Source organism: Molossus molossus, unplaced genomic scaffold (assembly GCF_014108415.1).
Source record: "Molossus molossus isolate mMolMol1 unplaced genomic scaffold, mMolMol1.p scaffold_m16_p_12, whole genome shotgun sequence".
Taxonomy (NCBI): domain Eukaryota; kingdom Metazoa; phylum Chordata; class Mammalia; order Chiroptera; family Molossidae; genus Molossus; species Molossus molossus.
This window is the reverse complement of record NW_023425347.1, coordinates 82,639,358-82,778,303: the sequence shown is the minus strand read 5'-3', so window position 1 is coordinate 82,778,303 and position 138,946 is coordinate 82,639,358. Positions and strand designations below refer to the sequence as shown.

General features: G+C 53.7%; 4 protein-coding genes and 2 non-coding genes across 8 annotated transcripts; 4 read left to right on the top strand and 2 right to left on the bottom strand.

Annotated features, from left to right (window-relative positions):
• Positions 1-20,135: 20,135 nt before the first annotated feature.
• Positions 20,136-30,554, top strand: TINAGL1 (tubulointerstitial nephritis antigen like 1). 3 transcript variants are annotated; one of them, XM_036256186.1, is made up of 12 exons: positions 20,136-20,198; positions 20,612-21,022; positions 21,966-22,029; positions 26,554-26,646; positions 26,857-26,971; positions 28,048-28,171; positions 28,255-28,405; positions 28,502-28,661; positions 28,786-28,831; positions 29,092-29,215; positions 29,982-30,027; positions 30,109-30,554. In XM_036256186.1, exons 2-12 carry the CDS (start codon positions 20,713-20,715, stop codon positions 30,247-30,249), a joined length of 1,374 nt encoding a protein of 457 aa, XP_036112079.1. In that variant the 5' UTR covers positions 20,136-20,198; positions 20,612-20,712; the 3' UTR covers positions 30,250-30,554. The 3 variants fall into 3 exon arrangements, with proteins under 3 accessions (XP_036112079.1, XP_036112078.1, XP_036112081.1); XM_036256185.1 differs by having other exon boundaries at positions 28,502-28,691; XM_036256188.1 differs by lacking the exon at positions 29,982-30,027 and having other exon boundaries at positions 28,502-28,691; positions 30,109-30,266.
• Positions 30,555-44,782: 14,228 nt separating this feature from the next.
• Positions 44,783-44,856, top strand: LOC118627388. Its single transcript, XR_004959134.1, has one exon. It is a non-coding gene; the product is annotated as a small nucleolar RNA SNORA16B/SNORA16A family (small nucleolar RNA).
• Positions 44,857-45,214: 358 nt separating this feature from the next.
• Positions 45,215-45,365, top strand: LOC118627387. The gene has a single exon (XR_004959133.1). It is a non-coding gene; the product is annotated as a small nucleolar RNA SNORA16B/SNORA16A family (small nucleolar RNA).
• A 7,428-nt stretch (positions 45,366-52,793) lies between these two features.
• Positions 52,794-59,750, top strand: HCRTR1 (hypocretin receptor 1). The gene is made up of 7 exons (XM_036256981.1): positions 52,794-53,128; positions 53,319-53,497; positions 54,589-54,832; positions 55,172-55,287; positions 56,692-56,918; positions 57,851-57,972; positions 59,538-59,750. Exons 1-7 carry the CDS (start codon positions 52,930-52,932, stop codon positions 59,726-59,728), a joined length of 1,278 nt encoding a protein of 425 aa, XP_036112874.1. The 5' UTR covers positions 52,794-52,929; the 3' UTR covers positions 59,729-59,750.
• Positions 59,751-62,410: 2,660 nt separating this feature from the next.
• PEF1 (penta-EF-hand domain containing 1) lies at positions 62,411-79,815 on the bottom strand. The gene is made up of 6 exons (XM_036257497.1): positions 79,742-79,815; positions 79,493-79,642; positions 70,295-70,571; positions 66,063-66,218; positions 65,450-65,593; positions 62,411-63,350 (listed from the first exon to the last, which is right to left on the bottom strand). Exons 2-6 carry the CDS (start codon positions 79,592-79,594, stop codon positions 63,121-63,123), a joined length of 909 nt encoding a protein of 302 aa, XP_036113390.1. The 5' UTR covers positions 79,595-79,642; positions 79,742-79,815; the 3' UTR covers positions 62,411-63,120.
• Positions 79,816-87,504: 7,689 nt separating this feature from the next.
• Positions 87,505-136,119, bottom strand: COL16A1 (collagen type XVI alpha 1 chain). The gene is made up of 72 exons (XM_036257185.1): positions 135,928-136,119; positions 134,259-134,365; positions 132,019-132,093; positions 131,801-131,918; positions 130,890-131,013; positions 130,318-130,584; positions 129,632-129,712; positions 129,334-129,459; positions 128,497-128,550; positions 128,174-128,200; positions 127,587-127,622; positions 126,552-126,578; positions 125,475-125,537; positions 125,175-125,216; positions 125,006-125,050; positions 124,869-124,904; positions 124,463-124,525; positions 124,106-124,150; positions 123,928-124,023; positions 123,719-123,757; positions 123,148-123,192; positions 122,954-122,989; positions 122,364-122,474; positions 121,935-121,967; positions 121,685-121,720; positions 121,496-121,609; positions 121,087-121,131; positions 120,045-120,080; positions 119,868-119,912; positions 119,442-119,573; positions 118,654-118,689; positions 118,344-118,451; positions 117,912-118,034; positions 117,761-117,814; positions 117,512-117,553; positions 117,151-117,186; positions 117,014-117,067; positions 116,785-116,853; positions 114,279-114,332; positions 114,152-114,178; positions 113,370-113,426; positions 113,139-113,186; positions 112,953-113,006; positions 109,746-109,799; positions 109,492-109,524; positions 107,344-107,460; positions 107,223-107,264; positions 107,045-107,131; positions 106,393-106,437; positions 105,444-105,488; positions 103,704-103,757; positions 103,120-103,173; positions 102,588-102,641; positions 101,173-101,217; positions 101,005-101,058; positions 100,655-100,690; positions 100,270-100,332; positions 97,872-97,943; positions 97,650-97,703; positions 96,833-96,877; positions 96,624-96,668; positions 96,297-96,350; positions 95,782-95,835; positions 93,545-93,595; positions 93,127-93,216; positions 91,763-91,798; positions 91,137-91,181; positions 90,053-90,241; positions 89,657-89,723; positions 88,733-88,909; positions 88,477-88,554; positions 87,505-87,773 (listed from the first exon to the last, which is right to left on the bottom strand). Exons 2-72 carry the CDS (start codon positions 134,329-134,331, stop codon positions 87,571-87,573), a joined length of 4,875 nt encoding a protein of 1,624 aa, XP_036113078.1. The 5' UTR covers positions 134,332-134,365; positions 135,928-136,119; the 3' UTR covers positions 87,505-87,570.
• Between the last annotated feature and the right edge of the window lie 2,827 nt (positions 136,120-138,946).

The following is a 138,946-nucleotide window of genomic DNA, read 5'->3' as shown; positions in this document are numbered from 1 at the left end:
TCTTTTGACATTGCTATTTATCCTATGACCTTATTAAATTCACTTTTAATTTTAGTAGGGTTTGGGGGAGGGGTGGAGTATGAGGGGAGGAAGTAAATCCCATAGAATTTACTGTGTATGCAATCATATGTTATAAAACAACGACCATTTTACTTTCCCCACCCCAAACTTTATGTCTTTTGTTTCTTTTTCTTTCTTTAAAATATGTTTTAATTGATATTTTAGAGAGAGAGGAAGGGAGAGAGAGATAGAGACACCTTTTGAGGAAAAAAACATTGATCACCTGCCTCCTGCATGCCCCCCACTGGGGATTGAGCCCACAACCCGGGCATGTGCCCTGACTGGGAATTGAGCCAGGACCTCTCAGTCCATGAGACGATGTTCAATCCACTGAGGCACAACAGCTGGGATCTTTTTCTTACCTTATTGAACAGAACTTTCCAGTATAAGTTTGAATAGAAATGATAAGAACAAAATACTTGCTTCAGGGAATCTTAGGGAAAGGCTACTTACAATTTCTTTATTAAGTATAATGGTTTTTTAGTGATGATTTAAGTATATAGATTTTTAAATAAGTGCCTTTATCAGAATTTATCTTCTATTGTTCCATATATTTTAAAATTAGTGTTTGAATGGTATATCTCTCTCATCCTTTTGTTTCATCTTTCTGTGTTTTGGTATTTGTGTTTCTTATCAATAAAATAGAATTGGGCTTTAAGAAATTCATTCTAATGATATCAGTTTGTTTAAACCATATGCATTAATATTACTGATTTAGTTGGGTCTAGGTCTACCATCTTGCTATTTGTTTTTCTGTCTCATTTGTTCTTTGCTCATTAAGTTCTTCATTATTTTCTTCCTTTGAATAATCAAGTTATTTTTATTATTCTATTTTTTCTCTCTATTTGGTTACACTTTACATTTTTGCGAAATTCTTTCAGTGGTAACTCTGCAGATTTAAATGTGCATCTTTGACCTATTGTCCTAGACAATTCAGGCTGTAACAAAATGCCTTAAACTGGGTGACTTAAACAACAGAAATGTATTTCTCACAATTCAGGGGACTGGGAAGCCCAAGATCGGAGCACCGGTATGGCTGCGTTTTGGTGAAAGCCATTTTCCTGGTTTGCAACCAGCTGCCTTCTTGCTGTGTCCCCAGAGAGAGGACAGAGAGAGGACGCACGCTCTCTTATCACGAGGACTCTAGTTCATATCTCAGTTACTTTCCAAAGGCCTCATCTCCAGATGCCATCACATTGGAGATTAGAGTTTCAACATACGAATTACAGTCAGGTAATACAAACATCCAGTCCATATCACAGTATTACAGATTTATTGTAGTATTAAATTGATATGTTTAGCATTGTTTTAACACTGCAGTTCAACTCCATTTATTCTTTTACCTTTTATGCTATTATTGCATATTTTATTTCGATGTCAAACCCTGTAAGACATTTCTATTATTGTTTTATTAGTCACTTCTTTTATGTTTACCCATGTGCTTGTCCTTTCTAGTGCCCTCTTGCACTTCCTGAAGGTCTGTGCTTGCATCTGGGGTCATTTTACCTCAGCCTAGAGAAGTTTCTTTAATATTTCTTATAGTTATGGATCTGCCAGCAATGCATTTTCTCAGGCTTTCCTTTGTACAAAAATGTCTCTGTTTCACCTTCTTTCTTTCTTTTTTTTATTTTTTTATTTTATTTTATTTTTTTATCCTCACCCGAGGACATTTTTCCATTTTTTGTTCTAGATAGAGCGGGAGGGAGAGAGAGGAAGAGAGAGAGAGAGAAACATCGATGTGAAGGGACACATTGAGTGGCTGCCACCCGCACGACCACCCAGGGCCGGGGACAAACTGCAACCGAGGTACGTGCCCTTAGCGGGAACCGAACCCGGGTCTCTCTGTACCGCAGGCCGGCGCTCCAACCACTGAGCCAAACCGGCCAGGGCTCACCTTATTTCTTAAAGGACCCCCACACACTTGGTATAAAATTCTAGATTAGCAGGGTTGTTGTTTCTTCCCCTGAACTTTAAAAATGTCATTAAATTATCTTCCGGATTAATAGTTTCTGTTGAAATGTGGGCATCGGTCTTGTTGTTTTACAGATAATGTGTCTTCTTGTATCTAGCTGCTTTTAAGATTTTCTCTTTGCCTCAGTTTTCAGCTGCTGACACTAATATGTCTATTGTTTTCTTTGTCTGTATCCTGCTTGGATTTCACTAAGCTTCCTGAATTTGTGTGTTGATAATCTTTCAACAATTTTGGAAAATTATAAGCCATATCACTTCAAATATTGCTTCTGCCCACTTTTCTTTCCTTCTCATCTGGGATTCCAATTACACAAATGTTAGATTTCTGACTGTATCCCACACATCTCATGCTCTGTTCCTGCAACTTTTCCCCCTGTGTTTCAGCTTGGATATATTTTTTTAAAAATATGTTTTTATTGATTTTTTCTTTATTGATTTTATAGAGAAAAGGGAGAGGGAGAGAGAGATAGAAACATCGATGAGAGAGAACATCGATTGGCCACCTCCTGCATGCCTCCCACTGGGGATCAAGCCCACAACCTGGGCATGTGCTCTGACCAGGAATCGAACTGGCGACATCTTGGTGCATGGGTCGATGCTCAACCACTGAGCCACACGGGCTAGACTTTATTGATTTTTTTAGAGAGAGAGGAAGAGATAGAAAGATAAAAACATCAATGTGAGAGAGAAGCATTGATCTGCTGCCTCCTGCACGCCCCCTACTGGGGATCGAGCTCACAACCCGGGCATGTGCCCTGAACAGGTATTGAACCAAGACCTCTCAGTCCATGGACGACCCTCAATCGCCTGAGCAACACTGGTGGGGCAGCTTGGATATATTTTTGTTGAACCATCTTCAAGTTTGCTAATCCTGTCTTTTACCCTTCTGTTGTACCCTGTCTTCTGCTAAACACATCCAATAAGTTCATTATTTCAGGTGTTGTATTTCTCAGTTCTAGAAAACTTAATTATTTAAAAAAAAATTCCACTTTGTTATTGACAATCTTTATTTTTAATTTATTTTATCACTTTTTTCTTCTTTGTTCTTTAATATATTTCTTGTCTGCTAACTTTTATATGTGGATCATTTTGGTTCTGATACTATTGCCTATTTTTTTCTCTTGATTACCAGTCATGTCTTCCTGCTTCTTTGCATGTCTGGTAATCTTCAACACATGATATTGTTTAAATTGTAAATTATCCCAATATAATGAGTATGTAGTGGCATCTTATTGTAGCCTTGATTTGCAAAAGATTGAGCACTTTTTCATATATTTATTGATCAATTTTCTGAGGTGCTTATTCACAATTTTGTAAAGTGCTTATCACCCATTATTTGATTAGGTTATCTTTTTCTTATTAATTTTAAGTGTATATAAATTAATATATCCTGTTGTTATACAGTGGTCATCTTTACTTTTGACAGTACTTTTTGCCTTAAAGTCCATTTTGTCTGATATAAATATATATATTTGGTCAGTAGCAGAGAGGACTGCTACTTCCCTAACTCATTTGAAAATTATTAATTATTGCTTATTCTAGAGGTTATAATCTGCACCTTTAACTTGTTGAAGTCTAGAATTACTCAACACATTTACCCTATGCCAAGATAATACAAAGACCTTATAATAACTTAATTTCATTCATCTACCTCCTGACTTATTATTTTGTCATGTATTTTAATATATATTATTTTCAGTTTCAGATACCATAGACATTATTGTTTTATACAGTCGTGGTTCATTAAGATTTGCCCACATATCGGCCATTTCATTACTCTTTATTCTTTCGAGCATTTCTAACCTTCCGTCTGGGCTCTTTTCCTTTCCATCTAAAGTTTGCTGGTGGCATACTCTTGCAGTTTTTGTTTATCTGAAAATGTCTTTATTTCATCCTCATTCTTAAAGGAATTTTCAGTGGGTATAGAATTCCAGGCCAGTGGTGATTTTCTATTATCTTGTTGAAGATAGTCCTTCTTTTGTCTTCTAATGTGTCTCTCAAGAAGTCAGCTCTCAATCCACCTTGGTCCTTTGAAGATAATCTGTCTTTTTTTTTTTTTTCTGGAAGCTTTTAAGATTTTATCTATTAGCTCAGTGGATTGAACATGGTCCCATGGACTGAGAGGTCCTGGTTCAATTGCCGGTCAGGGCACATGCCTGGGTTGTGGGCTCCATCCCCAGCAGGGGGCGTGCAGGGGGCAGCCGATTGATGTTTCTCTCTCACATTGATGTTTCTGTCATACTCTTTCTCTCTCTAAAAAATCAATAAAATCATATTTAAAAAAAAAGATTTTATCTTTGTCTTTGGTATTCTGCTGTTTCATCATTATGTGTCTATCTGTAAGTATTTAAAATTAATAGACTTCATTTTTTAGAGTGGTTTTAGGTTCACTGAAAAATTAAATGAAAAGTACAGAGTTCCCCATGTCCCTTCCTTCCCCCACCACACACAGCCTCCCCCATCACTAACATCCTCAATGCGTGTAGTGCATTTGTTACAATCAATGAATCAACACTGATTGACATTGATTTGGTTATCAACCAAAGTCCATAGTTTACATTAAGAATATTTGTGTTGCCCTGGTCGGTTTGGCTCAGCGGTTGGAGCGTTGGCCTGTGGCTTGGAGACACCCGGGTTCAGTTCCCGCTCAGGGCACGTGCCTCGGTTGCAATTTGTCCTTGGCCCTGGTTGGGTCATGTGGGTGGCAACCACTCGATGTGTCCCTTTCACATCGATATTTCTCTCTCCCTCCCTCCCACTCTATCTAAACAAAATATCAAAATGTCCTCGGGTGAGGATAAAAAATAATAATAATAAAAAATAAGATTATTTTTGTTTTGACAAATGTATATATAATTATAGAATCATACAAAATAATTTCACTGCCCTAAAAATTTCCTGTGTTCTACTTCCTCCCTGCAAACCTCTGGCAACAACTGATCTTTTTATTGTCTCCATAGTTTTGCCCTTACTTGATGTCATATGGTTGGAATCGAATACTACGTTGCCTTTTCTAAGTGCAAATTTTTTTTTTTTTTTTATCCTCACCCGAGGACATTTTTCCATTTTTTGTACAGATAGAGTGGGAGGGAGAGAGAGGAAGGGAGAGAGAGAGAGAAACATCGACGTGAAGGGACACATCGAGTGGCTGCCACCCGCACGACCAACCAGGGCCAGGGACAAACTGCAACCGAAGTACGTGCCCTTAGCGGGAACCGAACCCGGGTCTCTCCGTACCGCAGGCCGACGCTCTAACCGCTGAGCCAAACTGGCCAGGGCTAAGTGCAAATTTTTTAAAATGTATTTTGCTTAGGATTTTTTTGGCTTTTGAATCTTTAAATTAATATATTTTGACAGTTCTGGGAAATTTTCAGCCATTGACTGTTCAAATATCACCTCTGTCTTGTTCTCTCTCTCCACTTCTTCTGAGTTTCCAATTAAATATGTTCGAGGTTTCTCATTTATTCTCCATGTCTGTTACCCTTTCTTTTGTATTATTTTTTCATTTTTGTGTCTCTCCATACTCATTCCAAATGTTATTTTTGTCTGATCTTGCTTCCAGTTCACCAGTTCTCTTTACAGATATGTCCAATCTGCTTTAAACTTGACATTGACTTCTCAATTTTGGTAATTATATTATTCATTGATAGAAGTTCAATGTGGTTTTCTTCAAATTTACTGTCATTTAAAAAATAGTTTCCTAATTTTATGCTAATATTTCAAGCTAATCTTTCATTTACTTATATTCTGTGTAAAATAATTCCAGTGTCTAAATTCTTTATGGATAGTTTTCATTCCCTTCTATTTCTTCTGGTTCTTGCCATGGGGTCTTTTAAGGAATTATTTTTCTTAATTCCTTAAAAATTTATCTGTGTGATTAATTTGGAACCTAGACTGAAGGACCTCCTTACAATGAAGATTTGCGTTGCTTTTTCCAGGAGGCTCAGACTGGCTGGAGTCACCTCAATCCAAGTTCAAGGCTTGAGGTTATATGTCATCCAGCAGATACAAACTATGGCTACAAGTCCATATTAGTGCTGGTTTGCTTCTGAGAGAATGGGTTTTTGTGATCCCAGTTTATTGTGGGGAGGGTTTTTATTTTTTTTAACTCATCTTTATTGTTGAATGCATTACAGATGTTCCCCCCTTTTTTTCCCATTGACCCCATCCTCCCCAATCCTGCCCTTCTCCTGCCTTCCCTACACAATTGTCGGGGTCCATTGGTTATGCATATATGCATAGAAGTTCTTTGGTTTATCTCATCCTGTCCTCCCTCCCCCCTTCCTTTTGAGGATTCTCAGTCTAACAACCAATTTGTACTTCTTAATTTCTTCATCTTTTTCACCCAGACCCCCAGCCCTCACTCATCTGGCAAGCAACAAAAAGTTCTCTGTATCTATGAGTCTGTTTCTGTTCTGCTTGCTCATTTTATTTGTAGATTCAATTGCTGATAGATACGTATTAATTGCCATTTTATTGTTCATATTTTTGTTCTTCTCCTTTAAGAAGACTCTTCAACATTTCATATAATACTGGTTTGGTGGTGATGAACTCCTTTAGCTTTTTCTTGCCTGGGAAACTCTTGATATGTCCATCAATTCTAAATGATAGCTTTGCACGGTCGTTGCTTTTCATCACCTTTAATATCTCTTGCCACTCCTTTCTGGCCTGCAAAGTTTCTTTTGAGAAATCAGCTGACTGTCTTATGGGAGCTCCATTGTAGGTAACAAACTGCATTTCCCTCGCTGCTTTTAAGATTCTCTCTTTGTATTTTACCTTTAGCATTTTGATGATGATGTGTCTTGGTGTGGTTCTCCTTGGGTGCATTTTGTTTGGGACTCTCTGTGCTTCCTGGACTTGTATGTCTGTTTCCTTCACCAAGTTAGGGAAGTTTTCTGTCATTATCGTTTCCAATAGGTTTTCAATTTCTTGTTCTCTCTTTCTTCTTCTGGCACCGCTATGATGAGAATGTTGGCATGCTTAAAGTTGCCCCAGAGGTTCCTTACACTACCCTCATTTTTTTGGATTCTTTTTTTCTTTTTGCTGTTCTAATAGGGTGTTTTTTGCTTCCTTCTATTCCAAATCGATGGTTTGCTTCTTGGCCTTACCTACTCTACTATTGATTCCCTGTAAATTATTCTTTATTTCAGTTAGGGCCTCCTTCCTTTCTGACTGGTCCTTTTTCATTTTTGATGTTCTCACTAAATTCCTTGGAGGTCTTCTTAAGTTCCTTGAATGTCTCACCAAGTTCCTTGAGCAACCTTATAACCTATGTTTTGAACTCTGCATCTGATTGATTGCTTATCTCTATTTTGTTTAATTCTTTTCCTGGAATTTTGTTATTTTCTTTCATTTGGGACATGTTTCTTTGTCTCCTCATTTTGGCTGCTTCCCTGTGATTGTTTCCATGTATTAGGTAGAGTTGTTATGTCTCCTAGGATTCATAGGGTGGCCTATTGTTGTAGGTGTCCTGTAGGATCCAGTGGCACAGCCTCCCACATCACCCCAGTTGGGCCCTCAAGGTGCACCCCTAGTGTGGACTGTACACCCTTCTGTTGTAATTGAGTCTTGATTGCTGTTGGCACATCAATGGGAGGAATTTACTCAGGCTGATCAGCTGAAAGGACTGGCTGTGCCCACTGGCCACTGGCCTCTGACTACCTTGGAGGATCAGCTGTGCAGGGGCCCATCACACAGAGCAAGACTTACTTCAGCAGGGCTCTGGTACTCACTGAGTTCGCTTATTGAGTGTGTCACTTGTGGAGGTGGTTGGGTGGTGGTGATTCCATGTGGTCTGAAGCTGTCCACTGGGTGTGCTGGCTCTGGGGCAAGGTCAGCCACTGCCTGTGTTCTGTTTGGGGCCACCCAGCATAAGCTACAAAGTGATCTGCAGATGGCTGCTTCTTTTGCTGGGCTTGGAGGTGCCCAGGAAAAGCCAAGTTGTGAACCAAGGCTGGTTGCTTCTAGTGCCAGGCCTGGGGCCACTTAATGAGAGGTATGGGGCTCGCTGAGACCAGATGCTGCTTGTTTGAGAGACTTTAGGGAACTGAAGCAGGATCCAAGACAGGCCAATCCTATGGTAAAGCCTTTGGAAACAGCTTGGGTGGGCCCAAAAGTTGGGCAGGGCAGGGCCTCAAGGAATCACCAGGGCGGGGCTACCAGTGTGAGCCAGGTTGCTGGAGTCCCAGATATGGCGGCTGTCTGCCTCCCCAGGGAAGGGCTCACCAAAGGAACAAAGGCCTTTGACTGCACGTCTGTTCCGGAGAAAGCCCCCTCTCCAGCCCTCGCTCCAATGCCAAACAGCTCAGTTCTTCCCTGTATGTCTCTGGCGCCCCTCAAGCTGCCTTCCCTCTGAGTTTAGAGGGAGTGAGTCTGAGTAAGTCCGTGCGCGGGCCCTTTAAGAGTTGCTGCCTAGGGCTCCAGCCACCTCAGCCTCCCTGAGCCTCAGTTCCCGCTGGTTTTTCCAGCCAGAAGTGATGGGGATTCTCTTCCTGGCACTGGAACCCTGAGCGGGGCGCCTGGTGTGGGACGGGGACCCCTCAGTCCTCAGGGAGGACCTTCCCAACCGAGGTGTCCTCCTGATTTTTATCCGCCACACGTGGGTGTGGGACCAGCCTCTCCACCTCCGCCCCTCCTACCAGTCTCGATGTGGCTGCTGCTTTAATTCCGTAGTTGTAGGACTTCCATTCAGCTCGATTTCAGGCGGTTCTGAATGATGGTTGTGCTGTAGTTTAGTTGTAATTTTGATGTGGTTGTGGAAGGAGGCGATACCGCGTTTACCTACCCGCCATCTTGACCGGAAGTCGTGAGGAGGGTTTTCTAGATGATCCTTTACCTTGTGCTTCTTTAAAAAAAGATTTTTTATTCATTTTTAGAGACAGAAAAAGAGAGGGAAAGAGAGAGAAAAACATCAATGTGAGAGCAGATCATTGATCAGCTGCCTCCTGTACGCCCCCCACTGGCAATCAAGCCCATAACCCAGGCGTGTGCCCTGACTGGGAACCTAAACCAGCAACCTCTCAGTGTGCGGGATGACGCCCAACCTACTGAGCCACACCCGCCAGGGCTACCATGTGCTTTCGCTTTTATTTGTGGCCCTTGCCCAGGGAAGTCAGCAAAACAATGGTTCAAATTGGCCAGAATGAGGATATACCCTCAGAGTAAAAGTGACTTCTTGGTTTATCTGCTCAAATTTCTATTTTGCCTTCCATTGTGTTCTTGTAACACCTTACTTTCTCTTCAGACTACTCTGCCAGCATTTTCAGTATTCAGTGGAGAACCGCGCTGAGTACTGAGCCTGACATTACCAGAAAAAAAGAAGTTTGCTGTATCTCAGACTCCATTTTACAGAGATGAATATGTGGATCAGGGAGGTGAGGCCACTCTCCCAGGGTCTTAAAACTGGTAAGAAATGCTGCCAGGCAGAAAACTAAGGACTCTTACACCAAGTCTAGTGCTCTCTTCCCCACACCCTCTTTGAGACTTGGTTTCTCCGTATGTAAGGAAGAAGCCGGACCAGATGGTCTCTGAGGGCCCATTCAACTCAGTCATTCTTAGAGCAGGAGTTCATGGTTTTTCAATCCTCTGAGACGCACTTAGCCTCCTCCCCACCTTTGGTTCTTAGACGTGCTGTGCTCGAACCAGACACCCGAGGCTAGTCATGGAGAATTCCCAAATCAGCCACAAGGGGGAAGTGGTGAGCAGAGATCGCCCAAATTCTGGGATTACCGCACAGCCAAGAGCTTTCTTCTGAGAGGTCTTTGCTTCTCATTGTCAGAGTAAAGGGAAAATTATTTAGCCTTGGATCAAAGCCACATGTCTCTTCTGCTTCATTTCATTTGCCAAACTCTGGCAGATGCATGGAGAGAAGTCATTCTATCCTGCCCTCGAGGACCTCATGATCCACCGAGTCCTTCTCTCCAAGCTAGACCTCTGGCTGATTTTTCCTCTTTCATATCTTTGCTCCTGCTCTTCCCCTTCCCCCATCACTGTTATTACATTTTCCGTCATTCTTAAGGCTCAGCTCCGATGCCATCTCCTTCCCGGAGTCTTCTATCAGAATCCCCATCTCCACTCCCATGCTCTCAGTCCTGGTTCTGTCTCAAATTCCTGTCCGGCCACCTGACTTTCTTTTTTTTTCACGCTCCAGACTGTAAACTCCTCGGGCAGGGTGGCATTTCCCTCAACCCCAGGCCCCTGTGCCAGCCCAGGACGCAGAGCTGCAGGAAGTCGGAGCTCAGCATCTAGAGGTCTTCCCCCTTCTCTGCCCCCAAGCCCAAGACTTTGGGTCCAACTTTGCACTCGCTGCTGAGGAAATGACAAAGAAGCTCCCAGCCCCAAGAACCAGCGTACAAAATGAAACCATAAAAGCACCAGAAGAAAACATAGGAGGGTTTCCGATTGCCTTTGAAGTTAGAAAGACCTTTTTATGACTCAAAACCAGAAGCCATAACGAAAAAGAAATTCAAATGGCTTTTAAACTTTTGAATAAGTTCTCAGCCTTATTCATAAGGCAACAACCACAAATTTAAAATACACTGAGATTCCAGATTTCACCTATCAGATTGGCAGAAATCCAAACGTTTGGTAACATTCTTTAGGTGATTTGGGGGGAAAGCAGTCATGTTCACCATTGCTGGGAAAAGGAAAATCCTTCAGCACAATCCCTGTGTGGACAATAGCTACCAAAATTATAGATACACTTGTGCTAGGCAGAATTTTAAGGTGACCCTCATTGGCTTTCACATTTGAGTGATCCCTTGTGTGTGGGCAGAATCTGTGAACATGATGAAAATACGAACTCAGTGATTATGTCCCATTATATGGCAAAAGAGATTTTATAGATGTAAGTAGGGTCCTAAATCAGTTGATTTTTAAGGTAGAGACATGACTCCGAGCAGACTGGACTTGATCAGGGGAGGTCTTGAAAAGCAGAGAATTTTCTCTGGCTGGTCTCAGAAGGGGAAGTCAGAGATTCAAATCATGAAGCAGGAGAAGAACTCATTGTGCCATTTGGGGGAAGCCACGCAAAGAATGTAGGTGTCATCTAGGAGCTGAGGAGGCAGCAGCTGATAGCCAGCAAAAACACAGAGACTCAGTCCTACAAGTACCAGTAACCAAACTTGGCCAATGACAGGAATGAGCTTGGAGACTGATTTTCCCCAGAGCCTCCAAATGAGATCCAAACCTTGCCAACACTTTGATTTTGCCCTCAGCAGAGAACCCCGCTATACCACGCCATACTTCTGACCAACAGACCGTTACCTAAGAAATGGGTGTTATTTTAAGCCTCTGAGTTTGTGGTAATTTGTTATGCGACAAAAGAAACCTAATATAATACCTGCAACCTAGCAATCCATGTTGGGGAATTCATTCTGCAAATACATGTGCATGTATCCGAAACAATACATGGACGAGAATATTGCAGCATTGTTGTGATGCTAAAGGGAAAAAAAAATCTAGAAACAACTCCAATGTCCATCTATAGGGAATTGGTTAAATCAGTGATTTCAATCTGTAAAACAGAAAGCATGCAGTGAAATGAGAGGAGGAAGCTCTGTTTGCTGATAAAGATCAGGGAGGCGCATGACTGGCGGGAAGGGGGCGGCAGAGTGTCGGTGGTTCATTACCTTTTACGTGAAAAGGGCATTATGAACATATATTCATGTTTTGTGCTTGCATGAAGAAATTCTAAAAGAATACCTGAGATACTCATAAAAAGTGGTGACTTGGAGTTGGTTGGGAACGAGGAGTCAGAAAAGGGCAAACAAGGCACCTGAGCCAGGGTGAGACTTTCTGTTCTGTTTTTACACAGATTTTTTGAACCACGAGGATGTGTGTATTCGTTAATTGATGGACAAATCAAATATAACCACTTGTTTTACAATGAATCAGTGGGGCACTGGCTCCCATTTTCTTTCTGAGCCTGAGCCTGCTCCCTGGCCATGTCTCAACAAGTTGGCTCTGGGGCACGTCCTGTCCTCCACGGAACCCGGAACCCGTGACCTCCAGCATTCCAACCTCATTTTTCCTTCTGCCCCAGAGGAACTGGAGACAAGGATCCAAATAGCTGTGCGAGTGAGTCATTTCTCTGGGACTCAGTTTTTCCATCAGTGAAAAGGGAGATAACAGCTCAGAGGGTGGCTGGGGGACGGATCGTTCCTATCAAGTGACCGGCCCATAGGAGGTGGCCAGCTGTGGCAGAGGCTCGCAGCCTTTGTGCTGGCCACGGTGCAGCAGAGACCATTCCTTGTAGGGGGGGTTTACTGAGCACACAGGAGGTGGACAAGAAATGATAGACCCCTTTACCTCCCACTCACCTGCTGTGTGACGATGGCCCAGTCAGTCCCTCTCTCTGTGTCCGTTTCCTCACTCGTGAGTGAGAGGATTAGACCGGATGAGCTCTGTTTGTACGTTACAGAGCCCTTGGTAACTAGGGCTCCTTCCCATGTCAGATATGGGTTAGTGAGGCCCAGAGTGGCAACCTGTTCAACATCACATGGCATGTCAGAGGCGGCACCAGGACTGGTACTCACTGCCACCCAGGCCCTTGACCTGGGGCGCCCCTCTCTGCTCAAGCACATTTGTGCCCAAGCAGCCATGTGGTGACATGAGGAGACTCTCCTCTGGGACTCTCCTTATCTTCCCAGCTTCTGATTGTTACTACAGAAGGCTGCTGCCCACCCAGCCTTGTGTTTAGAGGAGTCAGCTCCCCCCTGCCCCTTCCCCAGACCCTCCCCAGCGCCTCTCCCCACCAGCAGGAGGCGCAGTGACATGCCTGCATTACGGCTATCCCTTGGAGACAGCACCCTTGGGGGTGGGGTGGAGCAGTTAGGGGCTAAGGACCTCCTATGAGTTGGGGCACTTGGGACCACTGGGGTAAGCTGCCCCACGAGAGCCTCTAACTTTTGGTCTCTCACGCGACATTCCCAATCTCCCTAGGGTATCCCTCAGCCCCGCCTGCTGCTCAAGGAGCTACTGGCCTCGGGGGAGTTCGTTCCCCTCCCTGGGCCATGGAGCGTGGCCTTGGGTTCTGACAGCCTTCCAGATCCCCATGGACTCTGACTGCCCTTCTTGCCTCTGGGTTTCATGATGTTCCTCAGGATTCTGGAGCAAGCTGTCCAGGCCCCTGTCCGTTTAGTGTGAGGGTGGTTGCCTTTTGGCAGATGGTTCTTTTTAGCAGCTGTTGATTGTGTCGCCCACAGGCAAAGGTGACTTGGTCTGTTTCAGGTGGGACCCCTCGAGCGTGCAAGTGTGTACAGACTGCAGGTCTGGACCTGTTTGACTGATTTCATCGCCTTCTCCTATGGGTTGACACAAAAGGCTTGAGCAGGTTTACATTCATTTCCGGCCATTTTAACCAGTTTGACTCACTTTATGTTTGTTTCAACACTTTTGTGTCCACTTGACTGTTCTGAGCTCATTTGTGGCTGTTTTGATTTGGGTCATTTAAAAAAAATTTTTTTTATCCTTACCCGAGGACATTTTTCCATTTTTTGTTCAGACAGAGGGGGAGGAAGAGAGAGGAAGAGAGAGAGAGAAACATCGACGTGAAAGGGACACATTGAGTGGCTGCCACCCGCACGACCCAACCAGTGCCTGGGACAAACTGCAACCGAGGTACGTGCCCGTAGCGGGCACCGAACCCGGGTCTTTCTGGACCGCAGGCCGACACTCTAACTGCTGAGCCAAACTGATTTGGGTCATTTAATAACAGCAGAACACTCTTGATCCCCAGTGCTTTACATATATTGTCATGTCATCCTCACAACTACCCCACTGGTAGGGACTGTTATTAGTGTTTCCATTTTACACATGGAGAAACTGAGGCACAGAGAGCTTAAGAAATTTGCCCCAGGTTTTACAGTTTCTGAGAGATGAAGCCAGGATTTGAACCTACTCCACATGTCTACTGAGTCTGTGCTCTTAGCCTTGATATTGTGCCTTATCACTGCCGACGAGTGTCTGAGCCACTTGAGATGAGTGGCTCCGTCTGAGCCTGTTGTCCTGCCTTTTCCAACATGAGCAGCTTTGCGCTGGCTCGGTGTGCACATGGCCTTGAATTTGGGGCATTCCAGTAGACACACAGATCTCAGGCTGGTACCTCCTCGAAGTGGGAGAACACCACATTCTTTCCTAGGGCTGTTGTAACAAACCGCCACGCACTTGGCTACTTAAACCAACAGAAATGTTATTTCCTCACGGTCCTGGAGGCCAGAAGGTCAAAACCAAGGTGTCTGTACAGGGTGGTTCTCCCTCTGCAGGCTCCAGCGGGAATCTACCTCCTCCAGCTTCTGGTGGCTGCAGGGGGTTCCTTGGCTTGTGGCCACATCACTCCAATCTCTGCATCCACGGTCACTTAGCCTCCTTCTCTTCTGTCTGGTCCCCTGTGTGTTTCTTATACGGATACTTGTCAGTGGATCTGGGGCCCACCCAGAGATCCTTAATTACATCTCAAGGACTCGTTCCAGATAAGGTAACGTTCACAGGTCCCAGGGATTAGAACATGGACATATCTTTTTCAGGAATTCTACTCTTTGCAACCACGAAAGTTGTATCAGAACTTCCCCCTGAGGATCCAGCTCGTAAAAGTGACTCTTTCTATTCGATTGGTATTCACCCTACTATTGGGGTCTTTTTTTTTTTTAATCCTCACCTGAGGACATTTTTTTCATTTTTTGTTCAGATAGAGTGGGAGGGAGAGAGAGGAAGAGAGAGAGAGAGAGAAACATCGGCGTGAAAGGGACACATCGAGTGGCTGCCACCCGCACGACCCAACCAGGGCTGGGGACAAACTGCAACCGAGGTACGTGCCCCTAGCGGGAACCAAACCCGGGTCTCTCTGGACCGCAGGCTGACGCTCTAACCGCTGAGCCAAACCGGCCAGGGCTGGGGGGTCTTTTTTTATTTTAATTTTTATTGAATTTATTGGGATGACCTTGGTTTATAAAATTATATAGGTTTCAGATATACAGTTCTACAGTGCATCATCTGTATATCGTATTGTGTGTTCACCACCCCAAGTCAAGCCTCCTTCCGTCACCTTTTATCCCCCCTTTACCCTCTGCTACCTCCCCCCTCTCCCCTTTTCTTTTGGAATCTCAACTATTGGGGTCTTAGCATTTTCTGCTCGGGGATTAAAAGTGTAAAATGTGCTTGAGGCCATGGGAGAGCTGCCTGTATTTGCGAGGCCTATTTATTAACATCCCTGGCTGGGAAGACCAGGACTTCCTGGAAGCGACAAGTGAGGTATGGAAATGTTTCTGTAAACAGTCTCTGGAAGACAGTACCAGCTTTCTAAGATGTTTGCTGGCGATAACACCAAGCTTAGGATTCCTGGGGGAGTTTTCTTTAGCGAAAGTGATACTGAACTGAAGGAGGGCAGATAATTAAGAGATGAGGGGGAACCATTAACTCCAAATATCCCAGCATTCCTGGCCTGGGGTTGAAAGAAACTAGCAATTTAGATATAGATGGAGATGGGGGAATGGTGTCATTGTTCAGAAAATAGACTTTGCAAGGAAGCTGCGCTCAGGGGCCTTTTGTGTTCAACTGGCCCCCAAGCGCCAATGATACACAAACATTACAGAAGGGAAAAGCTGTTTCTCTTTCCTCCGTGTCCCCAGTTGTACCAACAGCTGAGGCCCAAACTGCTGCGTGTGAGTCAGTTTCAACCTGAGGACTTGGGGCTCTGCAGAGGCCTGTTCAGGGCTTGTGCTCCGGGCGCTGTCTGCCCCTAACAGCTGTGTGACCTCGGGCAAGCCGGCAAACACACTGGCAGACCAGTCCTTGCAAGTGCATGGTCAGCAACTTCAAATGGTCACCCCAACTGCTGGCAACCCTACTCTGCCTCCCTTGTGAGAAGGATGTCCCACCTTATCCTCGGTTCTCCTCACTTTGTCTCAGCTCTGTCTTCATGTGTCTGGGTACACCCAACCCCGCTTCAAGGACTTTGCTCCTGGGTAACCCCTCCTCTCCATGTCATCCGTTTCTCCCCTTCTACAGGTCATTGTCATCAACACAGAGACCCAGTTTTGTACCCTCCATATTTGGACAAAACCGTCTCTTGACCCCTCTCTTCCCCTCGATGCCCCATGTCTCTGCTCCCTTTGCACCGAGACTCTCAGCTGGCTTCCTCCCTCCTGCGGGCCACGCCTGCTCAGGCTGCTGTGTCACCCGCCTCTCTGCCCAACTTCCAGTGCCGGAGCCTCCCCAGGCTCAGTCCTCCTCCCTCCTTTCCAGTCTGAGCGGGACACCAGCTTGGGGCACGTGGCACCAGGTACTCAGTACTCCGTGGTCCACGCAGAACCCCAGCCCGCTCAGATTCCAGGGAGGGACTCCGTCTCCACCTCTCAGCGGAGGAGCAGAGACTCTGCGGCCACCGGGCTGGACACCCAGAAGTCCGCCTCCACTTCTCCTCTCTCCCGCCACATCTGATCCTGAAGCAGTGCTGTCCGTTCCGCCCTCAGAACAGTCTCGAACAGGTCCGCGTCGCTGCCTTCCCGCGGCCACCAGCCTCGTTCAGGCTTCCTGTCTGGGTTACACCAGTGCCTCCTCCCTGGCCTCTCCGAATCCACTTGCACCTTGTGGTCTGCAGAGCAGCCCCCATGGGCTCTTGCACTTGTGAAATCTCTCAGCAGTCAGAAGGCACTTCCAGCTCCTTACTTCTGCCTGAGGGTCCTGCCTGATGGGCTCCAGCCCACCTCCCGGCCTCTGTCTTGCTCCTCTGACCCCCCTGTTCACTGTGGTGCAGTCTCTCTGGGTTTTCTTCTGATTCTCAGGCAGGTCAACTTGCGCCCAGCCTCGGGCTTTTGCTCATGCTGATCCGGCTTCCTGGGCCGCCCTCCTCTGGGCTCCAGGAAGAGCTGCCTCTTTCTGGCCCTACATGTCTCTGCTCAGAAGTCTCTCCTCTCTGCGACCTCCTCCGCACTGCTCCAGGTTCCTATGCCACGTGCAAGTCTTCATAGCACTGCACACTGTGGCCTGACTCACTGGGGTCTTTGTCTGCTTATTTATTTGTCTGTCTTCCCATTCATTTGCAGACTTCACGACAGCGGGACCTGAGTCTGGCTCGACCCTGCACACTCAGCACCTAGCACAGAGCCCGGCACACAGGAAATGCTCGACAAATATTTGCTGAACGAATGAGAAAATCAGACAATAAAGCTGGCCACAGCTCTGTACGATGCCCTCCATGTGGCCCCAATCTTACCCACCGCAAGCTTCAGCGTGCTACGGCGGGACAACATTCTGCCTGTCCCACAGCCCTGCAGGCGGTGCTTTTCCGAAGGCAACCCACCCAACGGGCCCCAGGAACCCGACGTGTCACCACATGGTCCAGCGCCCACAACATTAGGCCTGGCCTGGATCTCACACTTAGTCCCAGGTGTCACTGCTCCAAGTTCTGGACACGTCCAGTTGACCACAGAGGGACACAAGGAACCCTGGCCTGAACTCGAGTACCATTTGGGACCCAAGCATCTGAGCCTCACAGACCTGGGTTGAGCAGAGGACAATGGGTCTTTGTCTTCCCAGGAGGCCCTGCTCAGCTTCCAGAGGAGAATGGCCCATTCCGAGCACCAGAGCAGCGGCTGGGGGCAAGGGAGTGGCCCTGACTCCAGGGGAGAAGAGAGGAAGGCTGGCCTCTGCTCTGCTGTGTGACCTTAGGCATATCACTGTCCTTTTTTAGCCCCCCCACCCCTTTGTAGAAAGAAAAGAGCATGAAAGGACCCCGAGGGAATATCTGGGTGCAGATGGGAAACCAAGGCTCAGAGTCTCAGTGAGGCAGGGTAGAGTCATCATGGAGCCCAGGCCACCTGTCTCTCAAGGGCTCAGAGGGTGGGTCCTACTGTGTCTCCTCACCTGTTGCTCTGCCTCAGGCCGTTGGACAAGAATAAGACGGAATGAATCACCAGGAAGAAGGAGGCTATGGAAAGGAAAATGGGGCTCCAGTCCCCTCCCAGAGCCCAGCCCTTTCCCTTCCTCTTTGGCTAAGCAACCTAGTGAGTCACGAGTTTCCACTGGGTTTGGTGCCAAGTTCAGTGCTGAGAAGGGACCCCCCCCCCCCCCGACACACACACACACACAAGCCATGCTCTTGGCTGTGAGGTCTTCCCCTGCTCTGTGTTTCTGTCTCCTCTGCACAGACGGACAGTCAAGGACAGGCAGACAGCCAAAACTCCCAAACAGATCAAACAGATGCAGGCACCTCCACAGATACAGATACCTAGTAAATAGGCAGGCACAAACAGGGACAGTCACAAGCTATACACACAGACATACCTGCCAACAAGCATACAAATATAGGTAACAATACACTGGCAAATAGACAATCCCACGACCAACAGACGGGCAGACCCACGACTAACGAGAAGCAACCTCCAGACAGATACATAGGTGCATAGCCGACAAGCAGACTCAGCCACATTCAAGCAGAAACTACCCCACAAACACAGCTACACTGATACACACACGCACACATAAATACACACACAACACAGGTTCACAGGGGTGGCCCACAGAGGCTGATTGGAGGCAAAGGACAGGCCAAATGTCCCTGGGCCAGCCCTCAGCCTCAGAACCCAACGGAAACTGATCTATGAAAGTAGGCACCCTGGTACCAGCTCTTCTGACGGCAACCTTCATCTCCTTCCCCAAGGACATGACCTTTACCCACACTGCTCGAGTGCAGTGAGGTGAATGGAGATTAGATATGAAAAGGGACTTCCCAACCAGGAGGGTGCTGAGACCTGCAGTGGGTGACCAAAGGTGACTGGAGGGGAAGGAGTGGAGTGGTGGCAGGTAGGGAGCCTGCATTCCGGCTGTGTGACCTCAGACAGAGCTGACCTTCTGAGCCTCAGTTTCCTGTCTAGGTTTTGTCTCAGGTCCCCACAGGGAGCAGATGGGCCAGCTCCTGGGTGTGCCAATGCCAATGCTGGGGCCCCAGGGCATTATTCCCCCCTTCTCCCCCCTTCCCCACTACTAGGGAAGGATCCTGTTGGTGACTCACTGTCTAGTCCCCTGGCAGGGGGTAACCCAGTCACAGATGCGTTTGTCCTGGTCCCTCCCCGCCCCAAGGAGCTGGCCTGCCAAGGATGCCCATAGGCTGGGGGAGGGACGCGGGGAGGTCACAGAGAGTGCAAAGGGAATCCCCAAGCTTGATGCTCAGTCCTACCTCCCCCGCCCAGGCCTGGGGATGGGGGTCGTCCAGGTGTAGTCTCGGTTGTCCTCCCTGCAGCTACACTGGCCTGAGCCCAGCCTGCGCGAAGAGGGGATTGTGCAACGGGAGGTAAAAGGTGACAGCAGCCTGGCGGGACAGAAGCCCCATTGTTTGGGGCCCAGGCCAGCCTGGGCAAAGGAAGGGTTTATGCCCCTGGACAGGAAGGGGGGCTCTGCGGGCGGGGCGGGGGAGAGGTGCCAGCTGGCAGAACTCCTGCCATTGGGCCCGGGGGAGGACAGGTGCCAATCAGGATGCCCTCAGGTTTACAAAGGGGAACGAGCCTGTGGAGATGCCCTGGCAGAGCCAGAGAAGGGTTGTAGGGCAGGGAGGCAGCTCCTACCCCACCCCACCCCTCAGGATGGTGAGCTGCTGGAGGAGTCTGCAGCCGCCTGGTCTGGATTCCAGTCGTTCCAAGGAGGCGGATGGCTTGGGGCGGCCCCGGGCCTCGGGCACTGTGAAGAGAGGTGTGCGTGGCTGTTTTTAGTGCTGAGGGCTCAGAAGGGGACTTAAGAGATATTTGCTCCTGGCACCCTTCCCATCATTTCCCAATCTTAGGTCCAAAACTCGGAGCCTGCCTCCGTCTCCCCTTCTGAGCCCCACGGTGAAGCCCGCTGGGAAGTCCTTACCAGTGTCAGACCACAATCCTTTCTCTTTCGGTTGGAGTTCCGCCCCCTAACGGAACAGCTTCCACTGGAGAGCAAGCGGCACAACCAGGCTCGCCGCGCCCTCCCAAGTCCCCGCTACTGGGTTACGGTGCCACCCCAGGTGCAGGAGCGGCTGGCTCCGCCCCCTGGCGGCCGCCCGGCAGGCTCGGGTGGGGCGGTACAAAAAGCGATCCCGCCCCTCGCTCCTCGCTTGACTTTGAGTGTCCAGCGGTCACAGGAGTCTGGTCACAGCAGTCCGGAGGCGGTGCGTGGGGCAGCCTGGGCCAGCCCACGCCCTTCATCAGGTAGGGACGTTGCCCTGCTCCGGAGGGAGAGGGTGTAGACAGATGGTACAGAGAGGAGGGGGCAGGTGGAGGCACAGCACAGATGGCAGAGTGGGAGCGTGGAGTGGTCAGAGGGACACAGAGAACAGAAGAGGGGAGGACCCACATCAGGGATGGAGGCTGAGGCAGGGGCAGAGGGACCCAGGACAGGAGAGACCTCTGGTCCAAACTATGGGTGTTGAGTGGGTGGGCACCAAGAATGCCACAATCCCCACCTCCTGCCCCAGGCAAGTCAGGGAGAGGCTTCCTTTCTTGCCCAGTCCCCTTCTCCCTATAAGCTAAGGCACATAAAACTGTGGCTCATCTGCCCATGTCCTGCCTAGGGACACAGGAATCAGGGTCTCTGATCCTGCTAAATCCTTTTGGATTCACAGTCCCAGGAAGCTTGGAAATCAGTCTGTGCGGTGCCAGGGAGTCTCTGCTGCCCAGCGCCTCGGACCCCTGACCTCTACCCTCCCTGAGCCCAGGAGGCACCATGTGGAGATGTCCACAGGGGCTGCTGCTGTTGCTGCTGTTGGCTGCTGAGTTGGCCCTGGGTGTCCGGCGGGGTCGTGGGCGCCGGGAGCTAGCACCAGCTCTGCACCTGCGGGGTATCCGGGATGCAGGCGGACGGTACTGCCAGGAGCAGGACCTGTGCTGCCGAGGCCGCGCTGACCACTGCGCCCTGCCCTACCTGGGCACTACCTGTTACTGTGACCTCTTCTGCAACCGGACCATCTCCGACTGCTGCCCGGACTTCTGGGACTTCTGCCTCGGCGTGCCACCCCCTTTCCCCCCCAGCCAAGGTGGGCACCACACAGCCAGGGGTGTGTTGCTTTTTCAGCCCCAAACCCAGCAAGGCTCGAGCAAGGCTGATGCATTGACATTTCCAGGGGAGGCTTTGTAGAATCTGGGAAAGAAACCCCACCTCACTCTCTGTGCCTCTAGGAAGTCTCTACTCTGGTCTAACTTGAATCTCTTCAGCAAGACTGAAAGAGAGAAGACCCTTGGTCAGTGGGATTCTAAGTTGGCCCTGGAGAAGGGCAGCTTCCTGCTCTTTCTCCCAGTCCTGTTTCATATTCCGGACACGGAAGGTGCTGGTCCCACCCGCTGACTCACCCTTAGGTTGATAAAGCACACGGGTTAGTCAGGGTCATCTTAGCCATTCCTCTGTCTGCTCAGGATTCTCTGCCGCTGAGATGGCAGGTCACACCTGGGAGATGGGTCAAGTCTGCTCCTGCCGTCAGCCCTTGCCACCTGCCTTTCCCCGTGCACTTGCCCGTGCCCACTAGAATACTTGAATTCCTCCCCACAGCTTCATGGGACTATGGGTGTGGGGCTGCGTACTTGAATTGTCATCCCAAAGTGCTGTGTTGTTCTAGTGGAGTCACTTGTCTTCTCTGGGCCTCAGATTCCCCATGTACACTGCCCCCATCTCCAAGCCCCAATTTGTTTAAATGCAAAGGATTAGGAGTGTTGTGGCTGGCAGAGAGAAGCAAGAAGGATCTAAGTCGGAGTCACTGATGAACTTCTGAAGGAGCACTTTGTGTGTGACCCTGCAGGAGATGTCTTAAGTTATAGTTTGACTTTAGTTTCAGTGAGGGCTGGTGTGTGTGTGTGTGTGTGTGTGTGTGTGTGTGTGTGTGTGATGTCCATGTTTCTGGACACCTGACCTTTGAGGACTTGGCCATCTCGGCCCATCACCTCTGATCTCAGTCCTGTTTCTCTTCTCCCTCTCCCTCACCCCAGGATGTATGCATGAGGGTCGCATCTATCCAGTCTTGGGAACCTACTGGGACAACTGTAACCGTTGGTGAGTGTCTGGGGCTTGGAGAGGGCAACATTGTAGGATTCGTGGCTGGCAGACTTGGTTCAAACCCTATCCCTGTCACTTATGTGCCGGGGGCAACTCCTTTCCCTGCTCTGAGCCTCGGTTTCTTCATCTGAAACACGGGAATTTTAACTTATATAAACAACATCCTAACAACATTCCCCAGGGGTGACCAACCATGGATACTGACTCCAGGTGGGGCCCTGAGCTGAGAGTCATTCCTGGCCCCTCCTGGCTCAGGCTGGGCTACTGCCCTTCCCAACCTTTCTCCATGTCACGGGAGAGTCCGAGAAGGGGGCGCCAGGAAGGAAACCTCTGACTGCAGCATCCGCTGCCCTGGACCGGATGAGGGTCAGGGATGGCTGAGCTGGAGGTCAGCCAGCCTGTCGCAGGGCCTTCCCTGGAATGTGGCCCCTCTCCCTCCTTCACCCCTACCATTCCTGACAGGAGGAGGAAGGGGTCAAGAATGCCCCCTGTCGAACCTGAGCTGGGAAGTGGAGCAGGGTGGGTGAGAAGCCTTGACTGCCTCAGCGGAAATAACGGGGACCCTCTGACCGAGAGGAGAGAGCCCTGCACCCACTCCACCCCCTGCCTCTTTGCCTGAGGGACCCCAGAGAGAAGGAAATCGTTTGGAATGTGTTACGTATAAGCTGTTTCCATTGCCTCGCTGGTGTGAGGGTGCTGGATGAGCATGTGTCTGGGTGAGAGAGTGTGTGTGTGTATGAACTGTGTGTGTGTGTGATCTGTGTGTGTGTATGAGCTGTGTGTATGTGTATGAACTGTGTGTGTGTATGAACTCTGTGTGTGTGTCTATGAACTCTGTGTGTGTGTATGAATTATGTGTGTGTGTATGAACTGTGTCAGTGTGTGTATGAACTGTGTGTGTGTATGAACTGTGTGTGTGTATGAACTGTGTGTTGTATGAACTGTGTGTGTGAGTGTGTGTGTGAACTGTATGTGTGTATGAACTGTGTGTGTATGAACTGTGTGTGTGTATGAACTGTGTGTTGTATGAACTGTGTGTGTGAGTGTGTGTGTGAACAGTATGTGTATATGAACTGTGTGTGTATGAACTGTGTGTGTGAGTGTGTGTATGAACTGTGTATGTGTATGAACTGTGTGTGTGTATGAACTGTGTGTGTGAGTGTGTGTATGAACTGTGTGTGTATGAACTGTGTGTGTGTATGAACTGTGTGTTGTATGAACTGTGTGTGTGAGTGTGTGTGTGAACTGTATGTGTATATGAACTGTGTGTGTATGAACTGTGTGTGTGAGTGTGTGTATGAACTGTGTATGTGTATGAACTGTGTGTGTGTATAAACTGTGTGTGTGAGTGTGTGTATGAACTGTGTGTGTGTGTATGAACTGTGTGTGTGTATGAACTGTGTGTGTGAGTGTGTGTATGAATTGTGTGTGTGTATGAACTGTGTGTGAGTGTGTGTATGAACTGTGTGTGTATAAACTCTGTGTGTGTATGAATTGCGTGTGTGTGTATGAACTGTGTGTGTGTATGAACTGTGTGTGTGTATGAATTGTGTGTGTGTATGAACTGTGTGTGTGTATGAACTGTGTGTTGTATGAACTGTGTGTGTGAGTGTGTGTGTGAACTGTATGTGTATATGAACTGTGTGTTGTATGAACTGTGTGTGTGAGTGTGTGTGTGAACTGTATGTGTATATGAACTGTGTGTTGTATGAACTGTGTGTGTGAGTGTGTGTGTGAACTGTATGTGTATATGAACTGTGTGTGTGTGAACTGTGTGTGTGAGTGTGTGTGTGAACTGTATGTGTATATGAACTGTGTGTGTGTATGAACTGTGTGTGTGAGTGTGTGTATGAATTGTGTGTGTGTGTGTGTGTGTGTGAAAGAGAGAGCATGCCTGCGTGCTTCTGCCAGTCCTGAGAGGACACTGTTAACCCCTCTGGACACTGAGGGGTTAACACTCTCACGCCTATCCCTGGGGCTGGGCCACCCCAGACCCCCTCTGGAATGCTGGGACCTGTTGTCACCAGTCCAGTCTAGACCTGCTTGGGCAGCCCTAGGGGCAAAGGAAAGTTGACAGGCAAGGACTGACTAGCCCACTGCCCACCCGGGCCAGCTCTGGACAGCTGTGTCCCTGTGCCTGGCACCTGAGGGAGGTGTGGGGCAGTGCCTGTGGGGATGAAGGATGCTTCGGAGAATCCGGGTGGGGGAGAAGGGAAGGAGGAGTAGGCCCCTGTCCCGCAGTCCCTTCTGGCCCTCCCTGAAAGGCCCCGCCCACTGCTGGGCCTGGAGAGCCCAGCCATATTGGGTCTTGCTTCCCCCTTGAGGCTCCTTAAAAGGCAACATTGGAGGCGGGAGCCTCGGGCGGACTTGGAAGAAAGCAGTTTAGCATCTTGGAATAGCAGAGCTATGAGCATCGAAGAATTCATAGAATTCAACTGTTCAGTCGACGCCTATTTTTCAAAGACCTACTATGTGCAGCCCAAATGCACGACGGGTCCATGTCCTTGCCATGAAGCCTCCAGTCTGGTGGTGACGAACCAGAGACACAAACAACGTGGTGCTGCAGCCTCTTTAGGGGTGACGGGAAGAGAGAGAATAATGGGGGTTCAGGTCCAGACTGGGGTGGGGCAAGGGAAGGCCATGAAGGCTGACGCCGGGCAGACGCGGGGCCCAGCGGGGCCCTGGGAGGACAGCCTGTGGGAAGGCCAGGAGGTGACCTGCTCGCTGCAGCTGGGGCTGTGAGATGGGCGGAGAGGCCCAGGAGGTGCAGGCCACTTCCCAAGAGTCCAACAAGCTGGGGCGAGGATTTTGTGTTTTGTTCTAAGTGTGTGGGAAGCCACTTAGAGAACACATAGTCTGATTTACGTTCTTCAGAGCTCTCTCTGGCTTCAGAAATGGGTGTGTGGGGGAGCCTAAAAAGGCAGGGAGCCCGCTTAGGTGAGAGGTGACAAAGGACGGGAGTACTGGTGGCAGCGGAGGGGTGACAGAGAGAGGGACTCAGAGGCTTTCCGGGTGATCGAGGAGGCGGGGGGTGGGGCCGAGACACCACGGGCCACACTGAGTTCTGGCTTCAGCACGTAAGGACGGGTACACTTCTCCGAGTTGGGATGTTAGGAGAGGAGCGGGTTTGGGGAAAGGCAGTTTGGCCATGGAAGTTGGAGGTGACTTTTACACACCCAGAGGAGCTGTCAGGAGGCCAGTTGGATCTGCGTCTGAAACTCCCGAGGGTTTCGTAATGAGAACAATAATGGTCGACGACAATTCTCCAGCGCTTAAGCAGGGCCCGGCCTTGCACCGATGCCTGGCAAGTCTGCCACTACACCCCTAAAAGGTGCGACTGTCATTGTGCTCGTTTTACAGACAATAGTTTAAGCAAACAACTTACCTGAGGTCACGTGCCTAGTCAGCTAGGATGGGAAGCCCAGATCTGAATGTCAGAATCCATGCTCTTTCTTAGTCACTTCGCTATACTTCCTCATTCATTCATTCAACAAATATTTATTGGGTGCTTACTATGTGCTAGGTTTTGTTTTGTATGCACTGAAGATACCAAATAATACCTGGCCGCAAGGACCTTAGAGTCTATGAGGAAATAGGTATAAGGAATAGAAATAACTAAATATGTAGTATGCAGATATTGATGGCGTGCCAAGGGGGAACATGAAACAGGGAAGAGGGATAGGAAGCATGGAGGATGTTGAATTGGAAGGTAGGGTGGCAGGACAGGCCTCCCTGGGGTGACATATCAATGAAAAGCTGGAAGAAGTGAGTGAGCCATGGGGTGTTGGAGGAGGAACAGCTCCAAGGCCCGGGGGCAGGAGCCTGGCTGGTGCGGACAGTCAGAGGGCCGGCCTGGCTGGGGCCTCAGGAAGCAGGACTGGGAGGAAGGGGTCAGAGAGGGGACCAAAGGGCAGATCACGCAGGGCCTCGCTGGCACCGTGAGGACGTTGGCTCGTGTTCTGTGATGTGGAGCCAGAGGACGTGGGGGCAGAGGAACGACATGATATGACTTGGGGTTGCAGGATCGCTGGCAGCTGTGTTAAAAATACACCGAGGGGGGTGCCAGGCAGAAGTGGGGAGAAGAGTGAGGCGACCGCAGCACAGTCCAGGTGAAAGGTGATCGGACGCGGGTCTGCGGGAAAGAGTGAGACGTGGTTTGGATTCTGGGTGTGTTCTGAGGTAGAGCCAACAGGATTTTCTAAGGACTGCGTTAGCGAACAGGAGAGCGCCGGGCTTTGGGCCTGAGTTCCGGGAACGACGGTGTGGCCCTCTTCTGGAGACGGTGGGAGGAGCAGGCATGGAGCAGGGGACATCAGGAATTCCGTTTGGGATGTGTCAAGTCTGACCTGTTGGTAGACACCCCAGTGGTGATGTTGAGTAGCAGCAAGATTCTTGAATCCGGAGTTGAGGGAGAGATCCTGGTGGATATAAACTTGAGCATCGTGAACTTGAAATTAACATTTAAAACCACCAGGCTGGATGGGCTCATCCCCTCACTTCTTCCTTCCCTCCTGTCCCCAGCACCTGCCATGAGAATGGACAGTGGGCGTGTGATCAGGAGCCCTGCCTGGTGGACCAAGACATGATCAACGCCATCAACCAGGGCAACTATGGGTAAGAGGCCCTGGAAATGCCCTGGTGGGCACACGTGCATGTGCACACATAACACGCGTACATTGTGCCCGAGATGCGTGTCCTGCCAGACGAAGCCACACTCAGATTTTATTTAGGTGGACACCAGTGCACGTCTGTCCCACCCACATGCTCCTACCTCCGGGACCCCCAGCCTTAGAAGGCCTGTCACTGCTACCCCCTTTCTTTCAGGTGGCGGGCTGGGAACCACAGTGCCTTCTGGGGCATGACCCTGGATGAAGGCATCCGTTATCGCCTGGGCACCATCCGCCCATCTTCCTCCGTTACCAGCATGAATGAGATTCACGTAAGTCCGTTCTCGCCCACACTCCTGCCATTTCATGGCCTAGGGTCTCAGGAATCCTGGCACCCTGAGTCCTATTTGTTCAGGGGCCTGGGCTATCCCTCTCCAATGGGCCGTGTGACACTGGACAAGTCACTCTCCTTCTCTGGGCCTTCAGTTCTTGCCTATACCAAGGTGTGCCGCACCAGAAGATCCGGTGCTCAGATTCCGAGTGTTGCGGTTCCAGCCAGAGCCCCTTCGTGGCCTCCCCAGCCTGGGAAAAATGCTGTTGGTCCCAGTACGGCTGGGTCAGGGCCCAAGGGGCTAGGAGGTCACCTTGGTATTTTGGGAAGGGAAAAACAGACACTCCTCCAGCTCTGGCCAGAGAGCAGCAATTCTCAGAAACAACGCAGCGGAACCCCGAGGGAGAGGGGGCTTCTCCCTTCCCCCTAGTGGGACCCTCTTGGGGGAAACTCTTGGGAACCAGACTTGGAACAGTCAGCATGAGGAAGCGGCACTTTAGAGCCGGGGCTGGGGCTCCGCCGGAGGCTCCATCTCTCCGCGGTGCGCTGGGAGGAGCCGGGACTGGCCGGGTGGCTCTCCCTGAAGAGGGACTTGAGCTCCAGGCTGGGGGACCCTGCCCCTGCCCTGCCCTCACCCGGGGGCCTCTGCTGTGTGCTTCTTGCTGTTTGCCTTGGCAGCCTGCTCAGTCTCAGGACCTCGCTGCTTCTTCCCTCCCCTGTCCTCAGTGGCCTGAAGCCCAAGGTCCTGGTGGGAAGGAGGATGTCAGATTGGAAAGTGCAGAGGAGGAACGAGGGGTTGAGGATGAAAAGCGGGGTGACTGGCCTGGCCACTTCGCTCTTCCTGGCCTCAGTTGTCTCATCTGTAAAACAGGACTAGTCAGCCGCCTGACACTGGGGAGGCACTAAGTGCTTGGTCTCCCCCTCCAGTCAACGTGGAGTTGCTGGGACCCTTCCACAGCAGGAGGCTCCACATCAAACCGCAGGAGGCCTGACGCTGGGGGCCCTCCAAGGCCACAGGCCTCGGAGGGGCAGGCCGGGCAGAAGCAGGAGGCGGACCGGGTGACTTTTGCCTTGCAGACAGTGCTGGTCCCAGGGGAGGTGCTGCCCACAGCCTTTGAGGCCTCTGAGAAGTGGCCCAACCTCATCCACGAGCCCCTTGACCAGGGCAACTGTGCCGGCTCCTGGGCCTTCTCCACGGCAGGCGAGTCCAGGGCAGGGCTGGCGCGGTGGGAAAGGGGGGCCGAGCCCGAGCCCTCTGACGGCCTTTCTGCTCCCTCCCACCAGCGGTGGCATCCGATCGCGTCTCAATCCATTCTCTGGGGCACATGACACCTGTCCTGTCACCCCAGAACCTGCTGTCCTGTGACAAGCACAACCAGCAGGGCTGCCGCGGTGGGCATCTCGATGGCGCCTGGTGGTTCCTGCGACGTCGAGGGTGAGCAGCAGGGCCGTGGGCGGGGACAGGGCGAGCGCGGGGGCCGGGGGCAGGCCGTGCTCACTCTGCCCTTGCTCCCTCCTGCGGCCCCTCCAGGGTTGTGTCTGACCGCTGCTACCCATTCTCGAGCCAGGAAAAGAATGAGGCTGGCCCTGCTCCCCGCTGCATGATGCACAGCAGGGCCACCGGGCGGGGCAAGCGTCAGGCCACTGCCCACTGCCCCAGCCACCAGGTCCATGCCAACGACATCTACCAGGTCACTCCTGCCTACCGCCTGGGCTCCAGTGTAAGTCTGCACTGGATGAGGGGCAGCTAGAAGGCTGGCCAAAGGCTGGAGCCTCACCCCTAATGGATACTCTCCTCCCCACCCCGCCCTCCAGGAGAAGGAGATCATGAAGGAGCTAATAGAGAATGGCCCTGTCCAAGGTACGTGCCTCTGTCCTGCTCCCTGATTCCAGGAGCTGAGCCTGCTTAGGACGGCATAGCAGCACAAGTGGTCTGTGCAGCACTGAGCAAGTCCACCGGGGCCAGACATGGGGGACCATGTCCCCTACCCATGGGCAGCACTTGGAGGGGGCACTTAGACTCTTGGTAGGAGAGGCCCCAGGACCAGGGCATGCATCTCCACTCAGGCTGCGGGGCCTGTGCTGACGGCTGGGCCGGCCCCCTTTGACCTCTGCCCACAGCCCTCATGGAGGTGCACGAGGACTTCTTCCTGTACCAGGGCGGCATCTACAGACACACGCCAGTGAGCCTTCAGAGGCCAGAGCAGTACCGCCGGCACGGGACCCACTCGGTCAAGATCACAGGGTGAGGGCTTTGGGGGACACAGGGGGTTGGGGGCAGCTGGGCTTACAGTGGGAGCTCTGAGTCTGTCTTGAATCCAGACCATCCCTCTGCAAAGCCCCGTTTCAAAGAGGAGGAAACTGAGGCTCAGAAAGAGGAGGGGCTTACCCGAGTCGCACCGAGTGGAGTGCCTTGAAAGGTCCCGAGGGCCCGTTCCTGCCTTACACCCCGGGATCAGATAGCTCCCGTGGGATGTAGACAGGGTTCCGAGCTGTTCAGCCTCTCCCCATCTCAGCACCTGTTCTCCACTCCGCCCGCTCAGTGACTCGCTTCCCCAGCCTCCAGTAACAGGAGCTGTTCGAGTCGCTGATCCCCACTGTCCAACCACTGAAAGTACCGTGCCGTGGGCGCGTGGGGTCTCTGAGGTGCCCGCGTCCCCTGAGTCTTCCTTTTGGTCCCTGGCACCCACCCTCCTTGGCTCCCCAGATGAGGAGGGAAGGCAGGCAGAGTGTGAGGTTCCAGAAAAATGGTCCACAGGATGGGGGTCCCTGCGGGATGGAGGCCCATTTACCCCCTTTTCTGCACACCCCTCATCTATCCCTTCTGGTGCCTGCCCCACACTGGACTCAGGTACACAGGCTTAGATGTGGAGGCTGAGGGGGGGCAGACAGGGACAGAAACCTGCCGAGTCCTAAGGGTGTGCCCGGGTGGCCCTGGAGGGAAGGCCGGGGCTGGAGCCCTGAAAGCAGGTGGACTCAGGCCCTGGGCTCTGCCCGGTTCTGGCCCGCAGGTGGGGAGAGGAGTCGCTACCTGATGGAAGGACGCTCAAGTACTGGGTGAGCCCCTGCACTGCGAGCCTGCAGCCACTGCCGCCCCCCCCAGCCCCAGCCCCTGCTCACGCCTCTCCTCCTTCCCAGACCGCCGCCAACTCCTGGGGCCCAGCCTGGGGTGAGAGGGGACACTTCCGCATCGTGCGTGGAGCCAACGAGTGCGACATTGAGAGCTTCGTGCTAGCTGTCTGGGGCCGTGTGGGCATGGAGGACATGGGTCACCGCTGAGGCAACGGGCTCCATACCCGACCAGCCGCAGAAGAGCCCCTGTGGAGTGGTGCCCCCAGCTCCACCCGCCTGCCCTACGGATCGATGGGTCATGTCCGGACACAGGCAGGCGCCAGGGGACTAATCCTCGCAGGTTCTGCTGACGCAGCGCCCGCCTGGGAGCTGCGGGCAGACGAGGCTGGTGGAACCCCCAGACTTCCCAGCGGGTACAGGACAGAGCCTGATCTGGGAGAAGCCAGCCTGCAGACCCCAGGTCCCCAGCCCCCCCACGCAAGACCACTGAAGCCAGGACACTACCAAGTCTCCAGCCCCACTACCCTTCCCACCTCTGTACTCTTGTTTTACAAAGATATTTATTTTTCTTTTCACTGTTTTAAAGTAAAAACAAAGTATTGAAAACTCTAGTAACTTGAATTCCTGGGAGTGGAGTGGCATGTGGTCAGAAAGCAGAAAGGACTGCCTGAGCCTTGCTGGCCGGCAGGGGTGTGAGGGCTGACACTGTGGTCTCCATTCAGCCCTAATTGTCAGTGGCCCTGGGCACAGACCCACTTGGAAGTGGAGCATGGATGGCATGACCTTTGACTCCCAGAGAGTCGTGAGCCCGTGGGAACCACCTTTCAGACGCTGAGTCAGCATTGCCTGAGTGGGGAGGGCAACCCACCAATCAGCAGAACTGGCGCCAGTGCCCAGCAGGCAAGGGGGGCACAGCCCCACCGAAGCTGAGCCTCTGTCTCCGCACATCAGCCTCTCCAAGCCACCCAGGCGAGGGGGCCCCTCTCCTTCCCCTGGGCTAAGCTGAGCCTGCCTCTCCAAGCGTTCTCTCTACCCCACCTTCCCGGGCTCCCAGTGCCAGCAAAATAAGCTCAGGTCTCAGCCTGGCTTTCAAGGCCATCAGGACTCACCTGACCAGCATCCTCCCCCTGAGCCCAGGCAACTCCAGAGTCCTCACTGCTCCTCAGATGTCCAGTGCAATGCAGACCACTGGGCATTTGCACATGCTACCCAGTCCAGTTACCTTCCATTCTACCCACCCCTTGTCCCTGTCCCACTCCCATTTCAAAGCCAGCTCCACCTTCATACTATGGAGGGCAACTGATGTTTCCCCAAACTACCCCCACCTCACCTAGCATGGCGTAGACACCCCTCCCCGAACTCACCTGCACCCTGCCCTTGCACCCAGGATTTCACTTATCTGGGTGTCTATTTACTCCCTCCAATGCCAGTAGTTTCCTGAGGGCAGGGGTTGGATGTGGTTCATTAGTGGGTCCTGGTACCCACACGGACACCCTGGCATGAAGTGGCATTACAGTTTGTGAAATGGCTGAGTGGATATGACCCATTTTTTCCCCTTCACTGCCTCCAAGACCTGGACTCCAGCCCACCCCTCGAAGCACAGATGTCAATAGGGAGCCCCTGCCTTTCCTGGAGCCCCGGGAGGCCGTGGGGGGGGGGCTCCCCACAGCAGGAATCTTCGCACTCACACCCCAGTCGCTGAGGGGAGCAGGCGGGGAAGTCCTCCTCCCTGGCGTGCAGCCCCTTAGGACCGGAGTACCCCTGGCCTTTCAGGCATCACTTGAAAGGAATGCGGGGGCGGAGGGTCCCCCATAAGGGGCCGCCTTTGTCTCATTTCCTGTTTGCCAGGACGTCCCGAACCGGCAGCCCTGGCCGGCCCGCCCATCCCCAAGGAACCAAGGCCAGCCAGGGACCCTGGGGAGACAACGGGCAGGCAGGGACCCCCACCAGGGAACGTGGGGGCTGCTGCTCACCACCCCTCTGGCTACAGCTGCCAGGACACACCCACTGCTCTCGCCTAGCTGGGAAAACCCTGTCCGGCAGCTGCTTGGCCGGGTGAGGCTGGAATTTTCTGCAAGGACCTTTGGCAGAAGCTACGTGCCGTTGGGAACAGGAGGGCAATGAGGGCGCAGCAGAGTCTTGAGGCTCCAGGTCCACCAGCCCTGTAGGGAGGCCAGGCCCTGTGGATCCCGGGGGAGTCAGGCTGCCGTTCCTTAGTCCTGTTCCCGAGTCAGGCAGCCCCAGGCCCGTCCAGCCCTGGAGTGGAGGAGGGTTCGGGTGGGACTTCGAAGGGCTTACCCCTGCCTAAGTAATCTCCACCGGCCACCCTTGGTTCTCTGATGTTAGTGATGGACGTGCTGTTACAGAGAGTCTGGCAAACATCAAGCCCCACCCCACCCCAACCAAATTACTGCCCTTGAGTCCGTCTCTATGAAATGCTGGTACCCATCCCTTGCTGTGGTGTGTCCTGAGGCTAGTCCTCCCTCCCTCGGGCCTGGGCATGGGTCATTAGACAGAGCTGGGCTGAGCCCCTGCTCTGTTTGTTCCACAATGGCTCTGCAGTCTGGCCTCTCAGAGCCTGTTTTCCTGACTTTCCTGGGGCTAATAGTGCAGTCCTGGACACTTAAGGAGGGGACTACGTTCTGAGAAACTCGTTAGGTGATTTCGTCATTGTGCAAACATCACAAGCGCACCCACATAAACCTACGTGGCTTAGGCGGGATGCTCTAGCCTATGGCTCCTGGGCTACAAGCAAGTTACCGTGCAAAACAACATGCAGTCAAATCAAGCACAAGAGAAAATGGTGCAATCAGGGGACCCGGTAAACAAGAGGAGAGGCTACTGCCACGTAACGCAGCTACTGTTTGACAGCAAACATCTTTATAAGTAGAAAGAGTACACTTCAAAATAAGGATAATGCCCTGGTCGGTTTGGCTCAGCAGTTAGAGCATCGGCCCATGGACCAGAGAGTCCCAGGTTCGGTTCCCTCTAAGGGCACGTACCTCGGTTGCAGTTTGTCCCTGGCCCCGGTTGGGGTCGTGTGGGTGGCAACCACTCAATGTGTCTCTCTCACATTGATGTTTCTCTCTCTCTCTCTTCCTCCCTCTCTTCCTCCCTCTCCCTCCTGCTCTATCTGAAGATAAATGCAAAAATGTCCTTGGGTGAGGATAATAAAAAAAAGCATAGTATAGTAAGTACATGAAGCAGCAACACAGTCGTTTATCATCATCATGAGGTGTTACCTACTGTACATAGTTGTGTGTTTACTTTTACACAACTGGCAGTGCAGTAGGTTGTTTGCACCAGCGTCACCACAAACACATGACTAATGCATTGCACTAGAATGTTATGACAGCTACAGCGTCACTAGGTGACAGGAATTTTCAGCTCCATTATAATTTATGGGACCACTGTTGGATATGCCGTCACTGTTGACTGATACATCGCTATGAAACACATGACTGTACTCACCTCCTGGACTTGTTGGGAGGGTTACATGAGACAAAGCACGCAAAACATTTAGTACCATGCTTGGAACTTAGGGGCCCAATAAAGGTAACAGCTATAATCATTTTAAGGGGATTGGACTGACTTGACAATAATGGAAAGGCTTTTCCTAATAAGCTAAACATTTATTAAGTGTTTAACTACAATGCCACCACAGTGCTCTGACTGCTTTACATATATTATCTCCATTAACACTAAAAACAACCTATTTTCTTATTTTGCAGATAAGGAGTAGAAGCACAGAAGAGTCTACAGTTTGTTTAAGGCAGGATTCAAACCCAGACCATCTCAGTCCTCATACTAGGCAGTTCTGTATGAATAGTGGTTGATTGGTACTGATAGTTCAATGTCCCTTTCCAAATCCTTTCCCTGTTCGGCAAACTCTTATCTATCCTACAAAACCCAACTCAAATATCCCGTCACTTGAAAGCCTTTCCCGGTGTCCATCTTCTGGATCCTCAGGGACTTCAGCATGTAACCCTGGTACAGAGGGAGTATCTGTTGACAACTTTTCTTCCCATAAAGGGATAGGGCAGGAATTTTTTTACTTAGCCCCATCCTTTCCCGTCCACCAAATGCTCTGCTTAGGCCTTCATTCTAGTTTCATGTGGGGCTCTGCAGGATCCCAAGCACCTGACTCTAGTTTCCCAGGAGCTGCTAAGTTACATCACTGCATGAGTGCTGATGCCTCATATCTTCCTGGTATCTTGCCAACCCCCATCCTTGCCTGGTGCCCATTAAGGGAAAGGAATTCATGCCTACTGAGCCTGCAGTGGGCCAGGCCTTGGGCTGAGCTCTTCATACACGTTAGCTCCTTTGAGCCCATACACATCCCTGTAAGAAAGTGTATCATTAGAAACCAATGCCCACAAGCCAGGTGACTGTCAGAATCTAAGAGAGGGTGAGCTTCCACGTGGTGAGCAGGGTAGTGACGCAGGCACCGCTGGAATCAGAGACACAAGTTATGTCAGAACTACTGACTCTCTCCTGCTTTCTCTCTATAGACTAACTCCGCCATGAGGAAGGACACGTGGCCAGTGACATGTGGCCTCTTGAGCATCTCAGCCCACAGCCATTTTCTGATTCAAAACCAAACTCAACAGAACAGGGAAGGCTTCTGATTGGCCTGGCTCTGATTAGGTGTCCACCTATGGGCCAAGGGACAGGATCACGGAAGCCATGTCAGCCCTTGCTGAACTGGTGTTCGGAGAAGGAGGAGCTCCCCAAAGGAGAGGCCTCTATTCCAGGGGGAAGGAGGAATGTTGAGCAGGGGACAGAAACAGGTCGACAGCAGCCAGGACTGCTATGGCCACCATTGGACCGGTATGGAAATCAAGACTCATCAGGCCACCCAGCTGTAAGTGGTGGAGTTAGACACAGACCACATTGTTTGCACTGAATTCGTGTATCAGGCCAGAGAGATACCCTTTGCAGATGAAAGAGTGAGGGCTTCCTCCTCAGCTTCTCCCTGAGGTTTCACTTCTGGGCCCTGGGAAAGAACTTTCCTAGAATTCCATCCACCTCATGAAAATGCTGCGGCTCTGACACCAACACCCAAGTCGGTCTTCCCAAAGTAAAACAAAGCTGAGGATGAGCAGGTCTCAGGGGCGTATCCTGCTCCCTGCCCCACAGCACGGTCCCCGCCAGGAGATGCCGGGACAGGGTCATGTTGGTTTATAGATCGGAGAGATGGGTGTCGAGGGAGCCATACTGAAAATATGCACTCTAGCTAAGGACTATGGTCACCCCCCTTTCACCAGGAGGAAACTGAGGCTGGGGTAGGGGTGAAGGAAAGTGAAGTGACTTGCTCAAGGACACATTGCTAAGCAGTGGGAGGGACCTCAGTGGTCAGGCTCCAAAGCCCGGGCTTTCCCTGCTCTATGTCCAGGTGCACTCGCCTTCCCCCTTCATCTTGTACCCAAGCAGGCGCTTTGGCTTCCAACTCTGTGCACAGACGGCCGGAACCTGAAATGTGGGGTTCTCAGAAACTAGTGACTTGGTGGGGGAAGGGAGGGTTATGAACACTCAGAGGGGCTTGGCCTGGAGCCACAGGAAGGTGTCAGAGTCTGCAGCGTGGGAGCCCAAACCTTCTCATCCTATAAAGTCAAGTTCAAAGACCTCCTCTTCTGAGAAACCTTCCTGACCTCTCTGTACAGTCATTATCCACCCTCTGAGCCCTGCCCTGCACCCCACTTTGTCCACCACAGTACCTCTGGCTGACTGCAGGCTTCTTGAGAACAGGACTCTGCCTCACGCTCTCTGCTCTCAGTTTTGCCCAAGATGCTACTGGGCATCGAAGAGACACAGGAGCTATTTGTTGGGAGAATGAAGGAAGGACCCAGTGAACGGATGCAGGCATGCAGGGCCCAGAGGTGCTGTCAACCTTGGCAGCAGGGCCCCCTGGCGGCTGAATCCTCACCTGCCACAGCCCAGAGAAGTAGTGGAGAGGAGGGAGGGACCGGTGCAGTCGCAGATCTGAGCAGCTACCATGGACCGCGTGTTTTACATTCCTGGTGAGTCCTCATAACTGCTCCATGAGGCCTGGACACGGGCCCAAGGGGACAAAGCAGGAAGGGGCAGAACTGGGAGTAGATATCAGTCTGTTGACCCCAGAGGCCAACTCATTGCTATGGCCCCCACTCCACACTCTTCACCCGGATGTTGTGCGCCGGCCTGGCCAGGAGAGGGTCCCCGTTTGGCTTTAAGGTTTCCCTCAGCTGTGGCACTGTCCTTCACTCATGCCTCCACTCGGGCTCCGCTGTCTCCCCCAGCACACACACCTCCCTGGGAAAACCTTCCACTCAGAACCAAACAGAACCAGGCTCAAATTCCAGCTCCGCTGGACTCCTGGGAGCTCACTTTCCACTCTGAACTCAGCTTCCCATCTCTTACCTCTGCACGCCCTCGACTGAGGATTTCCCTAGAATGAGGAAATAGGGGAACAAGTCAGGCCCACGAAAAAGTTAGATGGAAGAAGTTGGTACCTAACGCATCAGAGCAATGTCACCTTAAAGGGCCAAGCCAACTGGGTCCTGCAGAAGGTGACGGGCACCAGGGGAAGGCATTGGCCCATCTGAAGTAGTAAAGCATCCTCAGAAAAAGGTGAATCCTCATGACCCGAGCTGCTGAGATTGTCCAGAGAGAGGCAGCTCTGGCCATCAGACCAGTGGCCATGCGGAGCCTATGTTGCGACGGACAAGGGGGGTGTCCTGGTGGGCTGAGCGGTTCCTGTCCGCACAGCAGTTTGGTGCTCTGGAGACTTGGGCGCCTGGGCTGTCTTAGCCTGGGGCCATTAGCGCAGGGTCTGTGCCATCTCTGCTTCAGTTGTCTTGAGACAGGCAGATACAAGAGTGAGCTGGGCCCTGGCCGGTTTGGCTCCGTGGTTAGAGCGTCGGCCCATGGACCAAAGGGTCATGGGTTCAGTTCCAGTCAAGGGCACGTATCTTGGTTGCAGTTCGATCCCCAGCCCTGGTTGGGCCGTGTAGGAGGCAAACAATCCGTGTGTGTCTCTCACATTGGTGTTTCTCTCTCTCTCCCCCACCTTCCCACTCTGTCTGAAAATCAATGGAAAAGTGTCCTCGGGTGAGGATTTAAAAAAAAGGCTGAGCCGGGAGTGAACGATCAGGAACCAGCGGCCGGGGTTCAGCGCGCGCCCGTGTGTGTGTGTGTGTGTGTGTGTGTGTGTGTGTGTGCACATTTGCCTAATGGCTTTCAGAATCAATGACTTTGAAAAACATGATGCCAGCCTGCATCACTCAGGATTCCAACAGGAAGCAGATGGTAAGCTCTAATGAGAATTTGGGCAGAGTTTACTTCCAAAAGGATTAATGACAAACAGGGTATAGGGGAGTCCCGAGAGAGAGTGCACACGCTGGGGTTAGGGTCAGCATAGCTTCCCCTCCCCCTGGGCGTCCAGCTACGGAGAGGGGCCACCAGAACTGGTGGAGAGGCCTGGAGAGCCACAGTGACCTCACGGTGCAGGAACTGGGGTTTCACAACTCCAACCTCACTCCCGTGTCCTGCTGGGCTCCCCATTTGCCAAACCCCACATGAACTGTGCCCGTGGACTTTCAAATGGCCAAGAAATAAACTTCTGTCTTATTTAAAACACTGTTTTTGAGGGTATGTGTAACAGCAGTCTAACCTTACCAATACACTCAGAAGGGAATATCTGCCAAGAAATAGGACAATCATGAACTTATATTTACTTATTTCGGTGACTCCCATAAAGCAAATCTGGCAGAATTGCAAGGAGAAAGCCACAAATCTATAAACAAAGTGGCAACTTTTAATTGAACTTTCTTAAAACCAAGTAGCAAATCAACCAATCGCAATTCACCCACTGTTTTCAAGGTCCCGAAGAACGTTTCTAAAATACCACACACGTGGCCATAGGAAGCCTACATTCTTCACAGAATTGATATCATTTAGTCACATTCTCTAATCCCAGTAAAATAAAATTAGAAACCAACAATTAAAAGTTAGCCAAGGAGCCCTGGCTGGTTTGGCTCAGCGGTTAGAGCGTCGGCCTGCGGTCCAGAGAGACCTGGGTTCGGTTCCCGCAAAGGGCACGTTCCTCAGTTGCAGTTTGTCCCCGGCTCTGGTTGGATCGTGCAGGTGGCAGCCACTCGATGTGTCCCTTTCACGTCGATGTTTCTCTCTCTCTCCCTCCCACTCTATCTGTACAAAATATGAAAAAAAAAATGTCCTCGGGTGAAAAAAAAAAAAAAGTTGGCCAAGGAAATTCAGTATGTTTTTTAACTTAAAAAATGTATTTCTAAATAATTTACAGGCTGAGGAGGACATTATCATGAAAATTATAAGATATTTAAAATAGAATAACAATAAGCTAAAGTGGAATTTGGAGGCGAAATTATAGCTTTAGATGCAATTATAGAAACAGGAAGGATGGGCAACAAATGAATCAAGCATCCAACTCAATGCTTGAGGATGAGACCATCAGAAAACCCAAAGAGAGTAGAAGGAAGCAAATAAGAAAGATAAAGCAGAGAGTAATGATACGAAAAGCAACAAAAAGTTAAACTAATTCTTTTAAAAAACCTTAGTAAAATAAACAAATCTCCCTATATGCCAAGGTTGATCCCCAGACAGTGCACATACAAGAATCAACCAATGATTGCATAAATAAGTGGAACAACAAATCAATGTTTCTCTCTATTTCTCTCCCTTCCTCTCTAAAATCAATAAAAAAATTTTAAAATTAAAAAATAAAATAAACAAATCACTAGCACAAAATGCACAATATTAGGAACAAAAAGAAAGCTATGGCTAGAAAGGCAACCAAGGTTTTTTTTAAAAAATCACTAAAAAGCACCATAGGGATCTTCACTTCTGGCAACATATCAGGTTAAGATAATATAAGAAACTTGGGAAATAAACTCAGAAAGGAGAAGTAGCTTGCAAAAAGAAGAGAAGAGAAAAAACACACCAATTAAACGGGATATTCAGAGATACAGGGACTCTATAAAAATTTTTTTTAAGAATGTTTTGGGGGATGCCCGGTCGGTATAGCTCAGTGGTTGAGCATTGACCCATGCACCAAGAGGTCGCTGGTTCAATTCCCAGTCAGGGCACATGCCCAGGTTGTGGGCCAGATCCCCAGTGCGGGCCATGCAGGAGGCAGTCAATCGATGTTCTCTCTCATTGATGTTTCTATCTCTCTCTCTCTCTCCCTTCTTCTCTCTCTAAAAGCAATAAAGAAAAAAAATGATTTGGGGGAATAAAATAAACAAGGAAGACTTATAAACTGGAAAGCAATAAAACTGTAGGCAGGAAGCTATGATCAGAGTTCAAAGCATCCCAAGCTCCTTGGTTGTTCTAGAAGAGTATATTGATTAACTGTAGGCTTTGTTAACTGACGAATGTTAAAAATTTACAGATGACTAATGACAGAACAGAAATGGAATGTAATCTAAATCAGTAGAGTGGAAACAAAGGGAATTAAACAGCCAATCAGTCCACCTCCAGGCAGGAAATGACAAAAGAAGCCAGGAAATCTGGGTGCGGTGACCAGTTTCCAAGATGGCCCCAGTGATCTCTGCTTCCGGGGACCCAGCCCTTGTGTAGTCCCCTCTCAGGACATGACTTGTTTCCGTCCAATAGAACATGGAAGAAGGGAGGGTATGTCACTTCTGAGCGGGGTTGGCTGTCTGGGAGGGCAGCCCGTGCTCCCCCATACGATGCCACCTCAGAATGGCTTCATGTTGGTTTAATGCTCCGCTCTCAATGACTTGAAATTCCTAATAATTTTTCAATAAGGAGCGCCACTAACTAAGCAGCCAGTTTTACTTCCAAGATTAGGTTATAAAATAAGGTTGCCAGATAGATGACAGTCACATTTCAATTTTGAATAAACAATGAATAATTTTTTAGTATAAGCATGTCCATGCAAATACTGAAATATCTGAAATCTAGATTCAACTGGGCTGTATTTTTATTGGCTAAATCTGACCATCTTATTAGAAAAGACCTGTGGCTTCCATTTTGGTTGCATTCTCATTCTCTCTCTCTCTCTCTCTCTCTCTCTCTCCCCCCCCCCCTCTTTCTCTGAGCTCGCTGTATCTCTCAGATCACTTGCTCTAGGGAAGACATGTCAGGAGCAGCCCTAGGGAGAAGCCCACGTGTCGCGGGACGGAAGCCTCCTGCCCCAGCCTTGTGCTTGAACTTGGAAGCAGTTCCTCAGCAGACCCTTGAGAAGGCTGCAGCGCTGGCCAACAGCTTGACAGCATCCTCCAGGCAGCCTGAGCCAGAACCCCCAGCTACACGGCTCCCAGGATCCTGACCCTAAGAAGGTGTGTGGGACAGAAAATGATTTGTTGTTTTGAGTTGTTCAGTTTTGGGATAATTTGTGACATGGCAATTGAGAATTATTGATAATACACAGGTAAATAGAAAGCACAACGTGAGATTTAGAAATAAAATATTAAATGCTGATAATAAAAAAATGTAAATGTGCTGATTTCACCAGTTAATAGATTATCAGCATGAGTGAAAATACACAGTCCAGCTATATGCTGTTCATGAGAGACACATCTAAAACAAAAATATGGAAATCCTAAAAATAAAGATATGAAAAGAGATACCCTAAGTGTAACAGTCACTGCCTACTGCTTGACCAACAGCATGCCCCAAGCCTTTTGCTACAAAATCCTGATTTTTTTTTTTTCTTTTCAAGCATCAGGCAGACATCTGTTGGTCCTAGGAGGAGTGTCTTTACCCTAGCCCCAGTTTATTCTTGTAATGTCAAAGTACCAGCCCCAGAGGATGAATCAGGATTTGCTCAAAGCCAATCATAGAATCTCACACACACCTAATCCTAAGGAGAGGATGGGGTGCCTGTTTGTGGTGGATGGGGTAAGTAGACAGAGTTTGGACAAATGGGCTGAAGGGTCCACAAGCCTGCTCCTAATATTTATGACACCCAAGGCAAGAGTAGTCTGGAGGCTAAGGGCCCACCTGTAATCTCTTCCCATTCTGGCTCCATCTCCCACAGCAAGGGACTTCTGTGTGTGCCCAATCTTTGCGGCAGAGGGACAAGTTATCTTCATGACACTGGACAATAGGCAAGTCTGCCTTCTGCTCTGGGGAGACACTCTATATTCTGAAGATAGTGACATACAAACATCCTTGAAGGGATGGTCCAAAAAGAAAAGAAAAGAAAAATCCAATACAAAATGGCAGTTAATGTCTCTGCAAGGCATCCCAGACATACAGCAGATTTATGAAAATGTGTCTCTTTAATATGAATCCTCTCAATAGTTTTACTAGTTTTTCTATAGAATCTTTTTTATTTTCTAAGTAGACAATCACATACTCTACAAATATAGGATGATCATTTTGTTTCTTCCTTTTCAGTGATTTATGCCACTTATTTCTTTTTCTTATCTTATTGCACAGGGGAGGAAATTTAGAGCATCTTTGAACAGAACCAGAGATAGTAAACATCTTTTCAGCCTTCTGACTTTAAAAGGAATATTTTTAGTGTTTACCATTAACTGGTATGTTTACAATAGGTTTTAGAAAGATACCCTTTATCACATATCATATTAAAGAAATTCCCTCCTAACCCTAGTTTTCCAAGAATTTCTATAAACTGCTTGATAAAATCAAGCAGTTTATAGAAATTCTTGGAAAACTAGGGTTAGGAGGGAATTTCTATAAACTGCTTGATTTTATCAAGAGCTTTTTCTTTATCTGTTTTATATGGTCATAAGATTTTTGTGTCTTTTAATGTGTTAATGTTGAGAGTTAACATGACAATTTTCTAATATGGAAATATACTTGCATTCTTGGAATAAACTCAACTTGGTTGTGATGTATTTTTTAATATATATTGCTTTATTTAGTTTGATAATAATGATATTTGAATCTATATTCATAATTGAGAATTCTGTCTTAAACTGTCCTTGTCTAGGTTGAGTATTAAGCTTCTACTAGCCACAGAAAATTCAAGGGGTTGTTTTCCCTCTTGTTCTATTTTTTGCATTAGTCCATACAAGATATGAACTGTCTGCTTTCTGAATATGTACCGGAGCCCAAGAGACTTGATCGTAGTAGCCACCGCACTGGATGGGAGAGTTGTGACGGAGACGGTGAGCCCACCACAGGTGCAGTGGTCAAACTGTCCTCTTCAATAGTCAGCGATGGTGGGATGGAGGTTCAGTTAGCAGGTCCTCTAGCTCTTACCCTAGGCTAAGTTCTCTCACTTGACATCATCAACAACAAAAGTGATATTTTTTCTTCCATCATTACTCTTTTATTTTATTTTCGAGCATGTCAGAATCAGACCAAAGGAGAGAAGGACTATTCAAAGGAGGCCTCCTTGGAGGCCCAGACTGGCAGGTACACAGAGGACGCTCAGGCAGTTGATTAGCGGGTAATTAACACAGTAATTAATTAAAGACATATTCCCCAAACTATGGTTCATGCACCACTACCGTAGATGATATTTAGTGGTAAATAAAAACCCTCTGCTATCTTAACAGTTATGCTTATTTTAATATAAATTAGAAAACATAACTATCTAATTGCAAACAAGAGATGTAACATCAAACTTGCAACTTTACAGGTATAGTGTAAGGCTAGAATAATCAGTTTAAAGAAAAATAATACCATAAGTAAATATTAATCCAGGTAATAAGAAGATGTGGCGAAAATTGAGACGGTGGCATGAGGATAACCAAAGTTTGAAAAATACTCAAATCAAGGCCTGATTAATGAATAACAAACCAGCGTCTGCCACCAACTCTCCCCTGCAAACACACTCCGAGAAGATGTAGGGAGGGGGAGAGATTAAAAAATGAGAGAGGAATACTCTCTAAAGAAACTGAGTACTCTTTCTCCAAAGGAGCAGATGTCCTACTCAGAGTGCTGGTGTCCAGAGTACATCCCTCCCTGTCTTGGCCCAGGGTGGGAGTGGGGGGCATCTGCTTGTCTCTCGCACCCCTTTTGCCTGCCCTAAAGCAAAGCCTGCTGCTTGATCTCCCCACGCCATAATCCTAAGACATATTAAAGACACTTTCAGACATGCAAAGATGCAGAAAGCTTTCCTCCCATGCACTCCTTCTTGATATGTTATTTGAAAATATACTCCAGCAAAACAGAGACAAAACCCAAGAAAGAAAGAGATATCAGTTTCACGAAACACTGGAATCAACCCAGGAGTGCAATGAATAGAAATACCAGAGATTCATAAAACCATCCGTCAAAATTAGAACAGGAAGTCAGAGGGTTTGGAGAAGAACGACTTTAAGAAGAAAATGGGCTTCATTCAACAAATAATATAATTAAGAAGCTGGAGGATTTTAATGACCTGATTTAAAAGGCATATGTTTCTTTTCTCAAGAAGAAAAGAGAAAAGCAATTAGAAATACCGGGGGGGGGGACAAAAAGTTGTATAAGAAAGTCATGCTCCAAATATGAAGTAAATTAAAATTTAACATGATTCCAAGTATTCAAGGGACTGTAGGAAAATACATTTGAACTTGAAGCCTAGAGCATTCCCCTTTAAGCAGCATTTAAACCATAAGATATACATAGTTCTTTCTCAATGGGTCTCTGGATGTTAGTTAGCTCTGCAGAGAATAATGTTTACATAATCAAAATATATTTTAAAGATTTTTTTTTCAAGAGAGAGAGAAAGAGAAACATCAATGTGAGAGAGAAACATCCATAGGCTTCCTCCTACACACCCCCTTCTGGGATGCAGCCAGCAACCTGGGCTTGTGCCCTGACCAGGAATTGAATCAGCAACCTTTCGATGCGCCGGAAAACACCCAACCAACTGAGCCACTGGCCAGGGGCATAATTATAATATTTTTTAAAAACACTTTATTTATTTTCAAGTTTTGAAATTCAGAGATAGACAACACACAAAACCAGGACATTTTAATTCTGGATACAGAACAAGATGCAAATGAAATGGTTTATGGAGAAGAGTTAGGAGGAGGGAGGCAAGGGGAAAGGGACGCTCATCTTACACAGTGGGGAGTCGAGAGAGAGTGCATAAAACTAATGGCACAAGAAAGGAGAGCTGGAAAATGTGTATCCAGTAAATTCTGGAGGGAGGATACCTTTGCTAAACTTCTTGTCTTTTATAGTAGGACATTGTGCCAGACACTGTTAGTTCTTCAGCACCCACCTCCCCAGCTCCCTTTAGTCATGGGACGCTTACATTTCACTGGGCACATGGCTACGTATATATATATATATATTCGCTGGCCTCCCTTGCAGCTACATGGGACCAGGTGACCAAATTCAGGCCTGTTAGATTTTTGCCATATCTTGTATATATGCTAACTCTGTGTCAGGCACTTTTCTAGGGGTTTTGGGTATATTAACTTATTTAACCCAATGAGGAAGGGTATTAGTTTCCTATTGCTTCTGTAATAAATTACCACAAACCTAGTGGCTTAAAACAACACAAATTTATTCTCTTACAATTCTGGAGGTCAGAAGTCTAAAATCAATGTGTCAGCTGGGCTGCTTCTTTCTGGGGACTTGGGAGAATTCGTTTCCTTGCCTATTCTGGCTTCTAGTGGCCAGCTGCGTCCTCGGCTCGCCATCCCTTCCTCATACCACTATAATCTCTTGCTTCCGTCATTACGTCTCCTGTTAGTACTTTGACTTCCTGCCTTCTTATGAGGACCCTCGTGATTACACTGGTTCCACCCAGGAAATCCAGGATAACACCCCCATCTCAAGACCGACTCTTCATGGCCCTTACCGAAGCTGTGGCAGCGTCCACGTTGCTGCCACGGTCAAAAAGGAGCCCAGCCCTGGCCTGTTTGGTTCAGCGGTTAGAGCGTCGGCCCACGGTCCAGAAAGACCCGGGTTCGGTTCCCGCTAAGGGCATGTACCTCGGTTGCAGTTGGGGTTGTGCAGAAGGCAGCCACTCGATGTGTCCCCGCCACGTCAATGTTTCTTTCTCCCTCTCTTCCTCTCTCTCTTTCTCTCCTACTCTATCTGAACAAAAATGGAAAATGTCTTCAGGTGAGGATAAAAAAAGAAAAAAGGAGCCCAGAGCCCAGCCAGCGTGGCTCAGTGGGTTGAGCATTGTCTCATGCACCAGGAGGTTGCTGGTTGGTTCCTGGTCAGGGCACAAGCTCTGGTTTCAGGCTTGATCCCCAGTACGGGGCATACAGGAGGCAGCCGATCAAAGATGTTTCTATCTCACTCTCCCTCAATCTGAAATCGATAAAAACATTAAAAAAAAGGAGCCCAGAGTGACAGATTTCCTTGATGGTCGCCATTCTGTTTGCTGAAACTGATCTGCAACACTTTGGGAAAAGACAGTTCAAAATAAAAAGACTCATCATCACTTCCTCCAAGTCCTTTTTGCCGTATAAAGTGACATTCACAGTTTCTAGGGAATAGGACATAGACATCTCTGGGGGAACATAATTCTCCCTACCTCAGATTGGTACTACACTATCCCCATTTTACAGATGAGAAAACTCAAGCACAGAGAAGTTAAGTAGAATGTCCAGGGTCACACAGCTCATAAATGACAGACCCATGATTTAAACCTGGACAGTCTGACACCAGAACCTGAGCTCATGGCCATGATACTCATCTATCCTGGCAGAATTCTGGCTTCCTGGTGATTGTAGAGCCATCTTACCAGCTCTGGATGGGCTGCGAGATAAAAAATGTCCATCTTTCTAAGCCGCTGTCATTTGGGAGTCTTTGTTACAGTTACTATATTCTAATACAGGAGTCAATGGCTGCTCTACAAAATTAAAAATACTAAGTTTACTTTATTTTATTCTGAATGGTTTGAATCCTTTACAAGGAGAACATACTCTTTACTCTTTTCAAATGTGTTTAAGTTGGAGGGCATGGCTGCCAATCTGTCCACATCGCACACTTGCTATGCCTTCTGTGCTCCTGCTGCCTGTGGAACTGAGTCCAAGTTCCTCAGCCCAGACGTGAGGCCAGCCCTTCACCCACCTTTCTCTTTCTCATTGCTCCTCTTCACGGGAGCACCCTCGGGCCAAACTGGCGTTTACTGGGCCCCAGAGCAGCCCTTGGCCCACGCTTTGCCTTTGCTCATGCTGTCCCCTCAGAATTCCACTCCTGAAACCTCATCCCTTCTTCCTCTCTCACTCCTGCCTCGCGTGACTCACTCAAAGCCCATCTGTGAACTCCTAGGCATCCCTCAAAACAAAGCCCAAGTTGCCTTTGGAACTTGATTTTTTCTTAGTCTTTGTCCTATTGAAGATTTTCCTCAAATGTCTGGTGATCCAGGTCATAGTTAGAAACCCGCCAGTCTACACACACACACACACACACACACACACACACACACACACGGAAAAATCAGGCCTCCCCTCTTCCTTCCTCTTGGGTATTTCTGTTTAAAAATAAGTACACCAGCCCTGCCCGGTTTGGCTCAGCGGTGAGAGCATCAGCCTGCGGTCCAGAGAGACGGGGGTTCGGTTCCCGCTAAGGGCATGTACCTCAGTTGCAATTTGTCCCCGATCCTGGTTGGGTTGTGTGAGTGGCAACCACTCGATGTGTCCCTTTCACGTCGATGTTTCTCTCTCTCTCTCTCTCTCCCTCCTACTCTATCTGAAAAAATAAAAAAAGGAAAAATGTCCTCAGGTGAGGATAAAAAAAAAAAAAAATAAGCACAACAGATCATCGTTTATTACTAATATTATTTATTTTATGATTTAGATCTTTAGCAACCTCCTGCACCATGTATGGCTCAAAATACAGACAATACCAAATGTCTGACAAAGTCCTGATTCTTCCCATGATGACCACTCTGATTTAAAAAAAATAATGTGATTTTTAAAACAGCACGTGCATGGATGTGTGAGGCTCTGTCCCGCTGGCGCCCAGCGCCTGCTGCTCTGTGTGCCTGCCACTGCCTGAGCCCTTACACAGCGCGACACGGCAGGGGCCCCTGTGGGTCTTGTCTTATTTTATTTATTTATTTATTTATTTTTGTTATTACTATTTTTTATTTTCACCCGAGGACATTTTTGCATTTATATTCAGATAGAGAGGGAGGGAGAGCCCCTGGCCGGTTTGGCTCAGCGGTTAGAGCATCGGCCTGCGGTACAGAGAGAGGGAGGGAGAGAGGGAGGAAGAGAGAGAGAAACATCGACATGAGAGACACATCGACTGGTTGCCACCCACACGACCCCAACCAGGGCCGGGGACAAACCGCAACCGAGGTACGTGCCCTTAGCGGGAACCGAACCTGAGACTCTCTGGTCCACGGGCTGACGCTCTAACCGCCGAGCCAAACCGGCCAGGGCTGGGTCTTGTCCTATAATCAGTGACATGCGGCACACAGAGGCTGCACAAGAGTCCTGCCTGTGGCTGCTATAACAGATCGTCACAAACTTAGTGGCTTAAAACAACACAATTTTTTCCCCTTACACTTCTGGAGTTTCAAAGTCCAAAGTGAGTCTTACGAGGCTAAAACCAGGACATCAGCAGGGCTGCGTTCCCTCTGGAGGCGCTAGGGCAGAACCTGTCTTTGCCTGCCTCTAGCAGCCCTGGCTCATGGCCCCTTCCAGCGCGGCGTCACTCCCGCCTCCGCGTCACCATCACCTGGTCCTCCTGCCTTCCTCAGATAAGGACCCCCGTGATTACCACGGGCTCACCTGGAGAGCCCAGGATAACCTCCCCATCTCAAGATCTTTAGCTTAGTCACATCTGCAAAGTCCCTTTTGCCATGTAGCATATTCATAGATTCCGGGGTTAGGATGTGGCCATCTTTGGGGGCCATTACCCAGCCTATCACAGAGGTGAAGTGACTATCTAAGATCACACGGCAGGAAGCAGCAGAACCTGGAGTCTAACCCAGGCCTTTCTGGCCCCAAAGCCTGTGCTCTAACAGCCTTGCACACCAGACTTAGCAGACAGGAGGCTGGCTTGTTTTTCCTTTGGGTTCACATGCGCTGTCATTGTTGGCCCAGTCCCAACCTGCCCCTGCTCCCTGCCCTGCCTCCACAGGCTCCCATCCAATGCATTTCATACCCACCCCAGCCCTTTGCTGGCATGGTCTCCCCAGGCGAGCCAGCCGGGCCCCCATCTCTGCAGCCTACCTGCTGGTGTTTGCTGAGCAAGAATCTGAGTGAGCGGACAGCTAGGACACTGCTGTCTTTAGCCCCTTCCCTCTTGCCCCTGCCTCGGGCTTAAAGATGCTCGCGAGCTTGTGAAGCCACCAAAATGCCTGACTCTGGGCCCTGAGCCCCTGTTCCTTCAGTGGATGTTTGTCCCCTTCAAGCCACCCGAACCCTGGAAGAAGGCCAGCCCTCCTCAGGGAGAAGAGGCACAGAAGTGGAGCTCCAGGTCTGGAAGTGGAGGACATGAGGTCCCTGTGTTCCTCCCGTGGACACAGAACTTTGTCAGGAGCTCCCGGGCCAGTGCCGTTGGGCCCAAATGCCCCCACTGCCCCAGTGGCCTGCCTCGATTCAGCCCCCGGAATCCCCCTTCCAGGCCACAGCCCAGTCACGGCTGGTCCTCCCTACTCACCTCATGCCTGCTTGTTTTCTGATCTCTGTTCTTCTGAAAAGCACCTCTGCCCCGCCCAGAGAGCTCCCATCCACATCCCAGGCCCGTGGCAGCATTAGCAAGTTGAAAACCCAATTACATTTCGATTACTCTAGTCCTAGCCAGACAGAGGTTACTGTAAGTCACATTGGAATTGGAAGGGACAGGGGATAGCACCTGGGGCCAGTGCCGGGGCTGACACTCAAAGATGGATGTGACAGGGATCTGTGGCTCAGAGGCTCAGGATTAGATCAACAAGAGGTCATGTGGCCACTGGGTGACAGACAGCTAGGGCAAAGCAATGGCTTCAGGCCACCCTCCCTGGGTGGAGGAGGTGTCAGGGCTGAGTGCCCGACTTGGAGGCAGAGGACATGAGGTCCCTGGGTCCCTCCCATGGACTCAGCCTTTTGCCAGGAGCTCCCAGAGGCCAGTGCTGTTGGGCCCAAAGACCAAAACACCACCGCTCCTTATGGGTCCTCCACAGCATCATTGGCCCCCGTTGGGCCCCAGGTCTTCTCTGAGCGTACACCTGGGGTCTCTCCCTCATGCGGACCTAGGCCAAAAATCTGGCCTATGTCACCCTAAGGCCGTAGCTGAGGGAGCCAGATTCAGGACCAGAGGGACCAGAGCCTCCTGCCTGGTCAAGGTCTGATAGGGGAGGAAGAAATACTCATGATCCCTTGTCCTGGGGAGCAGCCATCTCTGGGTACCAAGGGGTGAAAGAGGATTTGGTAATTGGGATCCTTTTTAAGGAGATACAGGACTGGTTCTATAAAAGTGGATATTGTGGGTGCGAGGGTGGATTGTCAGCCATGACTTTCCCCACACAGACACAGGCGCCCTCATGTATAATGGTTTGGGGTGGCATGGAGCACCCTTTGCTCACTCTAGCCCAGGCTGTCTAAATTGTGGAGTTCTGAACTGTGGGCTGGCTCTACGCCTGGGCTGTGCTGGGCTCAGCGGTACCTCCGCCCACGCAGACACACCAGTCTGCACCTTTCAGATCACAGCTCCACCTTGTCTGTAGCAGCTGGCCATTTGAGTGTCCCGCATGCTCTGCCTCCCCGCCCCCATGCACAGCAGCCCCCTCCCAACCTCTGCATTTCGAACAGTCAAGCAGCTCTAGATGAGGGGGGGTTATGTGGGGGGATTAGATGAGTCATCCCTGTGGGGGCAGACATACCAAGTTCCACAAATGCACGCTCACGGAGCCATGGACAAAGGCATGCATGCCCACACTCACTGGGAGGCCAATGCTAGTCAAAGCCACAATTGCACATCCAGATACACACAGATAGACACCTCCACACACATACACATTCCTCTTAGACACAAACACCAATGCACCAATACACACAGAGAGCCATCCAGACACATCCCACCCAGGGTGACTCCCCAGTCACCAACCCAGAGCCTGTCCCCTGCCCACATGCACACTCAGGGACAAACACACACACACACACACACACCAGCCATTCCTCTCTTGTGTCACCTCATCCATTTTCCTACCTCTGCCAGCACCTCAGGCAGGCAGGCAGCAGAGCTTAGCAACCTGAGGGATGCTGTGACACATCTCCCACTGTGTGGGTGCCGTGCCTGCCCAGGACAGAGTCTGCCTTAGGGTTACTATTACTCCTCCCTCCTGCTCTGGAGAGGCAAAGGTCACTGGACCCATCTCCCTGTGCCTAAAAACACAGCTCCAGATGCTTTAAAAAGGGGCTTTGGCTGCAACAGGGAAGATGGAGGGAGGTTACATGTCAGGCATCACCTCCTAGGAGGAAAGGGTGAGTATCCAAGGGTGGGTGAGAAGAGTGCGTCTGATGTGCTAGGAAGGCTTTCCCTGAGCCAGGGGATGGCCAAGGTGACTGTCTGATGCCCTGGAGGTCACCCTTCAACTACCTGTGTTCCGAAAAGACCTGACCTCCACCCCTTTGCACCTGCTGTCTCCTCTAACTTGAACTCTCTGCTGCTATCACAGGGCTGCCTTCTCATTCTTCAGGTTTGTGTGTACAGGTTCCTGCTCTAGGAAGCATGTCCTGATGCCCTGGCTGCATCAATCTCTCCTTTTGTGTCCCACAGACCCCCTGGGCTTCCTCACAGTCCTCTCTCACACCAAAGAGGACTTGTCAGGCAGTGAGTCCACCTGCCTCTAGCGGGCACGTCTGTCCGGTGAGGAGACCGATAGACCAGGAGAGCAGCACAGGCTTGAATTCCAGCTGTGCCTCTGCCCTGTGACCTTGTGCAAGTCTCTGAACCATATGAGTGCAGTGTTCTCATCTGTAAAATGGGGACAATAACAAGTACTCATTGGATTGATTAAATGAGATCATGCATGGCCAGGCTATACAAATGGCAACTAAATTATTGTAGCTCACTGCCTGGCATACGGCTTAGTAAATATTTGTTGAAGCCATCAGCCCCTCTGACTCCCCACTTCCTGCCCCCACCTACCATCTCTGTCTTGGGAGGAGAAACGTAGGTATGAACCAAAAGGATTGGGGGACGGGTAGAACGGGGGCTGGGAGATGGGCACAGGGTCTCTGGCATCACTGGGAGCTAGCAGCTCCAGCCGCAGCCAGAGCTTGGCTGGAGGCGGTGCAGGCGTCTCTCTCACCCCTGACCCACCTGTGCCATCCTCCTCCTCAGCTAGGTGAGGCAGCGAGGAGAGGTGGAGCTGGGATCCCCTCTGCACTGTGACTCTCCGAAGCTGCCCAGGCAGGGGCCACCCGCACACAGTAGGTCCGCTCTGAATGCAGAATGGCAGGAGGCAGAAATGTTGAATGAATGAGAAAGGTATGAATGAATGGATGGACGCATGAATGGAAGTGGGATGGAAGCGTGAAGTGGGCGGCAAGGAGGAACCAGCATCCCCCTCCGCCCTCTGGTCTCGAGCTGAAAGATGAAGAGGAGACTGGCTGGGGGGCTCCCTTCCCCGCCCTACCCCTCCCGCCCTGGCCACCCCTCCCGGCGGCGCGCAGCCCAGCGGAGCCCGCGCCAGCCACAGCCCGCTTTGGAGCCACAGCACCCCAGGAACCCGGCCTTCGGGGCAGGGAGGCGAGACCCCGGCGCAAGGTCCGGGATCAGCAACCGAGGACGCCGGGGTCCCGGAGCCAACAGGTGCGGGGCGTGGGAGACCACCAGACCCAGGGTGGGGATTCCAAAGGGCCCTCGGAGGGAGCCAAGAGTCTCGGGGGATAACCTGGGTGCTGAGAAGCTGAGTTCCCAGCAGGGTTTCCTCCAGGTAGGCTCCTGCAAAACCTCTAAAGCGCTCGCTTCCCCCAACCCCCGCCCCGCCCCGCAGCCCCTCACAGCTCCCGTGGTGCAGGGAGGTCCCGCTCAGGGAGTGGGTCCACCGACGCTGGGTGGGGGTATGAAGGAGCCCCCTCCCCTTCTCCCAGGGGTCTCCACGGCCAGGCCACCCTCCTACACAAGTCCGGGGTCGTCCCTGCGGAGCCCGGGAGGAGGGGTCTGAGCCAGAGAGGAGGGGCGGGGAGCGAGGCCGGCTTTATGAATGGAGGGAGCGTCCTGCGCGCCGGCCCCCAGCGACCCCTGGCGGCCGCCGGGGCGCATCGCCGCCCGAGGGATTCAAGAGGGTCTCTCTCCCCACTTCCATCCAGAGAGGTCGTCAGTTCCTCCCTGCAGTCCTTCCCACGGTGCGTGCGTGCGTGTGTGTGCGTGTGTGCGTGTGTCCACCAGGGAGAGTCAGGCAGGTCTTGTGGGCGGGGCCTGGGTCTCTAAAGCCTCTCTTGACCATTTTTTTCCCAACCCCAAATTCAGGCCTTGAACTGATTCAGGGGAGAATATTTGAAATCGGATGGCTTCCTCTCTCAAATATGTGGTGTTTGGTGGATTCAAACAGACCTGGCATAGTAGCTTTGTGACCTTGAGCAAGGGACTCAACCTCTCTGGGCTTCAGTCTCCTCCTCTGCAAAGCAGGGTTTTCTAATCAGGGGGAAGCCTGCTTCCCGTGCCAGTTTCCAGGAAAAGCACTAGGAATGCTTTAGAGCTCGTTACTCCCCACTGCAGTCCTGTGAGGTAGGTATGGTCATGACTCCATTGACTAGCTGGGGAAACCGAGGCTGGACGGAGCCAGGTCTGTCCCTCTCCACCATGAACCACAGCACAGACCTGAGGATTAAGAGGGAGTTTATATGCAAATTGCCTGGCACACTCCCTAAGGTTTTTCTTCCTCTTTCCCTCTCTTTCTTCAGGAGGTTTGGGGCTGGGACCCCAAAAGACCTGGTGCAAGACTCCGGGCTCCCCGAAGGAAGAGGGCTGAGGCCCGGCCCGGCTCCCCTCCCTCCGCGGAGCCCAGGATGCCCCTCGGCTGCAGCGGCTCCTGAGTTCATGGAGCCTTCGGCCACCCCAGGGGCCCAAACCGGGGTCCCCACAGGCAGCGGGGAACCGTCCCCAGTGCCTCCCGACTACGAAGACGAGTTTCTCCGCTATTTGTGGCGCGATTATCTGTACCCGAAGCAATACGAATGGGTCCTCATCGCAGCCTACGTGGCTGTGTTCCTCGTGGCACTGGTGGGCAACACGCTCGGTAGGTCCCTATGTCCCTGTGGTGCTGTGGGGTTCCCCTGGGGACTGGACGCAGTCCTGGGCCTCGCTTCTCTCCCCTCCCCCAGCTTCTACCTGGGGCGCCGGGCGGTGTGGGGCGGGGCTCGCTGAGCGCCGGAGCGGGTGGGTGTGGCTCTGCGGCCGACTTCCCCTCATCCCCGCCCACCCCGCAGTCTGCCTGGCGGTGTGGCGGAACCACCACATGAGGACCGTCACCAACTACTTCATCGTCAACCTGTCCCTGGCGGACGTGCTGGTGACGGCCATCTGCCTGCCAGCCAGCTTGCTGGTGGACATCACCGAGTCCTGGCTCTTTGGCCATGCCCTCTGCAAGGTCATCCCTTATCTGCAGGTGAGCTCTGCCCTGGGACCCTCATCACCCTCTGTCACACCAAGTACAAAAACATGGCCTACATCAGTCCCAGTGACCCTCAGACTTGCCTTTCAGACAGGACATGGTGGCTCAGTACTCGTGGGTGTCATCCTCTACCGTCAGCAAGGGCAGGCTATCAGCCCCACACTGGAGGACACAGACACAGCCCCACATACTCATACAGACACCCCCCACCCCCCGCCCAGGCACAGACACAGTCACCTCCAGGTACAGGGTGCACAGTGGAGGACAGTGGCACAAGCCCATAGTGACAGACACAAATGCACACTGGGCCTGCTTCCTGATCCCAAGGGGGGCAGATGTGCTGGAAAGTCTCCTCCCCTCCCTCATTGGGGGGCTGGAAAGAGGCCAGAGGACCAAATGGCCCCTCAGGGCATCCCACCTCCCTGTCCCTGGAACCCAGAGTGCGGGGTGCTCCTGGGGGCAATGCTCACCTACACCTCAGGCCTTGGCTCATCTCTGCCTCCCAGAATGAGGACTCTCCTAACAGCCTGGGGAAGGGATGGCAGCCCAGGGCAGAGAGACATGCCTCTTGAATTTCCCACTGTTTTGAGGTTTTTCCACTGACTAATTAACTCTAGCAACCCTGAGAGTAAATACAGGCAGGGAAGGAAGATCACCCTGGGCAAGGTATTTAACTTTTCTGTGCCTCAGTTTCCTCATCTGTAACATGGGGTGAGAGTCCCCGCCTCATGGGGTTGCTGTGAGAATAATGAGAACAGTGTCTGGTATGTGGTAAGTTCTGTAAGTGTAAGTTATCATTCATAGCAGGGAACAGCCGCTCTGGGCCAGGTCTCTAGGAAGACGTTTTCTATCTGTGACTGCATTTCTTTTCATGAGAATCCTGCCAGGCGAATGGTACATTCCCATTCCGCAGGTGAGGCTCAGAGAGGGTGAGTGATTTGCCCAAGTCTACACAGCCAGGAAGTGGTGGAGTCAGGATGTGCACTGCATCTGGCTGCCTGGTATTTCTGGGCTGTGAGCTCCTCACTCACTCTACATCTCTGGGTGGCCCCCAAGGGGACTGACATGGTGTCTCTACGGGGCAGGCCGTGTCTGTGTCAGTGGCAGTGCTAACTCTCAGCTTCATCGCCCTGGACCGCTGGTATGCCATCTGCCACCCGCTGTTGTTCAAGAGCACCGCTCGGCGTGCCCGTGGCTCCATCCTGGGCATCTGGGCTGTGTCGCTGGCTGTCATGGTGCCCCAGGCCGCTGTCATGGAATGTAGCAGTGTGCTGCCTGAGCTAGCCAACCGCACCCGGCTCTTCTCCGTCTGTGATGAACGCTGGGCAGGTAATGGGGTAGCCTTGGGCAGGCATTCCTGAAGTGGGCACCTCTGGGACACACCCCCTAGGGCAGGCATCTGTCAGGACACCCAGGCTGGATGTCTCCTGACAGGACACTTTAGAGCAGACACCTATCAAGGATACCTTCAGGGTGGGTACCTCCTCTAGTATAGACATCTGCTAGGGGTCCCTCAGGATGGACATCCTCAGGTTGGGCAACTCCGGGGTTTCTGCCATGGTGCCTATAGGGGGTCCAGCTGCTTGCTTTGGCCATAGCTGGGGCCAGGTGGCATTGCTAAGCAGGGCAGGCTGGGGGCCCAACCTTTGCATCTCTTGGCCCCTGCAGATGACCTCTATCCCAAGATCTACCACAGTTGCTTCTTCATTGTCACCTACCTGGCCCCGCTGGGCCTCATGGCCATGGCATATTTCCAGATCTTCCGCAAGCTCTGGGGTCGCCAGGTGAGGCCCACTCTGGTGTCACTGTCTGGGTTGGGAGGGAATAAGGTACTGGTCTAAGGGAGTAGACAGTCCTCTGCCTTAGAACATGCCATCCTGGCTGCAACCAGAGAGAGGCAAGGTCCAGGGACTCTCAAACTCAAGGCCAAAAGGGCTGGAGCCAACCCTGGAGCTGAAGAGGAACAGACACCATTCTAGCATCAGTAGCTGCATGACTGTACCATGCACCTCCAGCTAGTCCTGCATCCCCTTACGCCCAACTGACTATGTGGGAAAACAGACTCTGAGGGGCAAAGCAACTCCCCCAAATCCCTCAGCCAGGGAGGGGAAGGTCGGGGACTCAAAGCCAGATTGGTGGGGTCCAGTGCTCAGTTCAGCACCACAGGGACGACAATGGCACCTCCATGTTGCTTGCCAAATTGTGCACTTTGCTCACAATGTTTTCACAACTAACCAAAGCAGCAACATTACCCACTTCACAGACGCTGCATAATGGCCATCAACTTGCCAGAGCCAATGAGTGCAGAGCCTTTCTAGACCCAGGGCTTGACTCCGTTACAAACTGATCCACAGCAGGTTTTGTGGGTTTTTCTGTGGGGGCTGAGGGGTGCTCAGAGGCCTCCTGGCACTAGCAGGGGTGAGTCCCGGGCCAGCGTCTGGGCAGTGAGAACATGATCGGCCTTGCAGTCCACCACCACGCCACCAGCTGCTCAAGCCCCCTCGGCTAACAGAGGAAAACCAAGGCTCGGAAAGGAAAGTGAGTTGAGCAAGGTCACATAGTTCACGCGTGGCTGAGCTGGCCCTAGACCCCGTTTCCTGGATGCTAGCCTCATGCCCTCTGTTGTGGGGTGACTCAGGTGTCCAGCAGTAGGAGAGGTTTCGAGGACATCTGTGGCTGCTCCAGGAGCCTGGGACCATCAGAGGCTTATGGGCACCATAAAGCTGGGACCTGTGCTCTGAGGCCCCGCCATTCCATGCTGTTCACCTGCTCACCCCTTGCCAAGGCCTCCCCACCGGCAGGCGTGGGCCAGGAGGCTCAACTCATCTCCACCCCCACCCCACAGACGGAGGTGGTGATCCAAGGATGGATGGGTGCTGGGAGTATGCTGTCAAGGGTCCCCTGCCTCCCTGAGTTTCAGTTGCCTCATCTGTGACTGAGGGCCAATAACACCTTCCCCAAAGGCATGTTGGGTGGTCTCACCATGAGCTAATACAAAATGAAGGTAGGTTGTTCACACTCAGTCCAGAGTGTTGGTCTCTATCATATATATTAGGTTCCTTCCAATTGCAAGGGTTTGTTCCCTTCGCCCACCTCCACCCGCCCCAGGGTCCAGCTCCAAGCGGGGTCCAGCAAAGGGACTGACCCCCAGGAGCTCCTCCCAGCAGTGCTGTCTGTGTGCTGGACAGATCCCTGGCACCACATCGGCCCTGGTGAGGAACTGGAAGCGGCCCTCAGACCAGCCGGAGGAGCAGGGACAGGGCCTGGGTGCAGAGCCGCCGCCCCGGGCCCGGGCCTTCCTGGCTGAGCTGAAGCAGATGCGCGCTCGCAGGAAGACGGCCAAGATGCTGATGGTGGTGCTGCTGGTCTTTGCCCTCTGCTACCTGCCCATCAGCGTCCTCAATGTTCTCAAGAGGTGAGGACACTCGGGGAGAGGTGGTTACAGGGTCAGAGGAAGGAGCTCTCTCTGCTTTGGAGAGAGACCTGGCTTCACTCCGAGGCTACCGTGTGACCTTGGGCAGGTCATTTCTCTGAGCCTCAGTCTCCTCATGTAACATGAATATGAACAGTCTTGGCCTCCTAGGGCTACTGTGAAAATTCTTTCATCCATTCACTCAGTTGTCAGATGGCAGGGCTGGGAACACAGTGGAGAGCACACAAGAGTTCCTGCCTTCACGGAGGCGACATCCAGCATCAGAGAGAAAGAAATCTACACTGTCAGGCAGTGATCATTTCTATGAAGAAAAATAAAAGTGAAACAGAGGGAGTGAGGATCACAGGGGCTGGTGGGGTTTTTTTTTTTTAAGCTTTTAAAAATATAAAATGTTTTGGTTTTTTAAAAACAACAGAAAGGCGTCTCTGATGAAGGGACATTTGGCAGAGACCTGATGGGAGGGACCACGCCCCGTAGGAGGGACAGCAAGCTGAGTGGAGGGAGAACGGGGATGGCGAGCGTGGCCGTGGGTGCAGGGGAAGAACACAGCTACCGGGCATGAGGGAATCTCATGCAATTTAGTGCTTGCCACCTCCTGGCTGAGTGATCTTGGGCCTGTCACTTGACTTCTCTGAGGACAGTGTCTATGACTTGGTATGCTGCTGTGAGGATGGATGAGAACGTGGAAGGGGAGACCCAGGCATACTCTAGTCTCAGGCCCTACCCTCTGTGCTCAAGAACCCAAAACTGGTCAAGACCCCAGACCCAGAGGTCCAAGAAAGGCTACTGGGTACATGGAAGGGGCAGAGGGAGTTACTGTACTCTTTAGCCCTGTAGCTTGAATTCTGTCAGCAACATCACATACACACATCTGCCCCGTTTCTGACGTTGCCCCACCCCACCCCGGGTCCTAGGGTGTTCGGGATGTTCCGCCAAGCCAGCGACCGAGAAGCCGTCTACGCCTGCTTCACCTTCTCCCACTGGCTGGTGTACGCCAACAGCGCTGCCAACCCCATCATCTACAACTTCCTCAGTGGTGAGTGGCTGGGGGGGCGGTGACCGAGGGCAGCAACAGTTCCCAGGACAACCGTATCGCCATCCCCAATCCAGACCAAATAAAGGATGGCGGGGGAATCAGATACCTACTCCTTCCTGGACCCTGCTCTGATAACTCCCACTTGGGGGGAAGACTTAACCCCACCCAGGAGCCCTGGGCTGAGTGGAAGACCGGCCACACTCCCAACTGCGGCCAAAGCAAGCTGCCAGCACCCAGGGTCCAGGTTTGCAGGTTACACAGCCCAGTGAACAGGTGGGAAGGGCAGCAGCTAGGCCAGCTCATCTCCACCCCCAGGTACGTGCACAGCAGGACCTCCAGGCAGCCTGTCTGCTCAACACAGGCTCCAGAGGGAGCCAGGCCTGTGGGAAGAGGGCCTGAGGGATGACTGCATAATCGAGGCACCAGGGCTAAGGGAGCACCAGCAGAGGCAGCCCAGGGCAGAGAGAGGGCTTCCCCATGCCCAGCGAGACAGACACCAGCAGAGGGGCTAGAATTTGGGGGGCTATCCCTGGATCCATCTTCCTTCCTCCAGCACAGCCCTCTCGCTCCCCCTTTAGAAACCCAGGCCCCTCTCCACTGTCCCACACTTCCCATGCCCTCCTTCCAGCTGTTTCAGGGTGATCATGCCCACCCATCCCCCAGCCCAGCAAAAGTGAGACTAACCAGGCCTCTGACTCAAGGCCTAAGGAATTGGTCCAGATGACTGTTCAAGCCTGGACACAAATAGTCCTCAAGAAAAGGGTGGAAGGTCCATATTGTAACCCTCAGTGAGACTCAAGATTCTCTCAGCAAAGGTGGCCTACAGCTCAGAGGAGAGAACAGAGAGCTGGGTGCTGCAGCAGAGGACACGGTGGTTCCTGTTTGGTCTGCATCTACTGAGCACCTACTGTGTGCTCGGCCCTCTGCTGGGCACCGAGGAGGCTGGCGGGATCCTGGACCGTGACCAGGGTTTCGGTTCCAGATAAAATGTTTCCCTGGTGTCTGGCTGAACAAGGTGGCTGTGGCATCCTTCCCCCTCTCTCTTCCCCTTTAAGCAAAGGGCTTTAGAGTTAGAACGGGGCCGGCTTCTAGCTGGTGACCTTGGCAAGCCGCTGGACCTCCGTGTGTCTCACCTGCGAAGTGAGGATAAAGGATCCCAGCCTGTCAGGGCGCTGGTGTGAGGGCTGCTGCCATTTTCACGATCTTGGGACAGAGATGGGGAAAGACTCGGTGAGCCCCCAGCCTCTCCACCTACACACCAAGGAGGGCAGGGATGATCTGAGGCCCCTGAGCCAGACACCACGTTTAGAGCTGGGCTCAGAGCCAGAGCGCAGTCAAGGAATCAGATAAAAACTGCCTTTCTCCTTGGGAACCTGCTCGGGGCCTCTGTTGTCTTTCCCTGGCAGTGATGAGGTGGCTCTGGGGTTTTCTCCGTCCCAGCTCTCCCCTTCCCTCCCGCCCCCACATAGGCAGCTTAGTTTGAGCTGCGTGGGTGTCCCTGGGCCCAAGGCCCTTTCCTGCTGCGTCTGTCTCCTCATGGCTGTGTCTTCTATCTTCCAACCAAGGCAAATTCCGGGAGCAGTTTAAAGCCGCCTTCTCCTGCTGCCTGCCTGGCCTGGGTCCCTGCAGCTCTCTGAAGGCCCCCAGCCCCCGCTCCTCGGCCAGGCACAAGTCCTTGTCCTTACAGAGCCAATGTTCTGTCTCCAAAGTCTCAGAGCACGTGGTGCTCACCAGCGTCACCACAGTGCTGCCCTGAGCGAGCGCTGCCCTGGGGCTCCAGAGGGTGCAACCTGTTCCCTGCCTGGACTGCTCCTCTGGCTCCTGGGGTCCAGCCCTGGCTCCTTGTGGGAAGACTGCTGCGTGCAGCGTGAGGCCAGGGCTCCAGGCCTGGTTTTCTTCCTGTTGACACTGGGCAAGTACCACTCCTCCTCTGAGCCGTGTCCCCTAACAGGACTGATGTGAGGGTTAAGCATGCTCCAGAAAGTGGAAAGCGCTTTGTAAACTGTGAAGTGTTGTGAACAAGATTACCACTGTATCCCTCTCACTCGGCTGTACCTCACAGTACCATCGATCCTCCTCATCCTTCCAGAGCTTGGCCCCCTTCCCAAGACCCCCCTCCTGCCCGTTACAGGCCTTCCCTGGAGTCTGCTGGAAGGGCCCCAGCCACATTTCCACCCGGGCTGCTAGGCCAGCCCCGCTGTGCTGCCTGAACCCGGCCCAGCCCCTCCTGTAGGAACAGCCCCACCCTTACTAGGTGCCGAGCGCTCCCACCACAGACTGGATCCTTTTGGCTTTGTGATGTGATAAAACTCTCTCCATGTGACCATTTGGCGTGGAGGCCAGCAGCCCAAAGCAAATGTAATTAAAAGCCTGGCACTGAATGTTCCCTTTCCTTGTCATTGCACAAAATCTGTGCTGCTTAGGTTAAAAGCGAGGAAGGTGGGGAAGTCGGGTGGGGGTGGGGGAGATGACAAGGCAGCCCTGGAATGCTATTATCTGCAGACTACTCCCACTTCCCATCCCCCAAAACACTGGGTGTCAGAGGGGCCCCCAGCCAGGCCTCAGCGCACACGTGGTGCTGCTTCCGTAGCGGTGCCGGTTGCCTGCTGCCCAGGGACCTCAGTCCTTGACACAGTCTGCTCATGGCCCGGCAGGCTGTGGACGGTAAGGGGTAGGGTGGGCAGACAGCGGAGTGAACAGACTCACTTATTACTATCTCCACCTTCTTGGATAGCAGGGCTTGTGTTTATTCTTTGAACTCACAGGATAAAGAGAGAGCTACAGCCTTGGCCGACGTGCTCCGCCTGCCGCGGAGATGATTAGAGGGCTGCCAGAGGCCCTGGTCCTTGCTGCGGGCAGGAGGTGGCCGGTCTGCAGCACTGCTCTGTGAGGAGTGGGAGACACCCGGCAGAGGCCCGCCTGGGCACCGCCAGGTCTGCTTAACCTAATGGCGCTGCAGGTTCTCCCTGACCTCACCCATCAGGAAGTGGGGCAAAACTGTGGTCTTCCCAGGGGCCCAGCCCAGGAATGCTTACACACTTACAGGTGTGGTCTGTCACCTTGCTCTCCAGATGACTCACTAGCCCTTCTCTCGGGGACATTTCCAAAGGAGTGCTGTCGTGGCCAGCTGGGCTGGGCTGTTCTGCCCATTTTGCCCTCCTACTGGCCTTAGGATCCAAAGCTGTTTGTCAAGTTTGTAGCCAGGTTTGGAGGTGCAGTGTGTCGAGTGAGGTGTGAGGGCTGGCCCCAAGTTCAGAACCAACTGTGCCCGCGAGGACCAACCTAGGTCCTGGGCCCCTCAGCCCCAGCGGAGCACAAGGCTGATTATGATTGGCATCATTCTAAAGACGGGTTTCCGTAGTCACTTGGCTCAGTGGGAACAAAGAAACAACAGAAGCTTCCCCTACCCTCTGCTGGTTGAACTCAAAGCCATGGTGAGCCTTAGGCCTACATTTGGGGGACTCAGGTGAACTGGAGAAAATTCAGGGGAGGTGACCAGGATGACAAGGGAGAGCTGCTCAGTGAAGAGCTGTTAAAGAGCCCGAGAGGACCTGGGGAAGATCCGGTGGCAGACTGCAGGCATCTAAGGGCTGGCATGCCCGGAGCTCTCCCTGGAGGCTGGCGAGCAGAGGCTGGACTCACCGTGGGGCCACGAGCTCTGGATGGTGGCTGGCCTCTGGGAACTGATTCCATCTAATTCTACAACTCGTCTACAGAGACTGGGACCCAACTGCTGAGCCCGACATACCTGCTGGGCCTCACTGAGCTGCCAAACAGCCATAGTTTCTTTTCCCAACCACCCAGTGCAGGGAGAAGAGCCCTGCTTGGGGCCTGGAGTTCTAATCTTCACTCCCAAAAGCCAAAGGATCATCACACTATAATCCGTGATAAGGTCCCCCAGGCAAACCAGAATGTCTGGTGTCTTGGCTTTGGATTGAAACTGTCAGCTCACTATAGACATTCAGTGTAGACTGGTTATCATGCTGATCTGAAGATTCAGCAGCCAAGTACAGATGTCTGTGCTTAATAAAAACGGGAAAGTTATGATTTAATAAATGCAGTTTGTCTGGAAGATAAAACCAGGGCTTGAGATCATAAAAAGGCCAGGCTGTATAAAGGTAGGGGCGGCAGATTCCAGCCCAGAACGCCAGCCCTCAAACTGTTATAAAACACACAACTGGCTTCTTGAGCTAACCCCACCGCCTACCCTTCAATTTCACCCTAGTAAATGACGGCGGCTTCGCGCAGGCCGTGTCCCCTCCACTGCTTCTTTCTGCGTGGTGTGGTATACAGCATGTATGTACTTAAATCTTTGTTGAGTGAAAGGATAAATGAGTGACTGGACTGATGGGCATATAAATCTGTAGCTGGGATGGCATGGTGGAAAACATGAAATAGAGTTTTATCCTTTTATTGAAGCTTAGTTTCAATGAACTTTTGGCCCCAAATGAAAAAACAAAAAAAGGCATTGGCAGTGGGAGGTGGCAACTGTCCGCTGGGGGATGAAGCCAAGCAGAGAGTGGTAGCAAGTGAGGGGTCCAGTCCGATCTGCAGAGTGCAGTGGCCTGGCCCCAAACGCCCAGAGAGCAGGCTGTCCAAGCTCCCTGAGCAGGGACAGCCCCCAGCAGCTGGAAGTCCACACACACGGCTGTGGGCATGGCGGTGGCAGAATCCGAGCCACTGGTGCCTTGGGCACCTCTCTTTCATGCTTGGTCAGGCTCCACTTTGGAGAAACTGGCTTCATCCGAGAGGACGAAGAGGCCGATGAACACTCACCACTGGTGTCGGGCCACAGAAGGGAAAGCTAGAGGCTGGAGCCCGGCAACTGGACACACACTCCATTACAATGACTGGCATCTGCTGCTCCTGCCACAAGGCTGTGCCACTTACATGCTAAGGACTGTAAGGACATTTAACTTCCAGTCCTCTCCTATGTCAGGCCCCTACCTGTGTGGCCTTGGCCTAGGACCCCACTATTTGGTGGCCAAGACACAGGACCCCCAGCTCTCTTGGGGACAGCACTGTATCAGGCAAGGGAGAAACTTTTCTAGGAGGGGCAGGAAAAGGAGACCCCCCTCCCGGCTTCTCCCAGTCCAAAGAGCCAGGAAAGGTGCCCTGGAGCACACCACTCTCTACAGGGGGGCTGGGTCATAGCATCCGAGAAGCTGTCATGGTGACGAAGTCCTCAAAGCTGAGCCGGATGTTGCCCTGCACAGCTGTGTCCTTCTCCCGGAAGGCCTCGGTCAGCACCTGCAGCTGGGTGCACACCTGGATGAAGCGGTCTAGCTGCATGGCGGGGTTGGCGGAGCGTGGGCAGTAGCGGGAGACCAGGAGCTGGGTGAACTGGGGGCTCAGGTTGTAGCCCATTTGGGACAGAGCTGGAGAGAAGAGGCACACAGAGCAGATACAAAAACCCATCGTGAGCACTGTCATCGACCAGCTCCAGAGAGAGCAGCACTTCAGGGGACTTTGAGGGGATCAGTACCGAAGCAGAAAGAGGACAGATGTCCCAAGGGTCTGTCAGGATGACAGTAGCACAGCAGGGGCTCTGTCTGGATGCTCCCCTTGGCTGCAAGGCCTCATCCCTCTCTCTCCAAATCTCCACTACTGTCTGTTCAGCCAGGGTCTCCTGGGGCCCCAGAATGACACCAGGCTGTCCATGCTCATCTCTGACTCATCTGCATTACAGGAGGAAGCCCGAGACCCACACGACCACCTTGACCAGCGCGGACCTGAGGCACCACAGCACAGGGGTCCCGAGGGCCTGCTCTGGAGTCAGCGCCTCGGCAAGTTACATAACCTGGCTAATCCTCGGACTTCTCATCTCTAAATGGGAACAACACTTACCTGGTCAGTGTCAGTAAGGATGAAAGGAGATCATGTAAAGCACCTGGCACCGTGCGGGACACATAACAGACACTCAATAAGTGTTGTTACAAATAATAAAATCATCATCTCCCCAGGCGAGGCTGCTGGGAAGTTCCCAGTCACAGCGTATTTCTGCTGCCCAGTCCCTCCACGGGGAGGCTTCCTTCCTTCCCCTCTGCACAATCTACTGGCCAGGCTAGTCTCACCTCCCCTTCTGCTATGTGGCCCAAGGGCACGTCATCTACACCAAGCTTCAGTTTCCCATCCATAAAAGGACAATCACAAGGGACACTTCATCTAAGGGGAGGGGTAATAAACAGTACCTATCACACAGAGAGAATGAATGATGTAACACGTTGAAAGTACTGATTACAGTGCCTGGCACATGGCGAGCATTCATTCAATAAACACTAGCTTTGTTGTGACGTTATCAACCTTACCGCTAGCCATGAGAGGACCTGCAAAAGGGTGAGTGATCAGGACAGGTCCTCCTCTCCCTTCTCCCAGGGTGCAGGTAAGGTGCGCTCACCCCCACCCACAGAGCTCCTTAGTATGACTGAAATCCATGGCCAAGACAGGGGCTGGGTTCTCTGGGGAACCCCTTCTCCCTCCCAGGTGGCAAAGCTTCCCGTCAGGTTATCACCCCACTAATCACCCATCCTCTAGAGCAGCGGTTCTCAACCCCTTTGGGGATCAAACAACCCTTTCACAGGGGTCGCCGAAGACCATCGGAAAACACATATTTCCAATGGCAAATCGTAACAGTAGCAAAATTACAGTTATGAAGAAGCAACAAAAATAATTTTTTTTTTTTTATCCTCACCCGAGGATATTTTTTCCATTTTTTGTACAGATAGAATGGGAGGGAGAGAGAGGAAGGGAGAGAGAGTGAGAAACATCGGCGTGAAGGGACACATCGAGTGGCTGCCACCCGCACGACCAACCTGGGCCGGGGACAAACTGCAACCGAGGTACATGCCCTTAGCGGGAACCGAATCCAGGTCTCTCTGGACTGCAGGCCGACACTCTAACCGCTGAGCCAAACTGGCCAGGGCGCAACAAAAATAATTTTATGGCTGGGGGTCACCACAACGTGAGGAATTGTATTAAAGGGTCGTGGCATTAGCAAGGTTGAGACCCACTGCTCTAGAGTCAGAACTGGAACCAGACTTGGAACTGTGGCTTCAGGTCATCTTACCCAGCTGCAGCATTAGAGTGGCCCAGGTCCCAGAGTTGGGAAGGTAACTGCCTTCTAGCAGAGCAGCAACAGAAGCCCTCTTTCCGAGCCCCTATACAGGGCTCTTTCCATTCTGATGCTAGAAACTGAGCGGAAAGAGCCACACGCACCACGCGCCCGGTCTCACCGCACCTGGGCTACGTTCCCATCCCCATGGCTCCCTGCAGGTTGGGCCTGCCTCACCTAGCACGGCCAGGAGTCCCGTCCTGATCCTGGACCCAGGTGTTCCCTGGCTCTGGATCTTGGCTCAAAGCCCCAGCCAGGTCACAGAAGGTGGAGAGGAGGCCTGTGCTGAGGCAGCATTTTGCAGTGCAGTGGACATCTGGTAGTCAAGGCTAGAGAAAGGCACCGAGTCCCCGCCACGGCCCTCACCTTGCTGCAGCTCCGTGTAGCTGATGGAGCCCGAGTGGTCTCGGTCATACTGCTGGAAAAGGTTCTTCCACTGCTGGATGAACTTCCACAGGGCTGAGAAACCGTAGACATCCATGCGGCCCGACTTGGTCTTGTCAAACATGTCTTGGGGAGAAGGGAAAGGAGGGAAGGAAGGCTTCAGGACTGAGGGCCAAGGGTCCCCGGGTAGCCCTTCTCCTCAGGCTTGATGGAGTAGGAGACTCCACAGAACGATAGGCCCGAGGCCCAGCTGCTTGTACCCAAGACATACCCTCACCAAGTGCCACAGCAGCCCGCACCCCTGGCCACCCCGTTTTCTCTGCAGGCTTGGCAGATGACTCCTCCCTGCTATCTCCAACCAGGGCATGGAGTCCCAGTCTGCAGAATGGGAAATGGAGTTAGCCTGTGACCCAGCAGGGCCTGGAACTTGAGGAAAGATCTAAGGGGAAGAGCTCTCAGTCTAGGTGATCTCAACCCAGTTTCTTGCCTGAAACCACCCCCTGGCCAAAAGAGTTTTCCTCAGAATGGTCACCCACCCACCTACTATCAGGTCTCTGCCCCAGGCCTGAGCCCTCGGGGAAGGGCCAGTACTCACTCATCATCATCAGGCACGTCTCATCACTGAACGAGGACCAGTTGGAGTTGACCAGGGCCTGCTTCAGCTCCTTGGTGGAGATGTAGCCACTGTGATCGGAGTCCACTGACTGGAACCAGGAGTAAGCCTCGGGGTCTACATTGGGAGGGACGCCACCTGCAGGAAGGGGTGCGAACCAGGGGAGTCAAAGGAAGGCCTGACGGCCCATCTGCTGGGAAGAGCAGTCTAAGTACCCCCCTGGTGAGGAGTTCTCTCTACCCACGAAGCCTCACAAACCCACCAGCCCTGTCTTCCATCAGGCCAACACCCTTACTCTGATGGAAGAGGACCGTCAGTGTCCACTCACAAGTCTCTGGTTGATTTCCACTGTGACTCCCTCAGGCTTTCCCTACAGTGCTCCAGTCACTTCTCTGTCTGGTTTTAAGTTTCTAAGGAACAAGGACCTGTACAGCTGGTTAACAATTCTCTGAAAGGCGGAATTATCTCTTCCCCCAAAATGTTTGCTAAGCACCTAACATCACAGACCAGACAGGTATTTGAGAGTCCCAGCAGCAGCGAGCTCCCGGGGTGGAACCAGGTCTGACTGCCCGGCACAGTGGACAGCTGACAGTCTATCAGGCGTGGGCAGAGTGGGGGGCTACAAAGCTCCACCTCTCTTCGAGCCCCACCACCTCAGATGTGCTATGTGCGTCCCCATCTCCAAAACTCCCAGGAGGCGTCTTCTCACCCCACACATCCAGAGCTGCCCAATTCTGTCAGTTCCACAGACAGGTACCTCCTCCTCCTCTGTATTCCTCCTGCACCTGCCCAGGTTCAGACACCTCTCACCTGCACTGCTGTAACAAACCAAGGAGCCCAACCACACCAACTTTACAGCTACTCTCCACCACCCTTCACCTGCTACTGAGTAATCTTTGTAAAATTCAACTTCATTCTTGCCAATTTCCCCCCAGCCCAACCGAAAACTCTTCAAAGCATCCTTAAAACAGCACTCCAGGGGTTCACTCCCGCCTGCCTCTCCCACTGGGCCCCCGCTGCGCCTCCCGCCTCTGGCCCCGCCCCCGCCCAGATGAAGCATCACACTCGCTCTTACCCACCCTGCACGCTCCCACTGCGGAGCGCTTTCTGCACCCTGTTCTCTGCCTCGGGCCCCTTCCCCCTCATCTCAGATGAAATGCTGTTCCTTTCTCCCATTCCTCTCTGTCCCTGGAAAGGCCCTCTTCCCCTCTCCTTTCTGCTCCTGCTCCTTCATGGCCCTGCTCACTCCACTGTGTGTTTCTAACCACCTTCCAGGTCAGACTTGGAGCAACCCGTGGGCAGGAGCCTAAGTCATCCCTGAACCCCAGCGGCTAGCACAGAGCCACGCACAGAAAAGAAGGTACCGAATTCATGCTGGAGCTGGCCTCAGTTCCAGTCTTAGCCCCCCAACCCCACTTTATAGCCATGGTTAAGTTATTTAAAGTCTCTGTGGATCAGTTTTCTTACCTATAAAATGAAGACACAATAGCATCTACTTCATAAATTGTGAAGATATAATTATATAAAAAAACCCTAAATCAGCACCTGCCACAACCTAAGCACCATATTACTGCTGATTATTAGTGATGCTGTGCTCAAATAGCTGTGTGTGTCTGTCGGGAGCAGGTAAGTACCGTCGTGTCTGTCAGCAGACGGAGGAAAGGAGCATTCACTTGGAAGGACAGGCAGCGTGAGCTGGAGTGTCGGGGAAAGGATGACCAATGAAAGTGGAGAAGCACAGAAGACTGTCTTGGGAAAAAGCCGGAATTACACAGTATTGCTAAACCTCGAATAAAGTTTAATTGGCCACAGAAAGGGCTCCTTCACACAGGCAGTATCAGAGACAGCCACGGGCCTTCGCACAGCACAGAAACCAGCGCCCAGTCCCAGAGGGAGGCCGGGTTTGCCTGACAGGGACTCTCTGACCTCCTTGAATGGGAAACCAGGCAGGCCCCACTGCCCTTCCTAAAACGGCAGCTTTGTCTTGGGGAGTAAGGGCCACAGCCTGAAGAGGGACCGTCTGTGTAACATGTGGTCCCTGTAGCGTGCATAGATCTAGGCTCTGGAAGCAAAGAGCTCTGATCCTACTTGGAGTGACTTTAGACTAATTGTTTCATTTTCTGAGACCTACTTCCCAGGGTGATTGTGATGATTAAGTGAAATTACAGCAAAGTTTTAGCCAAGGGCCTGGAATGTGTGCAGTCCCATTTCCACAGAGGAAGGAATATTTGAACTGGATCCAAAAGGACAGAGTCGTGACGGGGAGAGAAAAAGCACATGGCAGAGACACCAGGTGTGTTCAGAGTCTCTGAGGGGTCTTGGGTTGATGGACGGGAAGAGTAATTCAGGTGAGGAGGCTGGAAAGGCCTTTGGGTCTGGAGTGTCGTTAGGGTATTGCCTGTGGGCAGTGGGACACCTGCATTGGTCAAACCTGTCATACAGAGCAGTGGTGCTCAAACCTTAGATCCTGGCTTCAGGGGGGCTGCAGGTGACCAAGGCAGGTGTCATGCGAACCATGAAGCACTATTAGAAGCACCGCTCCAGGAGGCCACCACTGCACGGGAGAGGGGGCTGCGGGGGCCAGGTGAGCAGCAGCTGCAGAGGGTGAGCAGCTAAGAGCCTAAGGCTCAGCTTTCCTTTCCTCTTCAGCCTCAGAGATGATCTCTGGCCTCAGGCCTGGAGGGGTAAGCCTCACAGCCAGGGGCTCCATTCCCTGCAATGACCTCATGTAGGCTCAGAGACAAGATTTGAAAAGGATGAGGACATCCACCATGAAGCTGCTGAGCTGAAAGCAAACGGCCAGAAGCTCTGGGCTCTGACAAGATAAATGCCACGGCTCACCCTGTTCAGAAGCCCCGCCTCCCGGTCTGAACTCTCCCTCCAGCCTCCTGCCTGGGTATCCGTGCCGAGATGCTGCGGCTTCCCAGCAGTGCCGCTCCCTGGAGGCCCTCAGGTGCACCAGACCGGCTGCCTTGCTGCTGGCCTGGTCTCCTGGGAGCAGCAGACCGTGAGCAGGCTGGCTGAATGAGTTTGGAAGGAAGTGGGGGACTGGGCACTTCCCTGACCCTGCTGTCTGAGACCACTCAGAAATCTTCACTGAGCCCAAAGCCCTCACTCAAGATTCTTTGCCTCCGCTGAATAGCCAAACCCCCTCTGCTTTCATCTTGTCCAGTACCTCACCTTTAGTATCTCTGCTCTTTATCCCTCCCCTAGCTCATTCCACCGTCTGCCTGCTTCAGCACTGTCCAGTGTAAGGCCCTCACCACATCTGCCATCACAGTAAATACTGAACACCTCTCTGCTAAGAGTGCCCAGTACGAGTTCTCTCACAGAATATTGTTTATTAAGCCCTTCCCACATGCCAGACACTGTGCCCATAGTTTATCCATATGTTCTTATTTGATCCTTATTAACAATCTTGTGAGAGACATTCACCCATTTTACAGATGTAAACACTGAGGCTTAAAGAGGTGAAGTAATTTGGTCAGGTCAGTAGGTGGTCAGATCTCAGAACCCTAAGCTTTCAACAACTACACTACGTTGCCATTCTACATATGGTAGCCAGTCTCCCTTACACAGAAATCGGGATTCTCCTCATGACAGACTGTATTATTATCTCCAATTACGTGCTCACCTCTGCCCTGCCCCCGCCACCTCCCCTGGAAGAGCATTGTGCATCCTCTCCCTGCCTGGTAGCTTGCAGAGGCCCTTCACGAGAGGAGTATCCATTCCCATCCTATTAGTCTCAGGCTGGGCCAGGGGGTGTGGTTTGGCCAAGAAACCATGAGTGGAAGTGATATAAAGTACTTGAAAGCAAAAGCATAAAGACGCAGCAGGCATTCCTGCTCGCTCTCCTGCTCTTTTTTGTCTGCCACAAGAACGACGTATCTCCAATAGGGGCTGTCCCTCCAGCCTGGATCCTGGAGAGAAAAGACATGTGGAGCAGAACCTCAGCAGCCAAACCCACAGCTGCTGACATGTAAGCAAGAATGAGTAAGTGTGAGCAAGTAATAGAAACAAATGTTTGTTGTTGTAAGCCAAAGAGATTTTGGAGTTGTCATTACCCCAGCGAAGTTAACTAGCGGACTTCGACTCTGCAGATACAAGCTGAAGCTAGAAGCAAGAAGCAAGATGCTAAGGGATCAGAGACCAGGCTGCCTACATATCCACAGGAAGGGCAAGGGTGGGCCCTGGGGCTCAATATCCTTACTTACCTGGAGGAGGCCCCTGTCCGTAAGGCCCGGGATGCTGGGCACCATAGGAATTTGGAGGTGGCTGACCATAGGGGCCCCCTGGGGCCGCACCGCCATATGGTCCTCCTGGAGCTCCAGAGGGGAGCCCCCCAGGGTTGGGGTGTCCATAAGGCCCTCCAGGGGCTGGACCTCCTCCATAACCACCACCAGGGGGTACCCCGCTGCCATACTGCCCTCCGCCAGGGTAGTAGCTACCCGGAGGGGCTCCAGGCGCTTGTCCTCCAGCTCCTGGGCAGCCCTGCAAGAAGAGCAAGATGTCAGTCAGAATGACAGCGCCGGAAGCCAGTCACAGCATGGCACTTGACAGTTCTAAAGCTCTGCCACCACCATGCTTTCCACTGACCCTACAGGCAAGGCTGGAATTACGACCCCATTACTCACATGGGGAACCCGAGTCTACCCTCATGGCTCCCCTTCCCTACATGCCCAAGGGGCTCCACCAGGGCTGGGATCATGTCTGGTTAGCAACTTTAACCCCAGCCCCCAGTGTAGAATGGACGCTCAGTAAATATCTACTGTATGAATGAGTGGGCAAATGAATCAAACAGAATTCCAATTCTCACCCTGTGGTACCCTCATCTCCACCTGCAGAATTCACACTACAGAAGTGACCCTCGTCAGTCACCAACAATGTGTCCATCACATGGAGTCATGCTTAGCATGCCTTCCTTACCCTACTCTAGCTCATGATGCAAAAACATTTTCCCATCCCCACTCATGGATCTGTGAGACAGGCAGGCAAGACCCTATTCCTAACGCGATATTATACATTGGTTAAGAGTCAAAAGGGATCGGTTCAAGTTCAGGTTCTGCCACTTACTAACTGGTCTAATGACTTACTCTCTTTAAGCCTCAATATCCTATGTTCTAAAATGGGAATAATAGTGCCCGCTCACCTCCAGGCTGGTATGTGAATGAAATGAGACCAGTCACATGAAGCACTGTGACACAGACCTGGGCACACAGTAAGCACTCAATGCACATTAACAATTAATAATAGTACCCTTTGCTCTGGCCGGTTTGGCTCAGCGGTTGAGCATCGGCCTGCAGACCAGAGAGTCCTGGGTTCGGTTCCTGCTAGGGGCACGTACCACAAAATGATAATAATAATAGCACCCTCCTAAGGAGCAGGAAACGCAAGTCCAGAAAAAATCACACACAAACACACTGTGTGGAGGGGCTGGGGCCAGAATGCAGGTCTCCCGGCTGCCAAGGTACATTAGAGGCCATGTGTACATTAGAGCACACCGGGCTGCATTCCCTCTCCTGTCCATGTCCCCACGCCTCTGGTCAGGGATCCCTGAGCAGGAGTGTTCAGCTCCTACTCCCTAAATGGCCAGCAAAAGGCCTGGCAGGGCACAGCCCCAACACATCTGCAGACAGGCTGAGCTCAAGGACACCGAGAGCAGCTGGGCCAGCGCTGAGGACTGTGAGGATGGTAACACCCAGACACGTTCTAGATCACCCTGCAAGGCACACCCATGGCCTAGCCACCGAGAGCTTGGACCTTCTCTCTTCATTGTGTTTGACAGTTTCTGGGACAGTTGTCCTCAAGGCTAAGGACAAGGTCACACTTTATCTAACGAGGGTCTGCTTGACCAAGAAGGGAGGCTCCTTGAGGGAGGACCGGAAGCAGGCTCTTCTGCCCTCCCCACTCAGCATCATGGGGCTCTTCCGCCCTGGAGGCTGCCACAGCTAGTAGAAGAGCCTTCCCTGACAACGAACTCACGGGCAAATCTCAGTCCAAAACTCTGCTCTCACCTGAGTTCATGACCATGGACCAGTGGCTGAGTCCCTCTGAGCCTTTCCTCACACACAGAATATGACAGTCCCTTCCTCAATGAATTAATTGTTCTGCAGATTATGAGAAATAAACGCAGCAGAATTTTGTTGGTTTCATTTTGAGCTAGAGAATCTTTTGAGAAAATAAAAATTTAAAAACTGATAAAAGTTGCTCTGGCTGAAGCAAGGTGGCGGTCCCAGAGCCCTGACCATGAGGGCCCTTCCCCTGCTGGATTGTGAGGGAGATCTGCAGACCCCTCAGACTCAAAAGACAGTCTGAAAATCATTAACATAAGAAATAAAAGTTTTACAACAGTATCTGGCATAAAGGAAGTGATCAATAGCGGTTACCTCCAGTATTATGTTACTAGTATCAGAAAAGCCCTGGGCCAGGTACAGTCGGGGCGGGGACATTAAGGACAGTGAAAGTTCTGAAGGAGCTCACAGTTAATGGGACAGGTACGGAAATACTCTCCGTAACACCTAACAAAACAGCATAAGGAACTAGGTGTTTAAAATGAAGGCATAAGCCCTGGCCGGTTTGGCTCAGTGGTTGGAGTGTTGGCCTGTGGACCAAAGAGTCCCAGGTTCAGTTCCCGCCAGGGGCATGTTCCAAAAAAACACAATCAAATAAAATGGAGGCATAAGTCATGGCGCATGGATCCCAAAGGAGACAGGGTGAGTCAGGGAGGGTTTCCATAAGAAAGCAGCAAGGGAGCTGAGACTTACAAAATAAAAGATTCCCAAGGCAGTCGGAGAGGCTTGGGAGAAGTGCCCCGGAGGCCAATCACCCAACTAATTCTTTCAGCTTACAGATGGAAAAGCTGAGGCCAAGAGAGGGGAAGGGCGCTGGAGGCAGAGGCAGAGCTAGACCACTCTCCACTCACACCCAGGCCCAAAGACTCCCCTGCCTCCTGCTGCCGCATTCTTTCCTTAAGCAACAGGGAACAGGATTCTGGTGTAGGACAGAAAAGGGGGTAGGGACCCTGCAGAGTCTGGGCACACCCAAAGAACAGGCTGGACACCAAGCCAGGAAGTTGCTGCTTCACAATAAGCCCTATGAACAAAGCCATAAGCTGCACTTGGCCTAGGGCACCCTGGGAAATGGCCCCAGGCCAACAAAGCAGGTGCTGCCCTCTGACCTTCCCTATCACATTCTAGGGGCCCGGTGCAGCCTGGCAGCAGCTAAACCCTTTCCTTTCCGCCCTGCGTTAAAGCCTTATGCGTGCAGTTTACAAAGCACTTTCACATACACACAAATATCACTGGCACAATCCTGCCCACAATTCTCTAACAGAAAAAAGGAAGAAAATAGTAGACCCATTTTCAGATGAGGAAACTGAGGTAACAACTGTTAATAGACTTCATTCAGAAAGCAGTTACAGAGGGACAATATTATGCTAGGCTTTGTGCTAGGCCTGGGGGCACAAAATTAAACAGGGTCTGTCAGCGAGGAACCCACAGATAATTATGATAGTTTGATAAGTGCCACCAGAAAATCTACTTAAATGCTGTCAAGGAGGCATGGGCATAGAAATGTGTTCTGTTTGTTGAATGATAAATGGGCAATAAAATGAACAAATGCACAAAGTGGGTCAAGGAAGGCTTCCTGGAGGAGGCAGGAGTAATACTGAAGCTGGCAGTGAAGGATGTATAGGCCTTCTCCAAAAGGAAGGCAGAAAGGGACATTCCAGACAGAAGAGTGAAGAGAGACAAAGGCACAGGCACAGACCTATGAGCAAGCATGGAGTGGTCAAGGAATAGGCTAAAAAGCAGGGGGCAGAGGCAAGAACTCAGCAAGGCAGGCCTTTACACACTCCTTGTCCACACCTCTCCTGCTGTATTTCAGTTACTGGTGTCTTCGAGTAGTTTCTGTCTATGGTCTCCTCCATGCAACAGTGAGCTCCCCACGGGCAGACACTGCGCCTCATTCACCACAGTACCCCAGGGTCCAGCACAGTGCCTGGCACCTGCAAGCCTCCATAAGCATCTGAACAAATGACTACCACTCTAAAGAGTTCGGGCTTTATGCTGGAGGAAACAGAGCACCATAGAAGGGTTTCCAGTAGGGGAGGAACATGGTCAGAGCCGTGTCTAGAGCATTAACCAGCGGCGGTGTGGAGGATGAGCTGGCGGGGGAGGCAGTAGGCTGAGTGCCGGCCAGCAGGGCTTGAACCAGATAGCAGACTTGGAGATGGAGAGAACAGGATGGATTCTGAAGCTATTTCAGAGATAGACTAGACATGACTTGGCAACTAATTAGGTTAGGGAAGAGCTGGTGGGAGGAGGGAGGCAAGGGAAATGTTTGGAATGACGCAGGTTTCTAGCTGCACAAGAATATGAAGGAAGTGGAGCCACCAACTGAGGCAGAATCCAGGCTCAGAAAGATGGTTCCCAGGGTCACTGAGTTGTTAGTGAAGGTCTGAATTAAAATGAAAACAAGTCCCTCACCCCAGGTTCTTTTATCCTACTCCATGCTGCCAACCTTTTTGAGAGTTTTCCCAAAAGCATTTCATGCTGATAAACAGAAGACTGTGAAAGGGGGGAGGGGAAGACAGGGAAGAGTCCAGTAACCATGGTTTCCAAAGCATCACAGAAATATTGAGGTTGGGGAGGGGGCAATTAACTTTTACTGAGGCTCTGCTAAATGCTTCTAGTTCAATTGGCTCTCAGTGATCCTCAGTCCTGTAAGGTAAGTGCTATTATCTCCTTTTTACAGATAAGAAAATTAAGGTGCAGAGAGTTTCATTCTGTGCCTGTGGTGATGCAGCTAAAACAGGTGAGTTGGGATTCAAATAAGGGTCTGCATGATTCCACTACACTACCCTCTTCTGCGTTCACTCAATAAATGAGTGGGCATCTACTATATGCCAGTGCCAGGGACTGTCCTAAATGTTTCTGTGAAATACGGTGGATTTCTACAGTAGAAGGGGGTAAAGGGAGAAGGGTTGGATTAGTGTTCTTTCAGAGGTTTCAAGGCCAGAAATCCGGGAGGCTCAGAATCATCTTCTTCTTTTTGCCCTCCAGCTCTAGACCCAATTTGAGAGCCACAGTATTGTAAGAAATCCCAAAGGTCCTATAGTCCAGCTTCTCAGTCAATGTTAAAATCTCTGGAATCTCTGTATTCCTGAAAGTGGGGGGGACTCAGCCCATCCCAAATAATCCACTCAGAAAGTCCTGTATTTTCTTTTGGCTCTGAGGGCTCATGCTTCTACCTCCAAGACCCTTGTGAAGCCTGCTGGGGTCAAAGGTTGGCTCATGCTGAGTCCTGCTGGGGAGGAGAGCAGGCGGCACTGCCAGGGCAAGCCTGTGCTCCGGAGCTACCCCTCAAGGCCTGCTGGAGGAGGCTGGAGCCTATTCTAAAAGGTTGATCACAAGACAGAGGAGTGGCTCAGACATTCACCAGCAGAGCCTTCTAAAATATTTAAAGTCCACAAATCTGCAGCCAATAAACAGTGAGCCAAGACTGCCCCAAGATTTCAATTATGTACATCTGTGCTGACACTCCCAAAGTGCCATCTTTCCCTCCAGCTTCATTTCATCTAAGCTGCAGGCACCCGTACCCAACAACCTCCTGGATCTTCCCTCCAAATCTACTCCTCTCTCTGTTCCCATCTCAGTGAATGGGAAACCCCAGTGCCCTCCTGAGCACCTCCTCTTTCCTTCCTTCCGACACCAAGTTTTCTCAACCCTACCTCCCAGATGCTTCTCAAACCCTTTTCACCAGGTCAATAGCTTTGAAACTGGTCTCCCGGCTTCCGGCCTGTCCTGCTTCAACCCATTCCCGCGGCGCCCCATAGTAATAGCTCCAAAGTACAAATGAGAGAAAACTCTTCGGCAGTTCCTTCACCACTCAGGACGAAGTCCACACTCCTCAAAAGGGCATCTGATCCTTGCTTACCTTTCTCGTCTCCTTTCTTACCCCTTTCCCCCTCTTCACTGATCTTCTTAAATTTCTCCAAGATACTGGGCTCACTTGCTTCCTGGCTGTTGAGCATTCTATTCCTTCTACTGGAATACCATTCCTTTCATAACCCAGCTCACTCCTACCGGAGATTCCATTTTGGGCTTAAATGTCACCTTCTTTAAGAAACCTTCTCCCCCGGAGACTGAGTTAGGTATCCTTCCTGTACGGTCCAGTACCTTACACTCACTCCCATTCAATACTTATCACACTGACTCTATAATTTATATATCACTCTTCCACATGGAAACTGAGCCTCAGACTTTCCCAAGAAATTCCTGCAAGGAAATGGCAGAGCAGGGATTTGAAGCCAAATCTCTCTGTCTCAGAGACCAAGCTCTTTTTTTTTTTTTTTATCCTCACCCGAGGACATTTTTCCATTTTTTGTTCAGGTAGAGTGGGAGGGAGAGAGAGGAAGAGAGAGAGAGAAACATCGACGTGAAAGGGACACATCGAGTGGCTGCCACCCACACGACCTACCAGGGCCGGGGACAAACTGCAACCGAGGTACGTGCCCTTAACGGAAACCGAACCCGGGTCTCTCTGGACCGCAGGCCGATGCTCTAACCGCTGACCCAAACCGGCCAGGGCAGAGACCAAGCTCTTAAACAGGCTGGCTCCTCCACAGGACCAAAGGGTACTTGACTTTTACTATTCCAACACCCAGCCCCTGCTTGAGGACCCTGGGGCAAGAGGCAGTGGAAAATTAGTTTTGACTCCTAACAATAAGCTGGAATCCTCCAGGGCTATGTACCAGCTGGAGGGGAGGTGGTGATAAGCCTGTGGATGCTTTAAAACAACTTCATTTCCTTTCTTGGGACACCATGGACCAGGAGCTGAACAGGTGGACAAGGGTATGGTGGGGAGACAAAAGCATTCTTCTTCTATTCCAGACATGTTTCTTTCTGAACTCCTTTTCGGTATTTCACTGAGCATAAGACAGGCAGCAGGGCACGATAACAGTAATCGCAGCAGCAAGAGCTATGCCATCATGCACTGGCACACACTGCGTACTAGCAATGTGCCAAGCTCCTATAGGTTTTATCATATTTCACCCTCATTTCAGTCCTATGGAGTATTAGTCCTCTCTTTTTACAAGTAGGAAATTGAGGTTCCGAGCCCTTAGATAATTTATCCAAGGGCTATAACTATTAAGTAGTAGAATTAAAATTCTAGCCTCATTCTGTCTAACCTGGAAGTTCAGGCTCTTAATTTCTGTTACTTCTAGGACACATACAAATTACCTCCAAAAGCTTATTAATATGTAAGGCATTTCAGACGTGCAGAACAGGTCTGTGATGGAACCTCAAATTGTGCTTTTTCAACAAGCCCCTAAGTGATTCTGATGCAGACCATCTACTGAGAAACAATGCACTATGGCAATGTTTACCCAAACTAGGTTTCTCAGGAATACTAGTGTTACCAAAAAAATGACTACACATTTAAAAGGGGGGAAGGGTCCCATGGTTAAGTAAGTTTAAGAAACACTGAGGTACCCTGTGGTGAACTTGTTCAGCTCTATTTAAGAGTATTCCTCGACCCATGCACCAAGAGGTCACCAGTTCAATTCCCAGTCAGGGCACATGAGCAGGTGATAGGCCAAATCCCCAATGGGGGGCATGCAGGAGGCGGTCAGTCAGTGTTCTCTCTCATCGATGTTTCTATCTCTCTAAAAATCATTAAAAAAAAAATAAAAGTCCAGCCAGTGTGGCTCAGTGGTTGAGCGTTGACCCATGCACTAAGAGGTTGCCAGTTCAATTCCTCATCAAGGTACATGCCCAGGTTGTAGGCCAGGTCCTCAGTGGGGGCCGATCGATGTTCTCTCTCACTGATGTTTCTGTCTCTCTCTACCTCTGCCTTCCTCTCTCTCTCAAATCAGTAAAGAAAAAGTTTTTTTAAAAAAAAGAGTATTCCACAAACTTATTTAACCACAGAATCGTCCTCCATTACCAATACCTACTAACATCTCCCAAGACTCAGAGAATAGAACGGAACTTGGGAAACACTGCTAAGTTATACTTCCTCCTAACTCCAGCACATGCTGGCCTCTCTCCTTCCTATTTCTGCTAAGTATGCAATGAGAGGAGTTTAAGTTCTGGCCCCGACCTCATCCCCTCGCTTGCTATGTATGACCTTGAACAAATCACTTAACTGCTTTGGGCTGGTTCCTCAGCTCTAAGTTAGGGGTAACACTCCTTACTAGCATGTCTACTGGGCCTTCATGATTGAGATAATGGAGGTCCAAATACTATGTACAAAAACTGTACCAGGTTGCACTCCCTCCAAGGGTTCTTGTCCCATCTTTTGGCATGTTAACTACACTCAACTGAGCACTTTGTCATATCCCATATGATCTTGTTTAACCATTTTTCCTGCATGAGTTTTATCTCCTAACTTAGTGTGATCTTGGGTAACTCAGGAGCCCTCATTGGGCTTAGTTTCCTCCTTTTAAAATGAAGGGACTATTTTGAGGGCCCTCCCAAAAATGAACTCTAGGAGTATAGTAAAAATCAAAATTCGGAAAGGTAACACCTGTTATACTCTTAGTAGTACCAAATGGCTTACAAGCATCACGTCATTACTCTTCACAACAGCTCTACCAGGTAAACCTTCTTGTTTAGCCCTATTTTGCAGAGGAGGAAGCTTCGCTCAGAAAAACAAAATATCTTGCTCCGGGGTTCAAAACTATTTAAGTGATGGAACCAAGGTGTGACCCTTCCTCTGACTCCAAACTGTACCTAATCCCTCAACCATTCTACCATCCAACAAAGGATTCTGGCCACAGAATCGCCTTGCTGTGGTGTTCCTGGTTGGATCAAGATGGGCTGGCAAGTGGAGAAGCAACATTTGCTGGCAGCTCCGAGGTCTGCTGCCTAACTGCCTGGTGACTACAGGTAAGTTCTGTGTCTTCTCTGGGTTTCACTTTTCGTGTGTGTGAAATGGAGGTGTTGGGCTAAGCAGTCAAACAAGCTCACGTGCGGAGACTGCTAAAACCAAAGATTCTCCTGATTATTCCAATAGGTCAGGGGTGTGCTTTTATCCGACGCCCCAAAAGATACCGACGGACCAGTGCTCTAAACGTCCTGCTGGCGGCGGCGACCCCGCCCGGGCACCCCTGCGAGAGCCTTGAGAAAGCGTGGGGCCCAGGCCAAGCCCAGCCTGAATCTGGGGGGCCCAAGGTCCCCAAATCCTCGCGTGCGAGACGTCAAAAGGGGGCGCGAGGCGACCTCCCAGAAGTGCAGTTCTGCGTACGTGCGACCGACCATCGCTTTCCCTTCTCAGCCGCGCGAGACCTTGCTGACGCCAAGCTCAGCGTGGGGAGGGCACGGAGAACCGGGGAGAAAGCAAAGCCGGGGCTCTGGGCCTGGGCTTGGCGAGGCCCCTGCCCGGGTTCGCCCGCCCCTCACACTCACCTGCCCGTAGGGATAGCTGGCCATGTCGGCTCCGACGTCACCAGTCGGCGAGGGGCCGGGCTTCCCGACCTCCAGCCCGCCCCCGCCTGGGGCTGGGATCATACCCACTGTTGGTTGGATGGCGCGTCTGTCAATTCTTGGTGCCGGGATCTACGGAAGTGACGCTTTAGGGTGGTGGTCCCTCGCTTCCCGGAGAGGTGGGAGGAGCTAAGGGTCGGATGGGGGTTTCCGGGAATTTTGTTCTCTCACCGTTGGGGCGTTGTTCCTCCCTTTCCTGCGGTAGAGTAGGCCCCAGAGCAGTCAGGCCCCGTGTGTTTAGTGAGCAGCTTAGGCTGGATGTTGCGGCGGTGGCCATATTTTAACCGGGCAAATAGGACACATGATAGTGGCTAGTTGCTGTTCTCACTCCAAGTTTCCGCCAGAAGTGTGCCCAGGCAGTTACCGTGACAACAGGGAACAGACAGAGGCCTCCTGGGAAGGCTAAAGGCAATGGCTGAAGTACTTCGCTCTAACGTCAAGACACCACTGGCAATTAGTAGCTTTGGAGTGGGATCTGTGGTTATTTATTTATTTATTTTTTATCCTCACCTGAGGACATTTTTCCATTTTTTGTTCAGAAAGAGTGGGAAGGAGAGAGAGAGAAACATCTACCTGAAAGGGACATATCGACTGGTTGCCACCTGCACGACCAGGGCCGGGGACAAACTGCAACAGAGGTATGTGCCCTTAGCAGGAACCAAACCCGGGTCTCTCTGGACCGCAGGCCGATGCTCTAACCACTGAGCAACCGGCCAGGGCTTGTGGTCTTTGTGGAGAGGAAAATCCCATAGTGGGAGAGGAAAATTATAATATATATAGGCTCTTTTTCCATAATTGGGGAAACTGAGGTCCAAAGAGGCAGTGACCTGCCCCATTTAACAAGGGCTAGGGGCAGTGTATGTATGGCCTAGAACTGGGGTCAGTGTGTCCACAGATGGTCATTCGCACCTATTCAACACCAGCAAGAACACCCAATTTGGGGTTCAGTGAAGAAGGAAACTTTATTCAGTGCAAAGCAATTCAGCTATAATATAACACAGCTGCGAAAAACTGTAGAGCTGTAATAACACGCCTGGGGCCAGATCCCTCTCTGGCTAGGTAGCTCTGTTCCACTCCAGGAAGGTAAGCAGTATTCTAGGTCAAGGAAGCAAATATTATTCTCTATTAAAAGAGTCACCAGGTAGCTGGCTTATATAGACAGAACTTTCCACCCCTGGTCCCTGATTGGTCTGTCCTCATGCAAATGAGGGCTCCAAATTTTCAGTTAGGTCCAAAAGGCACTGTCTTGATTGGTCAGAATAGAGCTGCCCTGATTGGCCAAAGCTCCACAGCTCTGATTTGAGGAGGAAATCTTCAATCCTATTGGTTGAAGTAGGATCCCAGGAAACCTTTATGAGGTCTGGTTCAGATGGCTGAAACACAGTGCAGTAGGCAACTCAATGTAATTTGCATAGAGGCTCCCAGAGCAGAAATGTCTGCTAGGCTCTGTTTTTTATTTTTTTATTTTTTTATTTGAGCCTAGTTAGCCACCAGTAGCCCTACTTAGAAGGTGTCTTTTTTTTTTTTTTTCAGAGTTCACAAATGGATGCTCAGTTCTCAGCAGGGAGGTCTTGACCGGTCCCTAAAGTAGGTCAAATCCTGATTACTAAGTGACTTTGTAGTCGTGTATTTATTTGCCACTTGGTGGTTCAGGCTGTACACTTGTGTTGCACACTTATCTGATTAATTTGTTAAATTCTTCCATATGGGCACAGATTGTGTCTGGGTTTCTTGTCATTATATCCCCTGTACCTAACACAGTGCCTGACACTTTACAGTATTCTTAAAAAATAAACAAGTGAGCCCTGGCCGGTTTGGCTCAGCGATTGGAGCATCGGCCTGCGGACCAGAGAGTCCCGGGTTCAGTTCCCGCTAAGGGCACGTACCAAAAAATAAAATGAATAAACAAGTGAATGTTATGAAGTGTTATTCATTCCAGCCCATCTATCCAGCCAGGCACTTTCCAAAATCACAGTGCTGATCAGCTGTTTGCCCACTGGACAGCCTACAAGACAGCCTACAATGGCTTCTCTTCATCTTCACCAATAACACAAGCCCCATTCTCTTCATTCTGGCACTCCAAGCCCTTCACAGTTTGGCCCAACCTCACCTTTCCTATCTTATGTCTTATAGCCCCCATCTTTCTCCCACTCTTGTGTTATGTTCAGTTTCACCATTTAGCACTCTTGCTTGGAGTAGGAATGTTCATTTTACCGCTTTCTAGCTGTGTGACTTGGGCAAGTTATTTAACCTCTCTGAGTCTCAGTCTCCTCAGCTTCCAGAAACAAATAGGTAGAGATTTGAAAAATGAGCTTATCTGTTTTTGTCCAGACTTATGCTCAAACCACTCCTCTCACGGGACCAGCATCCCTCCCATTGCCAGCACTTCAGAGCTCAGTTGCAGCCCACCTAACCCTCTCATACTCCCCCAGCTCCAGAGTTAGCCACTCTCTTGCTTGCCTCCCTTTGTACTTGGTACTGTCACTATGCTCTGTTCCAGCCTGCCTTGTATGAGTTCCCTTTGATATTTTCCCCAAAACCCATTCTTCTCCCTCATCTGAGAAAATACACCCCTTCTCTCAGGTCAAAAATCCTAGGAGCATTCTTGTGTGGCTTTTGTTTCTCCACACACTGCCCCACCTCCATTTGCTTGAGTCCAGAAATAGACCCACATCTGCTCTTTTCTCCCTGTTTGCACCATCAGCCTAGTCCAAAACACCATCATCTGCGGCCTGGACCATTACAATAGCCTCCTGACCAAGTCCCTGCCTTCACTCTTTCCTCCACACCCCATTCTTCATAGAGCAGCCTGAGTGATGGTCTTAAATGTAAATCAGATAATGTTATTCCTGGGATTAATCTCCTCCAGAGGCTTCCCATAACTCTTATGATTTAAACACATCCTTATGGCCCTGGCTGGTTTGGCTCAGCAGTTAGAGTGTCGGCCTGCGGACCAAAGAGTCACGGATTTGATTCCGGTCAAGGGCACATACCTCAGTTGCAGCAAGGTCCTCAGCCCTGGTCGTGTGGGAGGCGACCAGTCAATGTCTCGCTCTCACATTGATGTTTCTCTTTCTCTCCCCCCCCCCTTTCCTCCCTCTCTCCCTCCGTATCTGAAGATAAATGGAAAAATACCCTAGGGTGAAGATTTAAAAATAAGTAAAAGAAAAAGCACATCCTTATGACCTTCATGGCCTTCTATGACCAAGACCCTGCCTGCATCTCCAGCCTCACTTCCTGCAGCTGCTGTCCTGAGTTCACGCCAACCATGCTGGCCTGGTCTCCCCCACCGGGACGTACCAAGATCATTCCCACCTTTGGACTTTTAGATTAGCTCTTCTCCCTGTCTGGAATGCTCTTCCTTTGGCTCCTCACTGGCTGGTTCCCCCTTGTCATCCGTGTCTCAGTTCACATATCACCTCCTTGGGGGGACATTCCTTGACACCACATCTAAAGTAGCATTGCCTGTCCCTCCATTCTTGTCATCTATCATAGCATTATGTCTCACTTTTTCATAATACTTGTCACTATTCGAATTGTCCTCTTTAAAGTTAATGTGTATATGCCCTGGCCAGTTTGGCTCAGCAGTTGGAGCGTCAGCCTGTGGACCAGAGTCCCGGGTTCAGTTCCCCCTAGTGGCACAATAAATAAATAAATAAATAAATAAATAAACAAATAAATAAATAAATAAATAAAGAAGTTTATGTGTATATTGTAGGATTGTCCTTTTCTTAGTCACTCCCCTATCCCCAGTGCCTTGAACAATACCTGGTATGAAGTCAATAAATGTTAGTAGCAGTTGTGGTTGTTATTCTGTATTGAACGCTTACTAGGATCAGACATTGTGCTGAATACAATGAGTTGTTTCATTTTCACCACAATCCTTTGGGAAGATACTGTTACCCATTTATAATGAGGAGCTGAGGCCCAGAGAGGCTGACTTCTCTACTACCAAAAAGATAAGTGGAGAAGTTGGGTCCACAATCTTTTAACTACTCAGTACTTGGTATTTAGTAGGTCTTGTAAACCACCACCCCTCCCCAATTTAAAAAAAAAAAAAAAGGGTGGAATTGAATTGCAACATCTCAGAGAGGAAGAAGTCTTGCCGGCAGAGAGAAGAGTGACACCAAATGGGGGTAATGTGCCACGCAGTCATTTTATTCCACAGACACATTCACCTACTGAGTTCCCACCACTCGCCGAGCTCTGTGTAGGTGCTGAGAATTACAGTCCTATGAGAATTTCATGCCCCATCTCCTTCTGCCCAGCAAAGCGCTCAGAGGAGAATGGTCTGGTCTGTTGGCTATCTGTGCTATTTGGGGGCAAAGGCATCCAAGTCATCACTTGGGCTGTCAGAAACCGGCCAAAGCCAGGTCCAGGCTGTGCCTCTGAGGGACTGCAGCAGGCCCAGGTGTGTTTACTTTGGAGCGGGCTGGATAAAAGGGAGACCAGGATCTTCCAAAGGCTAAAAAACAACCAACTTATTTCCAAAACCTTAACTACCTGAAGCAGAGAGAGGTGGGTGGGGAGGTTCCTGTTATTGTTTCTGCTCTAGCCAAAGAAGAACACTTGGATTCCAGCCCTTTGTAGAGCACAGAGTGCTTTCCTGAGTTCGTGGAAGCCCTGTGGTTGACTCACTAGAGGTGAGGCAGAGCTTGGTACTGGAAGGCTCATCCGCTGGAAAATATCTCCTCCCCTAGAGACACATCATTTCCACAGGCATCCTGGCTCAGCACCAAGCCCCAGGATTGCTTACTGAGAAGGAAAACTGACACTCACCTAATTACTATGGAATTAATTCTCTTTGAGTCCAACCAGAGCCCGTTCAAAATTAAAATTCCACTTGGATGCTGTGGATCAGAGGGTGATTTGCAGCCTTCCAAAGAATCTACAGAAAAATTAGAAAAATGAGAACAGCAGACATGGCAATTTGGCCACACTCCCCTTCCATTATGGAATCATATGGGACGTGCATTGATATGTCCTATTGCCATAAAGTATTCAGGACAACAACAGAAAGATCTAGTCTGGTAAGAGGTTAACAGCCCACGAGTAAAGAGTCGAAATAGATTCTGTTGAAGTCTGGTGAGAGGAACATATTATGACGAAAAGGAAGAGTTAAATTCCAGAAGGCATCACATTTTGAGATTTTCCTCTGCAGAATACAGATGCAGCGGCCTTTCTTCCTCTTGCAGAGCAGAGGGCTTCTCAACCCGTCCTTCACGCTGCCGTCAGTGGACTCCACATTAGGCAAAGCTGGCACCACACACCCTCGCAGAAACCCTTGCTTCCCACCGTCTCCCTGCTCACGTTCACGTGCCAGCCACACACTGCGCCCTGCCTCTCACCACTCCGCGCGCTGTGCTCCATCATCTCTGGACCTTGGCACGTGCCGTTCCCTCCGCCTACATCGATCTCTGTCTAGACAGTCAGGTCCCTCAGCTCTGTGCTCCCCTAGTGCCTGGTACTGCCCCATCATCCCACTCGATTGTAATTGCTTGTTTAACGGCTCTCCCCATAGACACTGCAGGGGCAGGGACCATATCTGTCTAGTTTGCCTCTGAATCCCCAGACAGTTCCTGGCACCAAATAGAAAGAGGAAATGGACTCATCAGGTTAGACTTTGCCAGTCTGAATGATCTGTGTGTTGCCTTAAAAGCCTGGAAGACCATTAAGAAATGAAGACAGACGACTAACGGTGGGAATGGGAGAAAGCTGCCTAGAAGGAGTGGAATGCGTACGCCCCTCTTCCTTTCTCTACAGCTCTCCCACTTCCCGAACTTGTGAGCAAAATTCATGGACTGTTTTTTTGCTGATCACAGTCACAGAAGAGACTGTAAATTCAGCTTCCCATCTGGTTCTTCATGGTCCAAGAAAATATAGCCATTTCAAACTCCAGGGAGATGAGCACTCCAATCATGAAAGCTTAAGCCTGGCCTGTCACAGAATCTCCTAAGGAGTGTTGTGAATTTGACTCAAGAACAAAAGTGAAGAAAGCATCACTTTTCCTGTAAGGATCGATGCCCGGGTGGCCTTCAAAGGGGATGAGCTTGATGTGTTCTCATGGCAACGTTCCCTTCTGGCCTTCAAAGCCAACCTGCCCCATTCAACAGCTGGTCCTTGCTTCTCTTTCTACTGGCGCCAGCATGTGCCTTGTCAACAGTTAGCACTTCACTGAACGGGCTGAGAGAGGGAAGCTGGCCTTCCAGTGGGAGCTCTTTAACATCTGTCCTCATCCACTGTCCAAAACTGGCCGCGACTTCAAGGCAAAGGTGATATGTTTGCTTTTGAACGTCTTAGGTTAGAACCAGGGTTAACAGAATCACTGGTGAGCGATGAAATAAGAACTGACACCTCCTCTACCTCAAAACATCACGTGAGACCCTCCGGCGTGCTCAGGGGTCAGCCCGATTTCATTCCTCTGGCCATGGTACTCCTCTACTCCTGGCAGGAAAAAATGGGGCAAAGGTTCATAGGTGGGTCTCCTGGTTTTGGAGTCCTGCTGGAGAAGGGAATTTTCAGAAGGGAAATACCAGCTCTGGAGAGATTTGACAGCCAGTTTGAAGGCTTCGGCAGTTTGGATAAGCATCTGGACCCAGGGTACATTTCTGAGCGTGCGCTGGGATCCCTCTGAAGTTTATCTAACTCGGGTGAACTTTGCAGAAAGCTGGGGCCAGCAAAAAGACTTTCTTTGGAAATCCCTCTGGATGTGTGGTTGCTTTCTCACAGGGTCGCCTGTCCAGGAAAAGGGGTCTAAAAAGTAGAGTGTGCCTGGCCGGTGTGACTCAGTGGATTGAGCATCATCTCATGGACTGAGAGGTCCCGGTTCCATTTCTAGTCAGGGCACACGCCCGGGTTGTGAGCTTGATGCCCTGTAGGGGGCGTGCAGGAGGCAGCCAATCGATGTTTCTCACATTGATGTTTCTCTCTCTCTCTCCCTTCCTCTCTTTCTAAAAATTCAACTAAAAAAAGAACATTGATCAAATAAATAAAAAGTAGAGAAAGAGAAGCTTGAGACGGAATGTTTCTATAATATTCAACTTGCTCCACTCCCCCCCCCCCAGCCTTTTTACATATGGAGACGGGAAATAGATCACCAGACTCCCAGCAGACTTTGAGGACCAGATCTGATCATGGCTTGCCCGTGACACCTTTGTACTGATGCAACCTGCTTCTGAAGGCCTAGGCCAAGATGTCTGGGAAAGCACCACACAGGTTAGCTTAACAAAGAATAACAAAAGATGCCATTTGCAGTCCAGGAGGACTGGTGGCAGGCGGTTCCATCTCATTTCCCAGAAAAGCAGTCCCTGGCTGCCTCGGCCAGGGCTGGAGCCAGTCTTCCCTCCTGTTCCACAGGCGTTCTAATCACAGGATTACTGGAGCAGCAAGCAGAGGTAGTGCTTAGAGGTGCTGCCAGGCTGAGGAGCACACTTCAGCATTGGGTGGCATTTCCCAAGGTGCAACCTGGATCAGCTCTGGGTCACACACAAGAAATGAGCAGGGTGGGTGGGGTGCCAAAGGCTGTTGTCTTTAGGAAAGCACGTAGGGAGGGCCTCTGTGAGCTGCAGGCTGGGCTCCTGGCTCTCTCTGGGAGGGGGAGGCTGGGCAATGCCCCTTCTGTGACTCTGAGAAGTGTGCTGGGACGGACAGGACACAAGTCCAGAGGACCTAAGGACAGTTCAGAATCAGCTGGAGAGAGCTGAGTTGGGGACCCCGCGTACGGCAGCACCCCACAACTCCACTGGTTGACCCCAGATGATGAGGGAAATGCCCCTTTTGACCCTGGGACCAAGCGACAGAGGAGGATGACAGGGGGATCAGCTGCAGCACCAGAGAAACCCCACTGGAAGTGGGACTACGAATAGTTTTATTTTTTATTTATTGATAAAAAAATATTAATACCAATTAAAACATCAAAACATTCACAACTCATCACAGAGACTTAGACGTTTTAGCCATTTGTTCCCAATGGAGTCCTTCATCTAACGGAGATGGTGATTTCAGCCAAAAGGCCCCTTCATGTTTTTCATGGGTGGGTACTGCTGCTCCATTGGCATGGCCCCAAAGCAGTCAGAGGGGTTGCAGTGGCCAGTCTTGCCCGGCTGGCCCATGGGGCCCGGGGGGCCAGGGATGCCAGGGATGCCTTGTTGGCCCATTGGTCCAGTTGCACCCATCTTGCCGTACCCTGGAGGACCCTGAGGACCTAGGGAGGGAAGAGTCAGAAAAGGAAAGTCAGGAGGTCCAGACTACAAGAAAAGAAAAAATCATCGTTATAGTAAAAATAAAAAACCTTACATTTGATGAATACTTCTCAGATAATAATATGTTCTCATGAGATCTGATCAGACCCTTCCATTAATTTAACGACAATACTACTGGCTCGTTTTATTGAGAGCGTCCGTGTGTCGGGCACAAGGCTGGGTGCTTTCTACGCATCGATTACTGAGTCTCCACAACAGTCCGTGAGAGAGGAACCATCATGTCATCTTGCAGATGAGGACACAGGCTCAGAGAGGCTGCACACGCGGTAAGTGATGAGCCGGGCCTCGGAGCCAGGGCATGAGGCTTTGGTCCTTCTCTCTGAGGCTCTCCAACCTGGCTTCAGAGACCTTGTCAAGGCCATGCAGCCAGTGAGATGCCAAGCGGGACTTGAACTCGCATTCCCTAGCCCCCCGACATCTGACTATTCCACCGTGTCATGCTAGCCCAGTGTAGGACTCGAGGGCACCGGGCCTTCCACATCCCCCGCCCCGACACTGCCCGGGCAGTGTTTCGCACGTTACTGTAAATGTTGGTGGAGAGGCCCATCGTTATCCGAGCTTCCACACGCTGCGAGAGCGAAGGGGCATGAAGAAAGGAGAGCTCGGCTGTCTAGGTGCGTGGTCTTCAGTGCTGGCTTTCCTTACCTGGGGGGCCGGGGAGACCATTTTCTCCTGCGATGCCAACACCTGTGTCCCCCTTTTCACCCTTGGTACCAGGCAATCCTGGGACAAAAGAAAGAAAATAAGAAGTCCTATCCCCGAGCAGAAAAATGACACACCAAGTTGGATTATTAGGAATACAAACATAGGCGCAAATATATTCACAACAGACCTCACACAGTGCTCGTGTGTGCCCCCCAAGAACTGTGTGTGCACTTCGGGGACCAGAGGGCAGCTCTACCTCTCATCCCTGGCAGGCCCTGCCGTCCTTCTCTGCCGATCTGACCAGGGAGCCCAGGTGCTCCCGGAGAGCCTGGCTGGCCAGGAGCACCGTCCTTCCCTGGTGGCCCTGGTCGTCCTGGCGCTGCCGCCACCTCCATGGGGAACTGAATCCTGGAGGTGTAGTAAGACATCCTCTCTGCAAGAAAGGACAGGGACAGGTTGTAGGGCACCCCAGGGACTCAGAATGACCGCAGATGCCGCAGGCAGGCCGTCAGCATTGAGTCCAAAGCTGCTTTTCTTCAGAGGGAGGTCGGAGCGAGGAACACGGGGTCGATCTAAGTGGTCTCCCGGGCCCTGGCCTCCACGCTGCCTTCCACCGTGCTCTCCTGCTGAAGCACGAAGACCTAATGACAGCTTCTCTTTTCTCCTGAACTTCCATTAGCTCACCACCGGCTTCAGATGAAAGTCCTGACTCCTTACTTGGCATTAGGGTCTGCTCCCCACTCTCAATGTCCAGCCCCCTGAGGACAGGGTCCATGTCTCCCCAGTCCCTAGCATATCAATGCAGGACGAGCAAATGAACAGGGAGAGAAAAAGCTGAAAATGAAACCACACCAGCCATCTTACAGTCGCCCCACTATTCAGAGCTCACTTCATGCAGACTCGTTTGATGTCAGTGTCCTTGTCTGTCTCCTTTGCTCCAGTGGGGGCTTGGGGAGGGCAGGAGGGAATCATTTTATCTCTGAACGGAGCAGGCGACAAGGAATGTCTGAAGCCTTATTGAACACAGGCCTGTAAGTGGGGGCTGGGGAAGGGGGTGGGGGTAGGATATTGAGCTTTCAGGAAAAGGAGGCCAGGGCCGGGCGGAGAAGTCGCTTGGAAGGGCCAGTGGCACCCACTGCCACCCAGCAGCACCCACTGCCACCCAGCAGCTGCCAATTACCATCGAACATTTTCATGATCTCTTGTCTGATGAATCTCTTGATTTCGTCGTAATTCACCATGTCTCCCTGAGGAACGAGAAGAAAGCGTGCCTCAGCTACACTTCCAGCCTGGTGCTCTCCCCTGGGAACGGACTTGGTGGAAATAAAGGATGGGGGAGGGGGGAGCAAAGGTCCCAGAAGCCACCCACAGATACTCAATCCTAACCCCTGAAATGGTCCAAGACAGTTTGCACATCAGTGCATTTTTCTGGGGAGAGGGTCCCCAGCCTGCCACCCTCCCACACACAGTTAACAGCCACTCATGTGGGAGTCCTGTTGAATGTCAGCAGGAGGTTCTAAAATGGCCCAGGCTCCACCCTGCATGCCCGTGTCCGTGGCTGCCCGCCTCCCCTTACCATGGAGCCAGGCACCCCGGGCAATCCAGGGCTCCCTGCAGGCCCCGGAGATCCAGGGTGGCCTCTCTCTCCTGCAGGACCCGGCGGCCCAACAGGCCCCATGGAGCCGCTTTTGCCCGGCCCACCAGGCATGCCGGATCTTCCCTTCTCTCCCGCCTGGCCCTTCTGTCCCGATGGTCCTGGATCACCCTACAAGGACAGGAGGTCACAGGCCAGCACTGCCAAGTCCTACCAAGTCCACCTCATGATGTCTCCGCATCTGCCCCTCTCCAGTCCCCCAGCATCTCCTCCCGGACTGTGGCCACAGCATCCTGACAGGTTACCCACTTCGCTGCCCCCAGGACTGTCCTGCTGGAAGACAGTTCTCATAGCGTTACTTCCTGCTTAGAAATTCTGGCAGCTCCCACCTACCCTCTGAAGAAAAGCCCAATCCCTGGCCGGGCACGCGGGGCCATTCACGACAGGGTCCTGAGCACACCTTCTTCAGCCTCGCCTCCCTGCCCTCCAGGCCTCAGAGTTACCATTCCCTGACTTGGACACACTGTCAAGTCCTCCTGCCCGAATGCCCTTCGCCTCCTCTCTCCCCAGTGCGCTCCACCTGCCCAGGTGAAACGTTCCTGTTTTCCTGTGCAGCCTCCCGGACCCCCAAGCTGCATTGGGTGCTCTCTCTCTCTCTCTCTCTCTCTCTCTCTCTCTCTCTGATCCCACAGTGCTGTGTCTGATTTTCAGTTAAACCTGCCATGCTCCAGTGTGAGTGAGACTGGACTAAGTGAGCACCTATTTTTCAGGGGCCTCTGTTTACCCACGGCAAGGACAGAGGGCCCGAAATGGAAGCAAGATCAAGCAGATGCAGAATGAATGAATGAATCAATCAAAGAGTGAGTGAACTTGAAGTTTCCATTCTCCCAACCATAGCTAACGACCCCGGAGCAGCCCCAGGTCGGAAGTTTTCAGAGATGAGTTTGCTCCCAGTCCTGCCCACTGGCCTTCCTGTCTCTCCCCTCCATGGCTACGGTCAGAGCTGGGGGCCAGGCTTAACCACCTCCTGAGCTTCTCCTCTCAAACCCAGACTGAGTCCACTCACCTTTGGACCAGGGGGTCCATAGAGTCCCTGTTTTCCAGGGGGCCCCTAGAGGAAAGCAGAAGTCAGGGACCAGTCTGTGCGGCATCCCCACGCCACCCGGGGGGCACGTGCGTGAAAGGACAACCTTCCACAGCCTCCGGCCCCAGCGCTGTGACTGGGCTCTGGGTGAGAGACGATGACAGACTCCCTGTCACTAGAGGGGCTGACAGCCGGAAAGGAGACCAATGTCCCCCAGAGCACGGCCCTAGTTGGTTACGTCGGCTGGGCCCCTTGTTCCAGATAAACGGGAGAAGTCAGAACGAAAGGGCTTCTCTGTGGCACAGTGGAGGGCCTGGCAGGAACTGGGGCCTAGGAAATGTTTGCTTGGAGTTTATCATCATTATTGTCTCTTTTTGACCAGGTACATGGTTTTAAAAAAACAGTGAAAAACAAGTCTTGCTCTCATCCTTATCCCCTAGTCCCCAACTACTGTCCCCAGTGCCACAGGGGTACCAGCTTCCTACATATCTGTCCAGAGACAGTCTGCAGAGAGAGCGGTTGCTGAATGAACAAAGAGGGGTCGGGCTAAGGCGAGGGGCCAGCAGCAGCATCCCCACAGGAACAGGACACGCCCAGCCCAACAGTACCTCTTTGCCAGTTGCACCGTCAGCACCAGGCTCACCCTGGGGAGTAAGAGCAAGAGAGATGTGATGAGCACCGACCCCGCGTGATGTCACCCACTGGGCGTGCCCAGCCCCCATCCACCAGGTCCTGCTCCTCCCCGTCCCCCTCGGATACTCTGGGCACAGGCGTGGAAACTCACACCTCCACCCACACCCCTGCCTAGTCCAGGAGCCCCGCGCTGACAGCTCCAGGCTGCCCCCTGACTGAGCCCTAGAAAGAAGAGCCGGCTGCACCCCCCCGTTCTTTACTTGAGAACACGGCAGCTTGCACACTCTCCGGCTCTGAGTATATGCTAACTGCTAGCTGAATGAAGGTGTGGACCAGAGATCTGGTCAGGAGGACAGGAGAGCTGCCTCCTGGGCCCTGCCCGCTTCTGGCGGATGCTGGGGACGAGGAATCCATGCTCACAGGGCAACCTGGCAGATCCACCCAGGGATCCAGGAGGCTCCTGAGCACGCAGGCAGGGAAGACAGAGGGCCGGAGGGACCTGCCTGCCCAGGATCCCTCGGGACTTGGCCCTCTTGGCACACCTCTGCTGGAGTCACACACCCCATTCCAGGCCACCAGCTCCAGCGTCACTGCTGCTGCCCCCAGAACAAAGTCTGCTTTGGGGGAAAGCACCCTGACCTGGGGGCTGGGAGACCTGGGTTCCTGCCTCAGCTCCACCCACCAGCTTCTCGTCCCTGCGACTGACGATCAGTTCTACCTGATGAGGTTCCTGTCTGGAACCTCGGGAAGTCGGGTACTGCGAGTGACCGAGGACACCCGTTCTTCCACTCGCTAGCTGTGTGACTCTGGACAACCTACCTAACCTCGCCGACCTGTGGTTTCCTCATCAAATGGGGACAGTCAAACCTACTGAACAGGGTGTGGTACAGATTCAATGACAAGTCAAACCTACTGCACAGGGCTTGGTAGATTCACTGACAAAATGCCAAGCACTCAGCTCACCACTCAGCACACCGCCCGTGTTTCTGAGGTGCTGAGGAGGCTTCGGGAACAGCTCTGTGCTCCTGGTTCCTGGCACTTACAAGTTTTCTGTGGTTACCAACCAGCTGCCCCAGAGAGGGGCAGGGAGGATCAGGCCAAGCACCCCCTGCCTGGCACCCAGTCGAGGGATCTCTGCAGGCGGTGCTGGGTCGTGGGCAGAGGCAGCGGCCAGGTGTGCAGTGGGCAGTGTGCTGGCTGCTGGGCGTGTCCCTTCTTCCAAATCTGATGTGACCCTCAGGCACAAGCTCCACACTGCCATCCTCCTTCCCCGAGACCCCAGCCGTGCCACTGACCAAGGCTTCCCCGGGGGGCCGTGCTTTGAGAGGTGGGGTCTTACGGGGGGACCGGGATGTCCAGGTGGGCCAGGCTCGCCTGGAAGGCCTGAAAGGCCCCTTTCTCCGGTGGCTCCCCGGTCTCCCTTCGGGCCCTAGAGAAAAGGGAGGAGGCGGTAAGAGAGGAGGGGGAGGGGGAGGGAATTGCACGTGGCCAGAGGCAGATGCCGAGCACCAGGGACCATGGCCGCAGGCCCCACAGGGGCAGCTGGTGCTTCCTGAACTGGACACAGGGCCCTGGGACGGGCTCCAGCCCCCTCCAGGGGCCTTCGCTTCCACCACGTGCTGGTTGGGAGATCTCTGGAGGCAGGGAGGCTGACCGGGAAAGGAGTGGGGTGGGGCCACACTGTTCCCCATCCCCCAGCTCCCTCTGAAAGGGACCAACCTCCTGGGAGGGCGGAGTGAGGGGAGCCTGTCACTCACCACTGCAGAAATCCCAGTGGGGCCTGGCTGGCCTGGGGGCCCTGGTGGTCCCTAAGGAGAGACAAAGGCAGTGGGTTGGAAAGAGTCTCCAGTAACGAGGCCCCCGGGAGGTGGGGAGACCGACAGCAGGTACAAGCCCTGGACTCTGTCCTAAACCCTCCTCCTTCTTCCTTTGGGGTCTCGTACTTGAGCCTTCGCCAGAAGATGTGTGCCTGAGGGTGAGGCCCTGAGCTCACGAGACCCTCATGCCTGCGACACACGAGTGGGCGTCTGGGGCTGTGCTGACAGGATGGTCTGGGACCCAGAACCAAGTGCAGACGGCAAAGGCCGGAGGGAGTCACCTATGCGGGCCTGGGTGTCTTCTGAGCCCCCACCCTCCATCTGAATCTTTTTTTCTTTATTGATTTTTTAGAGATAAAGGAATGGAAAGGAAGAGAGAGATAGAAACATCGATGAGAGAGAACATCAACTGGCCGCCTTCTGCATGCCCCCCCACCGGGGATCAGGCCCACAACCTGGGCACGTGCCCTGACTGGGAATCGAGCCTGTGACCTCTTGGTGCATGGGTCAGTGCTCAGCCACTGAGCCACACCCTCCTTCTGTAGGTGGGAGGAGCAGAGAGCAGGAGCTGGGCCTCTGCACCAAGCCCAGGCCTCCCTGGTCTCCAGCCTCCTCGAGACTCAAACACCAAGGACTGATCCCGCTCTGGCTGGGCGGGCCCTTGACCAAATGCCCTCCCCCACCTCTGCACACCTTCAGCAGAGGCACAGTCCCAGCGTCACCTCCCTGACCAGAGCTTCCTGGGGCTCCCAGGGCACACAAGCCTCTCCGAACACTTCCCCCCACACTCCCGGACCCCAATTCTACAGGCATGGTCTCTGTTCTACTCGTCCGAACTCTCAGGAATGCCCGGCACCAGGCCCGGGGGCTGGACTGGATGGGCAGAGCTGGGAAGAGGAGCCCTGTACCCCTCTTGTCCCCAGCCCCCGAATGAGTCTTCAGTAGGGACACAATTCAGAGTGTGTGACTCCTTTCATCTGTAACATGAGTGGGGACTGAGCTAGACCTTGGGTCCGCAATCGAGGGCTCTGGACCCCGACTGAGATCTATAAAAACAGTGATGAAGGCCTGAGAGTCCCATTTGGCGATCATGAACTATGTTTAACATTTCCCAAAGCCTGTAACAGCACAGCCAGCCACAGTAGGCTGCAGTAACTAACGTGCCAGTGTGTCTGTTATCCGCCTCCCTCTGTAGCCCCGCCAGCGTGGCGCCCTCACACTGATCAAAGGCGCCATTGGCAGTCATCTGTGTTACTGATGAGTCAAGTAGACGGAAAATCCATTACTACTTAATAAATATTCTCTCCAAGTCGCCCTATCTCGGTAAATACGCCACCCACTTACCCAGCTACCCAACCCAGGAGGCACCCTTGACTGCTGTCTTTCCCTGCCTGCCACCCCACGCAGGTCATGAGCAAGTCCTCGGCCTGCAAACACACCCCAGGTCTGTGCATTGCTGCTGTGCTCCACCACCACCGTCCACCCACAGCTGAAAAGCCCCCCAGTGACGTCTCCGCTTCAAAGAGAACCTCCCGTCCCCCACCCCAAGCCCATGCCTCCCAGGTCCTCCACCGGCTGCACCCTGTCCCCTCCAAACTCAGCTGTCCTGTTCCCACTCACAACCCACCTGAACTCCACCCCAGCCACTCTGACCTTGGGCTCCTCAAGCTCCCCACTGCCTCAGGCTCTGCATCACCTGCTCCCACTCCCTGCCCCACCGCCAACCTAGACGCTCTTCCCCCAAACTGCTAGACAACTGGCTTCTTGTCAAAGATCCCTCTAAAGTCACCTCCCCGTCCCTCCCTGACAATCAGCACTTCCGCATTAATCCATTAGTTGTGTCTGCACGGAAGTCGGAAGTCGGGACCAGGGGACCTTGTCTACTCACGACCTTAGTCCAGCGCCTGGAAGTGCCTGGCGTGAAGCAGGTGCTCAATAATTATTTGTTGAATAACTGAATGATCTTTGTTTGATAAGTAAATTCGAATGTCCCCAGAAAATAACAAAATGGCAAGAAGCCCGGGCTCCCCTGGACTGGGGGAGCCCAAAGCCCCTGCACTCTCCTCGGCGGGGGCGGCTGTGGCCGGTTCCTTCAGCTCATGCCCAGCTCTCCCACCACCACCCGGCTCCAACAGAACCCGAACTCTCAGAGACAGAGACAAAAACAGTTAACTCACAATGTGGCCAGGGGGGCCGGGTCTTCCCTGGGGTCCCATGGCACCAGGCTCCCCCTGGAGGAGCCAGAAAGAAGAAGAAACGGCACAGACACAGAATTACCGGGGCTGTTAGGCGGGAGAGGGCTGAGCAGAGCAGGTGGAACAGCAGTGGCCCAAGGAGCCGGCTGAGCCCTGGCCTCCAGGCCTAAGCCCCAGGGCCGAGGCACCAGCCCTGCCCCTGAGTACTGCTGGGGAGAGAAAGCAGAGCCCCCAGCCGGAGGAAGTCCAAGTTCTGCCTCTTTAGGCAGGTGACCCAACAGCCCACAGAAAGGGGAACCAGTCACAACCCTTAAGAGCAGGGAGAAAGGCAAGATGTGCAGTGCTGGGCACACCGCTCCCCCCCCCCCCCCCCCCCCCCCCGGGAAGGCCGAGGAGAGAAGGCAGCCGCTTTGCTGGGGAGCGAGAAGAAGCGGCTGCATCGGGACCAGCAGGGCCAGGGGCTGCCTAGAGGGAGCACGCAGGCCCCAGCCCCGTACCTCAGCTCCGGGCCGGCCACTGCTGCCCGGGGGACCTGGCTTTCCGCAGTCACCCTGAAAGAGAGAGAGGAGCTCACTGGACCACCACTTGGCTCTACACCAGAGGGATCCATCCATATGCCCAGCTCTGGCCCGAAGCCCTCTGACACCCTCAGGCTGGGAGGTGTAGAAGCCCTGACCCAGTCGGCCAGGCACCAGTGGCCTCAGGAGGCTTGGATGCTGGGATGGCGTCTCGGCCAAGGATCAGGTCCACTCGGGCTGGGATGCCTGGGGTCAAGCTTTGAGAAGAGCCAAGAAAACCTGCTCGGAAAGTCGGCAGGCCCTTACCTTCGGTCCTGGGAGGCCAGGATGTCCCGTCTTCCCCTTGAAACCCTGGGAGGAAAGCAGGGAGCTGCCACGTCCCTCCCCTCAGCCAGAGGCCTCTCCCACCCTCCTTCCTCGGGTTAAACCAAGCAGACCGATCCAGAGGGTCTGAGCTGCACCAGCGCAGCGTCGGCACCTCCCAGCTCCCAGTTCCTCCCTGCAGCTCAACTTACTGGGGGTCCCATGAGTCCGGGTGGGCCAGCGGGACCAGGGTCTCCCTAGGAAGAGACGGGAGCACTGAGACAGGAGCTTCGTCCGCTTGAACCCAACTCATTCACCAATGTCTCCCTTCCCAGCTGCCCCAGGATGGAGGGAGGTCATATGGGGCAGAGGGAAGACTCCACGCTGGGCTCAGCCTCTGGCTGTATGAATCCCAACCCCTCTCTGGACCTGTTTTCCTTCTTTTGGGTACAGAAGGGGTTGACCTGGATGCTCTGCCCTTGGCCATGGCCCATCCCTTTCAGATTCCCCAGCAAAATCAGACCCAGGGAGCCAGGCTTGCTCGAGTCCTTTCTTGTCTGCAACCTGGTTCCTCCTGACACTGGCCTAGTTGTGCCCCTTCCACTCACAAGCTGGGAACCTTGGTGCCAACCAGTGGGAGCTGTAGACAGGGCCGGAGCCAGGTGTCTTACGCCTCCGTGGCCACCCAGGTCAGCCAGCCTATGCAGGCCCCGAGCCAGGCGCCCAGCACAAGTGGGCCCCAAGGGACGCTAGTTTGTTTAGTTGCCTGAGTTTCCGGATAGAAGTTTACTCACTTCACTGTCCTGCCTTTAGTGAGGCCTGGCTCACCCAGCGGGCTAAGGCCACCAGGAGAACTGAGCCACCAAGGGCTCTGCTGCTGCAGGAGGCGGGGTGCAATGGGAGGCAGTCCCAGGGAAGGCATGGGCACCCCCTGACAGAGGCAGGGGGCACTTCAGTTCCCTCCATCAGGGCTCACTGGCCTCTGGCTCTTGGAGAAGGAAGGGGGTGCCCTTCAGCCCATCAGCTCACCCTCAAGCCAGGCTTGCCGTCCTTCCCATCCAGACCATCCAGGCCAGCAGGGCCCTGGAAACAGGAAAAGGGCATTTCAACATGCCTGTGCTGGGACCCTCGGAGGGGGAGGCCTGGCCTGGCCCCCCAGCCTCTCCACCCCTCGCCCAACTTCCAGCCCTGACAAATACATGCGCGCACACACACACAAGCCACGCCTGTCAGGCTAGGGCACACACTCACCTGAATCCCAGGAGGTCCTGGTGGCCCAGGGGAACCAGGCATGCCTGATGGGCCTCGCATCCCTTCGCTGCCCTGGAAACAAGCCCCCCAACAAAGTCAGCAGGCCCGCATCCCATGCTGGAGGCCAGGTCCTGGGCCACATGTTCGGTGACTACTGAAGTCAGGACAGCTGGCTTCTAACCCAGTTGTGTTCTGGACTAAGTAGATATATTGCACACACGCCTCCCCCCGGAGGGTCTGCCTTCCTCTGCAAAGCATTCCTCGCTGCTCCAGGAGGAGGGACAGAGCTGTGCAGTCCAGCATCCTCTCCGGGATTGACCAGGGGCTGGCCTGGTGGGCGCTCAGTAGCATGTCAGTTCACATCAGTCCCCACAAGGTGCCAAGCACTATTAGCCCCTGACTCTCCCAGACAGGAAAAGGGTGGGCCCTGTCCTCAGGGAGCTCACAGTCCAGCGAGGGTCCCAGGCTCACAGTCAGGGGCAATGCACAGTCCCTGTGCTCTGGGGGGATAAGGGGCCACAGGAGCTCAGAAGACGGAGGGGCTCACTCTGGCCCGGGTCAGGGAAGGTGTCACCAGAGGCCAGACTCTGCAGGATGTCTGAGGTCTGGGCAGGTGGAGGAGAAAAGGACATGGCAGAGAGCACTTCAGAGAAGGAGAAGGTAGTGGTCACTCGCCTGGCCTGGCCAAGGGTGTCTAGGGAACCCATGTGGTGTGATGCGTGGGACAGGAGGTAGAGAAGTTAGTGCCTGGTTGGCTGTGGGCCCTGAATTCCACGCTCAACTTCATGAAACAGACCTGTGATTTTCAAACTGTACTTCTCAGAGTCCTGGGGGTTCCTGGAGGGCTCGGAGCTAAGGGCACAAAGGGGGGACCCAGAGGGTGGGACTCCAGGACCCCCACCCTTGCCTTAGCCAGAGAAGCTCCACTTGTCTCTGTTTTATAGACTGAGGGTCCACACAAGCTTTTGTGTGATGGAAAGACTTGAGGACTACAAAATAAAGTGAAAACCACTGCAACAGGCACTGGGGAGTCATTGACGGTTCAAAGTAGGGGAGTAACGAGAACAGCCGTTTGAATTAGAGAGGTTAGGGGAGAAGGGGGGTCGTGAGGAGGGCTGCTTCATTCCCCAGTGGGGAGAGAGAGGGTGGCTTCCCTGAGGCAGTGGCTATGGGGGAGACCTAGGTGAAAACCCACAGGTGAGAGAGGGGTGGGGTGCTCTGGGTGGTGGAGCAATGCCACCAGCCACCAGGAGGGGTCAGCACAGCCCCAGAAGAATGTCAGCTCCACAGGGAATTGGGAATGAGCACCTCTGGCCAGAGGTTTGGGATTGTCTGCAATGACCAGCCTAAGGTGAGCAGGCAGCCCTGGAGTACAGAGCCAGCACAGGGGGCTCTGGCAGGAGCTGCCACCCAGGTCCCTCAGAGAAGGAAAGGGAGGTGGCCCCCACCACTGCCTCAACCATGGCTGGTAGGCACTGGCTGTGGGAAGCAGCCTGGGGGCGCTCCTGGGCTGGGAGGGAAGTTTTAGCTTTGCCTCTAACTTGCTGTGTGCCCTTGGGATGCCCTAGCCTCTCTGGGCCTCATTGCTTTTCCAGAACAGTGAGTCGTTAGACCAAGACAGCCCTTCTATACGGCACTTCAGCTCTGCTGTGTGGGCTTCCGAAGGAGAGGCCCCCCACGAGGGTGCAGGCCTCCGGCCCTTCCTCTGGGCCACGACCCCCTTGCCTCAAACTCACAGTCAATGTTGGGGCCTCATTACACCACCCAGCTGTCACATCTGCAAAGCCCAGAAACTGGGCTGAGACAGGGCCATCAGCACCCCCCCGACCAGGGCAGTTTAGCAAGCCAAACCCAGGGGCAGCCAGTTTCAGGGCTCCCCAGACTTCTGTCCCTTCCCACCTTTATCACTAGGTCATTCTCTGAGCCTTTGGGGACAACACCTCCAGGTTGGTTTCTTCCTGCTAACGTCAGATCCAGAAGGCAAATGCCCAGAGCTCCCCCTGCTGTGGGGTTCTGGGGCTCCCAGTCTGCATGCTTCCTCCTCTCAACTCCCCACCTTCCCGCTGGAGGAGATGAAGCTGGCCTAGGCTGGCCTGTCACATCCTGGTCACCCACCTCTCACGACACCCCTCCGCCTCCTCCCCACCCATCCTCTCCCAACAGGCAGGGGCTGCAGAGGCTGCCGGGTGTCCTGACCCATCCCTAGCGCCCACTGGTTGGCCCTGGGCCCTGAGCTAGTGTGGGCGTTGCCAGGGCCATCCTGGAGGTCCTTCCTCCACCCTGGATATAACGGAGGCAGTTCCTGGATTTCCAAAGGCTAGTTGCTGGGGGTGAAACGGGGGTGTGGGAGCTGAATGACTCAGATCTGTGACTACGGCCAACTTGGAGTCCTGCTCACCTTTTCCGCTTGGGGGCCGGGTGGGCCCGGTGCTCCTGCTTTGCCTGGGAATCCAGGGGGACCCTGTATCAACAAAGGGGCAGGCAGATTGAACGAGGGGCCGGGGGGCGCTCCCCTCCTCTTCCGGTTGCTTGCGCTCCACTGTTGTTGAGGATTTCTCGAAACACCACCCAGAAGCACAGTCCGCCAGCCTGCTGGGCCGGGGCCCACCCAGGAGGCCCTGCTCTCCAGGTCCTGGCTCCTGGAATCAGGCCTGGCCACCCAGGCTGTTCCCCTGTGCCTCCCTCCCCCACAGGCCCATGCAGCCGCGTCTGGCCTGGTCAAGCCTGCCCCGTCCAGATGGAATCACATCAGACAGGGCTGGCGTCTTGGTGTCTTCACTCACCGGCTGGCCCGGAAAGCCCGGCTGGCCTTGAAATCCCTGCAGGGAGAAGCAAGGGACCGTTTGCTGTGCTGCCCCTTCTCCCCCACCGGCCGCCCAGGTAGAAAGAGTCACGGTGATATTGCTTCCAGACACGGCCTTGCCCTGCACGCTGCGCAAGGTGGCCAGCAGGTAAGGCTCTGGACATGAGCTAGGAGGTTACAACTCCAGATGGACGAGGGCTGGGAGGCTACCGCTGGTCACCCCTCCACATGCGAAGGTGACCACCAAGGAGAGGGCCCTACCCCTCCCCTGCCTCCTCCAAGCCATCCATTGTGGTCCGAACAGCTAGCCAGGTCCTGGTTGCCACTCACCTGGTCGCCCTTCTCACCCGAGTTCCCTTGGGGTCCTCGCTCTCCTCTGGGACCCTGTCACCACAGAGAACAATGCAGCTGGAACGCAATCTTCCTGCCCTCAGATCTCAGGGCAGGACCAGGACCAGGGGTTCCCAGCCCACGGCTCCCCACCCCTCCCGTACTCACCGCTGGGCCTGGGGGACCTGGGAGGCCTTCAGATCCTGGTGGGCCCTGGGGACCCAAAGGAGCAAAATTCATCACTCTGACTGAAGGAGGTGGGCAATCAAGGGATGGGGCGGGGGACGGGACACAGAGCAGGGGCAGGATGTGCTGGGAGGCTCCCCGTGGTCTGTTCAGGCCCCCCTCTCTTGCCTGAGCTTTCTAACTAGCCTTTTAATGAGTCCTGCCTCCTCTTGGCTCGCTCCAATCCAGCCAGCAGCTGGCTGCCAAGTTCTCCAATACTGCTTGGATTGTAACACTCTTGCTTCAAAACCTTCCATGGCTCCCCTCTGCCAACTGAATGAGGAGCACCTCTCACCAGGGCTGGGTTTTGAGGCTTTGTGTGATCTGGTACCGACCACCCCTCCGCTCACCCCCCTCTCCCGTTCTTATCTTCTGCCTTGCGTGGTCAGCCCGCTGTTCCCTGACCACACTCTGCACGCCCACACCCTGGGCCTTTGCACGCTGTACCCACTACCCACAATGCCTCCGTTCCGATCCCTTCCAGGTCTCTCGAGTCATTAGATCATTAAATGGCTCAAAGTCGGTCCTTCAGCACCCCCACGGTGGTCTCTCCCTCTGGGATTCCGCAGTACAGACAACTATGGGACCCCTCCCCCACTTCATTGGGGGCTGAGCTCAAAGCCCACCCCCAGGAGTCCTCCCTGCCGCTCCAGCGCCTCACCTAGTTCCTCCATGGGTCTCACCCATCTGCTATCTGCCCGCCCCCAGAATGTGAGCTCCGTGAGGGCAGGGGACACAGCTGCCTGTTTTACCCACCACAGCATCCCTACAGCCTGGCGCCCAGCAGTCCCAGGACACACATTTGGTACTGAATAAGCGCACAGCGGGTCGGCTGCACCGCCAGGCCCTCACTGACACGTGTGAGGGGAAGGGAAGGCTAAGGTTTGGGCAGTTTCTCACAAACAGACCCGGGTTCGAATGCAGGCTCTACCCTAACTCACTAACTAGCGGCGGGACCCCCGCGAGCCTCAGTATCCTCATCTGACAGCGAAGGGTGGCTCTGAGCTTGCAGGAGAGGACGACCGGGTGGCAGAGCTGGGTCTAGATGCCAGGCCGGTCAGCCTGCCTCTGCTGGGGTGGGGGTGGGGGTGGGAAGGGGGTCTCCTGCCGGCTGACTCCTGGCCCCCTCCTTGGCAGCCTGGGCCATCGGCTCCATGACTCCTGCTGGGATTCTCCTCACAGCTCCGGCCTCGCACCCTGTGCTGACTGCTGGAGACCAGCTGGAGTGACACAGGGGCAGGGGGCAGGGGACACGCGCCCTCTCACAGGCTTCTGGGAAACTCTAGTGGCACAGTGGCAGGGGGCAGGGCCCGGCACCCCTTGAAACCTGCTCCCATCCTGAGCTGTGCCAGACTCACCGATTCTCCCTTCTCTCCGGAGGGCCCCACGTAGCCGCGCTCCCCCTTGATGCCCTGAGAGCGAGCGGAGAGAGTGGAATCAGCCCCACGGCCTGCCTGTCACAGGGCTAACGTGAGGGTGGAGACTGCAGCTGGCACACAGTTGTGGGGGAGGGGAGAGGTGGCCCCCGTGGCCCTCGGGGCGGGGGGGGGGGGCATGTCCACCCAGCAGGCTCCTGTGTGGAGCGGCCCCCAAATTTCTCAATCTCCCCGCCCAGGAAGCAGATCTCAGCCTTGCTGGGTCTGGCCTCTCGGGGTACTCGGAGCGTCTGGCCCCGGATGCGCAGTGACTGCAGGGACCCCCAGAGCAAAGTGGTGAGACAAGCCGCACTCCGAAGGGGCTCCCGGCAGGGGCTGTGCGGGGACAGCCAGCCGAGGCATGGGCCGAAATGCTTGGAAACGAAGTAGCCTCCTGAGGGGTGTCCGAGCCTGGTCCCGTCCGACCACCACCCCAAGGCTTCAGTACCCCCAGATCCAGGGTCCCCTTACTCACAGGCAGTCCCGGTGGGCCCATGGCACCTGGGTAGCCAGGTTGTCCTGGTGGCCCCTGCAAAGAAAGGTAGACATGATCAGTCCCCTAACATTTCTGCTCCCTCTTCCTGGGCAGAAACGTAGCCAGAGCCAGGAGACCTGGAGCTGCCATTCAGCAGCCACCCAGCCTAGTACAGCCACAGGGGCCATCGCCAGGCCCGGGCTCTCCAGGGCTTGACAAGCAGAGGAGCCTGGGAGCTTGAGCCAGGGGGAAGGCCCGGAGAGAGCAGGGGCTGACGGGACCGGGACGGGGAGGAGAAGGGACCCGCTAAGGGCTACAGGAAGATGGAGGGAGAAAGCCCCAGGGACACTGGTGGAGCCAGGGGACAGGGGTGTTTCCTCTTACAGGGAGTTGGGGCACAGGGAGATGGGCCTCCTTTGATCCTGAGGTGGTGTGAAGACCCCCATACTGAGGGAATCAGGGCTGAGGGGCAGAGATTTTCAAAAGCAGGAGTGCACCTCCCGTCCACACAGCAACCGTCCCTGGGCCAACCTGTCTTCCCAGGGCCCAGAATCTCTCTCCAGCCCCCGCCGGCCTCCTCTTACCAGTTCCCCCTTCTCTCCCGTCAGGCCCCTGAGGCCTCGCTCTCCTTGAAGACCCTTGGAGAGAAAAGTCATGAGAAACTGCAGGGGCGGACACTCCCCACCCAGCCCGACTCCCGCCCCTGCCCACAGCCCTGCTTCTGTTCCAGGCAGAGGTGGGGGCTGCTGGTGGCCCCTGTGGTCCCCAGCAAGGTGTCCATAGGGCGTGTGCCCTAAGAAGGTAACTGTCAGAAGCATAAACTCCCATATATGGGTGCCTCTCAGAAGCATACCCCCCAAGACAGGGAACTACAGTGACATATCCCCAGGTTAGGTGACTCCCAGAGGGCACCTCTCAGGCAGGTGACTGTCACTGGGGTGCCTACTGTAGTGACTGTTTAGGGTGTACACATGGGTGCTCCCTGTGAAGGCAACTGTCAGGACAGGTGTCCCTAGAGTGATGCTCCCACTAAAATGTATCACCGGATACCCAACACTTACCTGTCCAAGTGCCCCCCGCCCCAGTCAAAATCTCCTTTCAGGGACACAGGGGAGACACATGGGAAGGCTCCTTCCAGAGCAGTCCCTGTCACGTTTTGGGGGGGAAGGGGAATCTCAGGGTCAATCAAGGCCAGAGCCCACGCCCCTCCTCCTGGCCTGCCCTTCGTACATTCACCACACCACTGAGGGGCCACGTCTGCCCTTCTCCCTCGTGCCCACGAGAGACGGCGCCCAAACCTTTCCACAACACAAGACAGATGGCTAGACGGACAGATGGCCCCTTCACCCAAGCAAGCAGAAACAGACAAGGTCCGGCCAGGATGAGGGTGTGGGGACAGATGGAGCTGCGACAAGGGGGGCCTGCCCCTGGGCCTTCATCACCAGGCCTGGGAGGAGCGGAGCCCGGCCCAGGAACACGAAATCTGACAAACAAGAGGTTAGTTTCCATGACCCAGGAGGGAGCAACATGAGGATGGGGAGCATTTAAACACAATTGTGATGACGATGAAGGCAGAGCGATGAACAACACCTGGCAGAAGGAGCAGCCCGAGGAGCCAGGTGCCGGAGCAGAGGGGCAGGCCCCACGACACTCGGAGACCCTGCCGGCTGGCAGCACGTGCCCAGCCTCGGGGCAGACTGGTCTGGAGCCAGGAAAGAGGAAAGGAAGGGGAGGAAGCTGAGCGTTTCCTCCAGGACGATGGGAAAGGTGTAGGCACAGTCACCTTCTGGTCCCCGGGTGCCTCTGGACAGCCCTGCCGAGCAGCAGGGCAGCCAACCGGTGCCAGCCTGCAATGTGAAGCCCTAAAGCTTTGGCATCTTTGCCAGGCTCAGTGCCAGGTGCCTGGCAGGGCCCCAAGAATGACTTTCAGCAAATCTCAGTCAACACCAAAGGTGGGAGAAGCAGGAGGCAGAAACGAGAAGGGAGGAATAAAGAGGCACCAGCTTAAAACATGAAGGTAAAATAGCTCCAGTGGAGTGATGTGTGGTTGTGGGAGAGATAAGGGGAAGGGAAGGGGCGGGGCGAGAAAGGGAGGGGAAGAAAGCAGAAGAGGAAGAAGGGAAAATGGAAAGAAGGCAGAGACTCGGAGGATGTCCAAGCTGCTGGGACCTCAGGGAACCTGTGTCGTTAGCTACCATGCCTGCAGGCGGACGACAACAAACACGGAGGATGGAGGTGAGGGCATGACAGCAAAGGAGACAAGCAAAAGCCACAGAGACCTGGCTGGCAGGGGGAGGGGAGGTCGAGCAGCACTAGGTTCTTACAGGCAATCCGGGGGAGCCAACGGCACCAGGAAAACCTGGGGGGCCCTGGTGGGAGAAACAGGCAGGTCACATCTCACAAGCACAGCCTCCCTGGGGCACAGTCTGGGGCTGCGGGGTCATGGGAGAGGTCACGGGAATATTTCAAGGCAGCTGGAAAAGATACTCTTTGGCAGTCTTGGCCCAGAGACACGTGCTCCTCCCCTTGGCTCCAGGAAGAATGGCTCTGCCATCGGCAGGGATGCGAAGCAGCCCCCAGAGTCAAGCAGCCCTTCCCAAGTCTTCCCGAGTCTAACTGAACCCCCTTGCTGGAGTGGAAGCCCCTCATGCCTGTTACCTGACCTCCATAGGCCCTGGTTCTAAGATAGCTCCCACCAGCCTTTTTTTTTTTCCTCCAAAGAAAGCATTTTCAGTTCTTCCAGTCTTTTCTAGTCACTTCTATTTTCCTGCCACATCAACACCACAGAGAGCTCCAGGGAGGATGCCCCTGGTCTGGCCTTTGTAGACTTGTCCTAGAGATGGCCCTACAGAGCAGTGGAGGGCAGTGCCGGCCCAGCCCCTGGCCCCTGGAGGGACTGGTGTCACGGGGCATGGAGAGATTGGGCCAGCTTGCCGCATGCTCTCCTGGCTGCTGAGACCACGAGCCAGGAGCCTAGGCCCCCTGCCAGGGCAGCCTGGGTCCCTTGTGCAAAACACAGCAGGGACAGGGATGGGGAAGCACGATGTGCCCTGAGGGCCTGCAGGACCACAGGCACAGCAGCCAGTCCCCAGGGGTTCGGAGGTGGGAGTCCACAGTCCCCACAGATGCTCTGACGAGAGAAAGGAGCGGGCAGTGGAAGTTCTGTGTCTCTGCCCTGCCCAGCGTCCTGGAGACAGGGCAGCGCAATGGTGTCCAGGCACTGGGCCCCCTCTGAGAGCTTCGCAAGCAGGCCAGGAAACCACAGATACTTACAATAGGGCCTGGAGGACCTGGGGAGCCCCTCATGCCAGGTGGACCCTGCAAAGGAAGCCAAGGGAAATGGATGAAGAGGCTCAGGCCCGCGGCCTCAGCAGCCTTCCTCCGGCTCTCCACAGCCGTGTCTACAGGCAGCTGAAGTCAAGGCAGACTGTCAAAGCTGACATTTAACCTGTCAGTTCATTCAATCATCCAACAAACGTTTATTGAGCAGCTACTAGGTACCAGGCACTAGGCCAGATGCTGGGGACATGGCGATAAAACAGAAATCCGAGCCTCGTGGCCTCACTCCAGGAGCGAGATGGACGGTAGTGAACGGCACACGGTTGGTGCTCAGTAGATACCCGTGGATGTTCTTAAATGAAGGAAGCACACAGTGTGCCAGACAGTGGGGGCTCTGGTGAGACAGCAGCAGCTAGGCCGGGGAGGGAGAGGGTCCCGCGGACCGAGAGCAGAGGAGGCCAGCGTGCGAGGAGAGCAGACGGCGTCAGAGACCGGGGTGCCAGCTGACCTGCGGCCCCCGAGGACCCTGAAGGACTCCCAAGAGACGGGGAGCCACCGGAGGGCCCCAGAAGCCTTTGGCGGGAATCGAACTGCCCTCGGGAACGAAAGGCCCCTGCACAGACGAGGGCCCAGCCCCCGGCCTTACCTCTTCTCCTCTCTGGCCCGGCAGTCCTGGGGGGCCCGGCAGGCCAGGGCTCCCAGCACAGCCCGGCTCTCCCTCGCTGTTGTCTCCCTGGAGTGGGCGGGGATGGTGGCAGTGAGCCCTGGGGCTGCTGCCCGTGGGGTCAGGGCAGGGGGTGAGGAGAAGGCGAGGGCCCACTCACCCGGGCCTCCTCGGCTCTGGGGCGCTCCTGCTCTATGAAGCACTGTGGGGACAACGAGAGGCTGTCAGGCGAGGCCACCAGGAGCTCTCCCTGCACCAGGCCGCCCTGCCCAGCCTCCTACCCGGGCACAGTTGTCAAGGCCTGGCACGCCGGGGATGCCCTGGTCCCCCTTCTCTCCTTTCTGCAGAAGGGCTGCTGGGCGGGCCACCTGCCCCTGGGCACAGTCCCCGCAGATGGTCTGAGGAGAAAAAGGAGAGGGCAGTGGGCATGGGCCTGAGCCGGCCAGGATGGGCCAGAGGGAAGAACCCCCATCTGAACTCAGCCGGGACACCGTGCCTGGAGGCAGTCCCCTTTCCTTCTCCCCAGTCACGTCCCTCGGGCAGCTTTGCTCCGTCCTCAGGGGACCCAATCCCAACACTGGCTTTGAGCTCCCTCCAGGAAGAAGCTCTGGTGGGGCCCTGCCAAAGCCACTTTCCAGACAGGCGTGTGGGAGGAGGCAGAGCCCACGGAGGGACCATCTGTCTCAGCTGCTCCTGCACGCTGCACTCGCTGTGAGGACACGCCACCAGGGCCAGGCTGGAGAGGCTGGCTCCGAACAGCTGGCCCAGGCCTCCTGCAGGCACCTCTGGGATGCAGCTGCCCTGTGCCCAGCAGATCCCACGTCTTAGCCTCCCAGTTCGCTGGGCCTGACAGTCTCCCTGACAAAGTCCTCCTCTCAATGGGGGTTTTAACCTCTTGGGGTCACAGAGACCTCTGGGCATTTGATGGAAGCTATGAGTCCTCTTCTCAGAAAAATAAAACCCCCTTGTGAAAAGTGGACCACAGTTTCAGAGGCCCGGGGAGGCTGGCGTCTCTGCATGGCCTGGCGGGGTGTCTGGACCCCGAGACAGGAGCCCCTGCTCCACCTTCACTGTGCACTGCGGAGCCCGATGATAACGGTTGTCATTTGCTCAGCACCCATGTGACAGTCATTGTAATAGGCCTCTGCACGTTATCACACTCAATCCTGACAGTACAACGAGGCAGGTCATCTTATAAGCATGGTGGAGATAAGGAAATTGACGCTTGAAGTGACAGCGTGACTTGTCTAAGGTATGGGGGAGCCTGGACTAAACCCTGGTCTGTCTGAGGCCAGAGCCGGTGCTCGTCCCGAGGCCCAGGCTTTCTCTGGGCTGTGCGTGCGGCTGGTGGCGGGGGCTCCTGGGGAGCACCCTCTGGGGTGCCCTCTGAGGCCCCTCCGGCAGCTGCGGAGGGCCGTCTGCAGAGCACTTGGTTAGTGCTGGGTGAAACGTCACACAGGGAAATGTTAAGTCCTGCACGAGCTGCACAACCACGTGCCCAGGGGCAGGGCTTGGGGGAGCCCAGCCGGCCAGAAGCCCGGCGGAGAGGAGCTGCGGTTTCCTTGCCACAACCCCACTGTGCTCCAACACGGAACCGCTGCCAGGAGGCTAACCTGGCCTCGGGCTGCTTCTGGAGACATCTGCAGTCTAGAGCAGGGTGGGCAGGCACTCCCCAGCTGTCCTGACCAGGACCGGGGGGGCAGCGGGACATCCAGGGCACTGACTGGCCAGTGCTAGAAGGGGTGGCCAGGACAGGGCACTCTGGTGACCACAGCTTGGGGGAAACCCCTGAGGATGCTGAGCTGGCCTCGTCTCCAGAGGTGACTGAGCAAGGAAGGGCTGCGTCACCCTTGGCTTCCAAGGGGAATCTCTGCCCAGCCTGCGAGGCCAGACCAAGCCACAGCCCTTGGGTGTGATCCTGACACTGTCTGCAGGCCCTGGCACAGGCGACTCTCCTACCAGGCCCAAGTCCTCTTGCACCACTAGAATTGCTTCTCGAATCCCATCTCATCCCTGGATTCTTTCTGGACGGACCAGAGATGGCTAACACCTTTTTCCAGGCCCCACCCAGTCTTATCATAGGATGTAACCTTGGCAGCAGCCCGACGACCTCACCTGTCACCCTCCCCGCTCTGCTCGGGGCACTGCTGGGCCCTGCCCTGGCGTGACCAGGCTGGTACAGGGCCTCACTGGCAGCAGACTTTGGAGTTGGAACTGCCAACAGCATCCGCCACATGGGTACCTTCTCAGGATTCCTTCAGTCACTCGGCAGGCACTCGGCAGGCACTGACTAGGGTCTGTCAGGAGCCGGGCACCGCGCTAGGCCCATCAGACATGCCCGGAGCACACACACCTTGCCCACAAACAGCTTCATCTGCAGCTCTCTGCCACCCCCTCAGGTCCCTACTCCCTTCCTCTCACCCTCTTACCTGAATGAGGTGCTGTTCAATAGGTAAGGATCCCTGCAAGAGAGAGACAGGAGGGCTCAGGCAGGGGAGGGGAGGGGGAGGGGATGCATGGCATCAGGCGGAACCTTGGGAAGCCACAGGCCGTCCAGGCTTCTCCCAGCTTTGGAAGAGGGAGAAAAGAGGGACCCCCACTGCAGCCCAGGGAGCGGGCCCGGCCAGCTCAGCCCTGGGAAGGGCAGGGAGGCGGCTGGACAGTGAGTCCGGCCGGTACCTACCAGTTCCGCCGTTAGCCCAGGCTGTCCGGGCAGTCCGTTGTTCCCAGGCACTCCCTGCGGCCAAGAGACACGGGTGAGTGGCTCCTCTCTCCAGCCCTGCTTCATTCCCTCCATCCCCCTGCCTCTTCCCCTCATCCCGCAGAGCTGAGCCCATATTCTGGGCTCAAAATCCCCAGACTGTAGGCAAAGCTGAGAAGGCCCAGCGGGGTAACCCCAACACCAGTCCAACAGGGTGTTTTCTTCCCTACATGTTACAGGAAGTCAGAAATTAGGCGGGGGGGGGGGGGGGGTCTTCCATACAGTAACTAACTAGTAGTTCTTTCTGTGCTGAAAACACAGAATCCGCACAATTCTGTTGGTGAACTGGGTGTTATCTCCACCTTAAAAGCAGAAAGAACTCCGAGAGGGTAACTGCCCAAGGTCACAGGACAGGCAAGGCGCGGAGGTGGGATTCCGAGCGAGGACCACTGGCTCCAACTCCCCTCAGCCCCTGTTCGGGCATCATTCCTCAAGGCAGCCCGAATCGTCACACGCACAGGGCGGAGGCTGGAGAATCAGACCTAGCTGGGTGCAAACTCCTACTACTACCTGTGTAACTTTTGGTGGGTTACTTGAGGGGGGAAAAAATCTGTGTGCCTCGGTTTCCTTATCTGTCAAGCAGGGTTCGTTTACAGTGAGGCCTAAAGGAGACCACAGCTGTAAGGAGCTTAGTACAGAGCCAGGCACGCAGGATGCGTACCGGAACGTTTGCCAACCCAACTCTGCCCCCCCTGCAGACTCGAAGTGCACCCCTGCATATTAAATACCCATGGAGGCAGGGAGCACCTCCCCCTTTCAGGCCCCGGTGCCGGAGCAGAGGAGGCTTGCGCTCAAAGCATGTTGTGTGAACACCCTGTCCCCGCGTGGGATTCCCTCGGCCGGCCCTGAGCGTCGGCCTCCCTCAGGTCCCAGCCCCCAGCCACAGAACATGCCACCTTCTCCCGCCAGCCCGCCCTGTTTCAGGCCGGGTTCCGCCAGGCCCGGTCAGACCGCGCGTCCGCCTCCCTGCCCCCGGCGCACCGCCACACGTGGTCTCCCAGCCTTGCTCGTTCTGTCTCCTAAATCAGTTAACGGGGTAAAGTGCTTAGAACAGCGCCTTGGGAAAGGGAAAACACCTTGAGCATGTTCATTACAATTACGCCCTGAGTTACTGTTCACCCCGTGCTCCTCTCTCCACTGCCCGTGTGTTAGTTGAAGCCTGATTTTGTGTGATTTTCTTTCCTGCCCTCCCGGATCTAAGACTCCCACCTGTTGGTCTACTGTAGGTGTGACCAGTTAGCTACACTGGCTGTCTAGCCTTGGGCACATTTCCTAACCTCTGTGCCTCAGTTTCCTCTTCTGTGACATGGAGGAGGATTATGACAGAACCAAGCAGCGGCCTTGGACCAGTAAGTGCGATATCTCTGAGCCTGTTTCCACACACGAGGAGCGGCAGCAGACCACCTGGCACGGGGCAGGTGCGGGCAGTGGCAGCCCCAGCTTGGTCCCCAGCACTGGCGCTGGAGCAAGACCCTGGTGCCCGGGAGCAGGCTCAGCAGTCACTCTTGTCGGCCTCCTCCCCCCGCAGGCCTTGGCAGCGCTCACGCCACATCAGCGTGAGCTTGTGCGACTGACTGCTTCCCCAGGCAAACCGCAAGCCCCCGCAGGCAGATCCCTGTTTCCTGGCAGGAGGGTAGCCGGAAGCCTGGACACTTGGTCAATGTGTGACTGCCCTTTGGGGGACCCAGAGTTGGCTCTACGTCTGCTTCTGGAGAAGACGGAGAGAATTGTGATCCCAATGGAGACTCCTATCAGCAGTGTGTGTGTGTGTGTGTGTGTGTGTGTGTGTGAAATCGCCAAATCACCAGGGCCATGGGGAGGACATAGTTTATAAAAGGCTTCCATGTGGTTCTGCTCTGCTTCTTCAGGTGAGAATCCCTCTTCCAGGAGCTGAGAGCCAGACATGCAGAAGCCGCTGTCTGTGCCTCCTACAAGCTCCAGGAACTGCGGCCTGATGTGCCACCCACTGGGGAACTGTCCTGAAAGGCAGCGCAGGGGAGCAGAAAGCGCCCTGCACGGGGAAGCCCAGCCCAGCACCACCAGCCCCCAGCCGGATGGCCTCACGTCTCAGAGCCTCGGTTTGCCCAGCTGACTTAGGGATAGCACCACCTTCCTACTGGAGTTTATGTAAGGTTCCAATGAATGAGAGAATGGATAAAAAATAACAGTAGTAGTTGTCGTAAGGATGGCGAATGCCTTCTGAGTATCTACTATGTGCCAGGCCTGGTTCTATACATTTTGCATGCATTAACTTAATTTGTTTAAAATTCACAATAGCCCCATGAGGCACGTGTTGTAATTATCCCCAGTTAGCAGATGAAGGACTGGAGGCACAGAGGGGTGAGTGACTTGACCGGCATCACACAGCTAGCACATGGCAGAGCTGGGATTGACAGCCAGGCTGCCAGGCTCTGGAATGAACACTCCGATCACAACGCGGCAGGGATCCCAACTCCGGGCTCTCCCCACACATTCCCCTGGGCCTTCGCACCGCTGCTCGCTCGGGGTCCTCGTCCTCACAGGCTCGCTCCTCATTCCCTTTAAGACCTGGTTCAAATGTCGCCTTCTTTTCTACTTTTCCCCCCAAATCTCTTCCCTGCCCTCCTCCCATTTTCTACCCCCACTCCCTGCTTTATTTTTCTCCTTAGCATGCATCACCTTCTAACATACCCTATTTTATTTATCTTGTTAAACATCTGTCCCTCCTACTAGAATTCAAGCTCCAAGAGGACAGGGATTTTAATTTTTGTCTACTGTTTTATCACCAGCACCTTTAAAAAAAAAAACAGTCCCTGGAAAACAGCAAGTGTGCAAAATACAGCTAGAGCTCTGTACCAGGGTAAAAAAATGTTATCTGACCCAGATTCTGGGCTCCTGACAGCTGGCCAAGGCCTGAGCCTGGCATGGGTGTCAGCAGGGTGCCTGGGCTAGCTCACCGAAGGACATTCCTTGAAGAAAGGCTGGGAGCGCACAGGGCCTGCCCTAAGGGTCAGGGGCCCCACACCGCTCCGGAGCCAGAGCAGAGTGAGAAATGACAGGCGTATGTGCCGGGCGGGAAGCTGCACACTTGGGATCTAGCACAGGGCATGCGCTTTGCCTCCCAAACTCATTCTCTTCTCCCCCATTTACCTGCAGCCCAGGCATTCCAGGGGGGCCTGGTGGTCCAGGAACACCTGGGGGACCCTGAGGGAGAGAAGAAATAATCAGACCCAGAAGAAAGCGCTGCCCCATTGCTGGGGGCAGGGGTGTGAGGGTGGGCAAGCCGAGGGGTGCTGGCGGACAAGAGGAGAAACAGAGGAGACAAGCGACACACACCTGAGGGCCCGGCTGCCAGGAGCTGCCCATCCAAAGTCCCGGAGCACCCTGGGTGGGAGTGGGGGTCGCAAAAGAAGGGGAGAGGTTACAGACAATGTCCACACCAAGCGCAGGGCTGCGTGGGGAGGCAGCTGGCTGGGGCGCAAAGCCCTGCGGGGCCCTTGCATGTTGGGCTGTGGCGGGAAGCTGGGCCTCTCCCCCGGCGGGGGGAAGGCTCTCAGCACCACTTACCGGCATGCCGGAGAAGACAGGGTCTCGGGAGGGACAGGAGCACTCCCCTGGTTCACCCTGAAAAGACAGGAGCCTGTGTCAGAGGAGGGCAAGGATGGAGGACCTTCTGGAAACTGACATCGGGGAGGCAGCACAGGCTCTTGGGGTGGAGAAGGCAGAGTTTAAATCTAGGATCTGCCTCTTATGACTGTGCACTTGGGCAGTCTGTTGGACCACTCTGGCCCTCAGTCTCCTCATCTGTAAGGTGGGGGTAATAATACCAAATACATGGACTGTCATGAGGATGGGATGGGTCAGTACATGCGGAGCTCCTGCCCCGTGGCAAGCACCCTGCAAACAATGGCTGCTGCCCTTCCTGCTTCAGTGTCAGCCCGGCAGGGGCGCTCTCGCCTCCGGCGCAGTCGCAGCTCCACCGGCTGCAGCCCCCGCCCTCGGCCCAGCCTGGCTTCCATGCCCTTCTCTCCAGGTCCCTGGCATCTCTGCCCTTCCCCACTAGCCCTTCCCGACCCAGTGCCCTGCCCTGGCCTCTGACTCATTGCCCATTGCAAAACGCCCCTGCCACCCCCATGCCGGCGGGAGCAGATCTTGGAGCTCTCTGGGTCTCCTGGGCCCCTGGTGGAGCCTTGGGTCAGCAACCAGATGAAGCGGGACCAGGGAGCTGGTGGGAGGCAAGGAGACCAGGAGGACTCCCATGCACAGTCCAGGGCCACTAGCATGTACACGGTTCCCTTGGGTGGCGGGTCTCTAGGGGCGGCGAATTTCCCCAGAGTCGTGGGGCTTACCTTCTCCCCCCGAGATCCTCTTTCACCCTGCAGGGAAGAAACACAGGAAGATGAGGAGACGAGGGTAGATGAGGGTGCGGAGGCAGGGCCAGCTGTGGCTTCCTGCTGCCTCAGACACTGTACTCACTGGCATCCCTCTGGGTCCTGGAAGTCCAGTCTGTCCTGGCTGCCCATCAGGTCCCTGAAGGGAGAGAGCCCAGGGTCAGTGGATAACGCCAGCCAGCAGCCAGCCACCGGCCTGCCTGCAGGGAGGGCTATGGAACAAACAGAAGCAGCGCCAGGCTGCCTGGAGCCCGTGTCCCAGTGCCCATGTTCCAGAGGACAAGCCCGTGGCACAGGTCACATGGAGACGAGAAAGGAAGAAGAAACCTGGCATTTCCTGATCACCGTGTGAGTGTCTGACGCCAGGCCAAGCGCCCATCAGGGAACAGTGAGTAGAATCCTCACCCCCAGCCCCACAAGACCATGCTGTTCTGTTTCACAGGTGAGGAAACTGAGGCTGAAAGAAATTCTGCAATAGACCCAACAGCACAACTGCACCCAGGGCTGTGTGGCCGAGCCCTGCTCCCTCCTTTCACCCTCAGTGTTGGACACACAGTCTCTCTATCACTAAGGTTATCTTAGTTGATTTACTGCAGCTCCATTTTATCAGCAAGGAATTGGAACCTCTGAGAAGCGATCACTTAACAAAGGTCACAGCTAGTGAGTGTGACCTGAGGAAGCTCCTGGATGAGATTCAGCTTGAGGGGAGGTCTAGGGCCGTGGTTCTCAGCCTTCCTAGTGCCGCGACCCTTTAATACAGTTCCTCATGTTGCGGTGACCCCCAACCATAAAATTATTTTCATTGCTACTTCATAACTGTAATTTTGCTACTGTTTTGTCTTAGGCGACCCCTGTGAACGGGTTGTTCGACCCCCAAAGGGATCACGACCCACAGGTTGAGAACCGCTGGTCTAGAGGGTCAGCCTGGCCACACAGGCATCCCGATGGCTACCTTCCTGTGGGACATGCCACCTTCACACATGGGACTGGAAGCTCCCCAAGGACCAGGACCACCTCCAGCTTTACCTCTGCTTTACCCTCGGGGTCCCGGGGACAGGCAGGGCGGGACCCTGACTGTCGGTTCTGCTGGGCAGTACAGGCGGGCTGCATGGCCCTGGGCAAGTCTGCTGGGCAATACAGGCGGGCTGCATGGCCCTGGGCAAGTCTGCTGGGCAATACAGGCGGGCTGCACGGCCCTGGGCAAGTCTGCTGGGCAATACAGGCGGGCTGCACGGCCCTGGGCAAGTCTGCTGGGCAATACAGGCGGGCTGCACGGCCCTGGGCAAGTCTGCTGGGCAATACAGGCGGGCTGCACGGCCCTGGGCAAGTCCCTGGCCCCTGGGGGCCCCAGTGCGCCCTCAAAGGAATCCGTCAGTGATCCCCAACCGGGAACTGGGATGTCTCTATGGACCCATCCATACAGAAAATATATGGTTCGCTGGGCTATTTTCAACATTACTAAAAGCCCAAGAAAAATCTTACCATTTGCCCACAATCCAGCATGGCCCAGACTGGCTGAACAGTAGCATTTCTTTGATTTAGGCTAGAATTTTATCCTCTCGCAAAATTCTAGTGAGTTCATGAGAAGTAGAAGCTGACTGTTACACAGGCCTTTGACAAATGGAAATGAGGAGATGCATTTATTATTACTTAATCGATGCAAATTGTTCAATGGACACATCTTTCAGGATGTGGGACTCATTGGTGGGACAAGATTAAGGGAGGTCGTGGAGAGTTGGAAGTATTGTTGATCCAGGTAGATCTGTGCTGTCCAGCACGGTAGCCAATAGCCACATGTGGCTACTTCAATTTAAAGTAATTAAAATTAGTCCAGCCAGTGTGGCTCAGTGGCTGGGCATCAGCCCGTGCACCAGGAGGTCGCTGGTTTGATTCCTGGCCAGGACACGTGCCAGGGTTGTGGGCCCAATCCCCAGTGGGGAGCACGCTTCTATCTCTCTCTCCCTCTCACGTCCTATCTCTTTAAAATAAATAAATAAATAATTAAAATTAAATGAAATTTAAAATCCAGTGCCTCAGTCACACTAGCTACATTTCAAGTGCTCGACGGCCACGTGGCTAGTGACTGTGGTCTCAGCAGCATGGAACGTCTCCATCCTCGTGGGTAGTTCCATTGGGTAGGACTGCTTTAGACGATCCCTAGTGACTCCAAGGCTTAAAGTGGGGGTGGGGGTAATATAGGGGCTTCGAGTCAGACAGAACTGGGTTCAGGTCCTGGCTCTGCCTCCTCACTCTCTGGCCTTCAGTTTCCTTAGCCGTGAAATGGGGACAGCAACAGCCATTACCTTACGGAGCCGTTGTGAGGATTACGTGAATCGCTATTTGTTTAGAGCTTAGCATGGGACCTCAGCACAGTCACTGCTCACAAAATAGTGGTGATCAGTATCGTTGGTGTTCAGGTGCTCCCCGCAAACAGCGTGGTCTGCCTTCTCCAAGGCGGGGCCGAGCCGAGCCTCTCCGCTCCCATCCCCCATGCTGCTGGATGGGCAGAGTCAGCCCTGTGTCCTCTTCCCAGCAGCAACACCCTTGGTCCCAGAAACACGCCCAGCGCGGAGCACAGAGAGGACCCTTACCGGAGGCCCAGAGACACTGGCACCAGGAGGTCCCATGGCTCCAATGGCTCCTTTCAACCCCGGAGATCCCTGCAGAAGAGAGGGTAAAGGTTACAGGGCAATCCAGGCGGTGAGATGCATCAGACCAGGTCTTGGGCAGCTCTCCGATGGGCATCACAGTTCCTATGTGCCTGCTGCCAGGGGATGCCAAAGCACTGCAGGCCTAGTGCCCGAGGAGGCAGAGGCTCACCTTGGTACCCTTCTCTCCAGCAGGGCCAGGTGGTCCTCGAGGTCCCGGAAACCCCTGCAGATGGAGTCACTGTTAGTTGTCCCTTATCCTAGAGTGACCTCTTCCCGTCAGCTTCCTCCGACCCACGGCAGACATACCTGAATGCCAGGCAAACCCTGGGGTCCGGGTTCCCCCTGCAAGTCAGAAAAGGCAGACTGGGCCACACCAGCCCAAGCCAACCCCCCCATTGGCAGACCCGGTCTGGGGTGAGCTGTCTGCCAGGCCTCAGGAGAGCACCCCAAGGAGACTCTGAGGGTCAGAGAGGCAGGGTCAAAGCCAAGGTGCCGGACAGAAGCCGGGCGCAGGCTGCTGCACGACTCCGCCCCCGAGCTGTGCCCTGAGCACTGTGGGGAGGGCAGCGCTCCGGGTTTCAGGGCGGATGGGAGAGGACAGCTGGCTAGTGGAAGTGTTGCTGGGGTGGGGGGTGGCAGGCAGGCAAAGGTAAGGTTGAGGACTCACCTGGGGCCCCTGGACTCTCATTCCCGGAGGCCCAGGCTCTCCCTGAAGACGCAGAAGGACATTTCTTGGCTTGAGACCCCCACTCACCCTTGACCTCTTCCCCAGCCCCTCTTCCTTAACCTCCTCTGCCTTCTTGCTGCTCTACACTGATCTTCATTCCCCCTCCAGGCCCACTGCCCCCCGGTATGTCCTCACCCCCACTTTCGCCCACACATACCTGTAGCTCAGGTCCCCCAGACTCACACCTACCTGTATGCCCTTCAGTCCTGGGGGCCCTTGAACTCCTGGTAGACCAGGCTGGCCCTAAAAGACACAGGTGGCCCATGTGTCCCACAGGGGAAGAGGGAGAGAGGGGAGGCCCAGGCAGGAAAGGACCAAAGGGCAGGCAGCCCGAACTCACCGGTTTCCCAGGCTGACCCACGCCTTCGGGGCCTGGCTCTCCTCTGGGGCCTGGCTTCCCAGGCAGTCCCGCCACGCCGGTCAGCGCTCCCTGCAGGCTGGGGCAGGCGGTGCAGCCGTCACCCTACAGGAGACAGGCACAGCCAGGAGTGGGTGAGCCAAGGCTGGCAGCAGGGCCAGCAGGAGGCATGAGAAAGGGGGTCCTTGTGCCCCTCTGAGAGCTCTGCCCCTCCACTGCCCCCCCTCAGCCTGGGAAATCAAAACAGGCACCTGACACCCCTGGGCCTTCTCTCGGCCTCAGAGAAGAGCAGAGGCACCACCGCCCAGTGCTCCTGCACCCCAGAAGCTCACAGCCCGACCCCAGGCTTCCCCTCCTGACTCTCCGCCTGATTTCCTTTTGTTCACGAAACAAACCGACCCCTGCCTGACTGACCTTTTCTCCTTTTGGGCCCACGGGGCCCCGGACCCCAGGCTCTCCCGACAGTCCCGGCTGCCCCGAGGTGCCTGGCATTCCAGGATCTCCAGGATTCCCTGCATCGCCCTGTAAGAGTAGGGATCAAGGAGGGCAGAGGTGCCGCAGCTCGGGGCAGGCTGCCCATTCGGGACCCGCAGGTACTCAGAGCCCTTCGCTGGGTCTGGGGCTGGCAGGGAGCAGAGAGTGGGCACAGGACAATCAGGAACAGAAGGCGGAGGGGCATCTGAGAAGAGGTGGTGCCCACCCATGCCCACCGAGGCCTTCTCACCTTCTGCCCCTTCAATCCACGCTCTCCGGCCTTGCCCTGAGGAGAAAGCATTTTCAGCACCCACTCACTCTACCGGGCACCCCTAAGTGGATGCCACTGTGTTAGACCCAGGAAATGCAACATACATACAGAACAGGCTCAAATCTCTGCTCTCAGATACTGTTGAGATGAAGAGAAAGGACTCGAGCCAGACTCCTGCCTGGGTGACCCTGCGCAAGTCATTTAACCTCTCTGTACCTCGGTCTCCTCATCTGTCAAATGGGGATGCTAAAATAGCATAGGCTTCTGCCCTGTAGGGTCCCGTGAGACTGGATGAGCTAGCATACGTGACGCAGTGCACGGCACATTGTGTATACCGTCAGTGTCTGCTGTCATCGGTGAAGCAGTAACAGTGATAATCACCACAGTGCTACCATTTGCTGAACCCCGATTACGTGCTGACAAGTGCTTCACGCACAGCATTCATGGACTTTACACCACCAGGCGCAGCAAACAGGCACAGAGAGGAAGCGGAACCCGCTCAAGCCTAAGCTAGTAAAAGGCAGACCTGGACTCCGAACCCAGGTCTGTCCGGTCCCAGGTTGGTATTCTCTCTGCACATCCTATCATGCTGTGTCCTGGGATGAGGGCCGAGTCCTGTCAGGACAGCTTTCTCTGGGGACAAAGGCATGGACCCCTCCACGCACTCACACCTACTCCCCGCTGCCTGGGGAGCCAAGAGACCGGGGCGGCGTCCCTCACCTCTCTTGAGCCGTCTGCATCCCCCCCTCAGAGGCCCTGGAGCTTACCTGTTTTCCTGGCAGGCCAAAGCCTGGAGGCCCAGGCTCTCCCTTTACTCCAGGAGGGCCAGGCAAGGCCACCATGAGGCTGTCCCCATTCTGAGGCTTGGACAGAGCTGGACATGGCTCACAAGGCTCCCCCTGCCAAGCAAGGACACAGGTTGGGGGCCCCAGGCCAGGCTTGGAATCTGGGGAATGTAGCCAGGCCTGACATGGCACCTCTGCTGGGCAAGGGATATCTCAGGGGAGGTTGTGAAAGAACAGATGAGAAGCAAAGGTGGGGACCAAGCCATCAGGGGTATTGAACACCATGCTAAGGGGTCAGCTGTGACCCCCAGACGCTGGGGAGCCTCGGAGAGTTTGAAGCGGAGCATGATGAGTATGCACTTGGGAAGTTCAACCGGGCTGCAGGGTGCGGAATGTTCCCGTACTCACCTTTTCCCCTTTGATGCCTGCAGGTCCCACCGGCCCTGGTGGCCCCTACGTGATAAAAAACCAGGAGTGATGCCCAGCATCTGCTGAGGCACCGTCCAGGCCTGCTGTCTCCCCACCAGTGGGCAGCACCTCCCACCTTGTCTTTTCCCAGACCTGCTGCTGTCTCGGCACACTTACCGAACTGCCAGCTGGCCCTGACTCCCCAAAGTCACCCTGCGATCAAAGCAGAGAGCATCAGGTCAAACAGGAGTGCAAAGCTCTATTTGGGAGATGGCAGGGGTAGTTTGCTTGGCAGAGCCAAGTCTGAACATACATTTCAGTGTTTCTCACACTTGAACACTCGTACACTCACAGAACCCCAATGAGTCATGCTGCACTGTAAGTTCAGGGCTGGGATTTGTCTCCAGTTCAACCATCAAATGTTAACATGGGCACTGAAATCGAGACGCCCAGCCAAGAGGTGAAGATTACAGACTCTGGAGCCAGACTTCCTGGGCTCGAATCCTACTTCTGCACATAAACACCCATGTGACTTTGGGCAATTTACTTGACCTTTCTGTGCCTCCATTTTCTCATCTGTAAAATGGGAATAATGGAACCTCTACCCGATAAGGTTGGGGAAGGGGGAAGCAAGTTAATATATGTACAATCACATGGCACAGTGCCCTGCACATAATAAGTAATAAAAAAGTATTTATATTATTATAAAGCCATCTTAAATGTATTTTATTGTTTTAGATTATAAATAAATAAAAAATACAACATTGCCCCGCCATTGTGGTTCAGTGGTTGAGTGTCGACCCATGCACCAAGAGGTCTCTGGTTCGATTCCCGGTCAGGGCACATGCCCAGGTTGTGGGCCCGATCCCCAGTCGGGGGGCAGGAAGGAGGCAGCCAATCAATGTTCTCGCTCATCAATGTTTCTATCTATCTCTCCCTTCCTCTCTCTCTAAATTCAATAAAGAAATACTAATAATTATATATATGTATATATGTGTGTATATATATGTGTGTGTATGTGTGTATATATATATATATATGTATATATATATATATATATAAATTCTTTGACTCCAGTTTGCAGAACACTGATGAATTTATTTCATTCTGAATGTACCATTTGATCTCTTCTCTATGTGGTCCCTATTCCTAGCCCAGGGCCCTCCCCCGTCTCCCTGCTAGAAGCCCAGGTGCCCCTGACATCCAACCCAGGTCTCACCTTCTCTCCTTTCAGCCCTGTTGGACCCGGAGCCCCAACTTTCCCCTGAAAAACAATCAAGTTATAGTCACAGCATCTCCCCATTCCCACCCCTCCAAGACTCTGTGGGTCCCAGTGTCCACCCAGAAAAAGAAAGGCCAGCTCAGAATTACAAATCCCACAGCCCTGCAGTTAGCTAGACAGTTATTTCTGTTATACAGCTGGGGACTCAGAGGTTCTAAGAGGAAATTCCAGGGGCAAGTAACCTGGGGCTGTGCAGGAATAAAGGAGGGACCAGGCCTGGGACCCCTGCCTCAGGGCCTCCCTCCTGACCTCTGCCTTGAGATGCAGGGGCCTAGGGAGCCAGGGAGACTACTGTGTAGCAAGGATGGGCTGGACTGGGCTGGGCCAGGAGGAAGCAGTCACTCACCGGAAGGCCAGGCAAACCGAAGCCATGGGGGCCTACTATGACTCCTTTGGCCCCTGTAAAAGGCTCCAAATGCTGGCTCTCCACAGCTGGGCTGCAGGACAAGCAGGACTCCCCCTGAAGAAGGAAGGAAGGGATCAAAAGGCTCCCAATAGTCAGATGGGGTCGGCCAGGTGTCTAGGGTTTCCTTACCTTCTCTCCTTTGAGGCCTTGGATGCCAGGGTCTCCCTGCAGGTAGAAAAGGTTTAGGGACTGAGACTGGGCAACTTCCTAGCCACATATGAGGACAGCAATGTCACGTACCACAAGCACTACAAACATCCAAGGGTTCTAGGGGGTCTAAGGTCAGCAGCACCCCAGAGCCAGGGCTCATTAAACATGTAACAGATGAAGAAAATGAAGCCAAAATAAGCTATCCCACCAGAAAAGTTCCTATACATACCCGATCACCTTTTTGTCCAACTCCCAGGCCCTCCTAAAAAAAACAGTCTGTGAGGGAGTGGGGTGGGGAGTCCAGGCCCAAACCCTCACCCAGCCCTGTGCACTCCTTTCCACCACCCCTAGCCAACACCCAATCCCCGGAGGGCACAGCCTTGCTCACTATAAGGGTTGGCTCCACACCAGCTTGCCCAAAAGGCATTTTAGCAGTTCCTCAGGAAGCTGGAAGGTTGCCATGGAGACCTGGGGTGGCCTTCTAGTCCAGCTCTAAACTCTATGGTTCAGCCCCTATCCAAGGAGCTAAGCGCATAGACACTCTGCCCACAATCTCTCTATGGCCATGAGAAGTACCCAGTCTCTCTGCCCAATTCCACTCTATGATCGTGCCCCCAAGTTTTTGTGGAATTCCTCCATGGCCACCCTAGGCACTCACCCTGGTTGATGCAGGATCACCTGGTTCCCCCTTGGGCCCTGGCTTTCCAGGGAGCCCCACGAAGTTCTGGAACCCTTCAGGTAGCGTTGGGCACACTTCACAGGGGTCACCCTGCAGAAGGGAGAGGCCATAAGTGGACAAGGTGGGACTGAGACCCAGAGGAAGACAAGGAGCTCTGGACCTTGAGTGGGCCAGCACCCTAGCCCTAGCATCAAGTGGACAGCAGGAACACTGTCCAACTTTCCATTCATTCAACTAAGGATTCCTGAGCATCACAAAACTACAGCTTCACAACCAGAAAGCATTGTGCCCCGTTTATAGATGTGGAAACTTGCCACGGCCATAAATCATGTGTGGCTGAGGCGGGACTTGAACCCAGCTGTGTGACTCCCTGGCCAGGCTCTATATTTGGCAACCACACACACACACACACACACACACACACACACACACTAGTTACAAAAGAAGGGATCAGGGTCCCCCAAGGAAGGTCAGCACCCTTGGTCACCAGGCCCTTGATGTTTAGTATCACCTCCAGAGAGGGGCTCCCATTCCCACCCCAACCTGGGGCAACCTGGCTGGGGACTCACCTTCTCTCCCTTCAGCCCTGGCACCCCTGGCTTCCCCTGTAGGAGAAGCAGTGGGCATTAGTGCCAGGCCAAAGGGACTGGTGCATCAAGGGAGGGCCCGAGGACCTGGGCCCCCGTCCCTGGAAGCCTTGGTAGAGCAGACTTGGTCATGGTGGGCAACGGCCCCCCACCCCCACCGAACTGGGGTCACTCACAGGTTTCCCGCCAGGACCTTCCTTTCCAGGCACCCCAGAGCTGCCCTGTAGTCAGAAGGGTTAAGGAGGGGGCTGTGACCTCAGCCCATTCGCCCCTCCCCCATGCAGTCCCCTCTCTGCCAAAGCTCCCTGCTCCTCTTGGTCTGTGTGGTCAGCAGACTCCCTCCCTGTTGCCTGTCTTCCATGTCTGTCTCATGCAAGTTCTTCTGGTTGCAAAGGAAGAGAGAACATGAGGCCCCTGCGCACCCTCCCCCAGGGTAGTAGGTTGGAAAGAGAAACACAGCAGGAACACATTTCCAGGGCTTTCTGCTTATTAAGGCACGAGGCCTTAAAATGAGCGTGGGCCCTCTAGTTAAGGCCACTCTGGTCATTACTAGACAGGCCTGCCCTGCCCTTCGCCGGGAACCCAGGCCAAGGCTCCCTCCTCAGCCATCAGCAAGCGCTGAGCGGAGAGCCCAGCTCCGCGGTGGGTGCCTGGCCCCTTCCCCCAACTCGGCCCATCACCCGGGCTGCCCCCAGGGCCATTCCTCTCTCTCCTCCCCCACGTGCCCATGCTCTAGCCTGTGCTTACCTTGTCTCCTTTGGGGCCTGGTGGGCCACCCGGGTCCCCCTGAGGACAGAAGCAGTGTCAGGCAGAGGCGTGCCAGGGGCCTTGCATTACAGAGAGATCTGCTCTAGCCCCTTCCCCCAACCAGGACCCTGCGCCTGTCTCCGGACCCCTGGCCAGGCAGGAGAAGGGTCTCTGAAGAAAGAACAGCAGGATGGGCAAGGGGCACTTACCGGGGACCCAGGAAGTCCTATGCCAGGGAGCCCGGGTAGGCCAGGTGGCCCGGGCTCTCCTGCCAGCCCCTCAGGCCCGACAAAGCCAGGGTCTCCCTGGTCAGACATGACGTGGGTGTGAGAGAGCTGCGCCTCAGCCCAGCACCCACTCTCCACCCCACAGACACCCACAGCTCACCTTCTGTCCTTTGGGCCCCATGACACAAATCTCTCCTGGCCGGCCCTGTAGGTGGGTGTAAGAACAGCCAGGGCTTGGCACCTCCCCAGGGCTGCAGCCCCCACGGGAATGGGTACAGACCCACTGCCCACCCCACTGTCCCTCCCCAAAGCCATACTCCATCCAGTGCCCCACAGTCATCAAGTGTCAACCTCAGGGCACTAGAGCTCAGGGGCTTAGGCTGGGCGTCAAGAGGCCCCTCCTTGCTGTGACTCCTAGGGCAGAGCGCCCCTCCCAGGTCTCTGAGCGTCCAATCCCAGCATTCCAAACCCCATGCTGAGGGACCAAGGATCGTGCTGGGGAGGAGCCCATACGTACATCACGGCCTGGCTTTCCTATAGAGCCCTTGATGCCTCCGTCTCCCTTCTCTCCTTTCTGGCCCTGGAGAAGGTAGAGACAAAGTGACCGGGGCTTAGGGAAGGGCCTGGAAGTACCAGGGCAGCTCCATCTGGGGAGAGACAACTCCCTCCTGGACCCCCCTGAGATTAAAAGGCTTCAGTCACCACAGGAGGATAGACAACAGGAAGAACTCCCAAACCAGCCAGATCACTCACTCTGGGGCTCTGGCATTTCCCTCCAGGTCTGGTGGGAATTCAGACATGGTGGAATGACTGGCAGTGTTGGAGGGTACTGCCAACTCTGTGCCCAATGTCACCTCCCTCCTCATGACTACAGGGCCCACAGACCTCTCTGAAACCCACCCCTCCAAATCCAGGCCCATTACCTTCTGGCCAGTGGAGCCTGGGAGTCCTGAGGGTCCCTGAGATGAGTTGGGGGACACAAAAGAAGGGGTGATAAAGGAGAGAAAGGCTGGGTGGCCAGGACCCCACTGCCCCTGCCCTATCCCTGTCTCTCACTCACCAAGGATCCTGACTCCCCCTTCTCTCCCTTTGGGCCTTCTGAACACTGAGCAGAGAGATAAGGTGTTGAGAGGGGCTCAGGGTTACCCCAAGAGCTTCCAAGGGTACAGCCCCTTCCCCAGGGCGGACCCCATACTGGCCCTAAAGCAGGCCTCACCTCCGGGCCTTACCTGGAGCGGTGCATCCGGAGAGATTCGGACACAGTCATTGCCCTGGGGGTAGGGAGCAAGGTATCAGGGGTGGGGCCTCTTAGGGGAGTCTCCCCAGACCTGTTTTGAAGAGGGTGGGCCCAGAAATCCCAGTTCTAGGTGCCCCTAGAAAATAATTTCCACACTAACCCTAGAAAGATCCTGGCCCTCATCCCTCCTTTGGGCCAGACTGCAGTTTTCCAGCTGAGACGATGGGATGGTGGCTCACATCCCAGCCCACCCCCAGGGCGCAGCTGGGAAGGGTCCTGCTGGGGCACTTACCCGGGCTCCCTTCTCTCCCTTGGGGCCTGACGGGCCAGGCAGGCCCCGCTCACCTTTCCCTCCCTGTGAACGAGACCAAAACGGGTGCTGGGACCAGAAGGGGCACGTGGGAGCCTCCTCAATCTGGTCTTCAGCCGTCCACCCCCGCGTGGGTGTGTAAATGAGCACAGCCCCACCCAACCCCACCACGCACACAGCACATGGATTCCATATGCGTTCAACCACATGGCCGTCCCAGGCCAAAACCTATATCTGGCAAATCTATAACCTCACGCAGAGGGAATCTCTCCCCCCACACCCTATCCAAGCACACTAACTCACACGCAGCACACCCAGAGGCACAGGGACACACGCAGGGACACACGTGGAACAGCGGAAATGCACAATGGCTGCCTGAGTTCAAAACCTGCTCCTGCTGCTTTACTCTGACTCAAGGCATGTGACCCCATTGAGCCTCAGTTTCTCCATCAATACAATGGGGTACGTGTCAGCAGCTACCTCAAGGTGTGATGCCGCAGGTAGAGTGTTTGGTATAGAGGCTGGCAGTCAGTCCCCACTCACAGGAAGGTACCCCCAAGAATTATTACAAACCCACAGGCACACAAGTGCACAAGCTCACATTAGCACACTCACAGCTCTGTGGTCCTACCAGGCCACAGGATAAGGAGCCAGCCCTCAACACCACTGTGTGCAAACATGTGTCGAGATGCATGTGGCCACCCGCACACACAGTCACTCCGACACGCCCGGTCACGCGCACGGGTAGGCGGGTCTCGATTTGCCCTGAAGTGAAATGACAGTACCCGCCCCACAGGATGCTCGAGGCGGTCAGGAAAGTCACAGCTGTACAGGTACATGTGTGGCCCGGGCCTGCTGTGCAGCAAGCGGGCGTCCGAAGGGGCAGTTAATGTCCTTATGCACACCAAGCCCCACTCCTTCCAACACAAACGTGTCTAATCACCACACACACAGGCTCAGGTGGCCCCGAGAGAAGCACAGCCATGGGGTGACATACTGTAGGAGGGGCTGGGACCCCTGAAGAGGGCAGGAGTGTCCTGCCCTCTATCTGGAACTCACCTGGAGGCCAGAGGGACCAATCGTGACCTGAGGGGACAGAGGAGAGAGCATTACACCTCAGGGAGGGAGAAGAATCAATTTAGCCAGGGTCATGCAGCATGGTGGCAGGACCAACAGGGGGAACCAACCATGCCCCTGATCTGCCTCCCAGGGCAACCAGCAGGCTGACTCCACCCTAAAGCTGTCCAACTGGCTGAGGGGTCCAACCTACCCTCTCTAAACCTGCCTGGCTTTGGCTGGCTCCATCCTTCCTTCAGTTGCTAGGATAACATGGCTGCTCGGTTGCCATGGTAACCCCTGAATATCCGGGACTATCCGCTTTACCTGATTTGGTGGGGGACTAACAGGGGCAGGCAGCAGAGGAGGTACTTCCCGATGTCCCCCAAGGTCAGGGGGCTTGGAGCTGAGGGGAGCTGGGGTTGTAGCCTTTGTGGACCAATGTGGCTTGTCAACTCAGAATGCCAGGCCTGGGGGAAATGGTGACTCATGCTGCTGATAGAAGGGGCACAGGTGGGCACCAGCTGGGCCTGCCCTGAGTCCCTCTCCCTTGTCCTTCTGGACCCTAGAAGGAGGGTGGGCCAGGGCCAGCTAGAGACGAATAGGAGGGGAGGCCTCGAGCCAGTATGTGTTTTGGGGGCCAGCGCTGGGCTGTGTCACCCTCAGCCCTGCCCCGTCCCTAGTCCTCCACGATGCTGTGGGAAGCCCTGGCACAGAGCAGACCTGAGTCCTTGCGGGCAGTGCAAAGCTCAGATCAGTAACCAAGGTCCGGATCCTCCTGGCCCCACCTTGGCCCCACTGCACCCCGGACCCCAGTACATTGGCCAGATCACTGCGCGTGAGGCTTCCTTCCAGGCAGCCCTGGCTGGGTGAGGAGGGGGGTGGGGGCAAGCCCAGCTCTGGGGGATGGGCAGGGAGGGGGTGTGAAAGTGCACAAAGACCCCTTGTCCTTAACCAGAAAGCTGCCAAGCAAACCTCTAAGCAACGCCCACTCCCAGCCAGTGTCCACCCCACCCTGCTCATCTTCTGTCCACTCACATTGCTTCCCCGGGTACCGTGGACACAGGGTGGGCACTGAAAGGGAAGAACAGGCCAGGAGGTCATTTCTGGGAACCCAGGACCAGCCCTCCCCATGCACACACCAAGCACACAGAATATCATATATGTTCTGGGTGGAGTCTGAGGGAGCATGAAGCTAGGAATCCTATCCAACAAGCCGGGCCCCTTAATCCCCACCTACCCAGAGCCAAGCCATTTCTCAGATGAGGAAACTGAAGCCCAGAGAGGAATAGCAGTGGGCTCTGGGTCACACAGCATGTCGGAGCAGAACAAGGTCCATAATCTGGGGTCCCATGGCCAAGGTCTGGGCTCTCCCCATGATGCCCAAGCCACTTGCTGCCAACTCAGCAGAAGTATCCAGGGCTAACCCTCTCTCATCCTCAGAGGAGAGGCAGTGAGCACACAGGGCCCAGCACTGAGCCCCCACGGAATGCTGGGAGCATTGCTGGGTGTAGTCACCCCACACCCCCATGCCCAGGCTCCAGTGCCCCACAGCCTTGTCCAAAGGGTTCATGATGGCACCTCCTCAACTGAGCTCTTTTTGCCAGTCTAGATAGGAGGCTTACCTCATCGGGGGCTGTCTCCTGATGAGCCTGGGAGGAGGGAGGGCACGGGGATGGGCAGGGAAAGGAGGGGATGAGGCACTGCTTCTAACACCCCTGCCCAAGAACCACCAGGAGCAGGTGCCCTCAGCAGTGCCAGGTACTATGTCTGTCTCACAACCATTCATCCTTCCTTCTCAGGGCCAGCACCTAAGTATCTTAGCTCTGTCCAAGGTGGGGGCAGGTGGGAAGGGCGTGGGAGTAGAGTCTCTTATGCAAGGGGTTTGGAGGGCATGGAGGGCAGGCTGAGGGTGCCGTGAGCTCCTCCCCCCACCCACAGTGTCTACCTTTGTTCCCCTTTCTGGCTTCTGGCTGATTCTTCCCGTCAGATGGGCATCCACCTAGGCAGACAGAGTAAAGGGGAACTTTTAGGGAGGGGGCAGTTCTGGGTCCCACACTGGAAAGGGGTACTCGGGCAGAGGCATGGACCCCAGGTACCCATTCAGCCGGACATCTGGCACCTCCCAGGGCATCAAGAGCCTGTTCAGGACCCTGACACCCCACTGGCCCCCCTTCTCCTCCCCCACCCACGTGATGTCGGAGAAAACAGGACCATGAATCAATGAAATCCTGTGTTCCTGCAGCCAAAGGCTGGGCACAATGCCCAGTGGGCAGGGAGGTTGCCCAGCCAGGGGATGGGGCTAAGAGAAGAACTGGACTTCCCTGCTACCCCTAAAAAACCTGCAAATGAGCAAGGCAGCTGGCCATAATGCTGGGCACAGAACCAGCCTGGCATTGGCCAGGGCTGGGCCCAGGAGAGTGAGCAAGCCCCAAGGGAAGCAGTGTGGCCTGGCCTCTGACCCCAGGTACCCCTGTCCTGGAGAAACTGCCTTTGGTGACAAGCCTCATCCTTCCCTCACCAAAAGGGTCTAGGGTGGCATCAGTGAAGGTCTGGGTAGTACCCGAGCTAGACTCAGTATCATCAGGTAGGCAGGTACAGGGTCACCCAGGGGGTTGTCTGTCTGTCTCCCTGAATCCTATAGGAGTGGTACGCAAACAGGCAGGGCTTCCAGCGCCCTCCCTACCCCAGGTACAACGGACCCTGGCAGACCTCAGCCAAGCTGGGTGATGGGCAGTCTCACTTTGCCTGCCTGTGCCCATGTCTGCCTACCCTGCCCACCCACCTTGCTGTTTTGAGGTTCCTCCAGGCAGAAGCAGCGGGTATAGACTTTGCCCTCCGTCTGTGGATTGATCTCGATGAGCTCGTTGCTCTGGGTGTCCCGGCGGGCCTTGGAGGTCTCTGGAGGGCACTGCCCAGTATGGGAGAAGGGCTGGGTTCAGTACAGAAGGCTGACCCCTCCTTCCCCCACTCATCCGAAGATCTCTAGGCATCCGCTTCCTGCTCGCCCACCTCCAGCGCACGGTGCCCCTGGGCAGTGCCCCGGCCCTCCTCCCCGAGCAGCACAGGGCCAGGCCGCTCACCCCTCCAGGCGAGATCTCGCAGCAGCCCTCCTCGAGCACCAGCTCAGGGTCACAGTAGATGTGCGCCTGCTGAAGGTCGAACTGCAGGGGACACACAAGTCGCTTTCACTTCATTGGAGCTCTGTGTCCTGGCCCCCAGTGAGGCACGGAGATGGCTCCACCCTGGGATTTGACCTCAGAGAGTTTCTAGTCTGGTCTGGGAGACCATCAAGAATGTCGCCGTCACCAAAAGGAAAAAAACGGCACGTGCAGGAAAAGGGAGAGGAGGGAGAAATGTTCACCTTGGCCCAGAGAACCAGGGAAGAGGCGGCTCCTTTCAAGCTGGGCTTGAAGGACCAGTAGATATTCAACAGACGGGTGTGCGAGGAAAAGCGCTCCAGGTGGAGGGAACGGCATAGGCAAAGGCAGGGAGGTGTGAAAGCGCAGGTGGCGGCCAGGCTGGGGTCGAACAGGGCAGAGCTGCAGGGAGAGAGGTGAAGGAAGAGGCTGCTGCTCACATTTACAGGGACCAGATCAGGAAAGGCCTTGGAGGCCGGGGGAACATGTTTAGGCTGCATCTGGAGGGCAATGAGGAGCCATGACAGGATTCTGAGCAAGGGAAGGACTTAGTCAGAAACAGATTCCAGGGAGCTCGCTCAGGCGCCCAGAAGGTGGGAGCAGAGGCCAGAGCCCGGCCTGGCACTCACCGAGACGGGCTTGGCATGCTCGGCATCCAAGCCCAGAAAGACATGACCCACTGGCAGAATGGGTCGCCGGGGCCCCAGAGGCTGAGAGGAGGCTGAGGTGCAGTCCACATGCACGGAGGCCACGCGTGCTGCCACGCTCAGTTGCAGCTTATGCCAGCGCAGGTCAAAAAGCTGGGGCACCGAGAAGATGCAGGACACAAAGTCTCCATCCTGGCCCCGGGCCCGAAGTTCTAGGCTCTGCTCTTGGCTGTTGACTTCCAGGGAAATCTGTGGAATTGGGAAAGATACAGGACAGGGAATCAGAGCCCCAGGGCCACACCATGGCAAAGAGCCCTCAAGCTCATTTCACAGGAGGGGAAATTGAGGCCCAGAAAGGAAAGAACACTGGCTGGGGTCACAGAGAAGCAGAATATCCTTACAGAACGAGACAGATGCTGGTGGGGTGGGGGTGGCCTCAGGGTTGGCACTGGGGCAGAGCAGGAAGGCCCCCAAAATCCCCAGGTGGGACAGAAGCTGGGCTGGACTGGTATTGCCCTCAGCCCCAAAAGCAGTGTGTGGAGGGTGGGGCTCACCTGTGGGTACCCATCTCCATCAGTCACTTGAAACAAATACCACGTGTGCTGGTGGGTGTGTTTCTTCAGCAATAGCGTCAGCACCAGGGCGAACTCAGTGGGGAGGCCCCGAGGGAATACTCGTCTGGGGACAGAGCAGGGAGGGTGTCTTGAAGCTCAGGGGAGATGCCACCTACTGCCCACCCTGGGCCCTCGGGACTGTTGAACCTACACCAGATATGTGCAGGCCCACACCTCAAACCGACACACACCTATATACAACCATTCACTCTAGAGACATTTCTGGAGGACCTACTATGTGCCGGATGTGGGTCTGGCTGCTGAGATGACAGCAGTGGGGACACAGAGAAGGTGCCTGCCCTCGTGGGGCCTTCAAGGGAGGGAGGGAGCAGACCATAAACAAAGAATCCCAGAATGACCATTCCACCATCTCATTACAATAGTGGCCAGTGCCTCTCAGGAATTCAGATGCCCTGGGGAGAGCACCTGGGTGGGGCTGTGGAGGCCGGTGGGAGGAGAGACCCTGAAAAAAGATGACAAAGGTTCAATAGGACTAGAGAAGCAAGAGAGAAAGAGGAACATTTGGGGAGATGAACTGGAGAGGTAAGCAGGGGCCAGAGCATTCAGGGCCTTGCGGGAATTTGGACTTTACACACACACACACGCCAGGTTCCCACCCCCATCCTGGGGTCCTCATGATACCCACAGCGTGCAGACCTGTCCCCAGCCTAGGAGAGGGACAGAGCGTGGGCCTGCAAGCCCCTCCTCTGCCTACCCCGCAGACTAGAGACCAGGGGGGGAGAAAAAATGACCCGTAGGTGCCGCTAGGCTTAGCACCTTAACATCCAGAGTTGCTGCTGAGTGTGGCTGAGACCAGTACTGACTCCCAGCAGTCACTCTGGGGCCTTTACCGTGTGGGCTGGGTGATCGGGACCGCCCCCAGTCGCAAGATGAGAGGCCCATTGGGGTTGCGGATCTTCTTGATGGCAGATGTCTTCATGAAGCTGAGTCGGCGGATGAGGTTGAAGCCTTCAGGGGAGAAACAGGTACAGAGCTCAGCTGGGCAGAGGGGTACAGGCCACTCCAGGAAAAGGTTGAGGGGGGACAGCGGGATGAGATGGGCACTCACCAGTCACATTGGTCGATAAGTCACTTCTGTGTTCCAACTTGAGTCCTTCTTGCTGCGAAGGTGGGCACTGCTCACCTGGAAGAAGAATTGGCAGTGGGGCACGTGCTCAGGCTGAGGTCGCTGCACAGCGAGCTCCTGGGGATCCCGGGAAGGAGGTTAGAGTCCCCACTCTGGACCTCAGCCAGGCCAAGCCTCGGACCAGCTATCACCTCTTGCCTTCTGACCCTGGCTACCCTGGGAGCCAGGAGGACCCCCAGTATACAGATGAGAAGACTGAGGCCCAAAGACTGGGCAGGCCCAAGGCTACGAAGTAAGTTTAAAGCAGAGCAGGACCAGAATTCTTAGAACTCAAATCCCCCAAGATCTCAAGCCAGGGTCCAAGCCAGCAAGAGAGAGAATGAAAGAAACTCTGGGAAGCCCCAGAACCCAGGGGGGGGCTATGCACGCAGGTGCTGCCTCCCGAACATTCACCCCAGCCGCAGGCAGAGCACGTCAGGGCTAAGGAACTGTCAGGTCGTGCACACTTGTGCTATGGACAGCGCCTGCGTGTCTCTGTGCATGTGTGAGCTGCGTGTGCTCATACCACCAGGGACGCCATATGCAGCTGGTGCAAGTGTCCTCATCAATGGCTTGGATTCCACTTCCCGCATCCAAAGCAGAAAAGCAGGCCAGACACAGGTCTGAGTCAACAGATTGACTTCTCACCAGGACCACAGTCTTGTGAAACAGCCCAAAGAGACTGAGGGCCTGAGGGGGGGACCACAAGCTCAAGGGAACCACCAGGTCCTTGGGTCTCCAGACTGGGTCTCTTAAGGGGGTAAAGCCTCCTGGAGAAGGAAATAGCTTATTCAGGTTTCTAAAACCCTGAAGGGACAGGTGGGCACCATGGGCCTGCCTCCACCCTAGGCCTGACTGAGCAGAAGTGTTGGGAGAGATAGAGGCTAGAGTCACAAAGGCCTTCCCATCAGCACAGATGTGGTAGCTGGGACAATAGCACAAAGCTCCTGGACGCTGGGCCCTGGACTCCCTGACCGCCTGGCTGGAAGAACACATCCTGGATCCCTAGGCCCGATGACTCCACTGGACTCTGCCTCCCCCAGGTCTGACCAGAAAGATTATCACTGTATTCGGCAGCAGCAGCAATGGGTGACTCACCCTGTGGCAATGGGCCCAGATTCCTTACAGATGTTGAAATTCTCTGCCCCATCCCCCAGGGGACCCGGTGAGACAGAGGAGAGTAAGGCACATGTGCACACATGCAAAAACACATATGTACACACACAACTCCCAGGTGCATAACCCACCCGCATCAGCACCTTGGTTTTTCTGCCTTCTTCGGCTGGATTTGGGTTCTAGGAGTTCTGTTTCTGCTCAATTAAGAGGCTAAGCTACCGAGCCCAGAGGGCACCCAGCAAGGCAGGGCAAGTTGCCCGGTCAACTTCCTCTGGCTTTGGGCCTTGGAAATCTGCACCCTCTGTCTCATCCAGCGTCTGGGCCTCAAGGCGGGCCCTTTATCTGAGATCCAGGGCTAGCCGTGGAGAAGGAAGAGCATGTTGGCTGGAGGATGGAGTATCCACCTTGAAAAAGATTGGAGGGGTCTGGCCGGTGTAGCTCAGTGGTTGAGCATCGACCCATGCACCACGAGGTCGCCAGTTGGATTCCCAGTCAGGGCACATGCCCAGGTTATGGGCCCAATCCCCAGTGGGCGGCATATAGGAGGTGGCCAATCAATGTTCTCTCTCATCGATGTTTCTGTCTCTCTCTCCCTCTCACTTCCTCTCTCTAAAATCAATAGAGGAAAAAATAAAAAATAAAAGGATTGGAGGGGCCTGGACCTCTTTCAGGATGCAGCTCTCTTTGTAGAAAGAGCTCACCGCCTGCTCTTCGCTACCCCTCTGGTCCTACCAGCACTCTGCGCGCAGTGTAGGTTTATGTATTAGGGAGGACGGCTGTTATCTCACAGACCCAGGAATATGTCCAGATGCACAGAGCAACTCAGATGCAACCACAGAGAGGCCCAGACACACACACATATGCAGGCAGAAACACACACACACTCTAGCTCACCTCGCACAGGCTCACATATCTACAAATACCTCAGGCCACTCTGAGCCCAACCCCAGACTCTCCTATAAATGCCCACATGTCCCAGGCACATGGTCACATAGCTACACAGTACCTAGCACCTCAGGGAGCCAGTCACAGGCCTTTGGCACCCTGATCCTCATGTGTCAGCTCACCTGTATTTGCCCCTTGGCTGCAGGTGGCCCACAGACCAAGCAGCCACAGGCCAGGGGCCCAAGATGCCCACATCCTGGGTCAGAGAGGTCAGCCACAGCCGCAGCACCTGAAAATCACAGAAACCAGGACGGTGGGTTCCTGAGCTCACACAGCACAATCCCACATGTGGGCAAGTAGCAGCCAGCCCACGGGGCCCAAGCACTGGTCTGGAGTGACAGGAGGCATCAGTCCCTCTCAGAGGCCCAGCTACAGGCTTTGGGCTATGATTTTGGCCAGGGTGATATTCAAAATATTTAACCACCGGTATGGCATGGACACCAAGCAGCCAGAGCAGAATGCTGGCTGGAGCAGAGTCCAAGCGGCATCTGGCTGTGCCGGTGGAGAGCTGCTGGGTCGAGGAGAGGCCTAGAGGGTCCTAGAAGGCCAGGTCAACTGGGATAGTGAGAGGCAGAGGCTATTTACCAATACACTTAAAAGTATTTCAATATTTCATCAACCTGTGCACCGCATGTGTATACACTAGCCTGGTAGCTGGCTAGCTGCACCCAGCTCAGCCAGGAGACCCTGCTAATCACCTACAAGGTTGGGGCTGACGACTGGGTTGAGTCTCCTGGCAGGCATCACAGGGTTGTATGTGTGCCAAGGAAGCTTCCCCCATGGGTGCAGTGGGCGGGAGAGCGGGTCACTGGGGCTCAGGACCTTGTTGCCAACCTCCAGAGCTGATGGATGCTCATCTTTTAGTTTTATTAAACCCTGGATGGATGGACCCAGATAAATCAATGCGGGCTCAGCAACCAGCCAGCAGGGCCATACATCATCCAGCCTCTCCTAAGACAGGCAGCTCTCACACACACGCACAGAGTCATGCATGTGTCAGCATGACACATGCAGAATATACAGGCACATATACACATAGTATATGTATACAAGCCAGCGTGTGTATGCAAGCCTACCTGTACACAAGCATGCTGACAGAGATCCATGTTCACCAACACACCCAGACACAACAGCTTGCACATATACACGTGTACACAGTTAGCCTATGAATGGCCTTCCTGTTGGGAAGTTCTTATGCAAGTCTGACCTCATTCCCTCCAGCTGTAATGGAATTCTATTTCTCCTCCCTCAGCCCTGGATAAAGAATGAGAACAGAAAGGACCCCCTCACCTCAATATATTTGGAGATAGGACCCCAACCCCCTTCTTCCTGGGGCAGAACTGTCCTCCCACCTTATTCATCCTCCCCATTCTGGTGGTGTGCACATCCCCTCTCTCAAACCCTATCCTGGCCTCCCCCTCCTGCCAGTCAATGGAAGGACTGCCAACTGTTCAAGACATGTGAGTGCGTGTAGAGGCGTGAACACTGATGTGCTTGTGTCCCCTTCCCACTCCTGATCTCTGGCCTTCACTCCCCTGGCCTCAGCCACAGCAGGAGGCTATAGGGATAGAAGGCAAGAAGCTTCCAAGGAGATGATCCCACCCCAATACAAAGGCACAGATTTGGGAGCAGAGTCAGAACTGGGACGGAGTTTAGAGCTCATCCCCCTACAGAGAAGGCAACTGAGATCCAGAGAGGGAAAGCCACTTGCCCCAGGTCACACAGCAAGTCAGGGCAGAAGGGGCCCTTCAACCCAGAGTCAAGAAGCAGCCCACTCTACCCCCTACTTACCGTGGCTGGAGATGCCCCTGCCTCACTGAGTAATCCCGGCAGCCCAGTGCAGCCAGCAGGGGAAGCAGGGCCTGGGTTCCTCAGGCCCACTGGGGAATCCTCGATCACCTCTGGCTGTCCTCGGGTCCCCAGTGTCCTAGGTGCTGAGCTCTTGGGGCTGAATGCTGCCCAGCACACGGGCCTGCCGGGACTGGCGGGACTGCCGGCCACTCTACTCCGGGTGGGGGAGGAGGGGGAGGTTCCAGGGGGCTGGGGATTAGCCAGGGCTGCTAATGGAACACAGCTGGACCCGCCCGCCAGGAAGGAGGAGGGCAGGAGGACCAGGAGGGGGCTCGGCAGCGGCAGAGGAGCGGACACACAGCCCGGATCCTGGCCTGGCTGTCCTCCCAGGCCCGCCCTCCCAGTTCCCGCCAGGTGAGCCAGTCAGCCAGACAGCCAGCAAGGCGGGACCCTGCATGCCCAGAACTGCCCTGCAAGGGGGCTCTGGGGGCAGGGTGGGTGGGAGGGAAGCCGGCCCTTTAAGAGTCAGGCCTGGAGCTGGAAGGGCCTCCCCTGTGCCACCCCTTTCCCCTTCCCTGGCTGGGCCTCCAATGGCTGGGGTATTGGGGTGGAGACCCTCCTCCTGAGTTCCATGGCACCCGTGACGTGACATGGCTGCTGCCCAAGCCTCCTTGGTCAGCTTTTTCCAGTTTCTCGGCCTAACATTTCCAGCTAGTCTGTTTCCAGGTCTGTCTGATTTGGGGGAAGGTGTCACCCCCCCCCCCCAGGAAGGAGTGTTTAAATTAACCCCTTCTGCTCTGGCCTCTTTCCCAGTTCTTCCTGACTCCAGGAGGTTAGAAGGGCTCCAATCCTGTCCTCCACTCTGTGGCTTCAAACATACTGTTTAACTCTGGCTGCATTTTCTCATCTGGAGCATAGAATAATGACCTATATGCCTTACAGTGTTGTTGTGAGCAGGAAACGAGTTAAAGTCTGTAAAAATGCTTACTGCAGGGTCTGGCACAAAAGAGGAGCTCAATAAATATTCACTGTTATGATCATTATTATTGCAAACCAGGAGGGAAGTGGGGGTGGGGAGAGGGGTAAGGCTAGGATTCACGTTTATGCCCAACAATAGAGAGGTGCTGCTTTATATTCAGGATCCGAGAAAGCAAGAGGAATTGAGGTCGGATAAGAGACTGGACTTCTAAGAAGAAAGGAGCAGGTCGTATGTCCAGTGCTGTTCAGAGCCAGGGGAATTATCAAGGTGACCCTCCCAAAGGTCTGCCCCTAGAGGCAGCAAATTTCTGGACACCAAGGTTGAGGAGCTGCAGGGAAGTCGATTCAAGAAGCCCATGAGTGGTAGGAATGGGTGTGGGGGTGAGGCTGAGCAACCGCAGTGCTCTGGTTTGGGGGAGGGGGTCTTCTGTAGAAGCAACATGGTGGAGCCCGGGATCTATGGCCCCATCTAACCCAGGATTTCCCGCCTCCAGAACCAAAGGCGCCGAGTCAGCGGAAACCCCAACCATGGCCACAGAGGCGCCCCCGCTGTGGTCCCTGCACGGAGCCGGCCAGATGTGGCGAAGACAGTGGCGGAGCCTGGGAATCGCTGAGCTCAGCAGGCGGGAAGTGGAGCTGGTGGAGCTTTCTGGGCACTCCGGCCTGAGGGTGTAGGCACAGGCCAGCCTGGCCATAGGGAGCTGCCCAGTGATGGGCACTTGGGAAACAATAGGCAACACAGCCGGGTTAGGCTCTGTGTTAAGAACCTCACACAGGTTAACTCCTTTTGTCCTCACAACCACCCCAGCAGGAGAATTCTACTCTTGTCCCCATTTTACAGATAGGAAAACCTGGACCTAGGAACAACACAACTTCCCCGGATCACAGGGTTAGTGGGTAGATCAGGGACCCTTGCCCAGCTGGCCTGGACTCTCAGCACAAGTTCTCAATCATGTGCCATCCTGGGCAATTCCTACCCTTCCCCAACTCATACCCCCAGACTCTGCCAGGCAGGAGGGGATGGCTGGACCGAGAGCTGGGGGGACCTGAGCAGGGGAAGTCCAGATGCCTTCCCACAGCACCCCAAGGTGCTCACCAAAACAGTCAAGCTTGGGGTGCACGCTAGACCCACATACACTATCACAGACACAGTCTTGAAATGTGCCCATGCCCCTTCCCCCTCTGACACATATGTATATACATCCAAAAGTGTGCAGTCAGTGTGCTCTTACATGTGTGTGCAGACTCCTCATGCACATGTAGGCACTTACGTTCACACACAGACACATGCACATACCTAATACTCCTCCACATGAACAGACACACAGAGACACAAACTCAAGCCCAGGTGCATAATTCTCAGAATGCATGCACACAGCACTGCACATACTTGATACGTACACATGCACGCACATACAGACATGGACATGAACAAACATGCATGCAGAAACACACACGTGTGCCCACAGGCAAAATGACTCATATATGCAAGCAGAGGAATCCACAGAACTGCAGTACACACAGGTGGCCACACAGACACAGGGGGCTCTCACAGAAACCCCCACTCAGACATGTACACATGTACACACATGTATGCCTGCAGTGAGGCTGACACATTACATGCATTCAGCCCCAGAAAGCCCTGCACGCCAGCAAGCAGGGTATCCGTGGGTCTGGGCTCAGCGCCCTCACCCCAGATGGCTTTGCCACAAGATGATCAACACTGCTAATCGCCACCAGCTGCCCTAGAGCCTGCCTGCCACTGCCGGGTGGGGCTACCAAGGCCTCCTGGGCCTGGAGTAGTATGCCCAGATGTCGGCAGTGCCCAAGGGCCAACCCCCCATACTGTTCCAGCTGGCCTTTGGGGAATCCCTGTCTGGCAGCAGAGGCACCTGGGGCTGGGAGGAAGAGAGGAGCCAAGACAGGCCCTGGCCCCACAACAGGCCCCGGAGCCCCCATACAGCCAAGCAGAGGTGGTCGGAGCCCCACATGTGCACGCACACACACAAACGCAACGGCATGTCACACATTCCAAACAGAC

Excerpts from the sequence above, each read along its gene's own strand:
- TINAGL1 (XM_036256185.1), top strand. The coding sequence starts at position 20,713 with ATGTGGAGATGTCCACAGGGGCTGCTGCTGTTGCTGCTGTTGGCTGCT. Across the intron at positions 28,832-29,091 it reads AGAGAATGGCCCTGTCCAAG|CCCTCATGGAGGTGCACGAG; the intron begins GTACGTGCCTCT and ends CTCTGCCCACAG. Across the intron at positions 30,028-30,108 it reads GAAGGACGCTCAAGTACTGG|ACCGCCGCCAACTCCTGGGG; the intron begins GTGAGCCCCTGC and ends CCTCCTTCCCAG.
- HCRTR1 (XM_036256981.1), top strand. The coding sequence starts at position 52,930 with ATGGAGCCTTCGGCCACCCCAGGGGCCCAAACCGGGGTCCCCACAGGC. Across the intron at positions 56,919-57,850 it reads GTCCTCAATGTTCTCAAGAG|GGTGTTCGGGATGTTCCGCC; the intron begins GTGAGGACACTC and ends CCCGGGTCCTAG. Across the intron at positions 57,973-59,537 it reads CATCTACAACTTCCTCAGTG|GCAAATTCCGGGAGCAGTTT; the intron begins GTGAGTGGCTGG and ends CTTCCAACCAAG.
- PEF1 (XM_036257497.1), bottom strand. The coding sequence starts at position 79,594 with ATGATCCCAGCCCCAGGCGGGGGCGGGCTGGAGGTCGGGAAGCCCGGC. Across the intron at positions 66,219-70,294 it reads CGGACAGGGGCCTCCTCCAG|GTGGCGTCCCTCCCAATGTA; the intron begins GTAAGTAAGGAT and ends CCCTTCCTGCAG. Across the intron at positions 63,351-65,449 it reads CTACACGGAGCTGCAGCAAG|CTCTGTCCCAAATGGGCTAC; the intron begins GTGAGGGCCGTG and ends TCTTCTCTCCAG.
- COL16A1 (XM_036257185.1), bottom strand. The coding sequence starts at position 134,331 with ATGTGGGCATCTTGGGCCCCTGGCCTGTGGCTGCTTGGTCTGTGGGCC. Across the intron at positions 117,815-117,911 it reads TGGGTCAGCCTGGGAAACCG|GGCCAGCCTGGTCTACCAGG; the intron begins GTGAGTTCGGGC and ends TGTGTCTTTTAG. Across the intron at positions 102,642-103,119 it reads TGGGCCCACCGGGACTGCCT|GGCATCAAGGGGGAGCGCGG; the intron begins GTGAGTAAGGGG and ends GCTCGCTCTCAG.